Source organism: Microcaecilia unicolor, chromosome 11, assembly GCF_901765095.1.
Source record: "Microcaecilia unicolor chromosome 11, aMicUni1.1, whole genome shotgun sequence".
NCBI lineage: Eukaryota > Metazoa > Chordata > Amphibia > Gymnophiona > Siphonopidae > Microcaecilia > Microcaecilia unicolor.
In genome coordinates, this window is record NC_044041.1 from 79121395 (window position 1) to 79265573 (window position 144179).

General features: G+C 43.7%; 1 protein-coding gene across 1 annotated transcript; it reads right to left on the reverse strand.

The window, feature by feature from the left end:
- Positions 1–2428: 2428 nt before the first annotated feature.
- Positions 2429–101977, reverse strand: ONECUT3 (one cut homeobox 3). Its single transcript, XM_030219442.1, has 2 exons — positions 100942–101977; positions 2429–2721 (listed from the first exon to the last, which is right to left on the reverse strand). The coding sequence occupies exons 1-2, from the start codon at positions 101975–101977 to the stop codon at positions 2429–2431; spliced, it is 1329 nt and encodes a 442-aa protein (XP_030075302.1).
- Between the last annotated feature and the right edge of the window lie 42202 nt (positions 101978–144179).

Consider the following 144179-nt stretch of genomic DNA (forward strand, 5'->3'; position numbering starts at 1 on the left):
TATATTTTTAATTTTTTTTTAATACACACCTCTGAGATGGTACTTCTATTACCCGCATCATTTTAAGTAGTGTACAATGTGGTTTCTGCCCCCTCCTGGCCTTAATGATAGAAGGAGGAGGGGTCTTGACCCTTCCCTCCACCAGGAGGCGCTCCTGAAGAGGGACCAGGAGCACGTGAAACTTTGAAGGAGCTTTTGAAAGATTCTTCCGGTCTCAATGTTTCTGGCCCTTGTGGTTCAGGTTTTTACTTATGGCACAGAAGCTACTTTCAGAAAGAGAGAGCACGCAAATGAAGTGTCACGTTTATCCAGAACCCAATTTCCCATGAGTAGCATTAAGGCAGTTGTTATTGGCACACAAAAAATATGACCATCTTCTCTTCTGAAATTGCGTCGCGCTACTTTGGGTTATTTTTTGGTTTGGTTTGGTCTGTTGTCTTGGTTCTTTGGTAGCAGAGATGAAAAGAGGCAACAAAGCGGAATATATTAAATATCACTCTTGGAAAGAAAAAAAGTCTTCTCAAACTCATCACCATTCCAGGACTTTTCTGCTAAAACTTGGCTTTCCCATAGGCCTGTACAGTGCAGCCACCGCTAGTGCACTGCTGTTCCCTGCCAGGTTGCCAGCCTGGAACTTTGTACAACTTGGCTGAAAGGTGGAACCTCTCCCCCCCCCACTGGCCCCACCCTGGTACCTTTTTATTTATTTATTTAGTTATTTTTCTAGAAAATTACCATTGTCATAGTGCGTTTGCTGAAGTGAGCAAAGGTTGGATAGCAGTGTGTTTTGCCCTTTTCTCCCTTCTTTTCAGAATCCATTTTAATTTTTTTTTCCTCTTATACCCGATTTGAATGTGCTTATTAGACCCGCTTTAAACTGAGAGGTGGCATGGTGCAACTTTTGTCTCTCCCACCAAAACTTTGGTCCACTTTGCCCTGCCTTGGAGGTGCAAGGTTTTGCTAGGCATTGCCTATATCCCCCACATTGGCTTTCAATTTCTGTAAGAACCTAGAATAGATTAGTATGTTTTTATTTTCACTGAGCCTGTTCCTTATCAATTGGAAGTTTTGGGTAGTAAATATTTAACTGCTGGACTGGATTTAATGGCAGTAGTGAGGTTTTCTTAGACGCAGACCTCTATTTCTGGAAAGTAAAGGTTTGGGTTATAAGGTATCTTAGCCTGGATTCTTACTTTTTAAATATTACAAGGGCTATATGATAGCTTAGCTTTTTTAATTTCTAAAATGTGCCAGATATATCATATTCCATGAACACCCAGTAGATAATGACTTGTTGACAGATCTGTAAACTTCCCTACTTTATATGTATATATATATATATATATATATATATATATATATATATATATATATATATATATATGGTTACATATAGATATATATGTCAACACACACACACTTTTCTATAAAGATCATTAGTTGTGACTTAATTTGACTGGTAAGTAGCCTTTGGCTCTCCTAGTTTGCAAAATCTGAAGATGTACAGACATCTTTCTGAGGAGTAAAATCCCATCAGAGGTAAATATCCTCTGAGCTGGTGTTGGAATTCTTTAACATTTTTGCTCCATGAGAAGAAATGCCATAACAGGCTTTTCTCCCACTGATGCAGCTCAAGGTATTTGTGGAACAGAAACCATAATGCACAAGGTTTATTTTGAAACACAACATTTTCATTTGTTATAAATAAACCTCATGCTGAAGGGTTTGCTATAAAGGATACTTTCCTGTTTGGGTTGTGTGTGTTTTATATATATCTATATCTACATATACATTTATATACATCCAGATATAATTTTGATTTCACAACTGTAATCTATCTCTGTTTAAAATTTTCTTAGAAAATTACAGGCTCTGAAAATGACTACCTGTTTGGTGTCAGAAAACGAGCCAGTATTGTGGGTGGCATGTGAATACTTTTTTCTGCAGGTTAAAACCAACATGTTTGTCTTGAATCTGGTCTGGGTTTTTGTTTTGTTTTTTTTAACATAACTTTCAACTACGTTTTCCCCGTGCTTCTAATAATGCTACTACTTTCTTAATGTATCTTTTTAAAGGAAAAGATGCCTTTTGCGATAGGCTGAAGACCCATTCCTATTTAAGTTCCTTCAGTTACCAGAAAAAGATAAACTCAGTCTCACAGACAGGATCCTTCCAGTTTAAATTTCTTGGGTTCTGGGCCAATGCATAGAAAAACACCAAAAATAAATCTGGTGACACAACATACTTGTACAGTGCAGGTTTTTTCCCCTTTATGGTTGTTTTGCGTGCCTTTAGAAGCCTACACTAGACTGCCCTGGTGTTAGGTTATTAGGTTACTTTAGACATGTATTTTTTGGGGGGTGAGGGGTAGTGGTGGGATGTTGTTGCTGTTGTCATTCTCAATTGTTGGAGAGGGAAAAACCAAACCTCATGCCTTGGAAAAAGTGCTTGTGGATGAAGAGGGTATGCCGGGGTTGGCGCCCGGGTCTTCTTGCCAGCGGTTCATGCACCGCCGGCGGGCGTTCATGAAGAAGTTGCTGACAGTGTTGAGTTCTAGGCCCAGCTGCTGGGAGATGGTGATCTGCATCTCCTTGGAAGGGCGCTTGTTCTCCTTGAAGATGGCGATCAAGGTGCGACGTTGAAGGTCGGTGAAGACCAAACGCTGCTTTTTGGGCTGCAGGTTGCGGTCTTTCTGCTGTTCTTGCTCTTTGCGCTTGCAGGCTAAGACAATCAAAAGAAAAGGATACAAGCATTATTGCAGGCATGGTTATGATCATCCATGGCAATCAATCTACCAGAATAGAACTGACATTGCCCAATTATTAGAACCATGGCTGATCCAAGTCCGATTGGGCTGATCTTAATTAAAGCTTGATCAGCACTCATACTCAAAATGTTCCCAGTCCTACTAGAAAGTTGTGGTTACTGCATACAGATAAGGTCATAAAGCTGCATATTAAGAATTGGATGGGATGAACCTCCAGGGTACACCGTTGGATGATACCAACTTTGGGAACCAGGCCTAAGTGGCACTGCCATCCTATGCAGGTCCATCTGAACATCCTGTAAATGTTCTTGGTTTTCATGATCAGTCTGGTCCTGACAGCTATGCTTTAGAAGTATTGAAATGTTGGGATCTGTTGGGGACTGATGTACCACACTGTGGCTTGTTTGTTTGTAGCTGGAGACTCCTGCAGGACAAGCATAAGATCTCCATGTTTGGGCATCCTCTCTCCCACCCCCTAAAAAATTAAAAGGAACAGCACAAGCCACTCTCTTGCCACGTATTTGCAATCAGTGAGAGTCGACTGCAGCCCTCACAAAAATAGACGATCAGATTCAAGTGTCTTTGGCTGTTCAGGTTCATTTGTTTTGGCTTCTGCTCATAGCTACAAGACTGTAGAACCTGTCCTAACTAGTTTCAAGAGATACATAGATCAGGACAGGCCCAACAATTAGACAAGACTAGGTGGTTGCCTAGGGTAGCAGCTTCTGGGGCATGAAAAAAATGTTGCAGTCAAAACAAAATAGTAGATCTTTTTAGCTGCACAAAGTCAATCAATGAATACTTTTACCTGCAGGAAGAATGGGCAATTTTCAAATAGACTGGTTTCCTGCATAAATTACCTTTGGAAATTACCCTCAATATTATTTGTATGTATGTGATAAGCATGATGTTGTGTGGGAGGGGGGAAGATAAGGGGGCTTGAAAGTTAATTGGGAAGGGGGTGGGTAAGGCTGAAAGTTCACCTAAGCACCCAATACCCTTGTACCGGCCCTGACATAGACAGCAATGAATGGACAAACCTAAGGAATCAACAGTAGATATTCTAAACCTTCTTACACTACAGATGTAAAGCTAACTAGAAACAATGGGATGGACTCCTGGCTAAAGAAAATTCAATGGTGCTCTTTATATAAGAAAGCACCACTGAATATACATCTTATGCAGTCGTTGTGTTGGTGCTTCAATACATAAGCTAGGCCAGCTTTTTGCAGGCTTAAATTATGCTTATAAGTTATCTAGAGAGTGGCTGAACTTCACCACTCTCTGGACAATATTTGGTCTGGTCCCCAGCCCACCTCCAGCCCTTTCTCCTCCTATACACATAGCTTGTATGTGTCAGAACTGGCCCAAGGTATCAGATGCACTAGACAACCTTCAGTAGAAAGTCCCCACTGGGTGGCTCAAGGCCTTTGATTCCCCCCCCCCCCTTAGAATTCAGCATCTCCCATTCCCCCTCCCCAGTTGTCCAGCATCTCATCTCATTTCCCCTTCTATACCCTCACTCTGCATCCAGCATCTCACCCCCTTCTTTTCTCTCTCTCCGTCTGGGCTGCTGCTGAAGACAAGTCCTCCTGAGCCAATCCAGAGAAGCTAGAGCACTGTGAAGTCCTTAGTGTCCTGTCCCCCTCCATCAAGAGCTTTGTCTCAGAAGGGGTAAAATTCCAAATTTCCTATTGTCCCATTAATGGGCAAGTGATAATTTTCCCATTAGCACATGGCCACTAGTGCAGGAGACCTACCTATTTTGTAAGTGTTAGGGACTCATACACTAAACCTGCGCTAATTGGTTTGCATAGATTTGCCTACTTTCTGCCCTAGACATGCCCCCTCTGTGTTTAAAAATGTTATTTTACACATTCAAAAATTATAGCAGGACACTGTGATGCACAAAAGGGTCCCTCAATTTATCTGCACCAACTGTAATTCTTCTCAATCATAACCTTTCTATTTTATCTCAAAGTCTATTTGTTTGTCGACTAGACTGCAAATAAGCTCTAGCAGTAGGAACCAGTGGCCTGTCTATTCAAGGTGCATGTGTTGTATATGCACCCCCTGTCTGACAACTCTCTCTTCCTTTCCCAACAAAGCTCTGCAATTACCCCCCCCCCCCCCCCCCCCGTGTGTGCCTTCAAATCACCTCTGCTCTAGTCTTCGCCTGGGCAGCAGCAGTGGCACTCATAGGCTGCCTGCACCTGCACTGGGACTTTCTCTTCTCTGAACCACCCCGCCCTTCACAAAACAGGAAGTCGCATCAGAAGGGGCGGGATGTTCAGAGTGAGTGGAAGTCCAGGTGCAGGCACAGGCAGTCTATAATTAAGTGACACTGTCGCTGCCCGGGCAAGACTGGAGTGGAACTGATTTTGAAGGTATGGATGGGGGAGGGGCATTGGAGCCACGGGGCAGCACAGGGGGCTGTGGGGGGGGCGGGGCAGGGGGCAGAAGACGCTCCCCTTGTGAAAAAAATCCTGGATACATTGCTGGTAGGAACTGTCCATTCTGGGGATAATTTGTGACTTATAAACCTGCATACAGAGTGGGCACATGGAAATATTCTTCCTCCTTATAAGCAATAGGAATGTAGACATTCTGAGGGCATAATTTGGGCAGAATGAGGGTGCAGTTGAGATGTAGATGCAGGTGTGATTTATGCACGAGCATTTGCACAGTTGGGGCTGGTTCTGGGAGCATAAAGACACGACATGCCTATGCCCCCTATTTCTATACAAGTCGGCAAAAATTGCATACGCAAAGTTTGGCACACACCCAATTTGCACACACAATGTAACTGAATAACGAGCCAATTAGTACCAATAATTGGCTTTTAAACAAGCAGTTATTGGCACTAATTAGATTTAATTAGAACTTACACAAGTAACATATAGTAACATAGTAAATGATGGCAGGTAAAGAAGGATCCAGCCAGTCTGCCCAAGAAGATACGTGGCATGTGATACTTTATATGTATACTCGAGTTTGATTTGTCCTTGCCATTCTTAGGGCACAGACTGTAGAAGTCTGCCCAGCACTCTTCTTGTACTAAAAGTTATGAAGCTCCTTAAAATTTACACTCCAGCCCATCCATATCTATTCAGTTATGATCAGCACTGGTTTTGCTTTCCAATTGCTGGCATTGCCACCTAATCTCCGCTGGGATTCCGTGATCCATTCCTTCTAAAACAAGATTCCTTTGTGTTTATCCCATGCATGTTTGAATTCCATTACGTTTGCATCTCCACCACCTCCCATGGTAGGGCATTCCAAGTATCTACCGCCCTTTCCGAGAAAAAATACTTCCTAACGTTACTCCTGAGTCTGCCCCCCCCCCCTCAGATTTATCCTTGCCTTTTTTTTATGATCCATGCCTAAATTTTATGAGCGAGTGAAAAAAAGGGGTGCAGAAATAGAATGGTCATGGATGGAACAGGGGCATAGATGTCTAATTTAGGTGCATACATTTGCACCATGTTTCAGTTGGTGCAAATGGCCGTGTCTAAAGTTAGGCTTGAGTCCTGGGCATAAGTGCTATTCTATAAACCACACCTAACTTTAAGCGTGGTTTATAGAACAGCACTTTTTTCGGCATCATATATCGAATCTAGCCCAAGGTGTCCTTAAAAAATGGGCTTAACACAGTTGCTTTTGGGACTTCCCATATATACATCCTGTTATAAACCCCCCTCCTCCTCCCCATGTACATAGGTGTTCCCATGGGTACAAAATGCGTAGAGCAAAGGGGGATTGGCATTTGTTCCAGTTCTAGCTTATTACATTTGCTAAACCGCCATGGCTAACTAGCAGGCAGCTTACATAAATCAAAACCAGTTTAAAATAGAAAGGAACTACAAATTTTGATAGGAAAGAGAATCTATCATACCAAAGACTTGTGACTGTATTTTATAAAACAAGGACTCGATATTTATTAGATTTGTATCCCACATTTTCCCACCTATTTGCAGGCTCAATGTGGCTTACATAGTGCCATAAGGCGTTAGCCAAGTTCAGCAGAGAAAACGAATACAAGTGATGTTGTGGTCGAATAGGGTACATTAGAGTCAGGCACAAAGGGGTTCGAAGAGAGGGAAGATTATATCATGTCCAGTACGATCATTGGTTTTACTGTGTTGCAGAATGTAGGCATTTATGTTGGGTCTGTAGGGTATGCCTTTTTGAATAGGTTGGTTTTTAGTGATTTCCTGAAGTTTAGATGGTCATAGATTGTTTTCACAGCTTTTGGCAGTGAGTTCCATAGTTGTGTGCTTATATAGGAGAAACTGGATGCATAGGTTGTTTTGTATTTGAGTCCTTTGCAGTTAGGGTAGTGCAGGTTTAGGTATATTCGTGATGATTTGGTTCTGTTTCTGGTTAGTAAGTTTATGAGGTCTGTCATGTATCCTGGGACATTGCCGTGGATAATTTTGTGGACCAGGGTGCAGATTTTGAAGGTAATATGTTCTTTAATTGGGAGCCAATGTAGTTTTTCTCAGAGGGGTTTAGCCCTTTCGAATCGTGTTTTGCCGAATATCAGTCTGGCTGCTGTGTTTTGGGCGGTCTGGAGTTTCTTTATGAGTTGTTCTTTACATCCCGCATAGATTCCGCTGCAGTAGTCTGCATGGCTTAATACCATGGATTGTATAGGATTACGAAATATTTCCCTCGGGAAGAAAGGTTCCCTTTATGCCTGGATATTCTGGGCCATGTCTGGGTACTGGCATTGAAAATCTGGGTATGTATAGCCAGCTAGCACTTATCCAGGTAAGGGCCTATATTCAACTCTTAATCGGATAAGTTAAACCAGACAAAGGTAGGAGACAGGAGGACATATTTTTTCACTCAACAAATAGTTAAGCTCTGGAACTCATTGTCGGAGCATGTGGAGAGACTTACTGACCTAAACATGTGTACCCTGGAGGAAAGGAGAAACAGGGGTGATATGATACAGACGTTCAAATATTTGAAAGGTATTAATCCGCAAACAAACCTTTTCCAGAGACGGGAAGGGAGTAGAACCAGAGGGCATGAATTGAGGTTGAAAGGGGACTGACTCAGGAATAATGTCAGGAAGTCTTTTTTCACTGAGAGGGTGGTAGATACCTGGAATGCCCTCCCGTGGGAGGTGGCAGAGATGAAAACAGTAATGGAATTCAAAAATGCATGGGACAAACACAAAGGAATCCTATTTAGAAGGATCGGATCCAAAGAAGATTAGCGGAGATTAAGTAGAAAGTCGGTGCTGGGCAGACTTCTATGGTCTGTGCCTTGATCGAGGTAGAACAGATTTGGATGGACTGGATTGGAGCTATTCAGGGGCTTTGACAACTTCAGAAATTTTAGAACAAGGCCGGTGCCAGGCAGACTTCTACGGTCTATGCCCTAAAAAGGGCAGGGATAAATCAAGATCAGATATACATATGATGTATCACTTCATACCATATGCAATAAGTTTATCTTATTGGGCAGAATGGATGGACCATACAGGGCTTTATCTGCCATCATCTAATATGTATGTTACTATGTATGTGGTAACAGCAGTTAGCGTATCTGGGTTTTAAAAAGGTCTGGACAAGTTCCTGGAGGAAAAGTCCATAGTCTGTTATTGCGATGGACATGGGGGAAGCCACTGCTTGCATGGAATGTTGCTACTCTTTGAGATTCTGAATGGAATCTTGCTACTCTTTGGGGTTCTACATGAAATGTTGCTACTATTTCAGTGTATGTCAGGTACTTGTGACCTGGATTGGCCACTGCTGGAAACAGGATACTGGGCTAGATGGAATATTGGTCTGATCCAGTATAGCTGTTCTTATGTTCTAAGGTAGGACTGCTTTTTATGCGGTCCATTTTTTCTGGTTAACTGATCCAGTTAAGGGCTGAATATTGGCTCTTAATAAGATATGTGCCAACTCTGCCCCTGGATCACCCACCAAATAGGCATTTTCCTTTATTGCAGTTGGAGGGGATATTCAGTGGCACAGCTACCGGGTAAGTGCTGCTGAGTATCCCCAGAAAAGCAGCCAAGCATCATTTAACCAGGTAAGAGCTTGCTTAAATGTTTTTGAATTTCAGCCTCTAAGGGCTAGATTCTATATACAGTGCCAAAAAAATCAGTGCCGAAAAAAACACTATTCTATAAGCTGCACTTAAAGTTAGGCGAGGTTTAAAGAATAGTAACTACGCCCAGGAATTGCGCCTAACTTTTGACGCCGCCATGTGCACCAACTGAAACGTGGTGCAAATGTGCACGCCTACATTAGACGCATATCCTCGTTATTCTAGAACAACGAGCGTTAATTTTAGGAACACCCGCATTGTGCCCTTGCCTCTCCCATTTCCATGTCCCCTTTTTCCAATTGAGCCTAAATGTGAATTAAATCTAAATAATTGTTTGTTAAAAGCTCAGTCTGCTGCCCCTCACTATCTTTCTACCCTCATCTCCCCTTACGTTCCCGCCCGTAACCTCCGTTCACAGGATAAATCCCTCCTCTCAGTACCCTTCTCCACCACCGCCAACTCCAGGCTCCGCTCATTCTGCCTCGCCTCACCCTATGCTTGGAACAACCTTCCTGAGCCCTTACGCCAAGCCCCCTCCCTGCCCGTCTTCAAGTCTTTGCTTAAAGCCCACCTCTTCAATGCTGCGTTCGGCACCTAACCCTTACCGTTCAGTGAATCCAGACTGCCCCAATTTGACTGCCCCTATCGGGCCGACCGTTCACTTGTCTATTAGATTGTAAGCTCTTTGAGCAGGGACTGTCTCTCTTTGTTAAATTGTACAGCGCTGCGTAACCCTAGTAGCGCTCTAGAAATGTTAAGTAGTAGTAGTAGTAGTAGTAGTAGTAAAAAGCCAGTTATTGGCACTAATTGGCTCATTATTCAATTAAATTGCTTGTGCAAATTGGGCACAGGCCCAAATTTACTCATGCAATTTTTGGCAACTGTTATAGAAATAGGGGGTAAATGCATATCTGCCAATTTTCACCAGCACGTACACACACAAAGCTCCTCTTGCCTCGGAGCAGATTTAAGTCTGTGCTGTAGCTTTCAAATGCACTATTTTATAAAAACACACAGGCCAAAAGATAGCCCATATGCCTGAGTGCACTGCCCTGATATACAATGAGCCTCTGTGTGTCTTACAGTGCAGCACACATCATGACAATAAGCATCATCAAAGGGACATTATCTTCTACTGGAAAGAATCTCTGTAAGATCCAGTAGTAGTTTGAAGGGGTTTTTTTTGTTGCAGAGCTTTTTTTGGTCTGTTACTTACTGAGGCAGCACAATCAGCCTTTTCCCAGATCAATCTAATTACAGTTCTGTGACAAAGAAAATCAATAGCGGCTCCTGTCAGATCTATTTACAGCAGCATCTGCGATCAGGAACCCAAGCCGCTGGCTCACTGCCTACTTCTACAGCACCCGCACTCGCTTTCCCTCATGGTCCACCAAGGGGTCGCCATCCACTGGCTCCACTTCCTTAAGTCCTGATTTCAATCCCCCCCCTTCCCCCGGGAACTAAAGAGGCTGCACCAAGGTGAACCCAGGGCAGCATCAGCCAGTGCTGAAAAGGTGGTGCCACTCAGTAACCCGAAATCTGAAACCAGGCCTCGATTTAGTCAGAGGCAACATAGGCTCCTGTTTAGCCCAGGAATTTGGTGTCTTCCAAATTTGGTGCTCTAGGCAGTTGCCTGATTCCATATGCTTAAGGATCACTCCCTATCATTTCTGGGCAGAAAACCTGGCTATGGTGCCAAGATCTGAAATCCAGCCCTGTCTGAGACGGATATCAGGATGCTCAATTGTGCTTTGATATTTCCGTTTAATACAGATCAAATAGATTTAAGCATTAACTTCAATAAGAACATACAAGCCTACTGTGAAAATAAAATGAACACACTTTCCATTTCATAACTGCAGCCAATCTCATTACCTAAAGCTCCTTGTTAACCTCTCTGTGGGATAATTTTAAAGAAAGACTCTTTTATCTTAATTCTGAAAAAGAGGAGCAGTGTTGCTGTATTAGGGGCACGACTGCTTTTAGGAGTGTGCGTAGAAAAGAATGTTTTGCATTGGTACTTTCAATTATTTCATGTTCCTACCTGCATCATTCATTTAATTTTTAGCATGGGCTGTTTGAGGACTGATGCAGTAAGCCATGCATCAAAGACTCCTGAGGCAGGCCTGTGGCCGAAACACGGTACTGTGTCGAGTCTGTGAATAAAGTGGTACTTTGTACATCAGTATCCCGTCTCCCTGGAGTCATTGGTCCACTTCCCACTTCCCTCTAACTGTTGGTTTCTTGTGGGAGTTAGCGTTCATCCACCTCGGTGGATCACCTTCTCCATGCACCAAAGCTCAACACATGGTTTCCTAAAGCATGCATTAAAAATCAGTGCACCCAGTGCTGTAACCAGATTGCTGTAAATGACTTCCACACAAAACAATGTGTACAGACATGGGAGAGCACGCTGGACACCATGGAATATGTTAGCAGCTGAATCAGTGAAACTGTATTGGCACCTGCAGGTACCTACATTATACCCATATGCATGTCTGAATGCTATTTTGCACATAGTTTTTCATGCATGGTATCAATGAAGTATCTTCATTTAAATTCAGCTCCTCATCCCCTGCCAGTTTTTTTTTGCATTGACCCACTCCCTTTAACAAAACATGGAAAAAACTGTGGGTCCTTGTGCTTTCCCAAAAGAGGAAATTTAGGCATAAAGTCCTCACTACACAGTAGCCACAGAAGAACGAGCTAACTTTTGAATCTTCCCCAGACCAAGGGTTAGAAAAATAAAATGCACTCGGCCATCAGGTCTTCCACACACTTCTTTATATCCAAGTTTAATAGCTAAGGGGCCCTTTCATTTAGCTGAGTAGGCACCCATGTGCACCCAACGTGCATCAATTTTGAGTTACCGCCCACCTTCCATGTGGTCCTTGTGGTCATTTCGTTTTTGATGCACATCCGCTACGCGCACCGGAAACTAACTTTTATTTTCTGGTGCGCAGCGAAACCTAGGTGGCAATCATCATTCTACGGGTAGACAATGACCACACGATTACCACATGAGACCTTACCGCTAAGTCAATGGCTGGCGGTAAGGTCTCAGACCCAAAATGGGCGTGTGCCAATTTTAATTTTGCTGCACTTCCATTTTCGGCAAAAATTTTAAAAAGGCTTTTACAGGCGCGCTGAAAAATGGATCTGCTCACGCCCAAAACACGCACCTACACTAGCGGAGCCCATTTTTCGGCACACCTTAGTAACAGGGCCCCTTAATATCCTCTTTACGAGAGAATATAAATGAGCACTTCACTAATGCCTACATGAATTCATGTCCACTGCTTCCTTGTGCATTAAATTTTCTGCATAGAGCAGCCACAATGGCAGAGAAAAATGTGCACAGAACCCACGCTAAGCTTTCCTTTTTTTTTTTTTAGCTTGGCCTCTGTCTTTACAACATGCTTATAATGTTTTCTAATATATGCACTTTACTTGGATTTGCTACAGTATGTGAAGGAGGGCTTTGGTGTGTACTGAAGCTACTTAAATATATCTTATGGCTTCTTGAGTGATCTGGGGTGGGAAAGGACATACAGTCATAGCACAAACATCTTTATTTTTAAAGGCATTCCATATTTATTGAGCACACTGACACACACAGGGAAGTAATATGTAATACAATTTTGCTTCAAAGAACTTTGCCAGTGAGCAAATTTTGTTTTGCAAGTAAAAGAAGAAGTAAAAACAACAGAAGCTTTTGAAGGAAATCAGCATATCTCCCACCCTGACACTCCCGGAGTTACAGAGGTGGTCTTCTGAGTCCACCTTGCAGCTGAATGTGTATACCCACCACTCCTCTCCCAGCAACACATCTGGAAAAGAGAAACTACTAGAAACAGAGTCTACCTCTCTGCTAAAAGCAAGGCCGTAGTCATGACAACAGATTTTGGGTGGGACTAGGCAAGGAATGGGTGGGCACCAAGTGTTCTCCTCCCCCCCCCCCAAAAAAAAATATCTCAGCTGGCGGGAAAACACTTGTTTCCACCTTGGCAGTCTGCAGCAGGCATGCACTGAAAACTGAGCATGCACAGATGCCGGTATCATGGAGAGTAGCATTTTCATTACCATAAGGGGGAAGACTTCAGCTGGCGGAGCTTGGGATCCCCACCAGCTACCACTAAACGGGTGGGTCTGAGTCCTAAGTGGGTGGGCCCTGGCCCACCTGTAGCTACGCCACTGGCTAAATGCCCTTAGCTACCGTCCTTCTCCCAGAGACACATCTGGAAAAGAGGAACTTCTAGATACTGAGTCTGTCCCTCTGCCGAATGCCCATACCCACATCTGAAAAAGAGGAACTTCTAGAAACTGAGGGCCTGATCCACAAAGCTTACCGTTCTTGGAACGTTTGCTTTAGATCAGATGCAGCCTCTCTAAAGCAAATGTTATTTAGTGTGTAATGCACAAAGGGGTTCTGTGTCCCTTTTACCGCTCCCTGTAGCAGCTTTAGACAACCCTATGCAAATGCACTGCAATGAGCTCATAAATATTAAATGAGCATTCTGAGCAATGCACAGACTTGGAGGGCTACCTATAACATGCTAAATTTTACAGCAGGTCTGGACCTGTCCTTATGAGGAGCAGGCTGTTTGTCCTGTATAGGGCAAGCAGACTACTCCCAATAGTAGACATTCACAGACCCCCGACCCCCCTGACATGACCCCCAAGACTTTTGATAACGTCCCTGGTGGTCCAGTGGACCCTGACCCCTCCTGCACCCCTGGCCCCCAAGCAAAAAATCCCTGGTGGTCCAGTGGACCCCCTCCTGACACCCCCCCTTGGTGCACCCCATGACCCCCCCCCCCCCAGAACAAAGAATCCCTGGTGGTTTAGTAACCCCCTCCCCTCCCCCCACTTCCAGAGTTGGAGGCAGGAGGGCAGGAGCAATGCCTCCTCCTCCCTCCTGCCTCTGGACCTGCTTTCTCAAAATAGCAGCACTCAGCCCTTGCCCAGTGCATTCTGGGATGCACTGAGAGGGGTTAAGCACAACTCAAAAAACTCTGTGGTGATCTAGTGTCAAATGCATTTGACAGCTCAAGTCACAAACAGTGACCGATGCCATCCCCTCTGTGCAACGGTCGCTGTTTATGACTCGGTAAGCTCTCCCGTGGCAGTTGTATTTAACAGCTGACTTTGTGCATTGGGCCTAGAGTCTGTCTCTTTGCTGAATGCCCAGGTCCACCATCCCTCTCCCAGTAACACATCTGGAAAACAGAAACTACTAAAAACTGATCTGCCCTGCTGAATACCCAGACCCACCACCCCTATCCCAGCAACACATCTGGAAATGAGGAACTACTAAAAACTGAGTTTGTCTGCCTGCTGGATGGCCACGCCCACCATCCCTCTCACAGTGAAACATCTGGAAAAGAGGAACAACTAAAAACACATCTGGAAAAGAGGAATCTGTCTCTCTGCTGAATGCCCACACCCACCCCAGCAACACATCTGGAAAAGATGAACTGCTGGAACTTCCAGCTCTCAGTGTGCTTGAAAGTCAGACAGAAAATAGAAAGAAAAGATAATATGTAAAGGAGGGGGAGAAGGGAGCGTTGTTAATGTTTTTGTACATTACAGCTATCAACTACATTATTTTTTTTTAATTGCAACTATTGTGTTAAATTACATAATGAATGTATTGGCTAATTCTGGGTAATCCTAGCAACACCTCCCAGAAATGTCTCTATAGGGGTATAATGGACGGATATTAGTGTAATCACTCACATACTGAAAAGACATCTCAGTGTGAGCCCCCCCCCCCCCTTCCACACCCCCTTAGGCCATTCAACCAAGAATTTATAGGCTTTCTTGCTCATCTCTCTGTCTGTATTATATCTCCAATCCCCTCTCCAGGTCCCTCATTTTCTAAACTTTGGTGCTCTTGTCTCCGTTTGTCCGTAATACACCCTGCAATTTCCAGCACATTTCACTTAAGTGCTGGCAATTTGTTGAAATCACAAAAGAACGCGGGCACCGACCTGCTGTCAGTAAGTGGCTGCTTTAAACAGCGCCAGGACGATGACTTCCAAACTGCATTGTGCACTGACTGCCCATAATTGAGCCTTGATTTTTTTTTCCCCATTTTATAATGTAAGTTGATATGGGGTTTGTTTCCTTTCAGTCCTCTCTTTTTCCAATACCCCTCCCCAACCCCCTCAGAACTTGTCTTCCCATCCCTGCTGTTTGACCCTCCTGCTCTGGAGTGGTCAGATCAAAAGCTCTCCTCCTAGGTTTCCACTTTCTCAACTCAGCTGTGAAAGACCCCATGATTTCCTTTTTCTGTAATGAGTGCATGTTTAAGGGTGGAGAAGAGGTTGGCAGAGAAGACAAGAGTTGAGCATAGCTTTTGTGGAGGCTGGAAGTCCCTGCTGTAAGTGAAAATTGATTTCAAAATGACAATATAATTTGGGGATGAATGTGGTGGTCAGATATCAGATCCTCATCCCACCGTTCCCAGTGTGTAAACAGGGAGGGGTACAAATATTAATCACATCAGGTTTTCTGGTCCATATGAGATGCTGGAAACATGGATTTTTTTCTGGCTATATTAATATAAACCACTTGTATATAATATGTTAACCGCTTTGGTTGTACCTCAGAAAGGTGGTATATTAAATGCATTACCCTTACCCCTAATATAAAGCTACAGAGAATATGCCACTAGCCCTGGGAATTGATAAAAAAAACAGGGTGATTTCCCAAAAGCAGGGTCAGCTCAAGGGACTGTTGCGCCCTGAGACAACTTTTTCATTCGCACCCACCTGAAGTCTTGTATCTCTCCCTCCCCTTCCTGTGATCCATTATCTCCCCCTATCTCTCAAGTCCCCTCCTCGTGGACCAGGTGAGGCACTGGCTCATCCCAGTCCTGAATCTATGCCTCTTGAAGTCTGAAGGTAGACAGAACTGGGATTTTGTCGCCCTTTATCATTGGCGCCCTGGGCCAGTGCCTCACCTGACCCATAAGATAAGCTGGCCCTGCCCAAGAGGAAGCCTTCCATGGGTAAGAATCACCAGATGATATGTGGATCAATTTTCTACCTTTGAACTGCCAAGTTATTGCTTCCCCGAGGAAGACATTTTGGCCAGTCCTGGGTTGTTTAAATTAACATCCTGAGCAGCTTGGCATTAATAGTCTCTCTTTCTACCCATCAAAATCTGTGTTGAAGCCTCATTTTGTTCATTGATGGCACTGTCAAACAAGATGAAATCTCCCTTCTGGTGCTTGCTAACGGTATTATTTCATGATGACAATATGGTTACCAAATATGTACTTTTTGATAATAATAATCATGGTCAGTATTTCTTTTAAAAGCTGCCTATGGTGTTTAAAAATATTCCTAGGTATTCAGTGCCAGCTGCTAGCTAGACAGCAGCGCTGAGTACCTGGTTTTGCTGCTCAAGCTCTCCGGAGAGCAGCGATATTGAACAAATTTTTAAACATAAGTTATCTGGACAGCAGAGCTAATATTGGTGCTATCCAGATTAGAGAGTGACACGGGGACAAAGTTTGGCCCCGTCCCCGCTGTCTCCTTCCCCACCCCGTCCCTCTACCCTTCCAACCCCAACAATAGGTGACGTCTACTACACCAAGGAATCCTAATTCACACTGTTAAAATGTCCAGGGGTATAAAATACAACCCGTTCTATATGCCCTAGAGGGTAAAAATATGCCCTATGAAGCACTGTTATGGTTTTTTAATCTGTGGATAAATAAGAAATCATCAACAATCTCAGGATTCAATCTAGTTCTCCTGTCTTCCACAGTCCTTCCTGCAATCGAAGTTGTCTTCTTAGAAGATGTGCTGGTAGCAGGATGTACAAGATCCCCTATGCAAATTTTGCTAGTTGTGGCCAGTACGTTTGCTTGTTTTTCCAAAAAATCAAAATATCTTTGTAGGCATCACTCAAACATAAATAACAGTCCAGTTCATTAACAGGCTTCAAAGTAGAAAATGACATGGGGGACAAAGTTTGTCCCCATCCCTGTGGGCTCTATCCCTATTCCTGCCCCGTCCCCACCCCATCCCTGTGGGATCTGTCCCTGCTTCGTCCCCGCGAGTTCTGTCCCCGTCCCCATCCTCGCAGTTATTGAGGTTCCCCGTCCCTGTGTCATTCTCTAATCCAGATCATTTCTCACTCTGCCCTCAAACATCTTGATAGCACTGGGGGGGTCTGTGGTGATTTTCAGTAGTAATATCTGATAAAACCCTGAAAATTGATGGTCAGCTCCAATGCATATCCAGGGAGCTAGTACCTGAAGAAAAGCTCTTACATACTGGGCCGAATAATTTGGATCATAATAAAAATCAATTCCTCCAAAAAATATATGGGGGGAGGGGTCAATATTCAAAACAATTTAACCAGCCAGAAATGGCTCCTGGCCCGTTGATTTCAGCAGCACTTAACAGGATAGCACTGAACTCAAAACTGGCTATTTTGGAGGTGTTCCTGGGGCAGTTCCCAAGCGCAGGGCCAGTTTGGGATCAGCACTCAAGAAAAAGATTTGGGTGTCATAGATAATATGCTGAAATCTTCTGCTCAGTGTGTGGTGGTAGCCAAAAAGCAAACAGGATGCTAGGAATTATTAGGAAAGGGATGGTGAATAAGACCGAAAATATTCTAATGCCTTTGTATCGCTCCATGGTGCGTCCACACCTTCAGTATTGCGTTCAGTTCTGGTCGCCATATCTCAAAAAAGTTATAGAGAAATTAGAAAAGGTTCAAAGAAGAGCAACCAAAATAATATGAGGAAAGACTAAAGAGGTTAGGGCTCTTCAACTTGGAAAAGAGACAAATGAGGGGAGATATGACTGAGGTCTACAAAATCCTGAGTGGTGTAGAACGAGTAGAAGTAAATTGATTTTATACTCATTCCAAAAGTACAAAGACTAGGGGACACTTGAGGAAGTTACATGGAAATACTTTTAAAACAAATAGGAGGAAATATTTTTTTCACTCAACAAATAATTAAGCATAGCCGGTTAAGTACTCATGTTCAGGACTTAACTGGCCAGTTAACCGCAGAAATAGGGCTGATAAAAATCAGCCTTATATTTATGTAGTAACCCATTACTGGCTAAGTGCCAAATATTACTCTTAACCGGCTAGGCGTTAGCCGGCTCCAGAAACCCGGAAATTCAATGCTGGTGCCAGGACAGGGCCCAGCATTGAATTTCCAGGTTTCACTCTGTTGGCAGTCAGCAAAATGCTGATTGCTACCAGCTGAATATCGGGCCTTATGTAAACATAAAACGTAGAGTTGATGTAAACAGTGTTTATCTAAATTAAAAGACTGTCATACACGGGGCTGCTGGTTGGACTTAATTACCCTGAAATACAGCTTCATCAATCTAGGAAGTCACTTGAGTGGCTACATGTGGAAAAGTAGCATTTGCGGGCACAAACACACGTGAAAATGGCTATTCCAGAAAGCCGCTGTTTGCATGTGTAGATGCTCCCGGATACAGCATGTTCAAGGGATGTGGTTTGGGCAGGCTGAAACACTACACATATCATTCACATTTTAAAATTAAAGTAGACATATGTTTGTTTTTTTAATTCCTGCAGTGTCTTTTGCACCTGCTCCAGAGATTGTACAGCAGGTGTTGGCTACCTGCTCATGCGGACCTGGGCTTTCCAATAGTAGTGAGGCAATTGTGTTGACTTCTTTGGTGTCTAACACCATCCCAAAAATCTGTTGACGAGTTCTTTAACTTGGCTCCTTGTACATGCAGCTTTTTGTAAACTGACACATACATGTGTAGGTGTCATTCTTGGAAGACCCATGTGCAAAGTTCTGAGCATGTTTTTTTTCGGAACTGGCTGCTCCTGCTATGTGTGCCAGCAAATACATGTGTATTTTCCAGCATCCTTATATGTATTTTATAAAAGGCTCTGTACTCATCGGAGCCTCTTGTAAAATCCTCAGGGAAATGTCAACATCCTGACCTGGATGTTTTAATTTCTACCTCAACATTCTATGTAAAAATAGGACTTATAATCATAGATATCTATTGACAGAGGGGTCATTACTCAGGGAAGGGAGATCTGTTTGGGAGTTTATCCAGTGGTGGCCTTACCATTAGGCGGCACTCTGGTGAGGCAGCATCGCCCCCTGTCCCTCCCTCCCCAACCCCCTTCCCCAAAATTACCTTTTTCTTTTCTTGTTTTTCAAAAGAAGGTGGTGGCAGCGACTCCCATAGGCTGCCCTGACACCGGTCCTAGCCACTTCTCGCTACTGCGGGCGCCCTCCTCTGAGGAAACAGGAAATTATGTCAGAGAGGCAGGCCGCCCGCAGTAGAGAGAAGGGACCAGGACTGGGGGGGGGGGGGGGGGGGGGTCTTGAGCCCAAGGTGGTGATGGAAGGGCACAAAATGTTGCCCCATCTACATCCACATACCTGAGCTGGTGGGGGTCCCCAAGCTCCACCAATAGAAGCCCTCCTTCTCATGAAGCCAGGCAGAAGTGGCCCTCTTCCTGGGCTGCCACACCAGCTGCATCCCCCTCCCCTGCCGTGCAGATGCTTGCTTTTTTGTGAAACTGAGCATGTGCAAGGGTCAGGAGGACCTCTCCTAGTGCATGTGCAAAAACAGAGCATGCGCAGGGGGGTGGGCCTCCCTCGTGCATGCTCAGTTTCACAAAAAACAAGCATGTGCAGGGGAGGGGGGGTTGGCCTCCTGGCTTCACAAGGAGGAGGGTTTCCGCTGGTGAGGCTTGGTGATCTCCCACCAGCCAAAGCAGCAGACTATGCCTCAAATCTGGGGGGCCTGCACCAAAATTGTGGGGCCTAAGCCCCCAAGGCCCCCTGTGGCTATGCCATTGGCTTGGATAGTTAACTAATGGCTCCTTCCCCCCTCCCCAAGAGCAAGACCCCTCTCCACTGGGAAAATCTTGAGCAAGTCAATTTGGACCACAGACACAGAATTGGAAAAAATCCATTAGTACATCATGCCCTCGATATCCCAATGCCACCAGAAGCCAGTTAAAAATAAGATGTTTGTTTTAACTTGACTTTCCTGGTCAATAAACATCTACTGAAATGGTTTGTGTATGACAAAGTTCCTTCTGCAAAAAGGAAGCAGTAGCTGGAAAAATAATCACCATAAATCAGTCTTATAAAAATAACAAACAGTACAATGCATCGCCAAGTAAGACAAGGATGGTGGCAGAATGCACAGCGTGGCACAAGTTTGTACTAACCCCCGGATTCTAGATATGGTGCCCAGGTCTGTGTGTCCAAATTTCTGCATGTTCCCGAGATGTGTGCAAATTAATTGCATAACAAGCGCTGAAACATCAATAACTGAGTGCTACTACTAATCATTTCTATAGCACTACTAGATGTTCGCAGCACTATATACAGGTACTTTCTCTGCCCCCTAGAGGGCTCACAATCTAAGTTTTTGTACCTGGGGCAATGGAGGGTTAAGTGACTTGCCCAAGGTCACAAGGAGCTGCAGTGGGAATTGAACCCATGTTCCCAAGATCAAAGCCCTCTGCACTAACCATTAGGCCACTCCTCTCAACCAGTTATTGAGGTTAATCGGCTCCTGTTAGAATTTGCATGTGCATCGGGCTGCACGCTATTCTATAAGGCAGGGCACCTAACTCCCACAGCACAGGTCTAAAAAAGCACATAACCATGGCAAGTCAAGGGCATTCCAAAAGGTTACACACATACTTATAGAACATGGGGTCAGCGCACCCAGCTTGGATGTTGGCATTTACACCAGGTTTCAGCAGATGTAAGTTTGGCGTATGGAATCTGTGCTGAAATTTTATAAAGGGAACACACTTTTTACAGAATCGCATTTAACATCAATCTTTTCTGGCACCCATTGTTGTGTGCAACGTATAAAATTTCCCCTTAATATGCTCTAGAAGCTTTGTAAGATGCTTACAAAGGAAGATTTAAGTAAATTCAGTCCTTCCTTATTGCGAACATCATAATAACGAGATAACAGAATGTAAGACTTTTACTTTTCAATTCAGAACAGGGGTGAGATGGCTCTGTTGCCCACACCAGATGGTAGCAAAAAAGATCATTAGATTTCAAGTCACTTCAGCCTCAGTTTTTCATTCCATTGATATTAGATTATCTGTATTTGATTTTGAGAAACTAAGTTCCCCCATGTTGATTTATGGTTTACCAGTGGTGGACTGTGGCCAGTTGTGAGAGCCTCAGTTGACTTATTTGACTGGTGCCACTGTCTAAGGTTCCACTCACTATCACCAGTGGTTTCTAGGAATTATTAGGAAAGGGATGGTGAATAAGACCAAAAATATTATAATGCCTTTGTATCGCTCCATGGTGCGTCCACACCTTGAATATTACGTTCAATTCTGGTCGCTGTATCTCAAAAAAGAAGAGTGACTAAAATGATAAAGGGGATGGAACTCCTATCGTATAAGGAAAGGCTAAACAGGTCTGGGCTCTTCAGCTTGGAAAACAGATGGATGAAGGGAGATATGATTGAGGCCTACAAAATTCTGAGTGGTGTAGAACGAATAGAAGTAAATCGATTTTTTACTCCTTCCAAAAGTACAAAGACTAGGGGACACTCGAGGAAGTTACATGGAAAATACTTTTAAAACAAATAGGAGGAAATATTTTTTCACTCAACAAATAGTTAAGCTCTGGAACTCTTTGCCGGAGGAAGTGGTAATAGCAGTTTGTGTATCTGGGTTTTAAAAAGGTTTGGACAAATTCCTGGAGGAAAAGTCCATAGTCTGCTATTGAGATAGACATGGGAAGCAACTGCTTGCCCTGGGATTTGTAGTATGGAGTGTTGCCACGATTTGGGTTTCTGCCAGGTACTTGTGACCTGGCTTGGCCACTGTTTGGAAAACAGAATGCTTGACTAGATGGACCATTGGTCTGACCCAGTATGTCTACTCTTATGTTCTCAAAGTGCTGTCAAACCATCTGGAGATTTTAAACTGAGCTGAGAAGACAGAGCACATTCAGTCAGCTGCTGTTCACCTGCATTCTCAGAAGTTGTGCATTAGCACTCACTGCTCAAGCCTCTGGGGAGCATGAAGTGAATCACTCCATCCACATGTCAAACATCAAAATGAAAAGATGGAGAGAGGTCACGTACTGGGAACTTCCTGTAAGAAAGGAAGCTGTGATGTGATGCCACTGGCATGGCCGGCAGCAAGGTTTCCAATCATCCAAACCAGCCAATGCTCATCATTCAATTCCCATTTTAAATTTAGTTCAAATTTGCCATGGCCTACTCTTGAAAAATAAATAACAAGTCAGTAAATAAACTTTTCTGAATTTTAAACTTTCCAGACTTTTAAGTGCCAATGAGCACAGACAATGAAGTATTCCCTGAAAATGAGAGCAGCTACGATGCAATAGCACAAAAGACGACTTTCTCAGCATCATGTTAGAAACAAACTCATTCTACCAGGGCTTTCAGAGCCTGCTCTAGTTCCGTAATGTAGACATGAGGGAAGAGGGAAGGGTTTGCATGCATGTGTGAGGGTGGTGAAAGGGCCAAGAGTGATGGATTTCATTACTAAGTAAGTCCTAACTACCTGTAAAGATGTCAGTCCCATTTACGGATTTACTTTCTGAGATCAGTGTCCATGAACCTCAGCTGGTGTGTGTTATAACCCTCATTTGCAACCAGGAACAGGCCTCTTGTTGCTGGTGCTCAAAATAAAACTCAGATAAACCTGAAAAGTTAGGAAGAGGAATTTCTAGACAGAGATACAAATACACCTTCACACAAATTCAATGTGTATATGCTGTTCTACCCCTTTGAATACATCAAAATCTTCGCTCAGGCATATATACACTGTATATGCTTGGTACGTGTGCTCCATCACCTCACTCTGGAACCAGCATTTCACCTAACTCATGGAGAGCTTGCTGAGTTGTTAGACATGACAGGACTTTCATACTGTCTTTTGCATTCACACAGAACATCCCATCCCAATATCCCTATTCTTTACAGAAAGGGTGGTGGATATGTGGAATATTCTTCCAGTAGAAGTGGTGGAGATGTGTATGTATCTGAATTAAGAAAGCATGGGAAAAGCACTGAGGATCTCTGAGGAAGAGGAAGGGGTTGTATAGCTTAGTAATTGGTATGGATCAGAGGCTGGTCTTTATCTGCTGTCATTTTCTCTGGTTGTATGATATCCCAAATTTAAGGTATTACAGAAAAATATTACTCTATATTGCGCTCTGAAATCATAGCACTAGCACAAGAGTATTTCCAGAGTTATAGCACTGTGTCACAAGAGTGGTATAGTACAACCCCCATTACTCCAGTATAAATAGGGATTGAAGTCATGGTTCAACTGTATCCATTCCTATGGAATTACTACTGTGGTCCAAGGCAATAGCTAAAAAGCTGCCACAGTTCCCATGTGCCAACTTGTGGTAAGAATACCATTTCTACTGGTTCCAGATTAGAAAGGCCCCACCACTCTCCCCCTCCCCACCTGACCCTAAATTTTCTTAAAGTTGTCTTACTTGAACCCACCCGTCCCCATGGGTCTTGGGCTGACCCATGCATCGCTGCTGCTGGGTAGCCTCGGCCTTAAGATGCGACATGGTTATGTTATTTTTATTACCTTTTCTTCCAGGTTTTCGGAAGTTGAGACCAACTGGAGAGAAAGAGAGAGAGAGAGAAAGAAAGAAGCTTCGATTAACTACCCAGGAGGATCTTGGGAACCCAGGCCACCCATCCAACAATAACAGAAAAAGAAATGCTCAGTGCAGCCTGACTTTCCCTGACCCAGCCAGCCAACCTATGCATAAGTAAGGTAGGCCAACAATTTCATAGAGGTGGCCTTATGGGCATTAGAATCTCTTTCTTCTAGTGAAAACTGGACTCTTTTAATTTGGTCTTATTTTCCCCTGCAATTCAATTCACTTTCTCCTTGCTCCTTTCACATCCTGCTCTCATCAGAGAGCCACAGGGTCTCCTACATTGCTCTATCTGCAGTCTCAAGTTTGGCCTTTTCTAACTGACAGAAAAGGAAGCATCTTTATAAAGACCTTATTCCTTGATTGAACATTACAGGTATTGCCGCCCCACCCTCCCACTGACAGCAACTCTCAGCCCCCCCCCCCCCCCCCTCTACCTTTTTGTCTTCTAATCTTCTCTGGTCTGTTGGATCAGGAGCCTACAGTAGGTAATCAACCATAGGTATCTACTTGGCAGCAGAGAATATCAGACTAAACCCCACATACCAGTTTATTGAATATAAATACAATACACAAAACAGCGAAGATGACTCTAAAAAATGAGGAAAAGAAAAATGGTGAAAAATGAAGACGATACTCTGATGGTGAAGATTAAAAATATTTATTAATCATAAAAGATATATAAAATAGGGGAGAGCAGGACTCGACACAGCTGTGTTTCGGCCGGCAAGGCCTGTGTCAGGAGTCTTCTCACCACATCGATTATTTTTCCCTATTTTCACAGATGCGAGACGCTTATTGTAGCCTCTCTGGTTTATAATGCTTTAAGCATTTTTTAACACGACTAGTTGTCTGGAGAGATTTAATACATCCGATGTAAAAATAGGGAAAGATAATCGATGTGGTGAGAAGACTCCTGACGCAGGCCTTGCCGGCCGAAACACAGCTGTGTCGAGTCCTGCTCTCCCCTATTTTATATATCTTTTATGATTAATAAATATTTTTAATCTCACCATCGGAGTATCGTCTTCATTTTTCCTCATTTTTTAGAGTCATCTTCGCTGTTTTGTGTATTGTTGTTTTTTTGTGAAGATAGTTTTCTTCTGTTTTTATTGAATATAAATACAACATGCACTGACCTTACTTTTCTGGGAGTATTGCAGTACTACTGGGAAACACAGAGCAGTGGAGCGATATCCTGATTTTGTACAGGATCATGGTACTCCTCTGTTCTTCCGTGGGATATAATCATCAGACCCTATGCACCCTTCTGTAAGGCATATCCTTTGTCATATGTTTCATCCCTCTCCACAGATCTCAAAAAGGAGGTGGGGGATGGGGAAGGCTGGCACTTTACCATGTCAACAATCATGGTACCTTTTCTAGCTGACTTTGAATCAAATGCTGATTCTCTGTTCCCAACTAAAACAAAGACTGTTATGAAAAGAGTCACCCAAGGCGGCTCTAAGTCTTAATAAATAAAAGCTGGGTTCCATTCCTAAACTCAACAGGAATGTGTTTGAGAATTTACACCAGAGTTTAATCTAAGATCCAGAAAGAAAGCCATAAGGCATGCATGAGAGTGAAAGCAAGTCAGACAGCTTCTTTCCTTTGGGGAATGGCGAGAGCTGGGAATTTCTGTACTTCCGTCTGCTCGCTGAGGTGCTGCTGTCTGAGCCAAGCACTCCATTCCCAGATTTACTTTTCTAGTGTCTGCTTCTTAATGCAACAAGAGAAAATTTGGCCTAATAAAGTGCTGATTAAATATATAAACACAGTTACTAGGTGCCATAGAGTCCAGTCAACTGCATGTGCAGGTTAGAGTCTAGCTACAGTGTTCAAAGTTGTGCCTTCATTTTAAAAGTTTATAAATGTTAATCCAGACAAAGCTTAAATCTTTGTTATAGTGTAATATATGGTATCATATATTAAATGGGGTTTTTTTCCTGGGGCTCTGGGGGGGCTGTTCCAGGGTTTTGGTGGATGGTGCTGGCTGGAAAAGGTTTAAAGTTAATTTGGGAATTTTTTAATGGAGTTAGCTGAAGAAAGTGTGAGATGTTTCTTAAATGTGGTTTTATTTTTCAAGAAATAAACCATGATTAAGTGGGGATTGTACTTTAAAATGTTCCTTTCTGTTTTGGGTACAAGTCAGGTTAAAATTGACTTTGAAATTCTCTGTGTAGGAAGTTTTGCAGTAACTTTTATGAGGGGAAGGGACAGCTAGATTCTAAACCAAACAGTGTTGCCAGGTGGAAAATTTTTTTCCCACCCAATCCGGCATAAAAACCGCCCAAAACCCGCCCAAACGCAAACCCCGCCCCTGACACCCCCACCCCCGCGTCATCACCCCCGCCCCCGCCGTCATCAACCCCGCCCCCGCCGTCACCGGCCCCGCCTCCCCTGTCACCGGCCCCGCCTCCCACGTCACTAACCCCGCCCAAACACGTCACTAACCCCGCCCCCGCGGCCGAAAAAGCCGCCCAAAAAACCGCCCTGAAGCCCAAAAAGCAGCCCAAAAAACCGCAACCCGCCGCGGGCAAAAATTTCCCACGGCGGGTTGCGGAAAACCGCCCAATTGGGCGGGAAAACCGCCCATCTGGCAACCCTGAAACCAAACATCTAAGAAAAAACCAGTCTTTAGCTGACAAGCTGATTGGTTGAGTGATGTCAGGTGTTCCTCTAGTGGGGGTGAGTTGCCAGGGAGACGGCTGAGTGAACTGAAGACCAGAGCAGGGAATGACTGGGAGAGAAACGTATGCTGAGTGTGTGAAATGTAAGAGGAATCTATATATATAAAAGGCAACCCCAATGTTCTGAAGCCTCCACGGAAGTTGAGGCGCCCGAGATATCCGGTGTGCCCTGGAGTGTCTGCACCGCCCTCGCGTCAAAACGTCATGACGTCGAGGGCGGAGCTATAACACTCGAGGCCCGAAACCGAAACGCCACAGGCACGGCCACGGAGGCGCAGCAAACAAAAAAAAAAACAAAACCCTACCCACACACAGCGACGCCAAAACCGAACAAGGCAAGTAGCTCGGAGGGAGGGGGCCCCTTGCTAGCGCCCGTTTCAATGCCCTCAGAAACGGGCATTTATTCCTAGTAAAAGTATATTTTATGAGTTTAAAGTGAAATAAGTGACATTGAAAAAGGGTACTTTGATATTGAAAGTGAGCTGAGTGAATGTTCCAGTATAGCCCTGAATTTCCAGAGAAGTGATTTACCATTTTAGGGTGAGAGAGGCTTTGATTTGTGTTGGGAATTGTACTATATGAGAAAGCCTAAAAGTGTGTAAGGATTTTAAGTATGACACAGGCCAGGGAAGGACTGAGAAGTGAAGTTGATATTTGGAAAAAGAAGCCATTAAGCTGTGTCTGTGGGGAGGGGGTGTTGTTTGTGAGAGTTCTGAGTTCAGTACAGGGTTTGGAATCAGACTGCAGATTATAGGTTTTGTAGTGAGAAAACCTTTAACTTATTTTATTTCAATTAGAGAGTGTGGCCACAGTATTGAGAACTGATTAATTGTCACCAGAGTGGAGTCAGTTCCTGGACAAGCAAGGAGTTTTAAGGGCTTTGCTTCCATTTATTTTCTTTATAAGTGAGGTTTTAGGAAGAAGAATTCTGTAGATCATCCGCTGAAGGATTTCCAGTAGAGCTCCAATGCAAGAAAGACATCATCTAAGTAAATTCAACTACAGCTAAGTGACATTGCCAAGGGTGTTCAACGGAATATATTATTTTTTTTCACAACATTTTAAGGGAAAACAAAGGAACAGACCATCAGATATTAAAAATCCATGAGATCCCTGCAAAAACACCAATAGTGCACACAAAGAGACCAAATTTTACATCAGGAAAGAGAATAACCACAAATATCTGATTTTGATAAAAGACAATTTAAATACTTATCTGAAAAGGTTCTTTTCTGCCTTTTTAGGTGAAACAGACAAAGTTAAGGGTATACATGTAGTTCTACATTTGAATGTTGAATATGTTATTGCAATTCTATTAAGCCTCACACTAATTGTGAATTTGAGTTTATTTGAATGAAAAATTGCTTGCATTTGTATTCAATAAAGAAAAAGATAATTTGTAAATCTGAAGGTGCGGTTCTTCCAGTTCAGGAACAAATCCTAAATTTAGCTTCTTTTCCTCCTTTATTCTTTGAGAGTAAAGGACGAGGTTAGTTCATTTGTTCCACTCCCTCGGCTATGAGTGTGTGTTCCCTGGATATTCGCCACAACTACAACCATCAGGTATCTGGGAGTACATCACTACAGTCCAGCTGAGAGGGGTGGAGACAGAATAGACTTGCAGTAGTGGTTGTTATCAAGTATGTGAGCACTCAACTCTGCCAGATCTCTCCCCTTGGCATTTCCCCCCATTTTGATGTAACTGGTTAGTTATGGTTATGCAGTTATTGTCCTGGTGAACATTCTAGAAAGCAAGTCTCTTTCCTTTTACAGTAAAGTTAATGTTCATTTTCTGGGGCTTATTGGTCCTAGCAATAGAACATGTTCTCCCACCCATTCCAATTATAAAGTTGCCCCTTGTGCCCAGAAAGATTAGAACTGCATGACTGACAGCCCCCCCCCCCCTTTAAGAGAGTAACATTGGTTCAATAGAGCATTTCCATTTCCCAAACTACCCAAATCACTTATCAAAAGTCCACTTCAGTGCCTTTAACTGTACTGTAGATCAGTGGCGTAGCCACACCTCGACGGGAGGGGGGTCCAGAGCCCAGAGTGGGGGCGGCCCCCTCCCCCAGTCGCTGCTCATCCCCTACCACTTCCGACCCCCCTGCCGCAAGGTACCTTTGCTGGCGGGGGTCCCCAATCCCTACCAGCTGGTCTTCTTCAGCGCTGGTCTCCAGTGCGTTGCGTTCGCTGCTGATCTGTGCTTTCTTGAGTCCTGACGTCCTGCACGTTCCTTTAAGTGAAACTGATCATGCTCAGTTTCACTTAAAGGAATGTGCAGGACGTCAGGACTCAAGAAAGCACAGATCAGCGAATGCGGCGCACCAGAGACCGGTGCTGAAGAAGGCTTCGGCTGGTGGGGGTTGGGGACCCCCGCCAGTAAAACCAGGGGCCCGGACTAAATCTTTGGGGGCCCAGGCCCCTGTGGCCCCACATAGCTACCACCATGCTCTAGATACCGAATTAGGCCTTCTCCTAAAGTTTAGACTCAGTTCCCTGTTAGTCGTTTCAAGATGGGTTTGGACACAGGTAAGATGTGTGCCGTTATGTGGGAATGGTTTTGAGTCTCTTATAGATTAGACTAGAGAGTTTAAGAAGCTTCAGCCTTTACTGGAGGCAAAAACAAGATACTTATGTGGATGTGACTCCAGCTGACACTGGAGTGACTGAAGGGCATAACCTGGGACTAGGGCCGGACTTATGGGGTGGCAAACAGGAAAGTTGCTCTGGGTCTCCATGCCCCAGAGCACCCCAAGCCTCCCTCAAGGTGAAGGAGGCATAGTCTGCAGGCAAACTTTAGGGGCCCCCTCTCCAGTTAACATCAGGACATTGAGGAGAGCTCTGAATCACTCAGTCATGGTAAAGGTAACATAGTAAATGACGGCAAATAAAAACCTGAACGGTCCATCCAGTCTGCCCAACAAGACATGGTATGTGATACTTTAAATGTATACCCAAGTTTGATTTGTCCTTGCCATTCTCAGGACACAGACCGTAAAAGTCTGCCCAGCACTATTCCTGTACTAAACATTTTGAAGCTAATGTCGAAGACCCTTAAAATTTACACTCCAGCCCATCCATATCTATTTAGCCACAATCAGGGCACAGACCGTAGGAGTCCGCCCAGCACTGGTTTTACTCTCCAATTACCGACGTTGATAATTGGAGGTAAAGGGGGTATGGACTTGATATATCGATTTTCTGTGATATATATATACTGTACCTGGGGCAACTGAGGGTTAAGTGACTTGCCTAGGGTCACAAGGGGAGCTGAAGTGGGAATCAAACCCAGATCCCCAAGTTTTCAGCCCACTGTATTAACCATTAGGGGATTAGTAGGCTAGGGTAAGATTGAGACATGAACACCTAAATGTTTTGACAGTTGACTGTTTTGCATTTTCCCCTGAATGCACTCTGTGTCCCAGGGCTGCCGAGAGGGGGGGGGGGCAGAGGGGACAAAATTCCCCAGGCCTGGGCCTCCAGGGGGGGCCTGGCACCACAGTCCCCTCCACCCGCTCCCCTCCGTCCACCACCAAGCCGGGTCCCCCTGAATTCAAATCATAGCGCCTCACCTCGAACTCGCTCTGTGTGAAAGAAGCGCAGCAGCGGCAGTCTGCAGATCGCCTCCCTTCGGGCCTTCCCTCCCTGTGTCCTGCCCTCGCGCAAGTCACGTCAGATGAGGGCGGGACACAGGGAGGGAAGACCCAAAGGGAGGCGATCTGCAGACTGCCGCTGCTGCGCTTCTTTCACATGGAGCGAGGTCGAGGTGAGGCGCTATGATTTCAATTCAGGGGGCCCGGCCCAGTCTCTCGGCGGCCGTGTCCCATCCTGAGCAGTAGAAACAGCAGACCCAATCCCCCTAAGCCAGTGCTGCAGCCATAAGAATGCATAGCTCAGAAACTGAGGAATGAATTACCCTTGAGCTACTACTGAAAAGGCTTGAGCTAAATCTAAATCTTCTTCCCTCCCTTCCTTCCTTCAATATGAAGCAAAACATCATCCTTTCATTGTCTCCTACAAAAGAAAGTGTCCTCTTCATACTATGCCATAACTGTAAGTGCCCAGAAGAGGGAGCCCCAAGCATATGTTGTATTAGTCCTGAAATGAGCCCGAAACCTCCTGCCCTTATGCCTCTTCATTGCCTTCTCCTTATCCAGCTGCTAGGAATACAAACAGTTTCTCTTTTATAAAAATAAACCCTTTTTACTTAAAATGTTTAACCTCAAATGTCATTCACCTCTTTCTCCTTTAAATCTCCCTGTTATTTCCCACTTGTAAAATAAGGCTGGCCATGCCCATATCTTATCATCACTCAGTGCTAGGTGTGTGTTTCTGATTTCCTCTGAGTAAGGAAGGAATTACAGAGAGCCATAGTTCAGGACTGAAAAAGTTGGTCAGTTTCTGCCCAATTTAATTCCAGCTACAAATCCTTTATCCATTCTTCACATTTAGGGCTCCTCTGGCCCTGTCCCAGGCTTCCTCTTACAGTTTCTGCTTCCACTACCTCCCCTGGAAGACCCTTCTATGTATCCATCACTTTCCATAAGATAATAAATAGAAACAAAACAAAAGAAAGGAAAATGGGGTGAAACCCTTTTTATTGGACTAACTTAAAATATTTTATGATAAACCTTTGATGGTAAAGTCACTGTCTTCAGGTTAGTTATGAGCAAAAGATGACAATATCAAAATCAGGGACATAGCTACCATTGAATGAGCCCAGAGCTACCCAATGGTAGAGGTTGCCTAAAATTGCAAGCCATTCCCTTTCCCTCCCATGCCTGGGTGTGGCATCTCCCCCCCCCCCCCCCCATGCATTTATCTATCTCCCCCATCCCCCATTGCCGGTCCTCCAAATGCCATGAAGGGTCACGGCAGAGGAAAGGTCCTGCTGGACAGAGAGCAGCTTTCAGCTCGCTCCCTCTGCTGCATCCAACTTACAGGAAGTTGCATCAGAGAGGTGGGATACGGCAGAGGAAAGGCCACCCTGGACAGAGAGCAGCTTCCGGCATTTGTAGAACTGGTGGGACGGGCAGATAGACAGATGGTGGACTGCACGGGTGCACTGGGGGGGGGGGGGAGAGTGGAGTGGTGGGGGGAGGGAGAGCAGAGAGATTAGAGAGAACAAAAGAGACCTGGAGCAAAGGAGAAGGGGAAGAAAGGAAGAAAGATGATGGACCTAGGGGGTGGGTGAGTTGAGGGAAAAGAGAGAGAGAGAGAGAGAGAGACATCTTGGAGCAAAGGAGAGATGGAAGAAAGGGAGCAGATGCTGGACCGGTGGAAGAAGAGGAAGAAAGAGAGAGAGGGAGAGAGAGACTGGACTAGAGGAGAGATGCTGGCCCAATGGAGGCAGGGAGAGAGAGAGATGCCAGACTACAGAAGGTGGATGGGTGGTCAAGGGGCAGAGGAGGAACAGAAGAGAAAGGAGAGAAGTCAGACATGAGGAGGGACAGGGACACAAAACAGATGCTGACTCTTGAGGGAGTATAGGGACAGGGACACAGAGAGGAGCACTAGACAAGATGGATAAAGACACATAAGAAAGATGGATGGTGGGCATTGAGAAGAAATGTCAAAAGGGCAGGAGACCCTGGAGAGAGTTAAGAAAATAAACAGAAAAGCAGAAGAGAGACACTAGGACCAAAACAATGTTCAGACAACAATGGTAGGGAAAAAAAAGTGGTGGTGGTGGTGGGGGGGGGGGGGGGGGGGTTCTGAATTTATTAATTGCAATATGTCAGCTTTGGGAAATGGACATCCTCCCTCCCTTCCTCCTCCCAGTCTCCACTACCTTGGGAATGAAGATGTTATAGGAAGGCCCATCTCAATTTTTCCACCCTGGGCCCATTCAATCCTCCTAGCTATGCCAGAGTGAAACATGAAAAGCATTCCAATGACAGTCTGAAGGGTTGGGTGGGGGTGGACAGTTATAGGGAGATGCATGGAGAGGTGGGTGGGGAATCAGAAGATGACAAAGCAGTATAATCTGGAGGAGACACTTTCTAAAGTTTCTCTTGAGTTCACCAGCTTTGAGCCTCACATTTGGGCCTCCTAGTCCTTTCTAGTGAAAAATGTTTGTCTCTTATAAGTACATAATTATTGCCACACTGGGACAGACCAAAGGTCCGTCAAGCCCAGAATCCTGTTTCCAACAGTGGCCAATCCAGGTCACAAATACTTGGCAAGATCCTGAAAAAGTTCAATACATTTTATGCGCTTATCCCAGAAATAAGCAGTGGATTTTCCCCCAAGTCAATTTAATAATGGTCTATGGATTTTTCCTTTAGGAAGCCGTCCAGACCTTTTTTAAACCCTGCTAAGCTAACTGCCTTTACCACATTCTCTGGCAATGAATTCCAGAGTTTAATTACAAGTTGAGTGAAGAAAAGATTTCTCTGATCCGTTTTAAATTTACTACATTGTAGCTTCATCGCATGCCCTCTAGTCCTATTATTTTTGGAAAAAGTAAACAAACGATTCACGTCTACCCGTTCCACTCCACTCATTATTTTATAGACCTCTATCATATCTCCCCTCAGCCGTCTTTTCTCCAAGCTGAAGAGCCCTAGCCGCTTTAGCCTTTCCTCATAGGGAAGTCGTCCCAGCCCCTTTATCATTTTCGTCGCCCTTCTCTGCACCTTTTCTAATTCCACTATATCATTTTTGAGATGCGGTGACCAGAATTGAACACAATATTCGAGGTGCAGTCGTACCATGGACCGATACAAAGGCATTATAATGTCCTCACTTTTGTTTTCCATTCCTTTCCTAATAATATTAACCTAACATTCTATTTGCTTTCTTAGATGCCACAGCACACTGAGCAGAGGGTTTCAATGTATCAGCAATGACAACGCCGAGATCCCTTTCTTGGTCGGTGACTCCTAATGTGGAACCTTGCATGACGTAGCTACAGTTCGGGTTCCTCTTTCCCACATACATCACTTTGCACTTGCTCACATTAAACATCATCTGCCATTTAGACGCCCAGTCGCCCAGTCTCCCAGTCTTGTAAGGTCCTCTTGTAATTTTTCACAATCCTCTTGCGATTTAACAACTTGAATAACTTTGTGTCATCAGCAAATGTAATTACCTCACTAGTTACTCCCATCTCTACAACATTTATAAATATGTTAAAAAGCAGCGGTCCCAGCACAGACCCCTGGGGAACCCCACTATCTACCCTTCTCCATTGAGAATACTGACCATTTAGCCCTACTCAACCAGTTTTTAATCTACAATAGGACACTACCTCCTATCCCATGACTCTCCAATTTCTTCTGGAGTCTTTCATGAGGTACTTTGTCAAACGCCTTTTGAAAATTCAGATACACAAAATCAACCGGCTCACCTTTATCCACGTTTGTTCACTCCTTCAAAGAAATGTAATAGATTGGTGAGACAAGATTTCCCTTCACTAAATCCATGTTGGCTTTGTCTCATTAATCCGTGCTTTTGAATATGCTCTGTAATTTTGTTCTTTATAATAGTCTCTACCATTTTGCCCAGCCATGACTCTGAGATAATTAAGTGTCTTTTTGCCATATCCCCTCTCCCTTTTCTCCTCTAGGTGTGAAAAACTACACTGGCTCCCAATCAAGGAACGCATCGCCTTCAAAATCTGCACCCTGGTTCACAAAATCATCTACGGAGAAGCCCCGAGTTACATGACAGACTTGATCGACTTACCAATTAGAAATACATCCGAATCAACACGATCTTATCTAAATCTGCACTACCCAAGCTGCAGATGCCTCAAATACAAAACAACTTACGCATCTAGTTTTTCCTACATAAGCACACAACTGTGGAACGCATTACCGAAAGCCTTGAAAACGACGTACGACCACCTAAACTTCCGGAAATCACTAAAAACCAACCTGTTTAAAAAGGCATGCCCTACCGATCCAACTTAAATGCTTAATCCCTGCAACACAACCAAACTAAAGCACGTAATGGACATAACACAACTCTGCTGCCCGTCTCGTCTTCCGCCAGGGTCGCTTTACTCATACTACTACTCTCCTCAAGACCCTTCACTGGCTCCCTATCCGTTTTCGCATCCTGTTCAAACTTCTTCTACTAATCTATAAATGTACTCACTCTGCTGCTCCCCAGTATCTCTCCACACTCGTCCTTCCCTACACCCCTTCCCGTGCACTCCGCTCCATGGATAAATCCTTCTTATCTGTTCCCTTCTCCACTACTGCCAACTCCAGACTTCGCGCCTTCTGTCTCACTGCACCCTACGCCTGGAATAAACTTCCTGAGCCCCTACGTCTTGCCCCATCCTTGGCCACCTTTAAATCTAGACTGAAAGCCCACCTCTTTAACATTGCTTTTGACTCGTAACCACTCGCCTCCACCTACCCTCCTCTCTTCCTTCCCGTTCACATTAATTGATTTGATTTGCTTACTTTATTTATTTTTTGTCTATTAGATTGTAAGCTCTTTGAGCAGGGACTGTCTTTCTTCTATGTTTGTACAGCGCTGCGTACGCCTTGTAGCGCTATAGAAATGCTAAATAGTAGTAGTAGTAGTAGTCTTCTTTTCTCCGCTTCCCTAGTGTGGCTGTGTCACATGAACTTGATCTTACTACAACATCACCCTGTATTTGTTCACACCGGAGCCTGCAAAGGCCTCTCCGGTACTATGTAAGCCACATTGAGCCTACAAATAGGTGGGAAAATGTGGGATACAAATGTAATCAATAAAATAAAATATATGTAGCGCCTTAAGATCTTTCCAAGGGAATTTAATAGGGAGTGCTCACCGTTCTCTGGAGCACCTCCACTTCATTTCTTGCGATATGGTGTCCAGCACTGCAGGGGCGTAGCCTCATCATACCTCAGTACTTTCGACAACAGCAATGTACATCCACTGCCTGGCCAGCCCTGCACATGGGAGCCAACTTTTCAAAATTATTGGGGGTGCTAAGCCCAGTGCAAATAATTCCTCCCTGTACATATACAAGGAATTTTCTCAATATTGGGGGTGCTCAAGCACCCACAATACCCACAGAGCCAGCTCCTATGGCCCCGCAGGCTTCCCGCTGCCATGTCCTGCCAGCTAGGAAGTGAGGGCAGGGCAAAAGAAAGCATCTAAATGTGACAACATACATAGCGGCTGCTGCTGAGGAAGGTGCTGAGGTACAACAGAGAAGGCAGGTGCTGTGGAGCTGCAAGCGGGAAGCAAATGCAAGATCCGGGGGGGGGGGGGGGGGGGGGGGGTGGAGGAGAGGGAGAGAGGGGAGTGAGGCAGCCACTGCTGAACTATTTTGGAGGCCAGACAAGGTGGGCCTGAGCCAAGAGTGGGTGGGCTTGTGCTATTTATTTACGCCACTGCAGCACTGGACACAATTCCCCAAGTGATATCTCATCAAGGACCCACAGAGCGCCTAATCCATCCTTGTTTCTCTATTTGGTAAAATCAGAATCCTGAATTGCTAGAAGGGGCCCCAAACCTGCTCAAACCTAAAGGAGGCACAGTCTTCTGACGGACTATGAGGTCCCTTGCAAATATCTGCCCTGGGCCACAGTATATCTGACACTGGCCCTGGATATTTGAATGTTTCTATCATATCCCCCCCTTTCCTGCACTGGGTGCATCTCTGTGCATGGAGCTTGTGTTGCAGGACTTGTACTGGTATGGTAGGGAGCCTATTTCTCTGAATTACTCAAACCATCTCTAGATGGAGGTCAGACCTTGAGAGCTTGCTCAAGGTCTGCATGCACCATTACCCACAGTGCCCCTAGGCAGGATCAGAGAGCAGGGTAGGTAGGTGGACCTCCTTTAGACATTGCAGAGCAGGCAGAGATCCTGTGTTCTGGGCACCTTAACTGCTACGTTACCCGTTCTCAGATCCAGTCCTAATTATTCACCAGATCACAAACAACCAGCCTATAACAGCAACAGCAGCCTGTTTGAAACAAGGCTTTTCACAACTCCTTACAGTTTTTGTAGAAAAATACTCTTTTTCTGTAGATTTCATTGAAATAAACACGAGACAGAACTTTGACAGAAGGCAGCTGTCAGAGCAGCTGAGACTAACCTCAATTCACATTAATGACCCTGCTACAGAAAAATGTATATTTTGGGGACCATCAGAAGGTGACTGAATTTAAATATGCAACAGACTTTTACATATTATTTATTTATTTTTATTTATTTTTGTTACATTTGTACCCCGCACTTTCCCACTCATGGCAGGCTCAATGCAGCTTACATGGGGCAATGGAGGGTTAAGTGACTTGCCCAGAGTCACAAGGAGCTGCCTGTGCCTAAAGTGGGAATTGAACTCAGTTCCTCATATATATAGAACTGAAATCAAATAAGAAAAACACAGGACATTGGACCCATGACAATTTTGGTGATGAAAACATCTTTGGATAGAAAAGGTCTGTTGGATATTTACATGCAGTCACTTTTGATGGTCTCAAAAATGTGTATATTTTTCTGAGCAGTCATTAAACGGATGCAAAGTTACCAGCTAGAGATTTGAGGACAGTCCTGGATTTCTGACCAACCTATTTTGGTGCATTATGCGAGTTGTTTCATTGATTTCAATGAGCAGGATCAGGCACTACAAATCCCACACTGCTTTGGGACGTAAGGTCAAAACCAGAACAGGCCAAAATGTCTTCAGCTTGAAACTGTACAACTTGGCATCTCTGTCATTATGTGAATTGTGATATTTCATAACACCTTACAATTATTTATTTTGATTTACTTTGTTCACAAACAGGTAAGAACAAAATATTTTGCGAAGTGTACTGCAGAGATGCCAATTTACCCAGCTCCAGGCTGGAGATTTTGGACATTCCTGGAGTTCTGACTACTCCATCTTGGTGTATTATGGAACCTACAGTACTGATTTCAATGGGCAGGATCAGGAACTACAAATCCCACACTGCTTCCCAGGGATGCCACACTACCTAGCTCCAGGCTGGAGATTTAGGACCAGTCCTGGATTTCTGACCACGTCATCCTGGTGCATTGTGGGATTTTCAGCACTGATTTCAATGGATACAGATTGAACTACAAATCCTACCCTACTTTGCAATGTTAAGCTCAAAACCAGGATTGGCCAAAAAGTCTCCAGTCTGGAACTAGGTAATCTGGCATCTCTGGCAGAGATACCTAGTCACCCAGTTTCAGGCTGGAGACTTACATCCCAAAGCAGTGTGGGATTCTAGAGCCTGATCCTGCCCATTGAAACTAGAGCGGCTGCAAGGCCCATAGTGCAACGGGATAGGTGGTCAGAAATGCAGGACTCGCTCACAACTCTAGCCTGGAACTGGGTAACTTGGCATCTCTGGAGGTCTCACAGCGTCCTGAATTGGTGTATGAACCACAGATGAGCAATCAGTTACCCACTGAGTGTCGGAGCCCAGATGCACCTTTCATGACCGAGCAGCCTGAAATATGATCCAGTGGCAAAATATTTAAGGCATATTTGCACAATTCAGTATTGCCACTCAGGTATATACTATAACCCAAAGGGGAAAAAAATCCATTGTGAGGATGATGGTGTCTTGCTAGAGCGGATGTTCTGAATGGTTTGCCCCCTTCCTATTTAAGGGATCCACCCATGGTGCAGCGAGGGCTAGTGCTTTTCTGTTTAAGGTATGATACTTTTGGGATCAGTTCCTTAACAGGAGATATGAGACTAATCACCCTCTTTTTCTCCATCACTAACATAATTATAACATAACAGGAAACACATAATATGTTTATATATAAGTAATTAAGACTAGAGCAGTGGTTCCCAAACCTGGTCCTGGAGGCACCTCAGCCAGTTAGGTTTTCAGGATATCCACGATAAATATTCATGAGAGAGATTTGCATGCAGTTGAGGCAGTGCATGCAAATCTCTCTTATTAATATTCATTGTGGATATCCAGAAAAACTGACTAGCTGGGGTGCCTCCAGGACCAGGTTTCGGAACCACTGGACTAGAGAGACTTGTTTGGTATAAAACAGGATGCAGGTTTTTTATTTTAATTGCTGATACCTGTATAACCCGAGCTAGTAAACAACTGAAAAATGTATTTATTTACAACCAATGATCTGACTACCCGCCATTGTCAGCAAGGATTCATAGTGCCATACCCAAATAAATATAAACACGCACCTGCCATAGAAGCAAGGCTAAGAATTCTAGCCGTTGGCCTCCACACCTGTATTTAAACTGGGGTAATATTCACCTCCTGGTGAACACTGAGGCCCTGTCCAGAAGGAACTTCATCTGCATAGACTCTAGCTTGGGCACCCCCCCCCCCCCTCAAAACTGCAACAAAGCTATTGCCCCACCTTACCCAGACAGACATATTAATAACGATAGGGGGTGGGAGGGGTGTGTAAGCAAGCAGCCTCCTAGGAGCAGGAAGGATCCTGGTCCTCGGGGGAGGGGGCTGGCCTTTATTAGCCCCACAGCTCCCTCCCAAGAAAATTGCCCCCATTGGAGGGCAATTGCCTCCAGGCCAATTTTTAAATAATATCTGTCAAATCAGGGATACCATCTGCTCTCACTCTGGGCTCAACCAAAGTGAAGGCCAACCCTACTACTACTACTATTTAGCATTTATATAGCGCTACAAAGCGTATGCAGCGCTGCACAAACATAGAAGAAAGACAGTCCCTGCTCAAAGAGCTTACAATCTAATAGACAAAAAATAATAAAAAAGCAAGCAAATCAATTAATGTGTAGAGGAAAAAGGAGAGGAGGGTAGGTAGAAGCGAGAGGTTACAAGTGGTTACAAGTCAAAAGCAATGTTAAAGAGGTGGGCTTTCAATCTAGATTTAAAGATGGTCAAGGATGGGGCAAGACGTAGGGGCTCAGGAAGTTTATTCCAGGCGTAGGGTGCAGCGAGACAGAAGGAGTCTGGAGTTGGCAGTAGTGGAGAAGGGAACAGATAAGAAGGATTTATCCATGGATCAGAGTGCACGGGAAGGGGAGTAGGGAAGGACGAGTGTGGAGAGATACTGGGGAGCAGCAGAGTGAATACCTTCCCTTCCCACTCACAGCAAGGCCCAATCTGAACCCACCATATCTACCCTGATAAAGGCTACCCCGTTAACAGGCAGGCACTTTTGGAAACACCTGAGCACAAACCAGTGGCATTCCTGTTATAACCTGGTGAAATAGAAACCACTGCCTGCTCCAGAGACATGGAAATAGCTCCCCTCCTCCCAGTGCAAATGGACAGTGTATTGGTTGCAAGTACACTGTCATCTCAATAAATCTATGTAGGATATCAAACTGCAACTACCCAGAAAAAAAGCTATTCATTAAATAGGAAATCAATGGTATTTTATTATTATTTACAAACACAGGAGACCAGGGGCCAGCAAATCAGAGAGTCGGAGCAATTAGGTTGCAAAACTGCCCTGGATGGTAAGTGGCCAGTTGAAATGCATCCTCTCCTGACTCATTGCTTAGTGTTAAAATTTTAGATTTCATACGAAAAAGTGACATCATAAAAAATGCACATTGCTGACAGGTTGCTTTTTGCAAGCTTCTTTGAAGAGAATTTTGGAAACACGGAGCATCTCCCCCCCCCCTCCCCCCCAGGTCTCTCATCCCATGACTGAGAATCCAGCTCCTGCCTGGTGTGTGAGATGGCATGGGATAAAAGCTGAGCTTAACCAGTCCACAGCAGAAGCAATGCACAGAACAGATTACTAAAGGAATATTTTTCCCTACCACTGTCATTAGAAGTGTGCATTAGATAGTTTGCCTTAAATTCCCTCTTTTCTATTTTTATCAGAGTTCTTTTCTCATATGTAAAAAAAATTTAAATTGTAAACCGCCTAGTTCTGGGCTTTGGTTTAGGTAGTACAGTAAATGTAATAGAAAATAAAGAATTTATTTAAGCACACTGGCAAATTAAAGTGTGTTGTGCTTAGTGTATGCTAAATCCAGCGCATGTTTTCTAGCAAAAAAGGTGCCGGTACTCAAATGCCAGGCTACCCTTCAGGGGTGGGGTGATCACTGAGGGACCCACCCCACAATAGCCAGGCCCCCTGCAACCAGTCACAGAATCTATGACAAGGCAGAATTGGTGTGTAGAGCCTGAACTCTTTCATTGAAACTTGGGGTCCATGGGTCAATTTTAGCAGAAAATGGAAAGGTGCCGGTACTCAGTACCCCCAAGTACCCCCTCAAAAAAAGCCCTGGCTAAATCAATTTAGCTCATTTCTTAACTGGGAAAAAAATTGTGATATAAATGAAAACCAACCACATTTTTCTCCCCAGGTCACATTTATTTATTTAGATTTTGATCACACCTTTTTCAGTAGTAGCTCAAGGTAAGTTACATTCAGGTACACTAGATATTTCTCTGTCCCAGGAGGGCTCACAATCTAAGTTTGTAGCTGAGGCAATGGAGGGTTAAATGACTTGCCCAAAATCACAAGGAGCAACAGTGGGATTTGAACTGACCACCTCTGGATTGCAAGACTGGTGCTCTAACCACTAGGCCACTCCTAACAAGCAACTCCTCCACATCCCTAACAATCAAGTTTCAGAGATAGGTAGCAGGACTTTCAAGGCTTTCCTCCCACCAAAATGTCAAAGATTCCATTTTCTATTAACATTCTCATTGTATAACAGAGCAAAACCAAGTTTTGATAAGATCATTCACAAACAGTTTTGAAAAGGTTTCCAGAGTCCTCCCCTGGGTATCTTTCTCCACTACAGCCATGTCCAGTACGGAAATTCTTATGTTCTTACGTCTAATGGTGCACAGATTCTGAGGAGCAGTTCAGCAGAGAACGCACCTTGCAATTCTGTTCATGTCTCAAAATATTTCATTTCCATAGCAATAGCTGACTTTCGCCACTGGGGAAGGGGGTTTTCACGATCACATACAGTTAGGCAGTGAGATGGATGCAGATCTATTAATTATGTTTTAAAGAGCATCCTGCATGAACCTAAGGGTTAGCCAGGGAAAGAGATAAAGTGATGCCACTGTGTTGGACTCATTTAATACTCTAGCACAAAAGTCAGAGCATTTCTGCTGAAGAAGAGCATGTTATGTTACCAGTTCTGGAGGCCATATCTTGCTAAGGATGTAAAAAGAATTGAAGCGGTGCAAAGAAAAGCTACGAGAATGGTATGGGATTTGCGTTACAAGACGTATGAGAAGAGACTTGCGGGCCTGAACATGTATACACTGGAGGAAAGGAGAAACAGGAGTGATATGATACAGACGTTCAAATATCTGAAAGGTATTAATGCGCAAACGAACCTTTTCCGGAGATGGGAAGGCGGTAGAACTAGAGGGCATGATATGAGATTGAAGGGGGGCAGACTCAAGAAAAATGTCAGGAAGTATTTTTTCATGGAGAGAGTGGTGGATGCTTGGAATGCTCTCCCACGGGAGGTGGTGGAAAGGAAAACGGTAATGGAATTCAAACATGCATGGGAAAAACATAAAGGAATCCTGTTCCGAGGGAATGGATACTCAGAAGCTTAGCCGAGATTGGGTGGCAGAGCCGGTGGTGGGAGGCGGGGCTGGTTGGGAGGCTGGGATAGTGCTGGGCAGACTTATACGGTCTGTGCCCTGAAAATGACAGATACAAATCAAGGTAAGGTATACACAAATAGTAGCACATATGAGTTTATCTTGTTGGGCAGACTGGATGGACCATGCGTCTTTTTCTGCCGTCATCTACTATGTTACTATGTAATAGTAAATGGGGTTCTATGATTATCCCCCACTCTATCTGTATATAAAAGTATGGCTGTTTCTCAGCAATGTGCCTATTTTATGGGCTGATGTTCAGAACAACCATGTTAAGCCCAAAACACAGAAACCATACCGCTGGAACAGTGCGGAAACCTAGCTTGCCAATGCTCAAAGGAAATGGAATTCAAATTATAAGCATGCTGTACAAGCGAAAGCAGACGTGCTTGGCGGACATGCAAAAGAGTTTCATGGTAAGATCAGCTCCTGTGCGCCAGGGGCGTAGCCAGACCTCATGGTGGGAGGAGGCTAGAGCCCAAGGTGGGGGGGGGGCACATTCTAGTCTGTCACCTTGCCCCCCCACACTACCTCACACCTCCGCCGCCCTGCCGCTCCCCACCCACTGCTGCAGCAAAGTACCTTGGCTGGCAGGGGTTCCCAACCACCGCCAGCTGAAGCTTTCTCCAGTGCTGGTCCCTGGCGCCGCCGCATTGCCTGCCCTGCTCTCTCTTCCTCCTCACATCCTGATGCTCCTTTAAGTGAAACTGAGCATGTTCAATTTCACTAAAAGGAGCATGCAGGATGGGGGAGGGGGAAGAGAGAGCAGGGCAGGCAATGCGGCGGCACCGGAGACCGGCGCTGGACACGGTTTCAGCTGGCGGGGTTTGGGTAGGGTTACCATATGTCCGGATTTACCCAGACATGTCCGGGCAACTGGGTGGGTTTTGCCCATTTGTCCGGATTTCTGGACAAACAGGCAGGCTGGTGGGCGGGCCCTCCTAGGATGGCCCACCCACCAGCCTGCCCGTTAGTCAAGAAATCCGGACAAATGGGCAGATTGCTAGCTTCCCCTCCTACTGCCCTGGTGGTCTAGTGACCTCTTCCGCCTTCGGGGCAAGAAAGAGCCTCCTCTTTCCTGCCCGGAGCGCTGCCCTGCATGCATCGTTCCTGTTGCTGATCTTGGCGCCGATTCAAAATGGCCGCTGAGAGTTGAAGTGACCTCACGAGACTTCAACTCTCGGCAGCCATTTTGAATCAGCACTGAGATCAGCAACAGGAAGGATGCATGCAGGGCAGCGCTCCGGGCAGGAAAGAGGGGGCTCTTTCCTGCCCCGAAGGCGGAAGAGGTCACTAGAGCACCAGGGCAGTAGTAAGGTAAGGGGAGGGGGGTGACGGGGAGGGGGAGTGACAGGGGGGGAGGGGAAAATGTGACAGGGGGCAGAGCGAGGGTGTGATAGGGGGCAGGGTGGGGTGTGAAAGGGGGCGGGGTAGGGTGTATGGTGGGGGCAGGGCATGTGTCCTCCTTTTTTGGGGACAAAATATGGTAACCCTAGGGTTGGGGATTCCTGCTAGCAAAACCAGGGTCCCGGAGGACATTTGGGGGAGCCAGGCCCCCGTGGTTCCACGTAGCTAAGCTACCGCTGTGCACATGCGCCTGGCAAACCCAGAAGCGAAGCACACATTGGCATTGGTTTTCTGCACCTTTAAATAAAAGCAGGTGCCATTATGTGCTTTCACTTTTGGATTTGCTCTGACTTGCACAAATTGGTCTCTCACTACTAGCGCTTAGGGGCTTGCACGGGCTTCCTTCTGCTTCAAAATTAAAAGAAAAAACAGCAAATTTTAAACAGAAAATCATGAGACGTCCTCTCTTCAAAACACCCTAACGCCTGCTCCGTGCAGGCATTAGGTTTTCAGCGGTAAGGGTGGCTTTGTTTTGTGCGCTGTTCTTGGAGCATTGGGAGGAAATATGAAATGACTTCGTTAACATCTGTTTGACTACATTTGCATGCTATTTGAGCTTTTCTTTGATGCGCATATTGTCTCCCATTCTAGAGCCTCTGAGCATTCTGCGCTTACTAATGGGGGCGTTAGTTGAGCATCGGCATGATGCAGAAGGGGGGAGGATGCAGAGGATTCAAAATACTTGGCAGTGCTAAACTGAACTCATATCTCCCTCTCCCCTGGCTTAATACCAGGGTGCACAACACTGTTCCCTCTATGCCGAGTGGGAGTCCTCCAACCAGGGGCATAGCTAGGTGGGGGCAAGGGGGCATGGACCCCCACAGATTTAGTCCTGGCCCCCTCTACTTTCGACCCCCCTCAACCCTCTCCCGCCACTTTCGACCCGCTGCCGTGAGGTACCTTTGCTGGCGGGGGTCCCCAACCCCCGCCAACCTTAGTCTTCTTCAGCGCCGGTCTCCAGCACATTCGCTGATCTGTGCTGTGAGTCCTGACGTCCTGCATGTAAAGGAACGTGCAGGACGTGCTGGATGTCAGGACTCACAGCACAGATGCGGGCTAAAATGTGCCCCTCCAACTTGGGCTCTGGATCCCCCTCCTGCTGAGGTCTGGCTATGCCCCTGCCTCCAACTGCATTGCTGCCAGTGGGGGGCGGTGCTTCAATATTGTATTTTCAATTGCTAGGGACAAGCAGGCTGCCTGGAGTCCTGCAGACCTGGCCTGTCCCTTATTATTGAAAATGTGATAGCAACACAGCATCCCCCACTGGCAGGACCAGGTTCTGACATCATCAGTGAGGACCTTTATAAAGAACTCTGGGACTTTCATGTTTGACTTTCCAAGAGGTCTCTTAGCCCTGTCTTTGTGTTTCTTGTTTGGATCCAGTTCCTGTATGCCTTGATTCCTACCTAGCTTTGTTCCTGTGAGTCTTGTCCCTGAATCTTTGTTCCTGTGTGTCTTGTTTCTGAACCTTGTTCCTGAAAGCCTGGCTCCTGCTATAGCCAAACCCTGCTCCTGGTTTGATCATGCTCCTGCATAGGCGCCCCGTATAAGAGGCTTGGGGAGGCTAAGCCTCCCCAGCCCAATGGTCGACTTCCGAATGTTGCGCCTGCCCTACCCGCTCCCCTCCCGCGTGCGGTTTAATTGTTTTAGTTCCGTGGCAGCGACGTCATTGACGTCGCTTCCACGGAGAATACGGAGGTCAGCTCCGCCCTCTTGGCAGCGACACGACATCATTGACGTCGCCACGGAGGTAAGCTCCGCCCCCTTTAGCCTCCCCAAAACAGTTGGCTACCGACCGTCTATGTGCTCCTGGCTCATGTTACAGTCTAACCCTGCTCCTGGCTCTTGCTAGTGTTAAACCTTGCTTTTGCCTTCTGCTACAGTCTAGCTCTGTTCCTGGCTCCTGCTTTAGCCAAACCCTGCTCTTGGCTCCTGCTAAAGCCAAACCCTGTCCCTGGTTTCTGATACAGCCAAGTTCTGTTCCTAGTTCCTGATACAACCAAGCTCTGTTTCTGCTACAGCTGAGCTCCGTCCCTAGTTCCTGTTACAGCCAAGCTCTGTTCCTAGTTACTGCTAGAGCCAAACTCTGTTCCTGGTTCCTGCTACAGCCAAGCTCCATTCCTGCCTAGTCTTTAATCTCGCTTTTGATTGTTCGTGCCTTGTCTTGTTCTGCTCTCTCGTGTCTGGATCCAGTTCTTGCCATGCCTAGCCTTGCCTTGTCTGAACCCAATTCTAGCCTTGTTTCTGTGCCTTGCCTTGTTCCTGTCTGGATTAAGTTCTAGCCCTGTTGTCTTGCTTTTCTTGCCTCGTCTGGATCCAGCTTCTGTCCTGCCTATCTGCTTTGTCCAGCTGTGCCTAGACTTGCCTTTTCTTATCCAGTCCTGTCCGGATCCAGATCTTACTTCGTCCTTGTCTTGCCTTTTCTGGACCCAGTTTTAACCTAGTTCTGTGTCTTGCCTTGTTCTGCCTGGGTTCTGGATCCAGTTTTAATCTAGTTCCGAGACTTGCCTTGTTCTGCCTGGGTTCCAGTTCTAGCCCCTTTGCCTCATCTGGATCCAGTCCTTGTCTGGTTTGTTATATCTTGTTACTCCTGCCCTGTGCTAGCCCAGAGGACTTTTCTGCCGCAACCCCAGGTGTCATCGTTGATGATACGTTGAAGCCCTCTGCTCAGTGTGCTGTGGCAGCTAAGAAAGCAAATAGAATGTTAGGTTAATATTATTAGGAAAGGAATGGAAAACAAAAGTGAGGACATTATAATGCCTTTGTATCGGTCCATGGTGCGACCGCATCTCGAATATTGTGTTCAATTCTGGTCACCGCATCTCAAAAATGATATAGTGGAATTAGAAAAGGTGCAGAGAAGGGCGACGAAAATGATAAAGGGGCTGGGACGACTTCCCTATGAGGAAAGGCTAAAGTGTCTAGGGCTCTTCAGCTTGGAGAAATGATGGCTGAGGGGAGATATGATAGAGGTCCATAAAATAATGAGTGGAGTGGAATGGGTAGACGTGAATTGTTTGTTTACTCTTTTCAAAAATACTAGGATTAGAGGTCATGCGATGAAGCTACAAAGTAGTAAATTTAAAACAAATCAGAGAAAATATTTCTTCACTCAGTGTGCAATTAAACTCTGGCATTGCCAGAGAATATGGTAAAAGCAGTTAGCTTAGCGGGGTTTTAAAAAGGTTTGGATCGGCAAGTCCAGCACCACATCTGGAAGCTTGAGCAAAGTGTGCTTCCAAAGCTTCTTGGAAGTCATTTATCAGCAGGTCCAGCACCATATCCAAAAGATGGACCTGATCAGGTAAGAAGTTCCCACTGATCACAGTAGTGGCCCATTGATGCCAGATTTTACCCCTGTCATGATGAGAGCTCCACTGCCCAACTTGTCAGTTTGTCTTCTTTAGGCCCCTAGCCCAAAGCTTGGAGCCCATCCAGCATAGCCTCTGGATAATGTCAGACCAACAGATCCATGTTCCTTCGAGGAGGACCGAAAGTTTGAAGAGGTCTCTTTTAGCAGCCGAAATGAAGTCCTTGCATGATAGCAGTCTGATGTTTTTGCCCCCCAGGTTGACAATTAGTGTGTCCAGAGATGGAGACACCGCGAGTAGCTTGCATATATAAGGTAGGAGCTGATGCCAGTACATACCAGGGATTCCAGTCCAGCTGATGTTCAGGCGCAGGCCCAGATGTAAACCCAAGGAGGCGAGAGTGGGCCCTGTCTCCAGCTCACAGAACATAAAGTAGGGTTACCATATGGCTCCAGAAAAAGGAAGACACATTGATCCAGTCCAGGTTTTGCTTCCATTGAACGCAATGGAAGTAAAACCCAGACTGGCTCAGTCTGTTCTCCTTTTTCTGAAGCCATACGGTAACCCCACATAAGAGCACCAAATAATCCAAGTCATACACAATTCTTTTTCAATGCCTTCAAGAGAGAAGTAAGAAAGAGTCAACCTTTTACCACTGCGCAGGGAGCTGGATGTATATCTTGTAAACCATCGACTTCCAGCATCCCAGGCGCTGTATAACAGGTGAACATGTGCCGGAAGGCCATGCTGTGAGGCAGAGGTAGCCGCCCCTACCCATAAGGAATGTGTCCCAAAGCCCACAGGGCTGAGGCCCACATCGTAAAATGTTCACCAGAGCACAGCAGTAAACTGCAATTTGGTGACAGGCTCCTATCTGAGTGAATCAGGAGTATGGAGCCACCCAGCGGGCGTTTGCTGAGGTAGGTTCTTGTTGTCAAGTTAGATACTCGATGCAGAGTCATGAGGTGGCCTTTCGCCATCTGGACTGTCTTTAACCTGGAAATAGTGATGCAGACAATGCCAGGGTCCAGCAGAATTTCTGCAAGGCGAATTCCTCTGGTGGGGTTGATCTTGGATTGCACTACCAATTCACCAATGCACATCGCAGCAAAAAAGGCCAAGGTGAAAGATGCTCTAAAAAGTGCTGTTTCGAATGCAGTTATGCAGATACCGTCAAGGGACTCCCACAGCTTAGTCAGGAAAGCATGTGTTATAGGCCGCCTTTTATCTGGCATAGCTGGTTTCCTCCTCACCCAGCCCTTGAGCAGAGTTTGAATGAGAAAACTGTCCTGTGGGTTGCCCCAGTTGAGGAGCTTGGCAAGGAAAGGAAAGCTAGCCAACCTTGAATTGATGAGTGCTCGAGATAGTCCCTTGTCATACGCCTCTATGACGAAACTAGCCAGGAGGATGTCTGATTTGGGCCCACACTGCCATCCACATTGGTGAAGATGACAGCAGACATCTTCAAAAGCCTATCTGTAGGCTCACAACATTGATGGTGCGAGGGCTCCAGAGAGCATCATCGCTGCAGTGTTTCTCAAAAGTCCCACATCTCCTCCAGGATCGGTGTTGAAAATCTCTTGCATGAGGTGCGAGCTGCCGAAAGAGGGGGAAATGCAAATGAGAAAGGGCATCAGCTATAATATTGTCTACACCCGGCCATAGGAGCCAACTTTTCAAAATTATTGGGGGTGCTAAACCCAGTGGAAATAACCCCTCCCTGGACACATACAAGGACTTTTCTCAATATTGGGGGTGCTTAAGCACCCACAGCACCCACAGAGTTGGCTCCTATGCACCTGGCACTTGCTTGGCATGAGCCATCATGTTCAACTGCAAGCAGTGCAGCACAAAGATTCTGATGAGCCCGACCGTGGCTAGAGATCAAGCTGTCTGTTGATCACTTCGACAGATGACTCATTTTCAGACCAAAAGATGACCCTTCTGTTGTGTAGTCTGTTGCTCCGGACATGCAGTGCCACAACAATGGGGAAGAATTCAAGGAAGGCAATACTTTTGGCCAGGCCAGAGGCTAATAAGGAGACCAGCCATAGGGCTGCAAACCAATCTCCACTGCAATATGCCCCAAAACTCACTGCACTCGCTGTATCTGTGAATAGTTCCAGGTCCACACTGGATACAGGGGCACACTGGATCAGGGCCAGGCCATTAAAGTCATGCAAAACATGGAGCCAGATTCTCAAGTCTTCTTTGATGCAGCGAGATACACGGATGTGGTGATGCTTGAGCTTGACACCTGCCGTGGCTATAGCCAGTCTTTGGGTGGAGATCTGTCCCATGGGGATAACATGGCAAGCAAAGTTCAAGGAGCTGATAAGCGATTGCATCTGGTGTAGTGTAAGCTTTACTGTGGACAGTACCCCTTTTATTTTTGTTTGCAAGTCAATTAGCTTGTCTGGGGGTAGCTGAGTTGTCCTTGAGACTAGGTATGAAATGACCAAGCATGGTCCTACTATTTTGTTGGGCGCAACCGATACTCCGAATTCTTGAGTGACTGCGTTGAACATGTTTAGGAGTTTCAGGCACACATCCGACTCCTTAGATCCAATTAAGAGGAAATCATCCAAATAGTGCACCAGAGATTTACAGGAGGCCACCTCTGCCACCACCCAATGAAGGAAGGAATTGACTGTCTTGAAGATGTTTCAGGATGTGATATAGCCCATCGGCATGCATTTGTCGAAGAAATACTGCCCTGCGAACTTGAATCCTAGCAGAGGAAAGCAGTCCAGGTGTACTGGCAGGAGACAAAAGGCAGACTCAATATCTGCTTTTTTGCCATCCAAGCACCCTGCCCAGTGACTCGGATCAAGTCCAGAGCAGTGTCACAAGACATATTCTGGATTGAGGAGGCTGGGGATGAAATCATTAACAGAATGCCCTACCAGGAATGACAGGTTGTGAATCAGGTAATATTTTCCAAGTTCTTTCTTAGGCATGGCCATGAGTGGGGAAAGAAACATCTCAGGGAAAGGGAACCATTCAAAAGGCCCTGTGATGCGTCCAGGGGCAATTTCTTCTGCTAGTTTGTCACGGATGACTTGTCGTAAGCGAGGAAGGCTCCATGGTGCTATGCTGTCAGGTTTGGTAGCAGAGAGCCCTGGAAAGGGATGACAAATCCTGTAAAGAGTCCTTCTGTAATAAGTTGAGCATTGTACCTTTTAGGATATCGTGCCAGCCATGGTTCCATTGCCTCCACTAGTATTGATATGGGAGCTCATGTGTACCTATCAGGGCTTTGTGTTTCCAGGAGGTTTTGTGGGCATCTTCTTTGTACATAGCAGAACAGTATGGGATGATCCACATATGAGGCAGGCATGCTTAAACTTGCAATCAACGATGGTGCAGGTACCTCTTTTGCAGTGCCAGCAGATGTCCTGAGGCATACCAGCCAGCCTCTCCAGTGGTCTTCAAAAAAGAGTGTTGTGTGTGAGGTGGGAGTACAGCAGCCGATACATTCCAAAGCCAGAGCCCCTCGTAATCCATGTCCCACAATATAAGTGGATTGGACTACATCTTGTCACAGACGTTTTTATCATAATTTATCCATGCATATCGCATAGAGTCTAACTGGTCTAGCCTCTTCCTACATATGATACTGATCAACTGTGTATATGATAACTAATAGGCAAGATTACAGGGAATGGGCTTGTCTTGGCCTTGTAATAGATCATTACTCTTTGACTTGTTCTTGGAATTCTTGATGTGTATTTGTGACATGATATACATCCCATCACTAGAAAAAAAATTCCAACCCCAACTCCCACTCCCAATCCCAAATATGGTATTTTTAGGTCCCTACCATAAGACTACTTGTGTTTAGTCCCCGCTATTATGTTTAGTGGGAGTCCCAGAACCTTGCTTGGGGTGGTTGTAGTCAGGTAGAGGAGACTACGTGGGAGGTGGCAAGGGTGAGGCTAATCCTCTGGGAAATAACTGAATTATTCCTGGGAGGGGGAAGAGGTTTAAAGCTGAACAGTTAAGAGTTGGAAGAGACTGAACTCATTTGCATGAGATTTGCATGGACAAATTATATGAGGACTTTGAGGGTTGACAAAAACCTAGGATATCAGAGAAAGAGGCTGGGAGCCAGAGAAACTGTTGGGACTCTTGGGGGTCTCTCCCCAGCCAGTATCCGAGAAACGTTTGGACTGTATCTTCCTCACCTTGAAAGAAAAGGGGGCAGTGAGACATGACTCTCTGGCAGAGGCGAGCCAAGAGGGAAAAACCATTCTCTTTTGGGGTTGGATTTTTTTTTTGCAAGCAGCCTATGGGTTGGATGTAACTTGCAATCAGAGCTGTAGCTTGGATTCAGCTTACATTTTGGCAAGTGGAGCTCTAGATTGAATTTGGCTTGCATTTTTGGCAATGTAATCAGCGTGTAATTTTGCAAGTGGAACTCTGGAGGTGGTTTTTCTGCACAGATCCTGTGTGTCCCTTCCAGCAGCTTGAATATATCAAAGTACTCCCGCAGGGAGATCACATATGCAGCATTTTGTAGCAGCTTGAATATATCAAAGTATGCAGCATTCCCAACAAGGGGAGTACACAGGGGAAGATGTATTTGAAGATGAGCAAGGATGTGGAAGAGGAAGATGTATTTGAAGATGAGCTTGATCAATTTGTGTGCTTCTGCTTCTTACCTTTTCCTCTGCATGACACCACTTTGCAGTATCCAGCCCCTTGTGCTTGTATCTGTTAAACAGCCACCACCATGGCCACTGTTACCTTGGGTACTCCAGGGATCATGCATACCCTTGGTGGGGCCCCAGAGCCTACTGCTTCCTCACCAGGTGCCAAGATTAGAATTGTCTGCATTGTAGCTCCCACCTGAGCTGGCAGATGTGGCTGGGTGTGGTGCATTACTCTTCCCTGCATGACTGGTGAGGCCTGCTGTGTGACCAGCTGCATTGACTCTTCCTGTGCCTTGTCCTCTGTTGTGAGTGGCCACGCGACTGCCAATGACTGCATCTCCTGCCTCTTGAGTGAGAACGCATTCTGGTCCTTCTTCTATGATCATGAAGGCACTCCGACGGGAGTTCCTTCATTTTCTGTACCAGGAGGGCCTCCATCTCTGAGCTGAACTGGAACTCTGCTGGCATCTGGATGATGAGTTCCGCAATTGATCTGACGATCTGTTACAACAGTAGCTCCTGTGTTGGACACTGCTATCCCGTGAGCTCTGGTGGGATTGCTGAATCCCACATCACTTTGGTGAATTGGGAACAGGTGCTTGAACCTGGGACATTATACTGTGAGGAAGTGGGGCTTCAGGATCTAAGTCCAGGTGGAGTTCCGGTTCATTGGGTAGCTCTACTGTGCACAGTTCCTCCACCAGCAGACCCTCCAACACTTGCTCATTGGCCTCAGGGTATGGGGCCAGGTTTCCAACTGCTCGGGGGGAAGGTGAGCCCAGCCAGGCTGTCAGTGTAGGTGGAAAATCTGTACGAGGTAGTGGGAGGTTTGTGGAAGTCTGTGGTGTCTCTTGAATGCCCGCACTGTAGGCGGGGGGGGCCACTTTTGAGATCTCTGGTCAGCTCTCCAAGCTGCATTGATTCATAGCTCAGTGTGAGGTTCTCAGCTGCTTGAAGGGCAGCAAGATTAGCGTTAGCCTTGGGCTGCTTCTTGGAAGGACGAGGCATGGCTGCTTAGTTGTACTGCAAGATAGGTGATGTTGAGCCAGGAAATAGTTGAACACACTGCAGCCTGGAGGTGGGGGGTGAGGGGGCTGGCAAAGTAAAAGTGAAAATGTTAGCTCAAGCCAACAAAAACCACTTGGAGCCGGAAGAGATTCTCTTCCTTCTTTTTCTTCCTATGCTAGATGGTAGGACCTCTGCCCTTTCTTCCTCAGCTGCAGGATGAACCACTCTCCCCAACCCAGAGAGACCCGAAGTCCAAAATTACCCAGTGTGGCTTCCGAGGAAAGGAGGTCCACTGATGATCACAAAGCAGTTTGGGTCCCCAAAGCTTTTCGCCGGCCAAGAGGAAGTGTCGGGTGAACGGGAGATTTAAATCTACCCAGAGCCTGCCACAGGAGGGAGTTCCACCCAGGGGCATAGCTAGACTTCGGCAGGAGGGGAGTCCAGAGTCCGAGGTGAGGAGGCACATTTTAGCCCCCCCCCACCCGGCGCCGCCGATCCCCACCACCATTGCCGACCCCCCTGCCGCTGCTGCCACCACCAACTTTGACCCCCTTGCCGATGACCCTCTCGACCCCCCCCCCCCCCCCGCTGCCAACCCTCCCCCGCCGTAGCTGTCACCTACCTTTGCTGGCGGGGGACCCCAACCCCCCACCAGCCGAGGTCCTCCTCTTCCTTCGTTCTGTTTCTGAGTCTGACGTCCTGCACATTGTACGTGCAGGACGTCAGACAGAAACAGAACGAAGGAAGAAGAGGACCTCGGCCTGCGGGGGTTGGGGTCCCCCGCCAGCAAAGGTAGGTGATGGCAGGTTGACGGCAGGAGGGGGTTCGAGAGGGTTGTCAGCAGGGGGGTCCAGGGCCAAATCTATGGGGGCCCAGGCCCCCGTGGCTCCACGTAGCTACGCCCCTGGTCCCACCTGGGCAGCCAATTCCCTTTCAGGACATCACAGTGACATCCCTTGTGATGCCTCCCGTGTACCACCCTTTTCCAGCCCCTCCCAATCCTGGCCTTTCAAAGGCGGAGCACCTGGTCCAAACATGGAGTGTGACCGCTGCCATGTTATTCGTGGCCACGCTTGCATGCGCTCACGGCCTTCATTTCTATAACACCCCATGCCTAAATGCTGTAGCTTGCAACTCAATAGGCTTCAAAGCCAGAAGAGGGGCATGGGTGTTCCAAAATGTTGCACGCAGTGTTATAAAATACTCCCATTTATGCCATGAGTTGGGCGTTGGCATTTACACCAGGTTTCAGCTGGCTTAAGTTCCAGTGCTCGACTTTAGGAGCGGAAATTGATCCTTAGCACTATTCTATAAAGTGCGTTGATCTTGGAGCACCCTTAGCATCAAATTCTTTTCCGGTGCTGATTTTTGAGCACCATATATAGAACCACCCCCCCCCCCCCCCCCCCCCCCCCCCCCCCTTCTGCAAAGAGGATGCACTCTTTCCAACAATACACTTGTGCTTGATGGTTTACACATGTGCATACTCTTGCACATAATGCTCATTTTTTAATAATAGTGTACCCTCTGTATGAAGAATGCACACTCAATGACATTCATTCCAGAATGAAAAAAAAAAGAACAGAAAAAAGACAACAATTTTCTGGCTGCCCCATCCCTTCTCCCTCATGTCCAACCTGAGTTTTTGGCAAGTGTGTCAACAAATCTTGTCCTTGACCACAGGGTGGCAGTGTTGACCCATAAATAAAAGCATACACACACTCACATATTCATTCTCTCTCTCTCTCTCTCTCTCCCTCCCCCCCTTCCCCCCCCCCCCCCCCCCCCCCCCCAGATATTAAGAATTTTAGGAGAATGATAAGAATTCAAGAAAGAGATCTGAATATTTATATTCCTTTTTCTACTCCGTGTCAACATCGGTTACATACTAATGAGATTACAGTGATAGGGTATACAGTGAAAGCTACTGCGCGTGCACTGGCAGGTGAGATGTGATATTATAGATGCCAGATAAAAGCAATGGAAAGATAGTGAACATTTAAAATCTTAGAACATCAAGAATTTTCTACAATTACCTCTCAATTCCATAATCCTTACATCCCTACGCAACAGTGCGTGAAAACATGGCAAACTAATTTTGACTATCAGAAACCTGGTCTAATGGTTTGTGGTAGTGATTACGGCTAACAGAAAGGTAAAGTGAAACAGGAGATCAATGCAACCCTGCCCATTAGTGCAAGATGCCCAAAGTCTGTCTTTCTAATCCGTATGCAGCATTGGAGATGCTCCTTGCAGTCACAGAAGGCTTTTAAAAAAACTCCCCCCCCCCCCCCCCACCAGGCTGATAAAGACCATCACATAGAAAGGTTTAAGCAGCTTCTGCACCAAAGTTAAAACTCATGGAACTGCTTCAGAGGGCAAACAGAGGCAGCTGTGTCCCTGCAGCACTCCTGTAACAGAGGTGCAAGAATCATTGGGCCTGAAATACAAGAACAGGGTTTTTGCTATCTTCTGAACCAAAAACAAACGTACAGTGGGGGAAATAAGTATTTGATCCCTTGCTGATTTTGTAAGTTTGCCCACTGACAAAGACATGAGCAGCCCATAATTGAAGGGTAGGTTATTGGTAACAGTGAGAGATAGCACATCACAAATTAAATCCGGAAAATCACATTGTGGAAAGTATATGAATTTATTTGCATTCTGCAGAGGGAAATAAGTATTTGATCCCCCACCAACCAGTAAGAGATCTGGCCCCTACAGACCAGGTAGATGCTCCAAATCAACTCGTTACCTGCATGACAGACAGCTGTCGGCAATGGTCACCTGTATGAAAGACACCTGTCCACAGACTCAGTGAATCAGTCAGACTCTAACCTCTACAAAATGGCCAAGAGCAAGGAGCTGTCTAAGGATGTCAGGGACAAGATCATACACCTGCACAAGGCTGGAATGGGCTACAAAACCATCAGTAAGACGCTGGGCAAGAAGGAGACAACTGTTGGTGCCATAGTAAGAAAATGGAAGAAGTACAAAATGACTGTCAATCGACAAAGATCTGGGGCTCCACGCAAAATCTCACCTCGTGGGGTATCCTTGATCATGAGGAAGGTTAGAAATCAGCCTACAACTACAAGGGGGGAACTTGTCAATGATCTCAAGGCAGCTGGGACCACTGTCACCACGAAAACCATTGGTAACACATTACGACATAACGGATTGCAATCCTGTAGTGCCCGCAAGGTCCCCCTGCTCCGGAAGGCACATGTGACGGCCCGTCTGAAGTTTGCCAGTGAACACCTGGATGATGCCGAGAGTGATTGGGAGAAGGTGCTGTGGTCAGATGAGACAAAAATTGAGCTCTTTGGCATGAACTCAACTCGCCGTGTTTGGAGGAAGAGAAATGCTGCCTATGACCCAAAGAACACCGTCCCCACTGTCAAGCATGGAGGTGGAATGTTATGTTTTGGGGGTGTTTCTCTGCTAAGGGCACAGGACTACTTCACCGCATCAATGGGAGAATGGATGGGGCCATGTACCGTACAATTCTGAGTGACAACCTCCTTCCCTCCGCCAGGGCCTTAAAAATGGGTCGTGGCTGGGTCTTCCAGCACGACAATGACCCAAAACATACAGCCAAGGCAACAAAGGAGTGGCTCAGGAAGAAGCACATTAGGGTCATGGAGTGGCCTAGCCAGTCACCAGACCTTAATCCCATTGAAAACTTATGGAGGGAGCTGAAGCTGCGAGTTGCCAAGCGACAGCCCAGAACTCTTAATGATTTAGAGATGATCTGCAAAGAGGAGTGGACCAAAATTCCTCCTGACATGTGTGCAAACCTCATCATCAACTACAGAAGACGTCTGACCGCTGTGCTTGCCAACAAGGGTTTTGCCACCAAGTATTAGGTCTTGTTTGCCAGAGGGATTAAATACTTATTTCCCTCTGCAGAATGCAAATAAATTCATATACTTTCCACAATGTGATTTTCCGGATTTAATTTGTGATGTGCTATCTCTCACTGTTACCAATAACCTACCCTTCAATTATGGGCTGCTCATGTCTTTGTCAGTGGGCAAACTTACAAAATCAGCAAGGGATCAAATACTTATTTCCCCCACTGTACATATTATTCAGTTCCTCCATCCATGGCCAAGCGTCAGAGAGGCTTTTGTTCCATGAATCTGGTGAAATTTGTGGGGGGGGGGGGGGGGGGACTTTCACTCCAATAGGAGAAAAGGGGCCTTTGAGAAATGTTTGATGGGTCAAATTGCTCTGTAGGTCTCTGTGATACCCTGTGCGAGGGTTGAGGGTGGGCTGGTGGAAGAACTCAGCTGAGTCTTGAGACCTGTTACTTCACAGGACCAGAAGCATAAGCTAGAAAACCTTCTTCCATTCAATAAACACAGGCCCAAACATAGTCTGTAACTAATGGGGCTGCCACACCCCAATCACAGTCTGTAAGTTTTTGATTCTTCTCCAGGTCCCAGGTCTGGCTCCAGCCAGACCTCAAAATAGAACTTGCAAGTTTCAGTCAAACAGCAAAAGTGGCTTACCTCAGCCAGGTCATAATCACTGCACATCAGCAGGGGAACCCTTACACTACAGGGCAGCTTCTCTCCTCCTGAGGCCTCTATATCACAGCCTCCTTGATCTACTCAGACCAGGGTTACCAGATTTAAAAAAAAATTCCCACACAAAACCGTCAAAAAAACGCCCAAAAACCACACCCCCCGCCGTCATCAACCCCGCCCCCGCCGTCATTAGCCACATCCCCCACCATCATCACCCCACCCAATACATCAGCAAACCCTGCCCAAAACGTCCAAACCCCGCCTCTGACGCCATTAGCCCCCCCCCCCCACCGGCCGAAAAACGGCCCAAAAACTCACACAGAAAAAACGAAACGATACCAAAAAACCGCAACCCGCAGCGGGCAAAAATTTCCCGCAGCAGGTTGCGGAAAACCGCCCATCTGGCAACCGTGACAGACTCAGGGCCTTTAGCTTCGTTCTGATCTAAGTCCCACCCCTCTGACTCTGCAGCTGCCTCAGCCTTGGCAGACTAGTGCCCCCTGCTGCAAGGGGGCTGAACTGCATCATTGGTGAGGGAGTGCTCTTCATTATACTATCCACTCCCTCACAGTCTCCTTGATGGAATGTGCCTATTTACCAGGTTGTTTTATTCTGTGTTTCAGGCAATGCTGGGCACCCAGAGATGCCAAGTTACCCCGTTTCAGGCTGTAGATGTTTGGTCAGTCCTGGTTTTAAACTTACATCCCAAAGTGGTGTAGGGTTTGTACTGCCTGATCCTGCCTATTGAAATCAGTATCGTAAGTACCATAATTCACTTAGATAGGGTGATCAGAAATCCAGGACTATCCCAAAATCTTCAGCCTGGAACTGGGTAACTTGGCAGCCCCAGCTCTCTCTCTCTCTCAGGCCTGCAAGATGCAGTATCCAACCAGGCTAAATTTCCAGTGAATGGCTAGAGAATAGAACAGACCACTGCAAGTTCATAAACTTTATGGCAGACCTTCCTGGCTGCTAGGAACATCTCCCATCCAGAGCTGCTTTCAGCTTCCTTACAGCCGTGTCACAGCCCTACTGCACCACTGAAACTACATCAAGCCCTTGGAAAGAATCTTCTGTTTCCTTGTGTCTAAAGCAGGGGCGTAGCTACATGAGGCCACAGGGGCATGGGCCCCCGTAGATTTGCCCTGGCTCCCCTGCCTCCAACCCCTTCGATCAGCCCTCCCGCCCTCCCCCGCCATCGCCGCCGTCGGGTACCTTTGCCCCCACCAGCTGAAGTCCTCTTCTCCGGCGCAGTCGCATTGCTGATCTGCAAGGGCAGGCTTCTGTTTCTGTGAGTCTGACGTCCCAGGACGTCAGACTCACAGAAACAGAAGCCTGCCCTTGCAGATCAGCAACGCGACTGCGCCGGAGAAGAGGACTTTGGCTGACGGGGTTGGGGACCCCCGCCAGCAAAGGTACCTGACAGTGGCGGGGGGGAACAGGGGGTCGAAAGGGTTGGTGCTGGGGGGGGGGGTCAAAGGTGGTGGTGGTGGCGGGGAGGTCAAAATGGCGGGGGGTGGGTCAGCGGCGCCGAGGGGAGCTAAAATGTGCCCCTCACCTCGGGCTCTGGACCCCCCTCCAGCTGAAGTCTGGCTATGCCCCTGGTCTAAAGTCAGGCTAGTTACGGGACAAAACGCCTCCCCACTCCTTTCAGAATCAGATGCTCACAGACTCAGATTAACTCAAGAGAGCAGTGTGGCATTCCTCTATCTTGGCACCCCAGGTGGTGCTCTGCTTGCCCATCACTTGTGATTGCCTTGGTTAAATGTGATTCCTATTTCATTTCATTCATTAGCTCTTATATCCCACATTATCCAAACAAAGTTCAGTTGAATGAGGTTCACATTTGATATAACAATATAAGAAAAACTCTGGTTTTAGATAACAGTAAAAACAAATCCAAGCATCATCCAGTTACTGACACACTGAATAGTAAAAATATATATCACAAGAAAATATATTTATTGCATTGATACTTAGTCTATTCATAAATGCTAGTCGTAGTGGTTAAACGTCTACTAGTAGAACTTTTTTCTTTAAAGAGGTAGGACTTTAGCTGCATTGTCCCCTGCTGCCTTCAGTATTACATCATCTGCAAAGAATGAAGGTTTCAAAGAGTCCCCATGGGAAGAGTGAGCCCAGGTACAAAGATGGAAAACAGTACAAAATGAACATCAGGCAGAGTGGGAACAGAGAGATTTGATTTATGTTAATATGAAGATATGTATTCATTGTTTGAGGATAATGGAAATGTTGTGCCATCTGTTAAGATAAACAAAAATATATACATTTTTAAGCTTTTTCCCTCTCTTTATCAATGGCAAACAAGAGTCTACTTTCCCTCTAACTAGGTTAATAGGGCTTGTATTATATCTGCCATGAACTGGATCTCAGCTCGGCATCTCCTCTAGACCATGAGGTCTAATAGGCTTCAGACGGGTTTTTCTGCCCTGCTCCCCCCCTCCACCTTTTTACCAGATGATAACTGATCATGGAGGGAGGAAGAGAAATCCCCCCTCCCCAAGACTCTGCAGATTTCGAGAACTGCCTGAAAAACAACACAAAAATCCATAATCTCCTTGAAAATATCGCCCTCCTCTTCCCTTCTGCCTGCCTGTCTTCTCACCCACCCCCTTTCCATGCAAAATGAATCCCTACGTTAAGAATCTCCATAGAAACTGGTAAAGGAAAGTGAGAAGCCAAATACAGGAAGTACTAGATGATGCATCTTTTACTGTACACTCCCCGATATTCCACTAAAACTCACACACACACACACACATACACACTCGGAGTGCTGAATTCCCCCTCACAGTTAGATCTCTTTCTGTCATGTCTACATTTCACTGAGCACCACCAAAAAACATTGAGCAGAATATACTGTAATTTTTAAAAACGTTGTCTATAGAGGGGACAACAATTAAAATAGCCTTCCACCATCCACTCAAAGGTTAAAGCCAGTGGGCCAGAATGAACCTTTGAATTGCCTGAATAGGGTTTGTCTATGATATACAATTGTTATCTGCTTAGTTTCTACAAACTAATCCTTTTAGATAGATAGATAGATAGATAGATAGATAGATAGATAGATAGATAGATAGATAGATAGATAGATAGATATTGTGCATTCCATTCCTGCAGAGTGAAAATAGAATACAAAGGTCAGGATGTGTTCTTCATCAGTTTGGGCATTATGCATCATGACTGCCTTGCCAACTTATATCACATATAGAGAAGAGGATGTACATAACTTGTGCTGCAGTGCATGAAATGACTAGCAGGACAGTGCTTTTTTTCTGCCTGGTGGTTCATCGTGAGGCCTATTTTCAAAGCACATAGATTTACAAAGTTACATAGGTTACAATCAGGCTCATTTTTGAAAGAGAAGGACGCCCATCTTTCAACACAAATCAGAAGATGGGCGTCCTTCTCACAGGGTCGTCCAAATCGGTATAATTGAAAGCCGATTTTGGACGTCCCCAACTGCTTTCCGTTGCAGGGACGGCCAAAGTTTAAGGGGGCATATTGGAGGTGTAGCGAAGGCGGGACTTGGGCATGCCTAACACATGGACGTCCTCGACCCATAATGGAAAAAAAAGGGTGTCCCTGATGAGCACTTGGATGACTTTAATTGGTCCTGTTTTTCTTACGACCAAGGCACAAAGAGGTGGCCGAAATGACCAGATGACCAACGGAGAGAATTGGGGATGACTCCCCTTACTCCCCCAGTGGTCACTAACCCCCTCCCACCCTCAAAAAATATCTTTCAAAATATTTTTTGCCAGCCTCAGATGTCATACTCAGGTCCATCACAGCAGTATGCAGGTCCCTGGAGCCAGGGCCGGTTTTAGGCAGGGGCGACCAATGCGACCGCACAGGGCCTCGCGCTCAAAAGGGCCCTGTGGCGTGTCTCAACTCCGCCTCCTCCCGTCCTGCTCCGGAAGCTGTCCGAGTGAGCCAGACCTCTTCCGCAGCCACTGCTGGCTATCATCTCTGCACATTATCTGTGCTGCACATTGTTCTGCAGCTCCAGCGCCAGGCATACCAGCCACTGGTTGTCTCCTCGCCATGACGTCACCTGAGCCCGGCCGTGAATGGTCACAGTTGCTTGCTCCTCGTCCTCCTGATGCCTCAGCCTGGCCCGCCCACCTGGTCTGCGTGCTGTGAGTCTCTCCGAGTCCTCACCACTTGTTCTGTGTGAGGCGGCGCGCGGCCCACCCACCCCTGCGAAGTAACTTCCTTCCTCCTCAAGGGCGGGCCGTGGCAGAAAGAGAGTTCCAGCCTGAGTTGGAGACGGAGTTGGTTGGTGTTTATAATGTATGTATTTTAATTTCACTCTCAGTGAAGTCTGCTGTTTTTCTTATATTATTATGTTTATTACACTTGTTCACTTACCTTCCCTTCCCCCCCCCTTTTCCCTCATCCTCGTTTCCCTCATTTCCCTTTTTCTCTCTTCCCCGGGCCCTTTTCCCTTATGTTCCTCCTTCCCCCTCCACCCCTTTCCTCTCTCTAATCCCACCATAGTTTTATATGCATAATCTTATAAGGTAATGCGTGTATCTGACCCTTCTATCCGAAGATGTATCAATCTTCAAACAGGTATATATGGATATATTTATATCTTTTCAGATATAATGATACTCTACCAGTAGGCAGGGCGGCAAGAAGGAGAAGAGGGCAGGGGAGAGGAGGGGAGAATAATTAGACATGGAAGGGAGGGGAGGGGTGGGGAGAATCGATGGACATGGATGGGATGGGAGGGCAGGGCAGGGCAGAGGAGAATTGCTGGACATGGATGGGATGGGAGGGGAGAATTGCAGAACACGGATGGGAGGGCAGGGGAGAATCGCTGGACATGGATGGGAGGGAATGGGAGGGGTCAGAAGAGAATAGCTGGACATGGAAGGGAGGGCAGAATTGTGGGACATGTATGGGAGAGGAGGGCAGGGCAGAGGAGAATCGCTGGACATGGATGGGATGAGAGGGGAGAATTGCGGAACACGGATGGGAGGGCAGGGGAGAATCGCTGGACATGGATGAGAGGGAATGGGAGGGGTCAGGGGAGAATAGCTGGTCATGGAAGGGAGGGCAGAATTGTGGGACATATATGGGAGAGGAGGGCAGGGCAGAGGAGAATCGCTGGACATGGATGGGATGGGAGGGGAGAATTGCGGAACACGGATGGGAGGGCAGGGGAGAATCGCTGGACATGGATGGGAGGGAATGGGAGGGGTCAGGGGAGAATAGCTGGACATGGAAGGGAGGGCAGGGGAAAGAGGAGAAATCGCTTAAAAGAGACCCTTCCTAGGGCCTGTTTCATTTTTCATGAAACGGGCTTTGTTGCTTGTATCATATATTTTTAAACAATTTTAATACCTTGGGGTGGGGCTAGGGTGGGGTGGAGCTAGGTGGGGTGGTCTAGGGTGGGGGCGGGGCTAGGATGGGGCCCCACCAAACTGGTCTGCACAGGGCCCCGCACTTGCTAAGACCGGCCCTGCCTGGAGCAGTTTTAGTGGACGCAGTGCACTTCAGCAGTGGCGTTCCTAGGGGGGCTGACACCCGGAGCAGATCACCGATGCGCCCCGCCCCCCGGGTGCAGTGCCCCCCCCCCGGTGCAGCGCGACCACCCTCCCCAGCAAAAAAACACCCCCACCCCGGTGAAAGAACCCCCCCCGGTTGCACGCCGCTGGGGGGGTGCCGCGCGCCGGTCAGCTTCATTCATTTCCATGCTCCCTCTGCCCTGGAAAAGGTTACTTCCTGTTCTGGGGCAGAGGGAGCATGGAAACGAACGAAGCTGACCGGCACGTGGCACCCCCCCCCCCAGCGGCGTGCACCCGGGGTGGACCACCCCCACCGCCCCCCCTTGGTACGCCACTGCACTTCAGGCAAGCAGACCCAGGCTCATCCCTCTCCCTACCTGTTATGTTTGTGGAGGAAACAACGAGCCCTCCAAAACCCACCAGAAACCCACTGTACCCACATCTAGGTGCCCCCCTTCACCTGTAAGGGCTATGCTAGTGGTGTACAGTTGTGGGTAGTGGGTTTTAGGGGGGTTTGTGGGCTCAGCACGCAAGGTAAGGGAGCTATGCTGCTGGGAACATTTTATGAAGTCCACTGCAGTGCCCCGTAGGGTGCCCGGTTGGTCTCCTGGCATGTGAGGGGGACCAGTGCACTACAAATGCTGGCTCCTCCCATGACCAAAGGGCTTGCATTTGGTCATTTCTGAGATACATAGTAACAAAGTAGATGACGGCAGAAAAAGACCTGCACGGTCCATCCAGTCTGCCCAACAAGATAATTTCATGTGTGCTACTTTTTGTGTATACCTTACCTTGATTTGTGTCTGCCATTGTTAGGGCACAGACCGTATAAGTCTGCCCAGCACTAGCCCTGCTTCCCAACTACCAGCCCCGCCTCCCACAACTGGCTCTGCCTCCCAATCTCGGCTAAGCTTCTGGGGATCACGGTCCATCCAGTCTGCCCAACAAGATAATTTCATGTGTGCTACTTTTTGTGTATACCTTACCTTGATTTGTATCTGCCATTGTCAGGACACAGACTGTAAGTCTGCCCAGCAAAAGCCCCAGTAAAGTTAAAGCTGAGAGAGAGGAATGTCAGCCTTCACAGGACAATCCAAGTAACTGTCAAGTACAAACTTCCCCCCTGTTTACTGATGGGCGTCCTTGGTTTCCATTATCGCTGAAAATCAGAAACAACCAAGTGTAGGGACGACCATCTCTAAGGACGACCTAAATTTCAAGATTTGGCCGTCTCCGACCATATTATTGAAACGAAAGATGGACATCCATCTTGTTTCAATAATACAGGTTTCCCCACCCCTCCATCGGGACGTTTTGCAAGGACGTCCTCAGCAAAACTTGGGCATCCCTTTCGATTATGCCCCTCCACATAACTTTGTAAGTCTAAGTGCTTTAATACTATGCCTCCACATAACCTTGTAGGTCTATGTATTTTGAAAATGAGCACCAATGTCTCAATTTTCTTCCAGGTCACGTGAAACCAGCGCAGGGATTCTGGTACCATGAACCTTCATTCTCAAGTACTCCACATCAGTGTTTCCAGTCTGGACATTGCAGTAATGGTCCTGAGGCAGGATACTGCATTCCAAGGGCTCCATCTGGAGCTGAGTTTCATGAACACTAGATATGGCTAACAGGTGTCACCCTTAACGATGACCATAACTGTCTCCCACACCAGGGGCTGCGAATGCTGCCTCTGTGGCACCCCCAGCCACAGATTTGGGAGACCTAATCCAAGAACTGAATTAGGAACTCTGCCTGTTCCCAAAGTAGTATTACTACTTAGCCACTGGGCAGGCCTCAGCCAGGACATTCATGTATTAAATCATGGTGAGTTCTGCATAAATGGTCTAGTACTAGAAGAACATTGTCTTGGGAATATATATATGATATAAATAATATGCAAATAGATTTGTTGTGTAGCAAAAACTGTTTTAAATTGTGTGCTCGATAATAAGAACCACATTATCACACCTCTCTAAGGTGTAGTTGGGTTTCATAGAAAAATCACTGCTTTGTGGGATTTTCTGCCCATGTGTCAAAATTGCTCCTGAGCTGACTTGCACATGATTTTTGAAAGGGCTTTGCAAATGCAACATTACATGTGAAAAAATGGCAGATTGCATACGTAGAAATTTGCAAATAAGGTTACATATGCCATTTACCATATTCCTCATGCCATTGTATGTAGGAAACCATTTGTGGTTTAATACATTGGCTGACTCATTTTTAAAGAGCATTTTTAATACTAGAGAGACTTTCAGAGCATTCCTCTTGTGTTCAATGTATGCCTGTGAGATCACCTGCAGTTTCAGGACTGAATTAAATATACAACATGTTCATTTATTTAAATCCATAATAGTGGGAGGATCCAAGCAGTAGAAATCTACTTATATGGGCAATATTTGGGTTGCCTTGGAAACAAGTGAGAATAGAAAGGAGTAAAGGACAGGGCAGTGACCTCCTTGTTCCTTTGATTTTAGACCCCTTGCTTCTGCGTTCAACATCCAAAGGGCATCATTACCTGCCATGTATTTATTTGCCAACATTTGGGGCCCTGTTTACTAAAGTGCGTTAGCGTTTTTAACGTGCCTACAATTAGTGCACACACTAACCTATAACATGGCTTGGAAAACAGGGCCCTTAGTGTAATGCTATTTCAGTCTCCAAAGGCAAAGCAAAGCAGCTTACAGCATGCAAAAAAGGTGCGCGAGAAGATGCAAGAGGGATGGAGGAAAAAGAAAGGGGGGAAGGAACTTGGTACGCTCCCTTCTTTTCAGACCAGCTGCTGGAGGCTGCCTACTGAGAAATGCAGGGAGGCCTAGAACCAGCAGCCCTCCGTGTTTCAGAGTTTCCTAAAGTAGCATCTCTCATAGCTTGGATTTCAATTTGCATGAAGGTGACCAGTAGAGGGCAAAGCTCCTTTGTTGACCATGTCTTGCCCTGCCAGCACAACACTGCCCAGCACCAGGAATAGTAGTCTCAAACAGTGGCATAGCTAAGTGGGGCCATGGGGGCCTGGACCCCCCCAAAATTTCCTCTAGACCCCTGGTTTTGCTGGCAGGGGTCCCCAACCTCCACCAGCTGAAGTCTTGTCCAGCGCATCTCCGTGTCCGCCGCTGCCGCCGCAAGCCTGCCCTGCTCTGTCTTCCCCTCACGTCCGGCATGCTCCTTTTAGTGAAACTGAGCATCATTTATCGTTTATTCATTTACTAGACCGTCACTTATTACAAAAGTAAGTCAGAATGGTTTACAATGTAATATAACATTGAGCATGCTCAATTTCACTAAAAGGAGCGTGCAGGATGTGAGGGGAACAGAGAGCAGGGCAGGCAACGCAGTGGCGCTGGAGACCGGCACTGGACAAGGCTTCAGTTGGCGGTGGTTGGGGACCCCCCACCAGCCAAGGTATTTGCTGCGGCAGTGGGTGGGGAGCGGCAGGGCAGCGAGGTGGCAGGGGGGCGGCACACCAAAATGTGCCTCCCCACCTCAGGCTCTGGCCCCTTCCCACCACAAGGTCTGGCTACGCCCCTTGTCTCAACCCAGTCCTTAGGATACCCACAATGAATACGCATGAGATAAAGTTGCATACAATAGAGGTAGTGCATGCAGATTTTATCTCATGAATATTCATTGTGGGTATCCTGAAAACCTGACTGGCTATGTGTATCCTGAGGACTGGGTTGAAGACCCCTGCTCTAGACCTTCAGCCCAGAATTCAGTACACAGGGCAACCATTACATTACATTCTGTTTCATGTCCCTCTATTACCATCAAGTTCTAAGCGAATTACAAATAACAAGAGAGCTAGGACATTCTCCTAGGATAGTATTAGCAAAAGGTGATAATCAAGAGGTAAATCTTCTAAACCGTGTTTAGCTTTTTTCTAAAGGAGAGATACCAATGAGAAAACGAAAGTTGTACTACAAGGTCATTCCACTACGTGTTGTTATTGCAAATTGAATTATATTAAAATTTAAAAAGTAAAATGTATATTATGGAACTGTTCTGAGTTCAGATATTTTACTTAAATTTTCAATAACAGAGTGGAAAAAAAACAATTAACCATTGTAATGAACAATAGGTAATATAATACAAGACAAAAAACATTTTCCAGACCTACATTAAGGGAAGAAGTACATTAAACATATACAACTAGAGGAGCTTGACCAGGAAAGAAGCATGGACCTAACAGAGAGCATTTTGCTACACAATTGCTGTATCTTTCACTAAATATGGAACTGTTCTGAATATGATGCAGTTGGACTGGACAGGACAGGACAATTGCCCAGAATGAGAAAAAGTCTCAGAAGACTCTCAAGGTCAAAGTTAAAAAGAAGGCAGCTGCCAGAGCTCTCTGTACGGTAAAGCTAGTTGACCCATGCCAGAGTGTATATTTTAGGAGGATGGGGTGGTCCAGTGGGACTGTGGCCATGCCCACCACCCCATTCTGAAGACCATCCCTGGTGGCCTAACAATGGTCTTGGACACCCCTCCCCACACACACACACCAGTGGCCTACCTCAAAGTTAGACGTGGAGGAACAGAGTCTTACTCCCTCTTCCTGCAGGCACAGCCTCAAAATGGCAGCACCCTACCCTATGCAGTGCATCCTGGGATGCACTGGGCAGGAATTAACTACTATATAAAGGAAAAACTCCCTTCTTATATGGTAGTTAAGCCCCACCCAGTGCATCTCAGGATGCACCGGAAAGGGAGGGGTGCTGCCATTTCAATTAGGCACCTGCAGGAAGAGGGAGCAAGACTCCATCCCTCCTCCTCTAACTTTGAGATAGACCATTGGGGGGGGGGGCAGGGATGGTCTTCAGGATGAAGGAGTGGGCATAGCCAGGGTTCCACTGGACCACTAGGGTTAAAGTCCTATGGGGGTGGGGGTTCCATTAGACCACCAGGTTTAAATGTTATTTTGGGGGGCAGATGGGGGCCTGGGATCCACTGGACCACCAGCCCCCACATTCTTGGAGGGGGTGAGGGATGCATGCTGAGCAGGGTCTACCTATTCCTCCCCAATGCCCTAGCAAACCCTAGGGTTTGCTGCAGGAGCAGTGCCCTTGTTTGGCACATTGCCCACTGAGCATTGGGGAGAAATATTAATGGCCCTGTTTAGCATGCATTTGCATGTTATTAGCATTCAGAGCTGGCAAGCTCATTATTTCATACGCTCGCCAGCTCTGAACATTTTGCAGTAGGAAATGCAGGTGCTAGTCAAGCGCTAATGGCTGGCGCCTGCATTTGCCTTTGAGCATCTTTTTGTTAGTGCAGCTGAAAGTGTGAGGTTTCCTCTCAAAGTACAGCCCTTCTTCCTCTTCCTCCTCTTCCTCTGTTCAGAACACCCTGATCTACTTTCTGCCAGGTTAACTTGAAGCTATGCTCTGCAGGAGCTCAGGGAAGGACACATTTCACTTATTTTTCCCATCTTATTCAAATGGACCATCCAAGCTAAAGACATCGCAAAGTTGTTTGCCCTGTCCTCTCTGATTTTGTCAATGGGGTCTCTTTCAAACTCAAGGCCCCTCATTTAATTTCTGGTACCTGAAGGATTCTGCTATTGCTGCTCCATCTATGGAAACATATTGTGGGATGTGTAAGAAGCGTATGCCCTGCACCGAATCAGAATTCTAATTCCCACTATCCCATTACAAATTTCCTTTTGCTAAAGCTGCAGTAAGCATTGGCACATGATTACCACAGCTTAAAAGGACTTCTAGCCAGATAATCAGAAGCCCTGCGCTGTTCCAAATTGTGCTCTAAAAGTAGCGCTGGAACAGCATGGGGTCTATACCACTCTTATGATCAAAGCTAATAGCATGCAAATATAGGCACACACTATTAGCGCTGATCGTAGGGGAAAAGTGTGGAAGGATTGTGCCTGAAGCCTCCCGCACTAGTTTGACAGGTCTGGGCTGTCAAAAGCTCGGACCTGTCAAACAAGGAGATGGAGGTCCGTGGGACCCCCAGACCTCCACCAGCTGCCACCCCAAGCCGCCTAGACAGCGACACAGGGGCTGGAGGTCCGGCAGACCTCCAGTCCTCTGACTCCCCTTGTGACATGAGGGCCCAGGGGTGCTGGAGATCCAGTAGATCTCCAACCCCCTCAACACCCAAAAAAGAATCTCTGGTAGCCCAAGTGAGCTGCCACCCCAACCCCCATCCTCCCTGGTGGTCTAGCGGAGCCCTCCCCTCCCCCTCCTCCATACCTCTGATGGAGGAGGAAGTAGCACATTTCCTCCTCATCCAGCACCATCTTCAAAATGGCAGCGCCATGCCCTTCCCAGTGTATCCTGGGATGCTCTGGTGGAGCTTCCCTACCATATAAGGGAGAAACTCCATTTACCACATTGAGGTGGCGATAAGGGCTCTTGTGCTAACCCTGTGGTAACGGGGTAGCGAATGGCGCTGCCTGATTACTGCCAGATTAGTGCCACGCTAGAAAATAGCTAGCTATTTTCCCTAGCATGGCAAGTGGCATGTGCCAGGGCTGGAATTACCACCAGCGCTCATGTTGGGCTGGCAGTAATACGAAACTAGCATATGGTAAGCCTGGATTGGGCTTACTACTGCTCTGTAAATTTCTGGCTGTGTGCTAATGTTATCATTAGTGTGTGAGGAGAAAAAAAGGAGGAAAAGTGCCTCACGCAAACGTGAGCAGCAAAACAAAAGAGTGAGGCGGACTCAGAAAGGATATCAAAATGTAGGCGTCTTTATTGTAAAAGGCATAAAACCGACCCGACGAGGCCGTGTTTCAGAACAAAAGGCCTGCCTCAGGGGTCAAACAAATCTGTTATATTGTGGTAAAAAAAGTTGACTTAAAGAAGATGTCAAGGTCTTGGCTGCTAAAACGCCATGTGGTCACAAGTAAAAATAAATGCTCTGCAATGCGAGCAACGCCTTGCCGATAAGCCACAATATAACAGAATTGTTTGACCCCTGAGGTAGGCCTTTTTTTGCCGAAACACAGCTGTGTCGGGTCGGTTTTATACCTTGTACAATAAAGACTCCTACATTTTGATATCCTTTTTGAGTCCGCCTCACTCTTTTGTTTTTGCTGCATTAGTGTGTGACCACTTAACAAAATTAACACAAGAGCACTTACCGCCTCCTACTTAGGAGGCACAAAGGGCTCCTATGTTAGTGCATCGCTGTGCTAGCTGAATAGAACTTCCATGTCCATTTTCCATCCCTGACACAACCCCCCCCCCCCCCAACTGAAAAAATAAAATAAAATAAATAGCGTATGCTTAGTTCACACAAATGGAAAAACGAATGCAGAACACGTTAGTGTATCATGCAATAGGCCATTTTTCCTGTGTTAACCATGAGTTAGCACTTTGCGCAGCTAAGTAAAAAAAGTCCCTTTGTTTTCCCCTTTTTTTGGCATTGCTGAAAGAATATATCTCATGATTTTATGCAGCTCGGTGCTGCTGATTTTGAAATGCTTGCAGATATATATATATATATATATATATATATAGAGAGAGAGAGAGAGAGAGAGAGAGAGAGACAGAGAGAGAGAGAGACAGAGAGAGATGTACACAGCGTGAGGCAAAAAAATTAACCCCATAGAGGTTTTTGCCATTTTCTCAGCAACCTATTTGAATTTCAACAAGAAATTTTACATACTTATCTAATCATCATATTATCAAAGATTTAATTATCTTAACCTATGTTGATGTTACCGACACCTTAGCATTACCTACCTAGCGATTTTTGCGCATCGAAATTGTTTGAGCTAAACCATTGTAAAATAACATCATTCAAACGACACAATTAACAACGTATCAGAATTTCATAGTCATTGTGAATGCTCAAAGTGTCCACCAGTGTCCACCCCCAGCTTTAAGCCAGGCCTTCAATTGCTTTGGGAAGTTCTTAACAGCCTTGTTGATCTTGATTGGTCATTATGACAGGCTGTCCCAGATCATCTGCAGCGCTTCCTTGAGTTGACTTTGGGTGGAGCTTGTGATAGGCCTCTAATATTGCTCCCCAGGCAAATGTCTATATCACTGTGACATCATTAATAATAAGCTGGTACCCCATTTTTTCAAATAATGGTAGTTTTACAGTGCAAAGGCAACACAGCCACCAAAGTGGAAAGAACAACAGAGTCCCACAAACAACCTCAGGAGCAGGAGAAGAGTGGGACCAGAATCAGGCTCTTCAATATTGGATGTCCTCGGTCTGTTCTTTGAAGAGCCTGATTCCGTTCCTAGTTTCACACTGCAAACATTTTTGAACACTTGAAAATTGCTGGGTGGTCTGTAACTTTGCTGTGTTTAAAGATAATCTCATTCCACTCTGCACATAAAAGTAGATGGTAACAGCACATAAAGCTGTGAAATTCCACGTTGAAATTCCAAGTGTTTCAATAAATAAACTTATTATTTTAAAGAGCGAAAGAAGGGAGTTTATTTTCCCAAAGACACAGCCTCCTCTGGGTCACTTAGAGCAGGGCTCCCCAGCCTTTTCCTGGAGGTACACCTAGCCAGTCATGTTTTCAGACATACCACTAGGACTATGCATGAAAAAATACGTATCTATTGCAGACGCCTTGTATGCAAATCTCTCTCATATACATTCCTGGGCTTGATGTGCCTCTAGGAGAGGGTTGAGAACCCCTAACTCAGAGCAATGTTCTAGAAAATATTCTTTGCAACGTCTATAGAAAAAAGAAGTAGTTTTGGCATGAAATATGATTTCTCTACTGAATGAAACCCTTATTTTAAGTGCACAAGACTGAGTAACAATCCTGCAGAAGAAATACACCAGGATCAGGAGGGAATAACACACTAGTGTAATTACTCACACCAATCAGAATAATGGTCATTGAGGTTCACTGATTGCACGTTAGAGGTGTGCAGAGAAACATTTTTTGTTTGTTTTCAGAATTTTAGGTTGATTTTCAGATATTTTCTCAGATCATTGTAAACGTTTTGCTGTTTAAAAACTTTACAAATAAAAAAAACATTTTATGTGCCAAAATTGACTTTATGTGCATCAATTTGTAGGTCAATACATGTATAAAATAATGTTACATGTGCATAAAAGTGTAAAATCTAACAAGCCAAATACATATCCCTAGTGCAAGTAAGGTTGGGTATAAAATACTGCAAATATATATGGCAATTAATGTTCTCCACCCCCGCTGATGCTATATCTTATAGCAGGGGTCCTCAAATCCAGTCTTTGAGATCCACAACCCAGCCTGGTTTTCAGGATTTCCAGAATGAATATATATGAAATCTAATGGCATGCAATGAAAGCAGTGAATGCAAATAGTTCTCATACATATTCATTGTGGAAATCCTGAAAACCAGGCTATGTTGTGGACCTCGAGGAATGGATTTGAAGATCCTTGTCTTATAGTTTGATCAAATAGGATTTTGTCTATTCTCTGCCTGGGGCTGACCGATAGCTCAATGGCTATGCTGTACACTGCCATACAAAATACCCAGGTTGGATTCCAGAGTCCCCAACAATGCACAACAGTGACACCTGCTGGAAAGACTTTAAAAAAACAGCCAGTCTGATCCCTGAGGAAGAGGCTTACCACTCACTAAACAGAAAGTACCACTGGGCTACCACAGCAGCCCAGCAGTAGTTACCATCCTCCAGCGCACAGCTGATGTTTACCCGGAGGTAATCGGGCTGTGTCATGTGCTGCCCGGTTACTGCCAGGTTAGTGTGGGAGCCCTTACTGCCACCTCAATGGGTGACAGTAAGTGCACCCCCTAAAATGGCTTCACTTGCCACACAAAATTACTTCCACGTGATGAAAATGCAACTAATTACACTCTAATATAAGTTAGTGCACCTGACAAAGGAAAAAAGGGCTCACAAAGCTCCTAGATCACAATCTAATAGAGCTAAAACGGATCTAAAATAATCCTCTGTTCATCATCAGCCCAAAAAAACTTTTGATCTTAATATCTAGTCGCTAGTTGCTGCTATAGCCTCTATTGCTACACAATTCTAATTTCAATGCTGCTGAATCAGATATTTCAACAACCATGACTACAAAAAAATTTGGTGATTCAAAACTGAAAGGAAACATCTTTCAGTCGCACTTGCTACCGGCACTTATAACTTCTTTTGCTGGAGCTAGTTCCTTCTCTCCCTTGCCACTAGCCAACGATGGCCAGCATTTTGTGCCACTGCTTCAGGGTCTAAGTGGCGGGGTTGGAACTCCCACATCCTATACTTAATTATGTTTAGTGTTCGCTTGCCACACAGCCATTTCATTTAAAAAACCCAGCCTTTTACCCACTGCGGGAAAAAGGGGCCTCAGCGTGCATCAAAAACATGCGCTGATGCCAGCGCGGGTCCCCTTTTGCCACAGCTTAGTAAAAGGACCTCCTTAGGGCAGTGTTTCCCAAGTCGGTCCTGGAGTACCCCCTTGCCAGTCAGATTTTCAGGATACCCACGGTGAATATGTATGAAATTTATGTGCATACACGGCCTCTCTTCATGCATATTCATTGTGAATATCCTGCAAACCGATATGGCAAGGGAATACTCTAGGATCAACTTGAGAAACTCTGCCCTAGGGCAGTGGTTCTCGACTCAGTCCTCAGGGCACACCTAGCCAGTCAGGTTCTCAGAATATCCACAATGAATATATCATGCAATAGATTTGCATGCATTACCTCTTTGGTATGTAAATCTATCTCATGCATATTCATTTTAGATATCCTGAAAACCCAACTGGCTGGGTATGCCCTGAGGAGCAGGTTGAGAACCAGTGTCCTAGAGAACTAAGGCCACAATGACTGAGCTACACAGAAGAACATTTAAAATGAGGGTAGAAGGAAACAGTAGTTGCAAAGAAAAAACATAAACAAGATTTTTATTCTACTTTTCCAAATAACATTCACGGTGGTTTACAGTGTTATTAGTAATTTCCTGCCCCAGGGGGCTTACGATCTAATTGGGTACTGAGGAAATTGGAAATAAAGGGGAGTTTATCTTCTTGGGCAGACTGGATGGACCATGCAGGTCTTTATCTGTCATCATCTACAATGTTACCACGTTGTTCAAGGTTATAAGAATCAACAGTGGGGGAAATTAGATTTGATCCCTACGTCCTCAGCCCTCAGCTCATTGCTCTAACCCAGTGCTTTTGAAACTGTGGGTCACAACCCCAATAGCGAAATGACTAAGGCTGCCACAAAGCTACATCATTGTCCCATGAAGCGTTGCTATAATTTATCCTGTGCAGGCTTGGTGAGAGGCTATGAAGGAGTCACAGCAGATTCTATAAGAGGCCACCTGTTTTAAGCATCTTGAATGCAAACATTTAGATCCTATTCTATTAAGAAGAGTAGGCACCTATTTTCTTTAGAGAATACCAGCATAATCAGGTAAATATGTGTATATGTTTTTGCATGTGAGCCCTATCCATGCTTCTCCAAGCTCTGGGGCACTTTTACTATGCTGCTGTAAAAAGTGGCCATAGCAAACCCTTATCCCACCAGATTCTATATAGCACGCCTAGAGATCTGCGCTGAAATCCAAGCGCGCATTCTGTAACAATGCACATAACTTAATTGGCAAGCCAATCAGCATTAATAACAGCGGTTAGCTTGGCAGAGTTTTAAAAGGGGTTAGACAGTTTCCTAAAGGACAAGTCCATAAACCACTACTAAATGGAAAAAATCCACAATTCCAGGAATAACACGTATAGAATGTTTGAACGTTTGGGAAGCTCGCCAGGTGCCCTTGGCCTGGATTGGCCGCTGTCGTGGACAGGATGCTGGGCTCGATGGACCCTTGGTCTTTTCCCAGTGTGGCATTACTTATGTACTTATGTACACTTAACAAGCAATAATGAGCACTAATTGGCAATAATTAGAATTTACATGCACAACTCGCTAAGCGTATTCTTCAACGTAGTGCGCCTAACTTCTAACACGCGCAGCCAAAAAAGGACATGGTTATAGGCGGAGAAATGGGTGTTTCATAGGCGTTCTGAAATTTATGTGCATAGTTATGAAATATGGCCCAGTGCGCCTAAATCTACGTGCCAGGATTTATGTCATGTTTTCTTTGGTGTGAATGGATACACATAGTTTTAGGTGAAGGGTATCATCCTATTCTATATACTGCGCCTAAATCTACGCACCACTTATAGAATACGCTTAGGCAAAAATGTTTTCCATGTGGATTTTTTAGGCGCCATATATATAATCTCCCCCCTCCCCACACCCATGTGGGCTTTTCCTGTGCACCAAGGTCATTTTTATCACAGTCATAAAAATGGCCGTTTTGTTTTTTTTTATGAATAGCCATGTGCTAATATTGCTATTAGAGCACAGCCATTAAAAAATGTACTGCATGAGCTCGTACCACCACCCATTTTGTAGGTGGAAAGGGCTCGCACGCACTGTGCGCTAACCACTTAATGCGCAGTAATGTAGCTGCACAAACTGATTAGCGCAGGAATGCCCACCCTCTTCCCCCTCAAAAAATAAAAATAATTTTTTGGCGTATGGTTAGCATGTGCATATTTACCCCCTGGATTCTATATAGCATGACTTAAGTGCACAAATCTGGTCAGATTAAGGATTTGTGCACACAACTTAATTACCCAACAAGCAAATCAGCACTGATCATTTCCACTTCACTAGCAATTATTGACAGTAATTGGCATAAATTAGAATTTACAAGCACGACTGTCTAAGCGCATTCTGTAACGTGATACGCAAAAATTCTAAGTTGCATAGTTGCAAAGGGGGTGTGGCCAACGGGCATGGAGTGGGTGGGTTGTGGGTGTTTCTAAAATCTATGTGCATTGTTATAGAATACACTCAATCCACGTGTAATTTAGGCGTCGGTATTTACACCAAGCTTTACTTGGTGTAACTGCCTGCAACTAGATTTAGTCACATGAATGGGCACTCAGCGTATTCTATAAACCTCATGGAAATTTAGGTTTAGTCTATAAAGTATGCCTACATTTAGGAATACTTTCTAGAATATGCCTAGGCGTATTTCATTTTGGTGCTGATTTTTGGGGGCGTGATATATAGAATCTAGACCTTAGCGATTACTGTAGGATGCCTGAGCACACCCCAAGGTACGCCATTTTACTACTACTACTACTACTTATCACTTCTATAGCGCTACAAGGCATACGCAGCACTGTACACCATACATGAAAAGACAGTCCCTGCTCAAAGAGCTCACAATCTAAATAGGACAGACAAACAGACAGAACAACTAAGAGGTAAGGGAATTAAAGAGGTGGAGATAAAAGGGTACAGGGCAAGTGAGTAGTGGTTAGGAGTCAAAAGCAGCGTTAAAGAGGTGGGCTTTTAGCCTGGATTTGAAAACGGCCAACAATGGGGCTAGACGTACAGGCTCGGGAAGTCTATTCCAGTCTATTTTAAACTGTGTTAGGCACACGTTAGTATTTAGTGCAGCTTAACGAAAGGACTCTCTGTCCATGTGAATAGCTGTCTGCAAAGTACACACTGTCAAAGATTGGCATGTAGTTACAGAATAATGTGCAGCTGGATTCTTGACATTTATGCACATATGTGTTAATGTACATGCATGAAACATGCAGTTTGCTAACAAGACTGTGGGGCACTATCAAAAATCTACAATTTAAACAAACAAGGCCTCAAATCTCAGGGGTCCTTTTACAAAGCAGAAGGGAAGGAAAGTACCACCGGGCTACCGCAGCAACCCAGCAGTAGTTCCCACCCCCAGCATGCACTATATCCAGCGCTACAAAAAAAAATTTTTTGTAGCGCCAGTGTGTACCCGGTGGTAATTGGGCAGTGCACCACCAGGTTAGCATGGGAGCCCTTACTGCAACCTCAATGAGTGGCAGTAAGTGTTTCCTCTCCCCCTCCCCCCAGATAGCCGCACTAGCAAGTATTTCACTTGCTGCAGGACCATTTCTTGAAAAAAACAAAGAGCTGCCTTTTACCTGCTGCGGTAAAAGGGGCCCCCGGCACACATCAAAAACACATGCTGACACCAGTTCAGGCCCCCTTTTGCTGCAGCTTCATGAAAGGACCTGTCAAAGAACAATGGTCTGACCAAACATGTATTTATTTATTTATTTATTTATTTGTTGCATTTGTATCCCACATTTTCCCACCTTTTTGCAGGCTCAATGTGGCTTACATTATGCCGCCATGACAGTCGTCATTAGCGAAATAAGAAGAACAGAGTATTATTTCGATTAAGGTAAATAGAATTCATGAGAATTAGAAATAAAGAAATAATTAATACATTACATTACATTATTTATTTATTTATTTATTAGGATTTATTTACCACCTTTTTGAAGGAATTCACTCAAGGCGGTGTGCAGTAAGAATAGATCAAACATGAGCAATAGGCAATTACAGCAGTAAAAAATATTTGAACAACAATACAAAGTATGGCATGGTATACTACTTGCAATGACAACACAATACGTAATAGAACATTATAAGTGATAGCGAAGGGTAAAGCAAAGATGTCATGTCAGTCTATCCCCAAAAGTGTTCCCAGATATGAATGTGGATATTTTGGGGTTTTGATGACTTAAACAGACTGTGTTGGTTTTGGCTATTTTTCTCCAGTTTTTTAGTTAGCCACTTTTTTCTCCGTTTCTAGGGAGGGGGAGGGGGGGAGGGGGAGGGGGGGAGGGGGAGGGGGTTTGTTGTTGCTTTCTTTTTTCTGGAGATATAATTTAAGGTCCCTTTTACTAAGGCTCGTAGGCGCCTACATGCATCCAACATGCATCAATTTGGAACTACCGCCCGGCTACCGCGTCCCCCAGGCGGTAATTCCATTTTTTAATGTATGTCTGATACGTGCAACAGAAAATATTTTTTATTGTCTACGGCGTGGCGCTAACTGGGCAGTAATCAGCAGTGTACGTGCGCTGACGAGTTAACATGTGAGAGCTTACCGCTAAGTCGATGGGTGGCGGTAAGGTCTCAGGCCCAAAATGGACGTGTGCTGATTTTTAATTTTGCCACACATCCATTTTTGGCAAAAAAAATGCCTTTTTTGCAGGTGTGCTGACAAATGGACCTGCACATGTCCAATTCATGCGCCTACACAGGCAGCACACCTTAGTGAAAGGACCCCTTAGTGGGGCTAATGACAATATAAAATTGCTCTGAGTTTTGAGGCCTCATTTGTTTAAATTGTGAGATTTTTGATAGTTCCCCACAGTCTGGGTTAGCCGTCTTGTTAATAAACTGCATATTTCATACTCTTTTTGGGATATTTTAAAAGCTTGCTATCCCTTATGTATTTTTTTTAATGTACATGCATACATATATTTAATTGTATAGAGCAAATCTAGGTGACTCCTTATAAATTATCCCCTATAGATCTTCCGACCAGAAACAGAACCAGAGCGTCACGTTCCTATCTGAACCTCCACTATCCAAGCTGCATTGGACTCAGATAGAAATCAACCTATGCATCCAATTTCTCCTACTTAGGTACACAAATGCGGAATGCACTACCAAAGAGTGTGAAAACGATCCATGACCATCTAAACTTCAGGCGATCATTAAAAACCTATCTGTTTTGCAAGGCCTACTCTACTGATCCAACTTAAATGCCTTAACTCCGTAATGCATCAAAAACTCACATCATAATGGACATCATATATTCCTTAGTTCCTTGACCCTTGTTGTACTTGTATACCCTAACCTTACCTGACCCTTATTTTAAACTGTATTTGTTTAATATCTACTGGACTTGGCGATCGCCTTGATGGTATTATGTAAGCCACATTGAGCCTGCTAATGGGTGGGAAAATGTGGGATACAAATGTTACAAATAAATAAATAATGTAGATTTGAAGAAGTGACACAGAAAGCAAGGTAGGGAAGGGGTTGTGGGCTCACTTCGTGGGACTTGGTGCACAGGAAACCAGTGCAAAACGTGTTGATGCAGTTTGCGGTAATTTTGCATTTCCCGTGCACCAAGCACATGTTAAAATATTTTTTTCAATTCTTTTTTTTGGAAGGGGTGTTTCATGGGCAGGAAATGGGCATGTCTACGGTAACCAGCTAGCGTGTTTCATTTAGTGCGCGCTAACTGGTTAACACAGAGTTAAAAAGGGAGCACAGAGCACCTCCTAAATAAGAGGCAATCAGGGCTCCTATATTCATTTTTTTTTGGCAGGTATCACACGCTAATGGAAAAATGAGTGTGGGACCAGCAAAAAGAAAAAAGCCTTTATTTTACTGCTGCATTAAGGGGTCCTTTTACCAAGCGATGGCAAAAGGTGACCCGTGGTGGTGTCAGTGTGTGAGATTGCCTTGCACTGAGGCTACGTTTTACCACAGTGGGTAAAAGGGCATTTTCAGAATACAGGCAGTAAATGATTATGTGCTACTTTAAAAAGTGTCACGCAGCCATTTCCTGCCAGAGCCCTTACGACCTCCTATTTAGGAGGTGGAGAGGGCTCTGGCGGTAACCCAGCAATAATCAGGCGGCGGCAGTGCTGGGATACGTATTCTCTGCCCACCAGCTCTATTTTCTAGTGCTGGAAATGGCACGTGGCACAAACAGAACTACTGCTGGGCTCCTGGGTCAGCCCGGTGGTAAGACCGATTTGCCATGTGCTTTTCTGGTGGTAGCCCTACTGCTGGTTGATAAAAGGGCCCCTAAAAATGGGCTTAGCATACGGGATAGTCCAATGTTAAAATGCACTATGCCCATTTTTTTAATGCATTACAGTAAAAGGGCCCCAAAGTTTTGGAAGCATGACACCAGGGGGTCCTTTTACTGAGGTGCACCAATGGATTTAGCATGTGCCAAAGACACCCATTATATTTCTATGGCCGTTTTATCATTTAGTGGAGTGGAGGAGTGGCCTAGTGGTTAGAGCACCAGGCTTGCAATCCAGAAGTGGCCGGTTCAAATCCCGCTGCTACTCCTTGTGATCTTGGGCAAGTCACTTAACCCTCCATTGCCTCAGGTACAAACTTAGATTGTGAGCCCTCCTGGGACACAGAAATATCCAGAGTACCTGAATGTAACTCACCTTGAGCTACTACTGAAAAGGTGTGAGCAAAATCTAAATAAATAAAATAAAATTAGTGCACACTAATCATTAGCAGGCACTAGCATGCACTAAATCTGTTAGTGCACCTATGCCACTTTTCCTGTACAGCAGCATCAGTAGACTTTAGATTGAGTTGTAATTAATCATGGCCAGAGAGAGGTACAAAGGATGACACTGCTGTTGACTGGATGGGTCCAGGATTTCTGTCCCAGATTACAGTTTATAAAAACATAACTGCTGCCATATTGGGATAGACCAAAGGTCCATCAAGCCCCCTGTTTCCAACAGTGGCCAGGCAAGGTCACAAACACCTGGCAAGATCCCAGAACAGTAAAATGGATTTTATGTAGCTTATTATCCTAGAAATAAGCAGTGGATTTTCCCCGTGTCCATCTTAATAATCACTTATGGACTTTTAGGAAATTATCCAAACCTTTTTTAAACCCTGCTAAACTAACTGCTTTTACCACATTATCTGGCAATGAATTCCAGCATTTAATTACACATTGAGAGCTTCTTTTACAAAGCCGCGCTAGCGATTCCTGCATGGTAATTGAGAGGAAACCCATAAGAATTGAATGGACTTTCTCTCACTAGCCACACAGGAATTGCAAGCACAGCTTTGTAAAAGAAGTCCTGAGTGAAGAAATATTTTCTCCAATTTGTTTTAAATTTACTACTTAGTAGCTTCATTGCGTGCCCTCTAGTCCTTGTATTTTTGGAAAGTGTAAACAAGTGATTCACGTCTACCCAGTTTGATGGACTGATGGATAGATTGTATAATGTATATTGTATATTTTGCCACTTTCTCTATTATTTTATGGAGTTTCTTTTCATTCTTTCAAATGTATTTGTTGTAAACCACCTTGACATGCTTTGCATATTAGGTGGTATATTAAGTCTGAATAAATGATAAACAATAAACTAAGGTCAAAGAACTATTTCTTCCTCTCCAAAAAAATAGAAATTTCATGAAGATCTTTTGTCAGTTACTCATTCTTTAGCTTAATTTATTTGAACTTCTGATATATTACTTTCCAATGTCCATCAGGGCAAACATAGTAACATAGTAACATAGTAAATGACTGCAGATAAAGACCTGTACGGTCCATCCAGTCTGCCCAACAAGATAAACTCATTTTACATGGTATGTGATACTTTATATGTATACTTGAGTTTGATTTCTCCTTGCCTTTCTCAGGGCACAGACCGTAAAAGTCTACCCAGCACTGTTCTTGTACTAAGTTCTGAAGCTAACGTCAAAGCCCCTTAAACACTCCAGCCCATCTATATCTATTCAGTTACGAACAGGGCGTAGACTGTAGAAGTCTGCCCAGCACCGGTTTTGCTTCCCAGTTACCAGTGTTGCCACCCAATCTTCGCTAAGATTCCGTAGATCCATTCCTTCTAAACAGGATTCCTTTGTGTTTATCCCACGCATGTTTGAATTCCATTACCATTTTCATCTCCACCACCTTCCGCGGGAGGGCATTCCACGTGTCTACCACCCTTTCCGTGAAAAAATACTTCCTAACAATACTCCTGAGTCTGCCCCCCTTCAACCTCAATTCATGTCCTCTACTTCTAACCACCTTCCCGTCTCCGGAAAAGGTTTGTTTGCAGATTAATACCTTTCAAATATTTGAATGTCTGTATCATGTCACTCCTGTTTCTCCTTTCCTCCAAGGTATACATGTTCAGGTCGGCAAGTCTCTCCGTGTACAGTTTGCAATGCAAATCCCATACCATTTTTGAGCTTTTCTTTGCACCGCTTCCAGTCTTAAACCAAAGCAGTTTACAATTAAAAATGGTTTGGAAAAGGAAAAGAAATTCAGTATATCAAAAAGGATAGAGAATAGAGCAATGCTGTTTGTATAATCCCAATCCCCTTCCCCCACCAAGTCAACCCTACCCCTTTCACTTTCCCAAAGGCTAGGATGAATAAATACATTTTTTTTGAGGCTGCCTTAAAGGGGCATGGTTTAGTTCTCCCTTTAAGTGAAGGGAAGGGGAGCAAGTCCTAATCTACTGGGCCAAAAAAATGAACAGGCAGAACATCTAGTTGTGTCTGAACAATGATTAGTGGGAGTTGGAAGTGCCAATTGATTAGCATACTGGAAGCATGTTGATCAGGAGGACTGGTGTGGAATGAGCATATCAGAGAGGTACACCAGAGCTCCAGTGTGAAATGTTTTATGTGTTAGCATAAGAGTTTTAAACATATTCTAGAGCAGGGGGTCCTGAAAACCAGTCTTGAAGGTCCTCAACCCCAGCTGGTTTTCAGGATTTCCACAATGAATATGTACGAGATCTAATAACATGCAATGGAAGCAGTGAATGCAAATAGATCTCATACATATTCATTGTGGAAATCCTGGAAACTAGGCTGAGTTGGTGACCTCGAGGACTGGATTTGTGGACTCCTGTTCTAGAAGCTATTGATAACCGGTGAAGATTTTTAAAGGCAGGGGTTGCGAGATGTTCCGGTAGCAGTGAGAAGTCTCTACAAGTTGCAACCTATAGATAGATATCTGATTCACTCCATTAAAGGGAATTGCAGTAATCAATTTGATTTGGAATTGGAGTCAAGACTAAGTTTTCAAACCTATGTGGTAAAACAATGTTTAACTTTACATATTTGGCTAATGCTGCAGATTTAAAAACTGCTAAAACATTGAGGCTCAAGTGTTAAATGGAAATCAATCTTGCACCCCAATATTGTTATACTCTGATGCAATATAATTGGTTGATCTTAATACTAGAAAGAGGGGGACTCATTGAAATCCATATGGCCTTAGATTTACAAGGATTTAGGGTGGTAGTTACTAATATGTGCTAAGGGAATAATATATGACTTTTGCACCTTAAAGCAAGATAAACAGCAAAATTGTACATTACTTTACCATAAGTCATTGTGGGATGTATAATAATGAGATGCAAAGCATCATTATTATGTAATGTGTCTAAACAACATCATGTCTGGATGCTGTATTCTGTGTTATTCATGAAAAGTAAGCCTAGCTCAAAGCTGGCTTTATTTATCCTGCCTGGTACTTACATCTGGCATGAAGCTCTCAGGCACCACCTTTAAGGGGCTGGAGCTGCACAAACAGAACAGTGCTTCCCCCCACCCCCTCTTCACAAAACCCCCAGCTCCCTGGACTCCTCTCCCTGAAGGCCTCACTCTGGACCTACCTCTGTCAGTCCCTGGTGGTCTAGGGGGTTTGGGGCAGCAGTGATCTCCAGTCACTCCTGCCCCTGCTGATGCTGAGTTTAAAATGGCACCAATGACCCCTAGCAGTAGCCTCAAACTACTACCCTTAGGGGTCAAGAAGCCAAATAAGAGCCTTTTGCTCTTATCTAGTAGTTTGACCCTTAGCAGTTGTAACATATGACTAACGCTAGAGGTCACCAGTACCATTTGCCCTTATATGGCAGCTTGACCCTCCTAGTAGTAGTACTGTGAGACTACCACTAGAGGTCATCAGTACCATTTTGAACCCAATACCAGTAAGGGCAGGAGAAAGTTGGAATTGCTCTACCCCAGACCACTATGAATTAACAGAAGTAGTAGGCTGGGGGGAACTCCAGGGAGGCCTATGGGTGGGGTTGGCCCCTTTAAGAAAAGCTCCCTAGGAATGTCAAGCTGCACATTAGCAGCCCAATGTTACTGGGCAGATGAATAATGTAGCATGCAAGGTTGATTTCAAGTTTATTTATTCATTTAGAGCCCATTTTACAAAGGTATGCTAGCATTTTTAGCATTCGCTAAAACTTAAAGAGTGTGCTAACCATGTAGATGCCCATAGGAATATTATGGGTATCTAAAAGGTTAGCACGCACTAATTTTTAGTGCACGCTAAAAACGCTAGCGCACCTTTGTAAAAGACCCCCTTACTGTGGAAGTCACTAACTTGTGGTACTGATTCCCAGGTTAAACTAAGCTATGGTAAATGCCATAGTTTACTGCAGCTTAGTAACTTCCCCCTTTAGTCTCATGCCATAGTTGAAAAGCCAAAGGGCCACTGCCTCATGACCTGAACTCAGGAGGGCGTGATCTGCTCCACGTAAAATATGTAAAATGCAATCTATAAGTCAACTGCAAGAAGCATCCACTAAGTCCTAGATTCTGCGTCATGGTTGCAAGTAGTGTTAGAAATAAATAGACAAAGGTTGAAGCAAAGATAGTACCTTGAGGAACTCCAAGGGAGGGAGAGCGAATGTACATCTTAGCATAGGAGCCAACTTTTGAAAATGATTGGGGGTGCTAAACCCAGTGGACATAGTCAAGGGGTTTGCTCAATATTGGGGGTGCTCAAGCACCCACAGCAACCACAGAGCTGGCTCCTTTGCCAGCTCTGTGGCTGCTACTTAATTTCACCATGAAACTTTGATTCTGGATGTAGGAAGAGATCTACTCTAAGCGTGAACCCTTAATACCTAGTTCAGACATATAGATCAGCAGGATGGATAAACTAATTCTAAGGCTAAGATCAGGTGCAAGTTGCCTAGTTCAACTGTGTTTAGTACCTGAATTCACTCTTCAGGCAGAGGAGGTGTTTCTGTGCAGTGTCCTGGCTGGAATCTCAATTGTCATGGTTGGAAGTGCGTCTTCCAAGGAAAATGAGTGTTGCAAATGTACAATTTTCTACAACACTTTGTAAGCAAAGGGAAGATTAGATACGAGGCAGAAATCTGCTGGTGAGAATGAATTTAGGGGCCCTTTTACTAAGGTGCCTACGTGCCCCCAACATGTGTCAATTTGACTTTGCCCCCCAGCTATTGCGTGGCCCGTGTGGTAATTTAATTTTTGACACACATCTGCTACGCACGGTGAAAATCAGGCAGTAACTCTACCTTGACATGCATAGGTGATTACTGCATGGTTAACATGAGAGACCTTACTGCTAAGTCAATGGCTGGCGGTAAGGTCTCAGACCCAAAATGGACACACGCCAATTTTTATTTTGCCGCATGTCCATTTTTGGCAAAATGTTTAAAAAGGCCTTTTTCGACAGGTGCACTGAAAAATGGATCTGCATGCATCCACAACATGCACCTCCATTACTGCAGTCCATTTTTCAGCCCACCTTAGTGAAAGGACCCCTTAGAGAAGTGTGTTTTAAAATGGGATGCATGATAGAGTGTTTCCAATGAGGAAGGCCTGCTCAACTACTTCCAATTAATGCCAGAAGTTAACAGCTAAAGTATTAGCAGTCTTCATTGTGGAAAGGGCTTTGGACAGTGAGAATTCTATGGCTATGTACATCTATGCATATTTCATTCCATTATATTGCATGTTACTGTTTCTTTCTTGATTGTGCTTTGATCAAGGAAAGGGTATTAAAGATGACCAGGATGAGAAAGGGATGGGCACTCAGAATTGTCTGAAGCATGGGAAGGGAGGGATGCAGAAATAGTAAAAGACAGTGATTTCCTGAGGTCTAAAACCTTGTCTTGAAAGAATGATGCAAGCCAGCAGCATCCAAGGTTTCAAGGGATGAGGATTCCTTATTAAATGAGAATCAGGGCAGTCCAACTATTAGGCAAGACTAGGCGGATGCCTGGGGCAGCAACAATCAGCTGCAGTGAACGCAAAATAATAGGTTCTGAGAGCCACACAAATTCAAAAAACCCTCAGCACATGTATTTTATCTTGCATTTTATAGGATTTCTCTGTGATGAGCATGATTGTTAAATTTAATTATCAAAATCATGGGGTGGAGTGAAGGAGGTTTCAGGCTTGGGGTCTGAAAGATAATTGAGTAAGGTTGCTAACTGGATCCAAATTCACCCAACAGGGGTGATCCAGTCCTAGGTTTACCCTGTTGCATGATGGGATTTGTATTCTTGCTTTTCTTATGGAATGCAATGTGGAAATCAGAACTACAAATTCCTGCATGCAACAGGGTAAACCCAGGACTCGATCAACTCTGTCAGGCAAATCAACCCTATAACTGAGGGAGGATGTAAGACTGGAGACTTGCCTAGGCTATGGTAAGAAAAAAATATTTAGAAGTTTTATACATTGTGACATACAGGAATTGATCAGTTTAAGGCAGTGCTTCTCAACTCAGTCATCTGGGCACACTCAGCCAGTCAGGTTTTCAGGATATCCACAATGCAGAAGCCAGTGCATGCAAATCCATCTCATACATACTTCTTGTGGATATCCTGAAAACCTGGCTGGCTGGATGTGCCCTGAAGACTGGATTGAGAAGCACTGGTTTAAAAAGTAGAACAGTGAATCCCAAACCTAGTCCTGGAGGCTCCCCAGCCTTTCAAATTCTAGAATATCCACAATGAATATTCATGAGAGATATTTGCATGCACTGCCTCCACTGTATGCAAATTTATCACATGAATATTAATTGTGGATATCCTGAAAACCTGACTGACTGGGGGGGAACCACTGATAGTAGCAGGTCTTTTCTTGCAAGTGTGATCTCTTCAGAAAACTGTTTCTCCATACAATATATAGCTCTTTTGGAACCTAAGATCTGTGTCACAGATTTTCTGTTTGGGGTACCTGGCGCTCTTTACTGCAGTCCCTGGAACCTTTCATTCATCTGGGCTCCTGCATCAGTAAGGGGCTTTGCATTAAGGTTTTTAAGGCATTTTGCATGAGAAAGAAAATGCTCTGAGCACAGGGCCCTAGGTCCTCCCTTTAAAGCTCCCTCAGCAGTCAGCAGGCTCCAGCAATGTGATTTTAATAGATGTATTTTCAAATTAGTTCTGCTGCTTTCAGGGACTTATCAGCTAAATGAGCCTTTTTAAATTGATTCAAAGGTCATTGGTAGAGTTCCCTGGTCCTGTTATCTTCTCTTTAGCATTTCAGTGGCAGCTAGCAAAAGAAAAAAAATGCATACCTGTTTCTACTAGAAGTTAAACAGTAACAGTTTTAAATATATTTGATACTCAGAAAACTGTGCTCAAATGTGTGTAAGGGTAAGTATATAGCATATTTTACTATTCAGCCAAATGCAAATAATGAAAAATATTATTTGGCCAAATACAGAATACAAATAATGAGCACTGAGCTTTAACATGACAAATAAAAGAAGCAACATGAAATCAGAGATCAAGTGTTTATTTCAGTTGGATTTAGCACAGTAGAGCCCTGGATTGTTCCTATTCAAATTTAAATCCCTATTCAGCAGAATGCAAAATGTATTTAGGGCTGAATCAAATGGAATCTGAATACTCCTACAACCCTATATATACAATTTTTTAAGCCATAAATAAACAGGAATCTGCTTATTGTGGTCTTAGGGGAAAGGTATATTTCTGTGCTGCCAGTAAGGCAGTTCCTGTGGAAATGTCTCCTCGGATCACATGGGCACCGAGCTGGTGCTACTTGGTGCCAAACACTGGCCCCTGCTCTGCTCCCAGCTTCATTTATCACGGATTCATTGATTTGCAGGCTTTTTTTTTTCCTGCTGTATTCCCTTTATGCTCCACAGTAGTCTCCGTAAGATATTTCCCTTTTGACAGGAAAATTAAATCAAATATTTCACAAATGCAGGGTTCTTGTCACGAAACACTTGAATTTTATATGAAAATGTGTATATGGGAGTGATTATGAGAGTTTATATATATATTTCTTTTTCTGTATCGCATTATTTGATTGTTGCAAACTCCTTCCCTGGATGTAGGTTATTGTTCTTTTAGTTTGGAAGTTCTGTATCTATAACCCGGTCAGCAAACTATTTTGTGCCATGCTGCAGACGCCAGACTTCCGTGAATGATTTCTCGGGTTAAATATTAAATCTTATTTCTATCCCGGACGGAGGAAATTATCTTGAAGGCTACAGTGTAAGCGGAGGCCCCGCCCGAGTTTATTGGCTTCGGTCATGTAACCAGCTTTAGCTTTGGGTGGAAGGGGGAACATTTTCCTCCAACCGACCTATAACTCAAGACCTCTGAACTAAACTGAACATCCGAAGAAATTACATAAAACACTACAGACTTATCATCAGGGCCTGATTGTTGTAGGAAATCCCCCAAATTAGAGGCCTGTGTTAGGGCCAAATCTCACACACACAAAGAAAGACATTTATGTTATGCTATATGATTATAGATATGTTTTCATTATTTTCAAATGCTATATATAATGTATAAAAAATGTTCTAAAAATCCTAGACAGCCCATCGAAATAGTCTGTGAAAGCATGTACAATCAGAGTGAATTGAGCTGATAATTATTGTTACTCATACTGTTGTGTGCCACCTATCTATTGAATTATTGTATTTTGTCACGGTTCTAATCTGCAGTGTAATTTGCGCGGTGCAAAAGACCTTTCTTTCTTTCGTTCTTTTCTCGATGACACTTTGGGAACGTTTGTGGCGCCGAAGTAAAACTTCGCATTTTAGGCTGACATGAAAATTCCTGGCCCTGAATTTGTTTTCGCACCGTTTGCTGTAGTTGTTGCTGCCCAAGGAAATAATCTGTATTTTTCCTTTTAAAGTACGAAGAGGTTTCCTTAGTAGTTTTGAAAATATTTCCGAACAGAGCTCGCAATATTACCTATTATTTTAAATTCTGTGATGTCCACACAAATGCACGTATTACTTTCATTTCTATCCAAACTGTTGCTTATTCTTATGTTTCCAAAGGGAAACACGCTATTAAAATGCGCGTGTCCCATATTTTACATATATATAAAATATAGCATATCACGTGATATAACATGCATCCTATTATATAATGAAAGTCCGGAGTGTCCTTCAGGCTTCTCTGAACATTCGCATAGCATTAAGAAAAACAAATTGTAGTAACATGTTGAAAAATGTTTACAAGAAATTCCCTTCATTGTTCTAGCTTTCTCCTAGTAACACAGTATATGTCTCTAACAGTTTGGATTTGTCTGCTTTCACAATATAGTAATCCGAACCCATTTGTGGGTGGAGGGCGGAATCGCAAGGTGCAACATTTAATAAAATATAGCATATCACGTGATATAACATGCATCCTATTATATATATAACATGCATCCTATTATATATATAATAGGATGCATGTTATATCACGTGATATGCTATATTTTATTAAATGTTGCACCTTGCGATTCCGCCCTCCACCCACAAATGGGTTCGGATTACTATATTGTGAAAGCAGACAAATCCAAACTGTTAGAGACATATACTGTGTTACTAGGAGAAAGCTAGAACAATGAAGGGAATTTCTTGTAAACATTTTTCAACATGTTACTACAATTTGTTTTTCTTAATGCTATGCGAATGTTCAGAGAAGCCTGAAGGACACTCCGGACTTTCATTATTCGGGGTTTAACACTCTTCTCTGGTGTGGGATGGACCTCGTTCCCCCATCCAGTTTTCCAAAGAAAGCCATTTATGTTGTGCTATGTGATTATAGATTTTTTTTTCATTATTTTCAAATGCTAATTTTCTTTTTGGGACCTACTTGTGCCTTGTTTTAGCAAAACTTTGACTAAAGATCTTCATGGTTAAAGAAATACAAAGGAGAGGTGATGAGGGGCAGACATTAGATTGGAGAAAAACTGTCGCGGTCCCCAAAACTTGATACACTGCAGTCGTCTGAAATTTTGCTTTTAAACAAATTCTCTCTCTCTCCTTTAGGAATTATTGATTGGAATCTAATACTAATTAAAAATGAAATTCAAATTATGTGTAGGTCTGCCATTATTAACTATATTTCCTTCCCTTCCCCGTCTCCTCCACCCCGCCCTATACATATATTCGTTTTTCTCTTCCCGTTGCCATCTTCACGCTTTTCCCAGGTTGGAAGGTGTTAGAAGCGGGCAGCTGATCAATTGGATTTAAGATGTATGTATTCTTAAAATAAGTCTTACTGCATTAATCTAACTGCTCTGGGTTAATGCTAGATAATGTATTCCAAAAGTTACTAAATATATCTTCTTCTTTTTTTAATCCTAGAGAGGCCCAATAATGGGACCGAAGAGCAGCTATAAATCTAGGTAATAGAAACTTAATAAACCACAGAAATCTGGAAAGTGTCTTTCATATTTTCCCCATTTGTTTCCATGTCTGGAGCATTTGCAGTGGGACTTCCCCGCAGGGTTTTCCAGCCACTTATTTAAAGTTGGAGTTTCACGTTTAAAAAATGCTCCTTTTTCATACCTAGCATCCTCCGTGTTGCTGTGGTTATGTTGTTTTAGGTTGTGTCATGGTTCAAGGTTCATTCTTCCTTTCCCTTTTTTTCCTGTAATAGGTAATAAGCCCCATTTCACCTGGCGGGTGGGATTGAAGTTCTAAATTGGGATAATCACAATCCCCCCCCCCCCCCCAGTGTTTTACAAAAAGCCCGCTGAACGCCATGACGCAAAATCATACAGGAAAGAAAAGCGACGGCACCGTGTGGCATCTTGAATGTATAGATGACAAGAATCCCACGTTTAGGTGTCAGGTCCTGGTTCTGTATGTGCAATAGGCGGCATCTACTTGCAGACCCTCGGTTCATAACATAATGTGTATAATCGCCTGCCATTAAAGAGGAATTTTAAAAATCATTTTAAATGCCGGAAACAATTTTGGGGCGTAGCACAATTCCCCCTTGATCAATCCTGACTAGCCCTGCTGGCGTGGACAGTTCGTCCGAGGTAGCCTGACATTTTCGCGGGTCTTGGAGAAAATGGAAGGAGTGATGTCTGATTTTATTATTTTCATAGTACATGGGAGCTACAGCTACAAATTTTGATCAGCACAGATCAGCACCCAAATACTATTCCAGGAAAGGTATGATTCCCAGCTAACTTAGACAAGTATCAGCAGTCTGGACTTTCCATTTATATGGGTATGGATGCTTCTCCAAAATGACCTCCAATAAGTCACAACATAATTATGTGTGTGTGTATTCGCACACAAATATATACATTCAAGATAAATAGAACGTTGTAAGTCTAAGTGCTTTGAAAATGAGCCCCATAGTGTTTCACTTTGACATGCATGACACATATGGCAGGGAAAAGTAGAGTTTTGTAGGCATTAAAAATAAATGCCAAATTGGAATCTTCCCTTAAGATAATTTATTTGTTTAAAAAAATACTCCTCCTCCTCTGGGACCACGAGCTCCCCCTGACTATGGCACCTGTAAATGTTTACACAAGTCTTCGAGGGCGACCGGCTGGTCCGGAGCTGGCCTTGCCCTTTAACAGGGAAGTGAGCTTCATCCCAACGTCGGGCTGGATGATCATGGCGGCTTCGGTAGGAGTCTTGTTCACCCAGTGGGAAACTAACGGGGCAAGTTGTTGGTTGGCTTGGCCAGGGTGGTGGGGCTCTAGAAGTCTCAGTCAGCCCTGGCCGGGCACTCGGGATTGGTTAAGAATTTTGAATTGGAATGCCTTTGGGAAGCAGCATCCAATAGGAGGCTTCCCTTTCTCTGTTGGGGCGGAAGGCTGGGAATTCTTAAGGGAGGGTCTTGCTTACCTGACCCACTCACCCTTAATTCCAAGACATGTTGTTGCAGCTTGGGGGGGGGGGGGGTACCAGCCAGAGCTAGGAGCAACCTCAAAGGAGGTCCTGTGAACAAAGCCTTAACGTTCACCCTGTCAACATTAGGCCCATGCTCATAAACTCAGGCCTAGACGTTGCTCTAACTGTATGGGCAGGTAAGAGGTTTTCTCAGGTTTGGTTTAAAGTTCACTTTGAACTCCTATCTGTCTTTACACGGTTTGAGTTTTATTCTTATTCACTGCTTGGGTAACGTTGTATTCCACCAATAAAGCAAAGCTGCAGCCTTTATTATCTTCAAAATTGAAGTCTATTTGTTTATTTCTTAAATATGCATATTGTGATGGGGTTTGTTCACTTAAGTGCCAGGAAGGGGTGAACAGTCTCACATCCCCTGTTAATCCAAGTAAACTAATGGTCCCCCTGTGTAGAAAGCGGACAGAAGATTTATTAGCAGGGCGCTAATTCAGGCTGCTTAACCCAGGCAACCGGGCTATCGACTTTTCCCCAGCAATAAGACAGCGAATCTCGGGTTCTCTTTTTATTCATAAAACGGAGCATTAATTCTTACTTTGACCCCCACTAGCTTGCAATTTATAATATTTGATGTTATGTTCGGGTCCCTTCAAGACTGTGTTTTACTTGTCTGTTGCCGTTTTTGTTTTCTGTTGTATTTCCTTCAGGATACTTTTTTAATATTATTCTAATTTTCTGAAACACTTTCACCTTTACCCAAAGAGGAGTCCTCGCTCTCTGTAGTTTGTCCTAAATTATGCTAATTTTTTAGTGCGTTAATTCGCCTAGTTTTAATGACCATCTTAGTGTCTACCAAATCTGAAACCGGCTGATCCCTATTAATTTTAGAAATAAAACTGGTCTACCATACATATTTTCATCCCCTCTCTTTAACGCCGTCAGTATTTAATAATATTAAAATGAATTCTAATTAAAAAAAAATTACATTTGGAAACTATTTCCTTTCCCTCCTAATACAGAGCGATAAGTCCGGTGGATAGCTCTGTAAATACCGTGCAGGCCGTGTAATAAATTTTCAGGAGAGCTGCTCTGCCATTGCTTTTGTTCGCAGTTCTGGAGCTGGCTGTGGTGGTCGTGGGAGTGGGGGCGGGGGCGCTTCAAACCAACAAGCGAGTCTACAGCCTGGCTCCAGAAATCGATAGAGATTCAGTTCAAACCAGCTATGGATCGGCTCTGAGAATTCACAGCTCTAAAATGCGACCGCATTCATCAGCGCACGGCAGGTGCCCTAATCAGGGATCCAGAGCCCTGGACAAATGCACTCTGCCCGGGCATGTGGCAACCCTCACACCACCTCTCTTCCCTTAAATGACAGCACCTGTAGGGTTTGTGCGTCTATAGTCTATCAATATATGCATTATCACCTCTCTAGACATACGCTAAAATATAGGGGGAGGGGAGACAAAGACTGATACAGAAGTCTTAATTCCGAGATTATATAAGCACAGAAAAGGATCCGCGGGAGGGAAAAATCCAGCATGCTGCAAGGAAAAAGAAAGAGAAAACCTAATATAATAATAATAAATAAAAGGAAGGGAAACCGTAAGACAGAAAAGAAAAGGTGAGAGCTGACAGAAAGAAAGGGAACTAGTATGACGTGATGAGTTGTTTGTACAATCAGAATCACACAGATGCCAAATCCAAGATTTATCCTTAACTCTTCCCCCTGGGACCTCCTGGACTATATGCCAGAGCGTTAATTGCGCAGCTCAGTAATAAAATATGATGTCTGGAAAGCAAACTGCAGTACAGGAATGTTTAACAGTAATCTCTCCACGAAGATCACAGGTTACCTCTTAACCACCGAGCTCCAGAGGGGCTGAAAGATCCAGGGCCTCAATTACAGCAAGTTCTGTGTCAGGCTTAAAGGATAAGGAGAGCGCAAAACGATTAAACAACTCTGTTAAGCGCCGGGTTTTCAGGACCTCCTAAAACAACAACAAAAAAAAGACCTCCAATTTGCGATCCAGGAAACCTGATTTTTACCAGAGCACTCTGATTTTTAAGAATAAAATTAAATAAGAACCGGTAGACGGGCTGTAGAAACCTTTATGGGGGAAAAAAACAAACAATAACAAAAACCCAAAACAAACAAAACAAGACTAAAACCTCCACACGTCTTTGTTCTTCACTTTTACCGCTCCTGAAAAAAAGCTGGAGCAAGAGGATTCGAAAGACTTTTTACAGCATTCCTTCAATTTGGGAAAAAAATTGTTTTGTATTTGTTTACTTATTTTTGAAGTTTGACGTGACTCTACAACTCCGCGCGCACTAGGCTGGCCTCCTCTATTTTAAAAATTGGATGTGGGTAGGGGACGTGTGCGATGGAGACGACTACTTTTTCATCCGTCTCTGATCTGCAGGGCATGGCACCCAGCTCTTATTGATTAGTTCTCATATAATTAATTAGCTCAGGTGCAAACTACACTGGGCTTGGTCGCTTTGTGCTGGGGTTTCTATGGCCTACGGAAGGAAACGATGTATACCCATCTCCTTTCTATATTCATCCACTAGTGCATAAATTGGTGCCTATTTTCAGACAATCTACACCATAATGGTGAGGAAAAAATCTCAGCAAAGTGGACATGATGAAGGTTGTCTACTAGAATTTTCAAATTAATAGGTAGGATCAAGCAGCAGGTTGCGCTGGGCAGTGCCCTGAAAACTCTCCATCCGTATTAGAAGCCTCCTAGACATGTCAAGCTTATTAAAAGACCTGATCTGTCCACCAGATTGCAGAACAGATTAAATCATTTTGTTGATAAGTTTCCTGCCCTGGCACCCCGACCCTAGATCTAAACTGGATTCTCAGACCGGGTGTGAGCCCAAAACAAGAATAATCAAAGGATGTTGTGGTATCTGAGTTTCAGAGAGCACGAGAGAGGGCCTTCTTTGTTTTATATAATCTTTCCTAATTGAATTATTCTTCTGTAGAAAAAAAGAGGACAAGCTTATAAACAAGAGAATTAAAATTGTATATGTTAATATCCAGTGTATAGTTTCTCTTTCTTTTATATATATATATATATATATATATATATATGTGTGTGTGTGTATGTGTGTTTCTCTATAAATTTGCATTGCATGGGTAAATAGTTTTCTCTTTCTTCTGTGTTGTGGGCATCATTCTCAGGCTGTTGAAAACTGGGTAGGGCAGCTAGCCACTTACACATACCAACTAGCCCAGGGGCCAATTGTGGTATCACTATTTAGAGCCTTCCTGAAGGTAGATGATGGAACAAAAATGCAGGTGCACTGCTTACTATGCTTGGTCTGTCTTACAGGTGGCCTGCTCCTGTTACTGATCTCATAGGTGGGAAAGATTGTGGTAGTGCAGTATCGTCGGAAAAGGCCAACAGAGACTCAGGAGGCCACATGTTCAGGTAACAGCTGTGCTGGCTTTGGTTGCTCTTTGGATTGCTGTGGGACCTTGTGGTTAGCTATGGGAGGGGAGGATGATAACTGAAAAGGGGGATCTTGCATATTTAGCTACCCAAGAGGGTGGAGTACAGTAGAAGAAGAGGGATTAAAATCATAGGTGTAGTTTTCTTGCTTACTTTGGCGGGTGGGGGAGATGGTATCAGTTCAGGATCAGTAATATTGCAGTATTTGGGGAGGAGGTACCACTCCCTCATGCTCACCCCAAACTATACCTATGGGTAAAATCTGTCTTGTCTTTGCTTTAATGTGGGAATAAGGGGATGGACCACTGCCCAACAATAGTGTGGCCTAAGCTCAAGAAAATCTACCTAGCTCTTTCTCAGCAAAGTCAGGTGCCTCCTCCTGCCTCATTAGCTATGGATATATACAGAGACTTATGGTGGACAGCTGTTACTCCTTGGAGCTTACAGTCCAGAGAAGACACACATTAAGAAGAAGTGGAAGTGGATAAAGGGTGGCCAGCTCATTCGGAGCCTTCCCATAATGGGGGTGTGAGCAGCACCCCGACACCAGCCTTGGCAGCGACGGTGGGTTTTCAGTGATGCCTTGGAGTGCCCACTCTGGGTCAAAGGATGCGTGGGGAATGCTGGACAGTTGGTGGTCGCCAATGGTCAATTCTGAATGGGAGTGGAAGGCGATCCTTAACCCTGCAGTGGGGACAAGTCAGAAGGGGAGTTTTTAAAGGGGGGGATCTGCTTCCCCTTCCACCCTCCCCGTTATAGTGGCAAGGTTTGAACTGTCACAGCTTGGGAGGATACCCGAGCTAATGGCAGCTTCAAAGAAGGTCCTTCAAAGTAGACCTTAACATTCACCTGGTGGTCAATGTTAGGTCTATGCTTACTCTGCAGGACTTGAGGTCTAGGCCTGTACTTGCTCCAGCTGGCATGGCGGAGTTAAAAGTTAATTTGCCTATGTTGGCCTCCTATCTAGGCATGTCGGGAGGTCCCTTGAGGTTGTTGTACTTGTGCAGAGCTCAGGTAAGGCAAGTTTCCACCAACAGGCTAAGCTGCGGCCAAAATATTTCCAATAAAACCTATCTATCAAATATCTTGTGTCTTTCTTATGGTGGTTCCAAGGAGGGCGGTTGATTTCGCATCCCCTGTTATGAGAAGCAACTACAGAAAGACTTACCATGCACAAAAAAACAGAAAAACTGGGGTGCAGACATAGACAAAGGCAGAATGTTGGAGATATGGGGAAAGAAGGATAGGAGAGAGACAGAAAAAAGAAAATTGGGGGGAGATCCTTTTTTGCTCAGTTTTACCCTGGGCCTCTCTTATTAATAAAGAACTTCTCATTGTCCTGCTCATGGAGATCCATTTCTGCTTTTTTTTGTGTGCTTGATTGGTTGGTATACTTTGGAGCCTGTCTTTGATTCTCTTACCCTGGGCCTGTGCCAGCCATGCAGTCTGAGATCCCTGCAAGGTGTTGCTTTTGAAACATTGATGTGATTTAAACTGACCATGCTTAGCTAGGCCGAAGAGGGCCAGGCACTTTGCTGACCATGAATGTGTTAGAGCCCTGGCTGAATAATTAATGGTTCATCTGCAGGTTGGCCAGTGCTGCAGTTAAAAGGCGAACTGGAGTGGAAAGAGGACAGTGGCAACAATGGTCATTTTACAGGGGCCCCTGCTTGTCTATTGATCTTGTATTACGGACTCTAATACCTCAGGATGGAGCACTGAAGTCTCAGTAAATGGACTGCCATGGGGAGCAGAAAGGCCCAAGCTGATGCCATGGCAGGGAATGAGTTTGTCACCTGTATTCCAAATATTTTTTTTTACTCTTAACAGCCCACCCAATCTTTTTTTTTAAGCATTAAAATGGAAGGAATGAGGTTTCTATTTTTTTTTAAGTCATCACAAAGATTGGTCTCTGTCAAAATCTAGCAGGCAAACAACAGACACAGATATTGCTATCTGCAGAATATGATAAGCAACACTTCTGAACTCAGAATCATATAAGCTATATAATCATTTTGATGATGTAGCTAAATATAATATAGATAGAAAATGGTAAATTTTTTGATGCTAAAAAATCATGGGGGAAAATGTCATTTGATAAAGACATTACAGACTGGATTTGGGCTGGTGTATTGTAAATGCAATGGCTAATACTTTAGCCTCCGTCACTTATTAGTTGCAGCTAATGTATTTTAATGTGGTAGTTGAATCACAAATATAAATACAATCCTTTTTTTTATCTGTTTTTTCTTCAGTAGTCTGAGTTGGTTTTCTGTTATAAAATGCCTGAAATCCTATAGATCTGACTCAACAGACTGTTAGATGGCAAGAAAAAAACTACTCTGAATTATCTGTATATAACTTGCAATGTTTGTGTGCTGGTACCGGTTGCATTCCAAAAAGTATATCTACATTGCTCTTTCCATCTTTCGGGATATTTAAGGACTGATTTTGTTTCCTTATCTCACCAAAATGTGAGCCTTAATATCTTTAACTGAAGCTGACATGACAAAGATTTTCTTGTGGGATGCAAATATGGCATCTTTCTGCACATTTCAAGTGAGCGAACAGGTGTTCACTTACAAAATGGGATTCTGATAACCGACCAGCCTGTCTGATATAAAATCACACAGCCATGTAACTACACGTATACCTTTATTCACTAGAAGAACTGTGCATGCTGACTCAGTGTGTGTTCCCTCTAAGGTGTATGGCAGTTCGACGACCATGTTCCAACCATGGGCTATGTTGCAACCCTCCTGTGGCCTGAACGGCGCAAGATAGGGGAAGACAATGGGAGTTCTGCAAGACCTGACTGCCCTGCATGTCCAGACTTCCAGAAGATTCATCATGCTCCAGGGTTAGAATGCAAACAGTGGACTCCAATTTTGTGTGCCTACTGTGAAAAGTATATGTGATACTACACAATGCTGGTACTTGGGCAGAAGGAGGCCAGGGGAGTAAATGTAGTTAAATATATGTTTTTCCCCCTTTTGTTTTTGACAGGTTCCCCTCCCTCCCCCCCCCCCATTTCACTCACTGTATTTGATCAAAACTTTCTGGTGTTTTTCTCCCTGATAGCCGAAAAGAACCCATATCACTGCTATCGTTTCTATAGTGTAACCAGATGTACACAGCACTGTACACAAACACATAGGAAAAAGTCCCTGCTTGACAGAGCTCACAACTTACTCAAGACAAACAAGGTGGACAAATAAGAGATTAGGGGGTTCATCTATTATAGGAATGACTAAAAACAACACAGGTACTGACAAGATGAAAAAGGGGTTGAGAGTTAAAAGCAGAATCAAACAGGTGGGTGATCACTAGATACATATATGATGGCCTAAACTTTTGAAGCACTGAAAACAATACTGGGTGATTTCAGGATTTTATAAGATCTTACAAACTGAGAGCCCCAACTTTAGAAGGCTCCTCATAAAGCCCTTGAGCATCTGAGCCTAGAAATGTTTCCTCTATGCTTTTTTTAGGAAGAATTTTTTTTAATTCTCCTCTATCCTTCTTTCCTACCTCCATTCTTTTTATTTCTTTGTGTCCCTTTAAATTACAAACAACATACAAATATTTATTTAGGTAGAATCTTTAAGCTTCCTCTTTCCAAAGCTTAATTTCAAGCCTATAATCTCGATTACAGCTCATTTATGAGAGTGAGTCCTCTTTAACTGAAGATTTAATCCAGCCTCTGCTACCTACAAACTAGAAAGATGGGGATTTTCTGAAAATCGTCAGCTTCATTGATTTTTGCCTGGTTCCTGCTTAGTTTGCTTTGCTGATGTTGCAGGTAGTGAAGAATAACTTTTGCACCATTATATAGCAGCAAAATCATATTTTCTTTTTGCCAAATCACAAAAAAAAAAGGAGTTTTGGTCTGGGCTTGCAATTTAAACAATACTTGAAGAAAGGGAAACAGAAATCGATTCCCGTGACTGTGATGAATTAGGAATAGTAATTCGAATTTATTGATTGCAGTGGTCGAGTCCTATTCCCCTCCCCCAAACCAATTCCACTTTCCATATAATTACTCTTTTAAATGTAATCAGTGTATTGTATTCCAAGCATATGCATAGAATATACATACTTGTTTTTATATAAAATCACAGTGAGTGGTCAGTTAATAGCTACCAAATCTGTCTATTGTCAGGTTCCGTTGATCTGTTTATCTAATTGCTATTTGTGTGTGATATGTGTGGTGTGTGTGTATACGTGTATTCTCTGTTAGCTTGCTTATCTATCTATAGACATCTCTTTTGTTGTTCAATATAGTTCAAAACTTATTTTTTTTTTAATATTCCATAGCTACTTCATTTGTTTAATTGCTGTCGCTCCCGCATATTTACACTGTCATTCTTCTCTAGTAAATAAAAATCCAGTTTAAATTTGAAATAGTTTTTTCTTCACTTTCCACTTTATAACTGGTTTTCTAAAATGTCTTTTGTTCAATGCAGGTACAACTTTAGGTTGGTAAGTCCTTTGAAACTCAGCGCCTTTACATTTTCAATCTAAATTTGTAAAATAGATATTTACATTTTGCCTCCGATATGTATTTGTACAATTTCTTCTTGGAAGACAAGATACACAGGGAAAGGAAAAGCATTTGCATTTAGCTCGCTTCTTTTCAGCAGTAGTTCATGGCCAGTTAGGTAAACCAAAGATTAATTTCATTATAATAACCCATGAATACATGCATAGCCTTGCAAATTAACATATAATTTAGCCTGCCCAAATTATGTTTGGAAGGTGTCGATGTAATATTGCAACATCTAGCCACAACAGACGTTATTAAAATCAAACTCTCGCTCTCTCAAGTAGACTTCCCTTTGTGTTTTTGGTGAGTGAAGAATAAAATAGCCGCTGCTCAATTAGATTGAGCTACAGGGGTACTTAAAAAGCCAATTGTGGCAGTCTTTAAATCTTTATTTACCAGAACCTTGTAAAGCCAAGAACAATTTGCATTCTATTAACTGCTTTTCAATAGGGCATCGACTGGAACCGAACGATGCCACGATCAGGCCCTAATTAAAGAGGAGCTGAATTACACTAAATGCGTATGAATACGAGCATAAGCCAGTAAGTAAGGACAGCAAGACTAGTACAGTGCGAGAGGGGTAGAGCGGAGTGACTGGCCCACAGACATGTCCATGTCCCCCTCCTGCTTTCTTCTCCTGTCCATGAGCCACACACACTGCAATACCCCGCGGATCATGTGGAATTCGGGGAGAGACGGCCTTTGAATCCTCAGAACTGATTTTTCTAAAAGGTGCCTCACTTTAAAGGCAAGTTCTTTTCTTTTACTTCCCCTGCCCCCAGATCTGTTTAAATTCAGTGTCATCTAGAGAAGAAGCGATCGGAACTGACGCTGGATACCGCAGGGGAAAAGAAGGGGTTTTAAGGGGATTTTAATCAGCTTTGGATTCTAGACGAAGAAGGTTTGAAGAAAACGTTGCTTGCTTGATGAATGCCAGAGTCGTTTCAAAGTGAGAAAATTAAAAAAAATATATTTAATTTATAGTTTAATTTATAGTTAATTTATATATATATATATATATATATATATATATATATATATATATATATATATATATATATATATATATATAAACTATGGGAATCGTTGGTGCATATATTGAATTTGTGCAAAAGAAACCGTACAAACACACAAGTTGATAGTATTCACCCTACTACTTATAAGGCTGCAGTGATGCACAGACACAGATGCATTCATGTGTCGTATATAGGAACATATTCATCAGCTCCGGACATTTGTGTGTGCACCTATCTATGCCTTTGTGTGTCATAATATTGTGTATTTATATACACACACACACAGTAATATGACCTCATTTTTAGGGGCTTATGCTGAGTTCTCTCTTTATTGATGCAGGCCCGAACCTCCTTGTAGGTGCTTTTCAAGTCTCAGATTGGATCACATGGATTATGGAGTAAAGGGGTGGGGGTGGGGGTCTTGTGTGCCATTGCCAAAGGTGGGCTATATCCAGGATCCCAGGCCTTTGGGGACGAGCTGCTTGGGAAGAACAAACCTTGCACACTTTCTTTCCCTGCTGTAGCCCCCCCCCCCCCGTCTTGCATTAAGAAATCAGGCCGTTTAAATGAGTAGTCCGTCAGATGTCTCCCCCCCCCCCCCCCCCATCGCCAGCCTTCAGAGAGGCTATAGATAATTGATTGAATGTGCCATTTGTGAAATGAAGGAGCTATAATATCGATCGACGGACGGGAGAAGCAGCTGAGTTTGAACCCATTCAGGCAACAGCGGGGTAGTAGCAGACAGCCAGGCCTTGTGCCTCCAATGTCCCTTTAAAAAAAAAGCCACTTCTGTCCCCAAGTAGTAGAGGTCTTGTAATCCCCCTTTCCTGATGGGTCTGGAGTCAGAAAGCAAGAAGGAGGCCTAAATATGAACCAGTTCTCGGCCGGTGATTCTGTATTCAGACTGTCAGCAGGGAGCAGTCTCTGTGGGAGGGGGGAGGGGAAGCAGCGGTCTTTTTACTCAGAGCTGCCTGTCTACCCTGCATCTTAAGACGTGAAATATACAGCTAGGTAATCAATGCTTGCAAATATTTTGTAGGCTGGTGTGATTTGTGGTGATGGATTTTCCCCTTTACCTGTAGCAAGAAGCCTAAAGCGTGCAATGCATGTGTTATGGGTTTTTTTGAGAAATACCGTGTGATTCCAACTCTAAAAACATACAAATCGGACCCTGGAAAGAAAGCAGCCGTACGGAACAATTCAACCTCGTACATATTATACGTCTGATCTCATAAACCTCCTACCTGCAAGTCTCAGAGCGGACATTCTCTGAAACTCAGGCTCCTGTAACCATTTCCACATCCTTCTGAAGGTCTCTCGACCTGATTTGAGCTTACTCCACGGTTTGGGGTTTCTCAGGAGGTCAGAGAGGGTCCCTTGAGACCTGCACAAGATCCTCTGGGCAAAGATGGCCTGGGGGATGCTGTATCTTTTCAGCTCCGCCGTGATTCTCTGAGCCACCTCCTTGGTGTTTATTTCCTCTACTTGCCCAGAATTGTTGGCTTGAGCCCCTGAAGCCGATGCTTGCCTGTCTCTGTCGGCGAGGATGGAGCCGTTGGACTGAGAGTGGTGGTGACCGTGTGGATGCATGCCATTCAAAGGAGGCATCATGCCAGCCCCTGGCGCTCCTAGCCCTCTAGCCAAGTGATCCTCGCTCCTGGAAAGCATAGCAGCATGGGAATCGAAGCTGTTTGGAGACAGCATCTTGTCACTGGTCAAGTGTCCACCTGGGCCATAAGGGGTCAGTGACTGCTGAGAGTTATGTAAAGTGCCCAGACCGTTGGAAAGAGGGGACAGTGGTTGCCCCATGCTTGGCATTTCCTTAGGATAATGACTGTACAGGTTGCCCATGGATGCCAAGCTTCTCTCGTCCCTCATTAGAGTAAAGCTGCCGCTAACATTTCCGGTCAGCCTCTGGTGAGGGTGGTGATGGTGGTGGTGGTGGTGGTGGTGGGGGTGATGGAACTTGTCGGACACCGTGGAGATGGGCGGCAGGTGCTGAAGGGGAGTCAGAGTGGTGTAAGTGCTGCTCAGGCTCATTCCCGATGGAGATTCGCAGGACATACTCATAGCTGGATGTAAAGGGGCGGCCAAGGGATGCTCGGGTCGATAGTCCCCTCCGTCCAGGATTGAAGCCATACTGGAAACCATGGCAGGCCGGCCGTGGGATACCAGGTTCCTGTGAGCAGCCTGCCTGCTATGCGAGCTGCTTATCAGCTCCCCAGCCTGGGAATGGGACACACTGTGGAGATTGCCCAGATTTTCCATTGTAAGTTCCATGTTGCTTAGGTCTGACTCTCCCTCCCTCTCTCTCTGTTTTGCTTTCCAGGTTAATTCAGATTCAAAGCTTTGCCATCGATTACTCTTCCTTTCAGTCAATCCAACATGATTTGATGAAGTTTGTCTTTGGTCTTTCTCTTGGCTAAAGCGTCTCGCTTGCTAGCTGGCTCCTTTCTCGCCTAGGCGATGTGCTAGCCCCGGATCTGGGCTCTGTGTCTAGTGCTGAAAGGCTGCAGCTTGCACTGAGTCGCAGACCTCCAGCCAGCCTCAATCTCACAGCCAGCAGAGCCTGACGTCAGCATCTCCCGGCTCATCCGGCCACTTGCAGCACCTTCCCCCTTACTCTCCCCCTTATACACCCCCCCCCCTTCACACCACCACCAGCACTAATCTAGTGAAAATCTAACTCAATGGCGGCGTGCACTTGGAAAACAAATGAACTTCTGTCTAATATACACACCTACACCCACACGCGAATAACACACATTCAGCCCCTTCCTCCAGAAACTCTGCATCGGACCGCAGGAGGAAAATTCTTTGTGGGTTAGGGGTTGGTCTCTATTTTCTTTTGTTTGTTTGTTTTTTTAACAAACGAGCAGACTAAAAAAAAAAAAAAAAAGACTAGAAAATCGTTAATAGCTGACTGTGGCTTTGAAACTGGACTTTTTAGATAAGAATTTTCGTCAAGCAAAACTATTTTAAAGGAGTCGATAAAATAGATTATAATGAATTGATTGTGTCCATATCTTACTCTCCAACACACAGCATCTAGGGTGTGTGTATGTTATCAGGGTGCATTTCGCTCTCTGTTACATATATGTGTCCTTCCCTGTTCAAATAGCACATACAACATGCAATCCTTGTTCAGTTCAATAGCAGAGTTTTTAAGGCTTCAGTCCATTCCCAAAGTCTCAGTGCCACAGAGCTTTTCAAATGCATAGTAGACGATCACCTTTCAGAGAGAAGATATCTCGGATTATCCAGGGGGTTACAGCGTTCAAATTGTCAAATGGGTTTTCCTATCCAAAGCCCCATCGCATTGGGGCATCTGTGAAGAGTCCTGTTTACTGACGAGGTCATTTATTCATCAAAGGTCGGATCCCAAGACATCAGGCTGGACTTTCCTTAACCCCTCCCCCATCTAAATGACCTTAGGACGTCCAAAGGGCTCTGCTGTGCATGGACACAGGGTGGACAGCCTGCTTATCGGAGGCTAGTGTGGGGCCCAGCAACAAACAGCTCATCTCATTGCTTTGAGGAAGAAGAAAAGCGGGTTCAGTACTTGCGAGTTAATGGGGGCCGATGATGCTTGAAGTGTCAATAAAAGCATTGCTGATGCTGGACGCCATCGTACGAAATTAACATTTTGATAGAACTGAAAACAGAGAATGTAATATTCCGTATGCGCTGAAAGGGTGTGTGTCTGTGTGTACGTATACTTTAAAAGGATAGATAGAATACGAGGTGTGACTCGCATCATGTCGCAATTACAATCTAGCAGGCCACCACCACAACCTATAAATATGAGGTCGTAGGAACGTATAACTTCAAAGAATTGTATATATTTATTTATTTGATTTAAGTCATCCAGGGTCCATGAAATACAACGCAGTTTAACAGATGTGATCGAATATTATACAGAATACACCACTTCATGGATTACATGCATGCTTTTATTAATCCTAGGATGAACATGGCTCAGCGCCATAAGTCAGTGACTTTCTATTGGTAGCTAATTAAATAGAGACCTATAATTCCTTGGGGAGGGGGAAGGGAAGAGGAGCATTTTCCCTTTACATTAGGTTGTGCAGGGCTTGATTACACACAAAGGATGCCCTGCCCTGGAAAATGCACTCTTTCACTACATCAAATGTCAAAGACAAATGACGTCTGCAGCTTATATATATATATATATATATATGAAAAAGCCAAAAGGCAAGAGTGGAAGTCACCAACAACCAAAAAAAGTCCCAGAGACTAGCAGGGGAAATAGCCAAAAGTATTTATTCTTCAAATGTAACAGGAAAGGTTACCTGACACTGCCCTGTTTCGGCCACAGGCCTTCATCAGGGGCCCTCATAAAGAGAAACAAGAGGACCACTCTTGGCTTTTTATTGCTGCTTCCTTGTGGAAGAACTGTTTCTTTTTTTTTTCTCCTACAGTTATGTATATGAGAGATCAAAAGAACAAATGTAGACATGTTTTATATACATATAACTCTATGACCTTATGACAAGGATCTGGTGGCATAGTCTAATGGTTAGACTAGCGGTCTGAAAACTAACAAAGCTTGGCTCAAATCCCACTGCAGCAACTTGTGACCTTGGACGAGTCACTTTAACCCTTCAATGCTTCAGGTATTGTAAGCCTTCCAGGGACAGGGAAATACATAATGTAGCTCAATAAAACTTGTTTTGAGCTAAGGCATGATCCAAATAAATTAAATTAAAATATATAGATAATGCAGAAAAGATGGTTAGGAACACCTTAATGATATAAAACTGGCACAACCCTGATGACAGAGTTCTCTCACCCAAGGATTTCCCTGCCTCATTGGATGGGAAAACAATTACTAATTTCTTAAGTTCCAACATAAGAACACAATAAATGGGATAAGACCAGAGGTTTTTCTCTCACAGAGGAGATCAGGGATTAGTCAGAGAAAGATTAGAACAGGTCAGGCCTAGAGCTGCACATCCCTCCTATCCTCTACTTAGTCTGTAAATTGCTTAGACCTGCGAGTTAGTCCAGGTGGTACAGTAAATCATAAGAACATATGAGTAGCCATACTGGGTCAGACCAATGGTCCATCTAGCCCAGTAGCCTGTTTTCCAAACAGTGGTCAAGGCAGGTCACAAGTACCTGGCAGAAACCCAAATCGTGGCAACACTTCATACTACAAATCCCAGGGCAAGCAGTTGCTTCCCATGTCTATCTCAATAGCAGACTATGGACTTTTCCTCCAGGAATTTGTACAAACCTTTTTTAAACCCAGATAAACCAATAGTTTCCAGCGGCTATGGTTTACAGGTACATAGGGTGAACAGTGGGCCCGGAGCCTGCCCCTTAATGGGGGACAGCTAACTCCTACTTTGACTGGCATGGCAGGCTTGGCTTGGGCATTGCTGCAGATGGCAAAGAAAAGGTGAGCCCTCACTCACTGGAGTGGAGGAGTAGCCTAGTTGTTAGTGCAGTGGACTTTGATCGTGGGGAACTGAGTTCAATTCCCACTGCAGCTCCTTGTGACTCTGGGCAGTTCACTTAACCCTCCAATGCCCCTGGTACAAAATAAGTACCTGAATATATGTAAACCGCTTTGAATGTAGTTGCAAAAACATCAGAAAGGAGGTATATCAAGTGCCATTTCCCTTTCCCCTTTCCCTCATGCAGGTTTGCCCTAATAGGGTTATTATTTTTTAAATTACTGGCCAGCAGGAATCACCCTCCAATGGGGGTGATTCTCAAGGGAGAAGGGTAGGGTATAGTGGAACCAATTTAAGACTGGTCCCCCTTCTGAGGACCAGGATCCTTCCTGCTCCTCAGAGGTGACTTGCTTGCCTGCCCTCCTCACCCCGCTTGTTCTCACTGTTGACTATATGGTCATGGGGTAGTTGCTTTGTAGCAGCTTAGTGGGGGGGGGGGGGGGACACCCAAGCTAGACCCTGTGTAGAAAGAGGTCCTTCTGGACAGGGCCTCAATGTTCACCAGGAGGTGAACATTGGACCACAGCTCAATACAGGTGTCGAGGTCCATGGCATGAATGTTTAATCTTGCTGCTGGTGGGTAATATATTGTTCATGACATGTCTGCCTGCCAAGTTAAATAGCCACTGAATGACCCATTTTCCATATCTTTGTTTAATTCCTCTTTGAACCCAGTTGCACACTATCTCCAGAGGTCCAGTGCCAAGGAATTCTTCGGGGTGCTTATGGATAGTTTACTCCCCCTTGGTGTTCCATTTTGTTTTCAGAGAATAGTTCAATGAGGGAGGGGGGATGCTTTCTGTACACACCACTGAAGAGAACCTCAGTTAAGAGAATATCTCCCATTCCTTCCGCACATTAAACTGAACCAATATTGTCTGTCAGTCTTAGTCTGCCTTCCATGAGTTCTCTGTGGGTTTAGAGTAGCAGGTTGAAAACCAGGAATCTCTGTGGTCTTAGGGCAGTCACATCACCTTCCTTTACCTCAGGTAGAAAACTGGATTCCAAGCCCCCTTAGGACAAGGAAATACCTGTACCTGAGTGTAAAACTCCTTAAGCTACCAATGAAAAGGGCTAAGTCAAGTAATAATAATCTGCACAATGCAACATTTTATTAGGCTCTTTTAAAGCTAAAATAGGGTAGCTACCTGACCACAGTGGCATAGCTAAAGGTGGGCCTGGGTGGACCGGGGCCCACCCACTTAGGAATCAGGCCCACCCAACAGTACCACACCTTTAGCGGTAGTTGGTGGGGATCCCAAGCTCCGCCAGCTCAAGTCTTCCCCCTGATGGTAATGAAAACGCTACTCTCCATGATACCGGCATCTGCGCATGCTCAGTTTTCATTGCATGCCTGCTGCAGACTGCCAAGGTGGAAAGAAGTGTTTTCCCCGCCAGCTGAGATATTTTTTTTTGGGGGGGGGGGGAAGAACACTTGGTGCCCACCCATTCCTTGCCTAGGCCCACCCGAAATCTGTTGTCTGACTACGCCCTTGCCTGACCATGACTCAGACACCGATGCTCAAAAGTAAACATGGGCGCTGGAGGCCATTAGCGCCTTACTAACTCCTGCATTTGCCTGCGCAGAATGTTCAGAGGGGTCTAGCGAAGCAAGCAACACGCACGCCAGGCACTAGCACAGATAACATGCAAATGTAGTCAAGCTCATGTTAATGAGATCATTTTGCATTCCTCCCCAATGCTCAGAAAAGAGCACCCTAAACAAAACTGCCTTACCACTGTCAAAATTACACCAGGTCGGAGCAGGTGTTAGGGTGTTGAAAGAGAGGATTTCATATGATCCTAATGCTTCAGGATTCTTTCTGCAACCTCTGATTGCTCTTGGAAGCAGAAGGAAGCCCGCGCAAGCCCTTAAGCGCTGGTTGTGAGAAACAGCAGACCCCACACATTGGCATCTCTTTCCTGCCTATAAATATTTGGCAAATCGTGATTCGACAGTGCCAAGCCCCTCCGTGAAAAACTGCATTGGCTGCCAATCAAAGAACGTATTACTTTCAAAATCTGCACCCTGGTCCACAAAATTATTTATGGCCAAGTCCCAGGACTTATAGACCTACCACTCAGAAACATAACCAGATCATCTCGAACATACCTAAACCTCCACTATACAAACTGCAAAACAATTAAATACAAAACAACCTATGCGTCCAGCTTTTCCTATACAAGCACACAATTATGGAATGCACTGCCAAAAGTTGTGAAGACAACCTACGACTACCTAACCTTCAGGAAATCATTAAAGACCTACCTGTTCAAAAAGGCATACCCTGCCAACCCAACATAAATGCCTGCACTCTGCAACACAACATAACCAAAGCTTGTACTGGACACTAAATAATCTGTCCTCTCCTTGATTCCCAATGTAACTGAAACATATGTTCCTTACTCAACCATAATACCACCTGTATTTGTTTCTTTATCGGACTGGCGAATGCCTCTACAGTACTATGTAAGACACATTGAGCCTGCAAATAGGTGGGAAAATGTGGGATACAAATGTAACAAATAAATAAATACATTTAAAGCATCCATGCTAAAAAAAATAGTAATAATGCCCAGTGAAAGCACACATTGGTGTCTGTTTCCTATATCTAAATATAAGTGTCCAAGCTAAAAAAAAATTTAAATGTTTATATTTAGGTCACAGAAAAGAGACGCCAATGGATGCTTCATGTTCAGGTTTTACCAGGTGCATGTGCAGAGCAACTGAGCTTTACCGCAGAACTCTTGTGTGCATGCGCCAAGCACAATCCTCCCGCCAAACTCCCTAATGCTCAACATTATGAGTGCTCCTATATTTACACAGTGCAATTTTTCTAGCAAAAAAGGTGCCAGTACTCAAATGCCAGGCCACCCTTCAGGGGTGGGGGTGATCACTGAGGGACTCACCCCACAATAGCCAGGCGCCCTGCAACTAGTCACAGAATCTATGACACGTAAGAATTGGTGTGTTGAGCCTGAGCTCTTTCATTAAAACTTGTGGTCCATGGGTCAATTTTAGCAGACACTGGAAAAGGTGCCGGTACTCAGTACCCCAGAGTACCCCCTCAAAAAAAGCCCTGTATTTACATCTTATTAGCGTTGAGCATTAGGGTGTTGTTTTTCTGCGCTGTTCCAGCAGTATTTTTACGGTGCTATTCAGAACAGCACTGGAGTTTGAGCATCAGTGCTCAGTGAATATAGGGCCTAATTGATTTAGTTTGCTGTCAGTTTGGCTGTGGTGCAAAAGTCATGTTTTTTCCCCGCAAATATTTCTCCCCATTGAAATTAGTGGGCTTTTGGTTGTTAAAGATAAATCTGGTACAAGTTTTTCAGAGGACCCTCTGTGTTCTTTAGTGCAAATGCAAGCATTTTTGCAAGAGGGACACTAGGAGGGAAGCAGTATCAGCACAAACTGTCTAGGGACTGATTTTGTAAAAGGATTGTGTCGATTTTGCTCTTGTGCAAAACTGATAAATTCATGAACAACATATACCCCACTGTTTACATCGGGGAGGGGGAGCTCATATGGCTTTGAATAAATCAACACAAACTATATATTTCTGTTTACTGTTTACCAAACAATGTTAAGGAAAAGGAATAGCAAAGAAGCACCACATGTAAACAAATTATATATATATATATATATATGTGTGTGTGTGTGTGTGTGTGTGTGTGTATATATACACACACACACACACACACACATATATATATATATATATCAAGTTTCCTTTTGAAAACTTATTTTTGGTAGGCAAAAGAACCAGCAAAATATAGCTGCCTCGGAGACTTTCGACCAATACATAAATTGATATTGAAACTCTTCCAATATTTGGACTCTTTTCTAAGTCCTTGGGTCAATATACACTGGACTCAAAAGCTATGTAAAAAAAATCTATAGATTATCATTTTTAAAGCATTACTGACTGTTCTAGGACTTTGGATTTAATAAGATTCATCGATACAGAAGGCATACACTCCGTTTGAAATAATCTTAAAGACCTCTAAATCTATTCAAATAGTCTGCACGATATCAAATCATTTTCATGCATTTGGGGAAACCAGACCAATTCATTAGACTCATATTGACGCAGCTAAGATACTTGCACCAACTACTTATAGCAAATGTAATTTGTAAGGTAGAAAAGTCAACTTGTATGTTTTGCGGCATAGCTTCTCCTCTCCGATTTGGCTTAGCTGAGGAATTACCACTAATAAAATATAGGTTCTTAGTGGGTTAAACCTGTAGTTCTCAACACTTGGGTCAATATCCGAAAGGGCTAGGAACAGGTACCGTCTTCTTGGGACAGTGTGGTTGAAAATTTTTGAAAGTTAAAAAAATCAGTTGATTATATATTGGTGTATTATGAAACAAACCGTTCATATCAAGTGGTTGCGAATGTGTGTCGGACTGGGGATGTCAAAACTATCGTAGAGGTCTAGTGTTATGATTGGTTTTCCAACTTTATCGGTCGGGGTAAAAGGTATCTGCAGGATGTCCCAGCTGAAAGAAAAGTTTTGGGATCGCTTTGTTCAGACCTGTGATGCACTGCAAAACTGCATGACTGGGAGGAAGTCTGAGACTGGAGGGTGCAGGGCCCGTTCGCCCTTTCCAGCTCTGTGTTTATCCTTGCATACATTTGTAAAACCCAGACGACTGGCACAGAAAGGTGGCATACTTTATTTCTGAAAGTTTGTCTCGTCCATAGGAGCTGACTCTGTGGGTGCTTGAGCACCCCCAATATTGAGAAAATTGCTTGTATGTGTCCAGGGAGGGGTCATTTCCATTGGGCTTAGCACCCCCAATAATTTTGAAAAGTTGGCTCCTATGGTCTCGTCTCATTTTCAGTTTTCTCTTTTCAGAAATGCAGTCCTCCTGAAATAAGCAGGCTGCAACCTTAAAGAATCTGAGCGGATACACTTTATTGGGTTAGGAAAATTAAATTCTCCATGCAAGATCTATAGACATATCATAGTAGCATCATTTTCTGTTCCCAAAATTTCACGTGAACTTTAGAAGATATATCAGAAGATTATAACTCAGAAGACCGCTGTGCCAAAGGCTCTTACAACACGTTTTGGCCAGTTTTGTACCTATTGAAAGAAACAACGTTTAAGAGAGTCAAACTCCAGAGTCCTTTTCTTTCGACTGATCTCTCTTTCTTTCTCTCTTTTTTTTTTTTTTGTTACGTACAAAAGTTAATTTCTTGTCTGGAAAGGTAATTGGTTTCAGCATGGGTTTGATGAGGGCTTTAATACATCTTTTTGCAAAAACGTAAAATCAATCCTAGGAGCTCAACAATTTCCTTTCCTCAAGTCACTGGCAGATCACTTTAACTTCCTACTTTTGAAAAATGGTACTGGGGGCGGGGGAGGGGTAGGCGAAGGCTTTGAATATCGGCCAAGCCTTAAGGTAAAATGTTTTTTTCCCCCATTAATGCGCTGTTAAAGGCAGACCCAGCCACCCTTTTCAAGGTTTACCTTGTTATTTGATTGGTATTATATTAATAGCCTTGATATTATTATTGTTGTTTTATCAGAAAACTTTAGATTAGTATTGATAAACATGTTAAAATAGCCGTTCTTCATATTCGTGTCAGGGGTTGTAGCTCTGGAAGCTAAGGGTGTTGCAGAGTGAAATGCATCAATTATTTCCTATCATTAAAGCACATATAGATTATCATGGGGGAAGGGACGAGGATGTTGATGTCAGTTTAGGGTTTGTGGAAATGCACTTCAAAACAAGTATGCCTGTTGATTACAAGATTAAAAATTTCAGAAGAGAAAAACAGCCAGCAAGTCTGCTTGGGTTGTATTGTTCAGTACAAATTAAAGTAGGCCCCTGGACTGGTATTTCTTGGATTCGGCAAAGCACCCTCTTGTTTTGGAGTAACAAGGGCCTGGGGTACTAAACATGTTTCCCACAAAACACAAATGGGGAAAAAAAAACCCTTTTAGTACGTGTGGCCGAAAGAGACACCAAAATCGCAGCCTGATCACTTTTATTCTAGAAAGACAAAGGTACTTTGTATTTTCAAATTACCGACTGGAATTGACATACAGGAGCTAGAATAGCAGGATAGTGCATGGCTGTTTGATTTCAGAGGCAAGAGGAAAAGGCTAGGTGATGTAAAAAAACAAAACAATGTTTTTATGGATTGGGAATATGTTTTGCAGCAGTCATGTGTGTGTGCTTTCTCGCTTTACGTATATAGGGTATTAGAGAGGCAACAACAGTTTGCAATGCTGTAAATCAGAGTTCGTGTATGTTTGCAAAGCTACAGATGTACTCTGCTCAACAATTCTACAGTAGAACAAGTTCCTCAAAATAAGGTGAAAAACCACATTCATTGAGGGCGGGAAGCAAGACTAGCAATATTTTGTAATGCAACTGGATATCCGAAACCATCAGTGCTACAGATTCCCTTTCTGCAGCTCATCTGTGTGTCCAGAGCATCTGAATAGGCAGAATATCTTTTCCTCCCAAATCAGCTGTATTATAGACTTCTGGAGCCAGCCTTTTTATTTAACGCCGATCCATAATTTGTACAGCTCTGCAAAACCCCTGTTCTTAATTTTGCTCCAGGATTATTATTAATTGAACCCCCCAACCAGGGCTCTGAAAGAGGCTTTTCGTAATTAGTAAAATATAATGGAGAAATGCTAGCATGTGTTTCCAGTCTGCGACACCCCATTGCTCCCTGCAAATCGATAACATATCATTAAGCAAAAGGCAGGCAAATGTGCTGAGACATATAGGGGGAAACATTAGGAAGAAGCAGAATCTCAGCAAGAAAAAGGAAGCTTTTCCCGACAGAAGCGTACATGAACAAGGGCGAAAACAAGAAAGGGAGGGAGGGCGGTAAGTGACAGGTACCGGTAACTTAAAAGTTGAGGCTTTATTTATTGCCTTCATAAGAGCAATGAAAACCTAAAAGGGCAGTTCATCTAATCTGTTCAGTGCAAAGCAGGAGAAGATATGAATATTGAAAAGCCTGCTTTGCCGAAGGTACCAAAAGAGATTTACAGCTAGCAGAGAGTGTTTGACGATAAACGTGAATGGTGCCTAAACCCAAGTTTAAACTCTTTCACTTCCTTGGGAAAACCTCTTCATTGTCTGTTCAGTGTGTGACTCCAAAACAGGCCATAAGGAGTTGTTGTCACTCCTATCGTGACCAGCAACTATTCGCTCCATAATCAAGGTCGTTCTTTACTCCACTGTGTCGCCCGCTGTCCTCCTGCCTGCGGACAATACGAGAATTTGCTAAGGTCAAAAGATAATGCGGCACAGCAGACAGGAAGGTTAAGAAATAGGGTAAGAAAGACGGACTTGGGTTGTTTGCACAAGTCTCCATAATTTCAGGAATCTTTGCTAGGGAGATCCTGACCAGTGAGGATCCCAGCCCGCCATCTCACCCGTATGGGGTGCCAGTTTCAAAGGGACGCTCATTTCCAGTATTTGCAACAACTGGCAAAGATGTGTGTGTTGTGTGTCTGTACTGATACACACACACACACACCCTTTGGGTGGCAACGGTCCCCCCTAGTCTCGAGGAAACCATGATGCACTGACTGCTAATCCTCTTTAAGGGCCTTCACTGCTTTCCCCGGGAGCCACTTAGAACACTAAAGCCAGCCATCAAGGCAGGGGTGGGTGTGTGTGTGTGGGGGGGGGGGGGGCTCACAACAGGGGCCTACGATTGAATGAAGTGGCCCCTCTTTATAGCCATTAATAGAGACTAAGGACAACAGGAATCACCTGCAGCGAAGAGGACTTTCAAATTGTTCCTGCTCAAAATCGCCTTGGAAAAAGGAGGAGAGGATATAACTGTATTTTAAAACTACAGGCACGGTCAGGAAAACAACTCAAACCAGCGTCTGACAGTTCATCTTTGCTTCAAACGCTGCTGGAAAGTATATATTGCACAGAATCATTAATTCTCCCCACATGTCTGTTGTCCTTTAGGCTTAGTTTTAAGCGGTATTTTTAAAAGAGGCCGGAATCATATTTAAAAGTATGATACACGTGTTTTCCACAACTCAGGTTTGAATCTGAAAATTTGTTTTCTCTACGAGGCCCCACATCAAGCCCCAGGCTTGGGTATAATACTGATGGAACAAGATGGACTAAGCATTTTTGTCTCTCGTGGATAAAAATGGGGAAAACTCCTTTTGTACATCTGGCCCGAAGTGTAGCATCTGTCCCCCCTACCCCCCCCCCACACACACACACACAAGTGACCCGAAAGCGGAGACTGATAAAATACTTTTTGAGTAGATTAAGTCTTAAACACAGTATACAATCCCAAACTTTTCAGTTGAAAGAAACTATATACACGTATATTTTCCTTTGTAGTGGGTTTGATCCCCCCCACCCCCCACACAAATGCTAGTATTCCCAGTTGTGCCACACAGAGGTGAAGAGATGGTACCGATCATCGGAACCGCACACTCAGATATTTTAAAATTGGGTTTAATAGCTCGTAAATAATTATTAGTTTGAATGTAGTTGGTGAAGGCGGTTTTTAAGTCCGGTTTTTTCCCCTTTCTTTTCTCCGTTCGACAGCTGTTTCTTATTGATTTCTCTGCCTCTCCTCTTTTTTTTTTTTCCTCCGGAGCTCACTCTCTCTATTTAATCCTCATGTCTCTGTATTCCAAAGTCATCCAATCATTTCTACAAACAAACAGAAAAATAAAGGCGGGGAACTTTGGGGATGAGCCTGCCAGGCCAGAAATCTGGCAGTGAGATGCGGTAAGTCAGACTTTAGGGGAAGGGGGAAAGGATTCGTATGTGGGGGAAAACTACAAAGCTCCAGAGGGGTAGGGAGGGACACTGTGGCTCATTCCTACCCTCTTCCAGGACGATAATATATCCCGTACGTTTACATACTATTTAAAACTGTGAAAAAAGGAAAGTACACTGCATTACTTCAATCCTATTTTTTGTGGGGAATGGGAGGGGGAGCAGAATTAGCGCTTTGTTGCAGTGCTCTGTTTTACTGATTGCTGTATTCTTTTATTCTAATCTTTCTGGTGTAGCCACTGCCATTCATAGCAACATAGTAAATGACGGCAGATAAAGACCTGTACGGTCCATCCAGTCTGCCCAACAAGATAAACTTATTTTACATGGTAATAAACGCATTCACCAACTTCCAGCGTCTCTACTAAGTTACATAACTTTCTTTTTATCCTGTCAAATTATTTTTGTTTTCTAAAAGAGCTGTTTGAAAGGAAAGGTGTACTTGCAAGTCCTTGTGCTGTGGTACAGTTGACACTGAAAGTATCTGTTGCTATACTGAAAGCATAAGCTGCGGGGCATACACGTTGGTCATTTAAAGAGGCACTTAGCGCAAAAATATACAAGCCGTCAGGAGAGGAGATTAATTATAGTCCAGGAAGTAGGACTGGGTTTTAAACAAGGCCTATTTTTTTTTACGCAGTGTATCATCTTTAGAAAGAATTACACTCACCCTATGTTTTTTTTTCTTTCTTTTTACATATCATGAAGCTTTATGTATCGGTCTTTCTCCTTTCTGCTCGTGGAAAACAAACATATTTGCTTAGGATCGGGAAACTTAAGTGAATGTTTACTGGTGAGGTTGCTGGGCACAGACTGATAGCCCCGTACGCCTACCGGAGCCTGTGGCCTGTTGTTCACGTTGAGCAAACCCCACCGGTCATGACAAGAAAGCTAGGAAGGGCTCAAAACAAAATACTCTGTCAAATCTCCATAGTCACAGCGTTTCCCAGATGGAAAAGAATTAAGGGTATTAAGATCAATGTAACTTGCCTAGCTACAAAATGTTGCCTTTCCTAAGACTTTTTACTTTAAAGCAGTTCCAGCTTCCCCCCAGAAGGGAATTATGAGGTGAAAAGCATCAAGTTCCTTTGCAAACCTGTATTTCTGTTCAAATATTCTATAACCAGGTTTTTCCGTATAGATTTCTCGATTTTAAACCAATCAACTCTAAAACAAATACCGCTGCAATTCCTGCTCAATCGATTTTCCATGCAATGGGCCCCAGATGATGCTTTAAAATGTGAGAAGCCGAAATGCATTGGCTTAAATAAGACTTTTTTTTTCCAATCAATAACCACAAAAAAGTAACTTTGATAATAGGTTTTCAAGGAATTTCAAAAGCTTTTTAGTTTGACGTGCAAAAAGTTTTGGTTTCCCATAATCCAACCCCTTTACTAAACCGATAGCGTCTTTGAAATAATGACTTGAATGTCTGCCAACTCGCAGCAAATCAAAATGCCTACTTGCAGCTATTTCCAAAGTATACGGTGCTTTAGGTTGTATATAGTTCCTAGATTGCTGTAAGTAAGTTCTTCCCAAGTCTGCTTTCAGCATTTTCCTTCCTAAATTTAACAAGCAAATAATGAAAACACACACTTTGTTTTCCTATAATCTTCTATGCTGTGTAATTTTGAAGTTAGAAATACTCTGAATTTCAATATGTTCACCTCAGTGTCATTCCCTATATCTATCTATCTATCTATCAATCTATCTATCTATCTATCTATCTATCTATAAATGTGTGACCATGCGGACAAAGTGTGTGTGTGTGTGTGTATATATATATATATATACACTTTGTCCGCATGGTCACACATTTTTTGGCTGTAAAGATTTTTTTTCCCTTATAACGGCTGTGACTGTATTTCCGAGTTTCCACAATGTGTTATATATTTTTTTAAATGATTTCAGAAGTAATGGAGAGTCCCTTCAGGGCGTACTAGCGTTACTCCGATGTTCTAGGTGGCAAATTTCCGTGGGCACTCTCCTCCTAAGATTTCTAAAGCCCCACTAAAGCCCAGCTGTAATTCTACTTTGATATGAGGGAGAAAGAAAACAAATTGAAAGAACATTTTAAAATATAATCTTCGCTTGGATTTTCTTTAACATGCACCCAAAACCACATGTTAAACAAATCATGGCAGATAATCACAAAAACAAATACATTCATAGAATCTTTAATTCTGGAAAGTACACCTACGAAATAAACCTTCTTTACTCACCTGTGATACTACCAACCTACCTGCAGGAAAACTTAGGAGTTTGTTTTATTTATTTTATTTAAACGTCTTTTTGTTATTCCAGAGGAAGTGGACAGCCACGGGGAAAAAAAATCAATTGTAGACTTTACAACCGGTTTCATTTTGTAATTTATTAAAAAAGTTAACAAAAGCACACCCTGAACTTTAAACCCGAGTCAGATCAGATCCTCTATACAGCAGAAGTGACTTCCGGTTTTTCAGGCCATGCACCTTGGTGTTATGACGAATTTCCAAGTAATTCAAGATTTAATTAACAACACAAATAATTAAGTGTCATAAATAGATCGTTAGTGTTCTACAAAAAATTGTTTTGTTTTGGCTCCCACGAAAATGTTGAAATTCCAAAGTTTAAAATAAACAATTTTGTCTACTAATAGAAATTCCTCTGCTTTCCTTATAAATTCTTTATTTTTAGAATAGTAATAATTTTATTAAAATATTCTCACCTCTCTTTAGGTTTTGGATGCTGGTTTTCAATTGTTTAAGAATAGTAAACTATCCCCATCCTTACCCCCCAAAAGCTTTTGGAAAATGTACTTGTTTATATGGTGAATTATATATAATCACATCACAAAATGTTATTTACAGTTTAACCTGGTCCTGAACTCTATATTTTAAAATCTCAAGACCAAGATTTAAAATTCCCTACTGGGTCTGTAATATTTCTTTTTTATTTTTATATTGTAGATATAAGTACCAGGTTAAAGACAAATTTATATCTTGCAGTGTTTTTATCTAGGTAATACACATTTGGGAATATGCGGAGGAAGCATTGATTGATGCTTGCCTAAATCCTCTCTATACACATTAGCTGATATATAAGCTGACTGTCAAACCAATCTGCTTTCAAGCTTAGTTTTTATTTTTTCTCTCTCTCTCTCTCTCTCTCTCTCTTTTTTAAATTGCTTTAACTCAGGGAAACCAAAAGGACATATTTCGCCCAGCAAAAGCTTCTCAGGTGTGTGCAGCTGTAAGCGGTTTCATGAAACAGAGGAAATGAAAAGGGGGTTGGGGTCCGGGAGCAAAACTTTATTGACAGAGGAATGACGTATTTACTCTGCCATAAAACTATTAGACTCGGGAGACTGACAAGAGTTTAAAGGGTTAGGCACCTATATGAACGGTCCCCAAAGAAAAATACATTGGCCCAGTCAAGCTTTTCTGACAAAATCATTGCACCTTGACAGAGAAGCTCTGTTTATTTATTGAGTGACCACTAGCTTTCTATGGGCTGCACGATTATACTTACTGAAATGTAGCTTTATCTGACTGCATCTCTGCCCCAGATCAGGGTGATTGTTAAATTAAGATGAGAGATTCTGCCTCCGCCTTGAAGCATCATTTAGGGATTGTATTGGGTACTTCTTTCACTGTTCTAGGAGCGTGTATGGTGGATGGTTCAGTAGGTCTAAAAACCAAGCCGTTTAAAATAATTTAGAAACTAGAAGATGGGCTAAGTTTGTGTTTGCCCAGAAAGCTACATTCACTTGAAAGTTCTGTTCATATAGAAACTTTGTTCATATATTGGATGTTTTATTTAGCGGCCCCGCCCCCGCCGTCATTTGCTACAGTTCCTATGAAAATAAAACTGATTTCAATTGACATTTTTGCTTACATATATAGCATTGCCCTGCTGGGATCTATCTATCTATCTATCTATCTATCTATCTATCTATCTATCTCATCCTATGCAACTAGAATGGCATTTTTTTTTGTTCTGTCAGATTTATTCTCTTTTGGTAAATTCTTTGTTCACCCTAAAAAGTTATTATTCTTTTTTACATCGTTTTGTTTCCCTTGTCTTTCAAAAGCAAACTACTTCAGGATTCAGGCGAGGTTAGTGCTATTACCCCAAGGTTCTGTGGTTGTTTTAGGAGGGGTACAGTAAACTGCAAGTAGGGTTTTCTCAGTCATTACAACATTTATACCTTCCTATCATAACAGGCAGAACTGAAAGGGTAGAAACCGCTGTTTTGATCAAGAGAGGATGTTGCTTACTTAACCTGTTGTGTGCAAAGAGTAAATCAAGCAAGGCCGCTCAGGTTAAGCCTACTCTCCTTATTAACTCCAGTAATGGTTGTCTGTCATACATTTCAGGATAAGAGGTTTGCATTTAACAAGGAAATTCTTCCCAAGCTGCTTGTGTGTGTGAATTAATGTTTTTTCCCGCTTTTCATCCACTATGGAACACAGTTTATTTGGAGGGAGGAAGGAGACAAATAATAGGATAACTCCATGCCCTTGATATGTTCAGCCCCATGGAATTATCAGTTTAGCCAACCTATTCAATTAAGATCTATTCTTGGATTTAATGATATGTATAGAAGAATTGACAAGACATTGAGAAAAGGGCAAGGACCATTTGTATTTTCTGGCCGCCCTTTCTAAATTTGATTACAACAGATCTTCCTGCAAGCATTCCAGGGAATTATGAAACAAGAAAAAAATGTGAAAAAAATTCTTCCTTAGATAACTCTTAAAGAAAGATTAATAACAGTGGAGGATTCACTTCTTTCTTTGCTGACTGGGTGCTTCGGACGTTCTTTAGAGAAAGCCCTAAGAATCAGCCTCTCTTTTAGAATACACATTTTTTTCAAGCCTTCTTTTTTGTTCTGTAGTTTACGTTCTTTCCCTTTCACCTTCCCTATTCTTATGGATTCCTCTAGCGACGTCATAGTGCAATCTTTGGCAATAAGCAGTTAGCTTCCTTGCACAGGGTTCTGATGTCACAGACTGGCCGTGACGTCACTACAAGACAGACGAGTGCTTGCAATAAGGGAAGGGGTGGGTTTTTCAAACTACAGAAACGACGAAGCGAACAGAAAAAAAGGGGGGGGGACTGCTTCACTCTTAACCTCTATTGCTGAAAAGAGATTTAGCATTTTTAGTTGGTTTGGGGGATTTCTATTATAGGATTCCCGGGATTAGACACTAAAGAGAAAATAGGCTGTCAGGCAGTTGACAATACGATTAGGCTACAGCTGAATGTGTTTGTGTGCTGACATGCTTTTGGGACAATAGTAACAATTTTCCAAGACATTTTTTAAAGGTACAAGAGCTGGAAGCACCTAAAGAAAGCTAGTATATCCTTGTACCTTGTCATAAAACACCTGAAGAAAGCTAGTATATCCTTGTACCTTGTCATAAAACAGTAATAACTGAATGATAGTAGCACACTTAACAGTTTAATATGAAGCCACAGCTGGAATTGATGGCCTGGAAGTATATTTCTGGAATTTAGGCTGCGTGAGAGATTCAGGTGCCACATCTCCTAATCTCAATTTCTAAAATGTGGTGCCCGTTTTATCACCAGTACTGTGCGCCAATAAAGCTTCAGAATGACAGGCCATGCATAATCTGGAAATTAGAGTATGCACCTGGAAACTTGAAGGGTATGTCTTTAGTACAAATGAAAAATAGTAATTTTCTCAATAAAAAAAAAGAACAGAAGCATATTGGATGTGGTGCTGTGCTTTCTTCGGTTCGAAAAAAAACGCTGGTTCAAAACTGCCGAAAACTTTGGAAATACTCTTGGCTGCTTAGGGAGTTTTAATACAGACAATTGACTTGTCTGATATTGATTCGATTTTAAAGTTTTGTGATGTCCCAGTCATCATACCAAAGCTGATAAGCTTGGTCCCATTGAGCTGTGCAAACAGGAAGGCATAAGGGCATCAGTGTACTGTCGGCACATCTGGCCTCTTTGCACCTCTGTAGATAGAGCCTGAGTGATCAGGTAAAGGTTACCTTAGTATCCAAGGTGAAAATCAATGCCTGGAGCAGCAGGGAAATCAAAGAGACAACATGCATCTATCACTTAGGGCTTCGACTGGACTAGACACATCTTGTCAGCAAATGCTTGTTTAAACAGAATATCTCAACAGTTTATGGCAGCCTTGATCCACAGAGATGACATTGTGCCTTGCCAGGGCTACCATACTGCTGCAGAGAAACAGGTTGTGTTTTCCACCTCCCCCAGGACAGCTCAGTCTGATTTTTCAGGAATAGATCCAAATTTAGGACAAGATTAATTCTACTAAGAACACCTTCTTAAAGCGATAGGGTGTTTCTATCTACGGTAGTATAAAATTACAGTAACCAGGGCCATGGAAGATCATGAGATGTTGTGCATAAGCTTTGGAGATGACCTAAGTCTCTTCTGCAGATACTTAAGTGTAGGGATGGACAAAAGCACACAACTGAAGTGAACATCTTTTTAGAATTATAGCTTGGAAAAAACCCCACCTAGCATAATAATAGTCTGCTCAAATTGAAGAACGTTTTATCTTGACTTAGAAGTATCAAGTCCTATATTCTAAAAGACAGGGCATCATTTGGCCCTCAGAGTCATCAAACCTACATTTCCATTGCTTCTGTATAAGCGTGAGCAAGTCTCCTTATATCATCTTACAGTACCTCAGTTTACCCACCTGGAATTAGATAAACTCATTTTTGACCTTAAGGATTGTGAAGTATTCTGTTCCCCTTTGTCATATAATACATTCAAAAATATCCTCCAAAAATCCTCAAAGCCTTAGAAAACACATGATAATGAATGAGTTAGGATTAGGGCAAACTTGATGTTTGAAGAAAAAAATTTTTAAAATAACTTTAAAATGCATGTACAATTGAGGCTTTGAGAGCGATTTCTTCCACGTTTAGGCTCTGGAGTTGAGAGCCACGGAAACATATTTAGGACATCTGTAGAGCAATCAGTGGTACCAACCTGCAGAATCGCATTCAAAACAAACCCAGCAGGGTGTTTTTTTTTTGTAATTGAAAATGGATTTGCTAATGCACAGAAGATCTAGAAATGACAATCAACCTGCGGGTCTATTAAAATGTAACATTTTAGAGAGAAAGAAAAAAACCCAAGAACATATGCATTAAGCCCTCTATCAATATTTCGCTTAAAAATGTGTAAAGCACTTTTCCTTTCTGAAAAATTAATAAGATTGCTTTGGCCGTTGCAGTCTTTCTTTCTTTCTTTTTTTTTAAACTTTCCTCCTCAGTGGATATTTAGTGGGAAACTGCAAAGAATGAAAGATAACTCCCATTAATAACCGATAGCCAAGGTTTGTAAAATCCTCTTTCACTTGCTTCAGAGGATCTATCTTCGGGATGATGGCTTTAGGTAAGCTTCTTAAAAGAATCACCAGCGTTGGCCTCTGAAAGCGATGGATAGATCTAGATATTTCTTTTACATAATTTGTGTATATAAACATGATTGTTTGGTTTCAAATTATATCACATCCCAATAACCATCGGTTATGTATCATAGACCCAAGGTAGATTTATAGGGAACATGTGTGATTGGCAAAGTTTGAGAGAAAGAAAATATTTTTAAAAATTTAGCTCGGGGAGGGGGGGGGGGGAATCATTGTGATATAAAAAGAATTGTGTCTTGTGGGGAATTCTAAAGCAGATGTCTGTGATAGGTTAATATTGCATGTATAGTCATTTTTATTTATAATCCATAGTTGCTCACTAGGGGCTGCAGATTGGAATGACGGAATCAACGTTACCAAAATATAATACATTCCCGTTTATTTAGATGTTTGTGGTGCAAGCACTATGATTAGAAACTCAAGCTATAAAGCAAGCCTGAAAATAAATGTAAAACTAAAACTACATGATGTTGTAAACTGCTATTTGCCAGGAAAAAAATACTACAGTGCTCCAGGAGACTACGAGAATTACAGCTTGATCAGTAATTTGTCAACGCTTGACCATAGGAAGTGAATTTCTATCATTTTTCTTTTGTTTGATATAATTGAGAATATTTAAAAAAAATTGATAAACTAGTTAATTTTTTTCTTTTCAACAATAGTGTGTTCTGTACGACCATTATTCAATATAGTAGTGAGGATTTATTTCACTTTAATAGTCTTTGCTTCCTTGGGAGTGGAACTTTAGGAACGGTCTAAGCATATCAAACAATTCATTTTTATAAAACTCAATTATTGGTACTATGATAGAAACCACCCTAGTAACTCTGGAATATTTCCACTTCCTTTGATGCATGAACTCTCCATGGTCCTGAAACTTATTAAACACAATTCTTTAGATTCATAGGCACTTTTCATTCAGATAGAATGATGCACTTTACAAGGTAATGCAACAAAAGGTAACCCGCTGAAAGACACAGAAAGATTTTTGACTAGCAGCAAACTTTTTAAAAAGAACCTCCAGAACTCACAAGAAAAGCTACTGCTAGGTTCCCCGGGAAAACTGTGCCATCAGACACCTGGCTATAAAATAAGTATTCAGTAATGAAACTCGCCGGAAAGTTAGGTGCACAATTCCAAGAACGCGCAAAACCAGCACCATATTCAAATGTAAGATGCGCCTACAGGTTACTACTGTGCAGCTAAGTGCAGCTAAATACTTGCAGGAAACTTCAGCCGTTGCATAGGGGGTGCAAAGTTCTGAACATGAATAGTACGTTAGTTATATGCATAAGATTTCACATTACCAAAATGCCTTCCCGAATATTCTCTTCATGTGGGCAAATTTATGCATTACTGCACATGTTTTTAGGATATTGAAACTCCACCTGCTCAAATAGCTTTTATGTATATAGCTCCTTCTCTGTGTATGCCCGTCTGTCTAGTTATAAAAATCACAATCTCATGACACATATGTTTTATAAGATAACTTCTTCCATATAATTTTTATTGGAAACAAAAAATAATCTACTGCAAATCAGTGATATATAAATTGTGTGAAGAAAAAGAAACTACATATCCAGGTATAAAAGTGCGAAGGTAAATTAAAATATACAACTCTGCAATATTCTTTCTTGTCAAGAGAAACTGTTACTTTCTGATGTTTTGCACTGATTTTTTTAAGGGAAGCAGTGTTAGTTATAAAGGAAAACTATTTTTCATATTTCTGCCAGTGGAGAATTCTACTAAGAGATCACAAGAGCAGAGAATGATGAGCTGCACCGTTTTCTTCCATCTCTTTTCCATATTTGAAGGGGGGGGGGGGACAGTCTTTCTTATAGACATCTTAGGCATTAATTAGTTTACATCTAAAGGCAAAAGGGCTGGTTTGGGTAAACAAATGAGCCAGGCAGTTTTGAGGTATGCAGTCTTCCTCAACTGGCAAGTTTGATTCGGGAAAATGTGGATCAACACAGAAGAGGTTCTGCCGAGGGAGGGGAGAAGAGAGGAAGCCTTTAACACTTCTAAGAGTTTCTCTTGCCTTGACAGGGTCAGCGGACAGCTTGTCAAATATTGAAAGAACATGTCAAGTGTTGCTGGCTCTAAGTGAAAAGAAAATCAGTTAATGGTCTTTCCTAAGACTTATACTTAGTCTTGTGCTCAAAAACCATGGCACTCTTATGCACCTGGTTCATTTTCACTCCATTCTTGCTCATTCTTTGCCATATAAACACTTCACGGCAACCTCATACTTTCTTTCTGTCTCTTATTTTTCAGATGTCCCCAGAACTACTGGATGGAGCGCTAATCTCATGTCAACCCATAGCGTCTCTCTCTCTCTCTCTCTCTCTCCTTGTATATTTAACAATGCTGATACTAGTTTGTTTTGCAACAAGCCAACAGCATTTAAGAAAATGGAGGCGGGCAGAGTTCTGGACTTCTTTTGATTTGATGACACTTAAAATCAATGCCCCTGTGACCTCCAGAGCGTCAAGCAGGGACTATTTATTGGGGTGATGTGTTGAACCAGAAATTGACCTTTGTCCTCTCTGACCCCCAATGCAGAAGGTTAGCGAGCCAATAAAATAAAAGTATTTTGAACATATGGAGGGAAAGTGTGTGTGTGTGTTGAGGGGGGGGGGGGGGTTATGATGTGGGAAACGAGACAGTCTTTGCAACATGTAGGCACTTTGGAGGAACATTTCATTCTAATTTCATTGCAGGAAATTTGCAACAGAGCCAGTCTGCTTTACTTTAAAAGTCAGTTGTAGCAGGCCATGCTTGGGAAAAGCCTACATGCCGCCTTTTCTTCTTTACCTCACATAGACTGCACCTGATTGGACCATACTGGCTATGATGTCACAAATTATGCCTTTCACATACCATTTGAACCAATCACTTGTGTGAACTAATCATTGACTCTCCAGGGTAAACAGTCATCCTTGTTTTAGGCAGGAAGTGATGAGATCAAGGATTATGGAAAAGGGAAACAACAGGAGCAGGAAGAGGGCATCTACCAGTACCACCAAGCAGACAAAAGAAAAGCCAACACAGCAAGGAAGAGGAACAAGAGAATGAGTGATCAGTGTATGTAATATCAAAACTTCATAGAACCTGTAACAAAGTTTCCCTTTCACCTGCTTCTGTTCTGCTCCTAAAGTACCATCCCAAATTCTTTTTAATAGTACAGGTCAGTAGTTTATTTAGGTAAAATATGTGTATGTAGTTTATTTTTTGTTAGAGGTGGGGGTAGGATTTAGAAGAGCATATTTGGAGTGGAGGTGTAACCTAATAGTTACAGTAGTGGCTTAAGAACCAGGGGAACTGAGTTTGATTCCCACTACAGCTCCTTGTGACTCTGGGGAAAGTCACTTAACTCTTCAATGCTCTAGGTACAAAATAAGTACCTGTATATAATATGCAAATTGCTTTGATTGTAACCACATAAAGGCAGTATATCAAATCCCATCCCCTTTCCAGTATTCTAAATACCACTGTACTCTAGCACTACTACAGATAATCAGCACAGAGGGTAAACAAATACTGGCATTGAATGATCTGTTGGAAAATCCTATTTCCTTTATTTTAAAAACAAATATAGTTGATTTTCATTAATCTAAGAAAAGATTATCTGACAAGAAAACAAAAATTCACACATTCTGCAGGAGAATGATGGAGGCAATCAGACACTTTGGGGAAGATTCTGGTCACCGCATCTCAAGAAAGATATAGTAGAATTGGAAAAGGTGCAGCGAAGGGCAACTAAAATGATAGTGGGGATGGGACGGCTTCCCTATGAAGCAAGAGTAAGGAGGCTAGGGCTTTTCAGCTTGGAGAAGAGACAGCTGAGGGGAGACATGATAGAGGTATATAAAATAATGAGTGGAGTGGAACAGGTGGATGTGAAGCGTCTGTTCACGCTTTCCAAAAATACTAGGACTAGGGGGCATGCGATGAAACTACAGTGTAGTAAATTTAAAACAAATCGGAGAAAATATTTCTTCACCCAACGCATAATTAAACTCTGGAATTCATTGCTGGAGAACGTGGTGAAGGCGGTTAGCTTGGCAGAGTTTAAAAAGGGGTTAGATGGTTACCTAAAGGACAAGTCCATAAACCACTACTAAATGGACTTGGGAAAAATCCACAATTCCAGGAATAACATGTATAGAATGTTTGTACATTTGGGAAGCTTGCCAGGTGCCCTTGGCCTGGATTGGCCACTGTCGTGGACAGGATGCTGGGGTCGATGGACCCTTGGTCTTTTCCAAGTGTGGCATTACTTATCTACTTATGTACTTATGTACTATATATGGCGCCTAAAAAAATAGGTGCTGAAATTAGTGCTGACTGTTACAGAATCTGTGTTGATTTTGGTGCCGATCTCTAGGCGTGGTATATAGAATCTGGGTTTGGAGCAACAGCAGTGGTTCCCAAACCTGGTCCTGTAGGCTCCACAGCCAGTCAGGTTTTCAGGATATCCACAATGAATATTCTCAAGATGGACTGGCATGCAGTGGAGGCAGTGTATGCAAATCTCTTTCATGAATATTCATTGTGGGTATCCTGAAACCCTGACTGGCTGGGGTGCCTCCAGGACCAGGTTTGGGTACCACTAAGCTACAGTATAGGAGGAGGACCTTACCCCTCTAGTGGAAGGTTCCTAAAATGGTACAACCAGGGGCGTAGCTACATGGTGCCATGAGGTCCTGGACCCCCTGCCGATGACCCTCTCGACCCCCTCCCACCGCCAACCCTCCCCTGCTGTTGCAGTGGGCTACCTTTGCTGGCGGGGACCCCAAACCCCGCCAGCTGAGGTCCTCTTGCTTCCCGCGCAAGGCTTCGTTCTGTTTCTGACGTCCTGTACGTTGTATGTGCAGGACGTCAGACTCACTGAAACAGAATGAAGCCTTGATCTGCAAGCCTTGCACGGGAAGCAAGAGGACCTCGGCTGGCGGGGATTGGGGTCCCTCGCCAGCAAAGGTAGGCGATGACAGTGGCGGTGGGGGGAGGGTTGGCGGCGGGAGGGGGGTCGAGAAGGTCATCTGCAGAGGGGGCAAAGTTGGCGGCGGGGCGGGGGGTTGGCGGCACCGGGAGGGGGGCTAAAATGTGCCCCCTCACCTGGGCTCTGGACCCCCCTCTTGCCAAAGTCTGGCTACGCCCCTGGGTACAACCCTTTCATTCCCCCATCCTCTCCCCTTCCCGCCTTCCTTTACAGAACCCTTCTCTGACTAATATGTTGTTAAAGCTATTGTACCTCTTTTCACTCTGTAGAGGGTGTATATTGCTCAGTTGTACCTTGCAGTCAGAAATGCAGTTTATTAAGCAGTAAATACATTCTAATAAGTAAGTAAATAAATAAAACAAAATTAAACATATGTAACTGTGATGCACTCTTCTGCTGCTTATGCTATTAAAATAATCTCTGTTTGCAACAGATCTTGCTGGATGTGTTTCATTGGTGATTTACTGTTTTATCGCTTATCCTTTTATTTATAGTAGCTGCAGAATTTGTTGTGCTTATTGTTGATATTATTTTGTCTATATCATTTTATGTTTAATCTAGTGTTAACTAGTAGTAAGTCCCAGTTTGTCTGTTTTTGCTGTTTCATTTTTGTTTTATTTTAAATTCTTTTATTGTAGGATGGTATATCAAACATAATGAACAACATCTCTCTCCCTCATCTCCATGTGCATGCACATAGAAATATCTGAATGACAGAGGTGATGAAAGAAAGCCTTGTGGGCCTGTAGACTGGTGATTCTTTGTTGCTTTACTTGTGACTTGTGGGAGGCTGGAGGCAGATGAAGTTGTACTACAACAAGGGAGTCTAGCCAAGAAACAGAGCAGATACAGCTATTGGACTTGGGGGTATCTGCTTCCCTTATACATAGATCAAAACAACATTATTCACCCTTTCCACTATAAATATTGTTCCAACTTCCCTAGCAGTCCCATAGCATATTTATCTCGAAAATGAACCAAATCTAGCAAGATCCTAGGAGGAAGAAGAGGGAGCCCCTGATGGTTGGAAAGGATGCTCCATGTTCTTCTGTAGAAACACACATGAAGGGCATTGCTAACAGAACTAGCGTGTTCTGAACTATGTATGGGGACAGAGAGAAGACCCTTGACCATAGATCATTAATAGGGTAGAGTAGCCACATAGTGATTAGAACAATGGGCTGAGAAGCAAAATAGTAACATAGTAAATGATGGCTGAGAAAGACCAATATGGCCAATCGAGTTTTCCCAGGAAGGTTGTCAGTGTTGTACCTGCCATACAGAGCAGGTTACTTTCTCCATTCTTGTGTTCTATGCTTAGTTAATATCTTCTTGCCATTTTAGGGATCTAGGACTAGATTTTATATACTGCTTCTAAAAGATCAGCATCGAAATGAAGTACACCTAGGCGTATTCTCTAAAGTATGCCTAAATTTAGGCATACGTTATAGAATAAGCCTAAATTTCCACATAGTTTATAGAATACACTGAGTGCCCTTCTGCAGAAATAAATGTAGTCGCTGGCAATTATGCCAAGTAAAACTTGGTGTAAATGCCGACACCTAAATTAGGCGCAGACCGGATGTATTCTATAACACGCACAGATTTTAGAAACACCCATGACCCGATCATTCCACGCCCATGGCCACACCCCCTTTTCAACTATGTGATTTAGAATTTAGGCACATCACATTATAGAATACGCTTAGACAGTTCTGCGCATACATTCTAATTAACGGCAACTAGTGTCAATAATTGCTTAAGCAGCAATTATCAGTGCTGATTAGCTTGTTAAGTGATTAAGTTACACACACAAATCCAGAATATGACTGGCTATGTGGGCACAACTTAGCTCACGCTACATAGAAACTGGGGGGGGGGGCTACTGCATATCAGTGGCGTAGCTACGTGGGGCCAGGGGGGCCTGGGCCCCCTTGGATTTGGCCCTGGACCCCCTGCCGATGACCCGTCTGACCCCTCCTCCCGCTGCCAACCCCCCGTCGCCATCGCCTGCCTTTGCTGGCGGGGGACCCCAAACCCCGCCAGTCGAGGTCCTCTTCTTCTCGCAAAAGGCTTCCTTCTGTTTCTGACATCCTGCTGGTGTAGGTACACGTACTTGGGCAGGGGTGGCAGCAGAGAGCATGGGGGAATGGTGTGCCCACCCATTTTGGGTCAGGCCCACCCAAAATACCATCTCTGGCTATGTCACTGAGCAGTACATTTGAGAGACTAAGATCATACCCAACATATCCTGTCTCAGGAGTAAGTTTCATTCTTGTATGCACTAAGCAAGTCAATTTGGAGAACTATTTCTGAAAGAACCTATGTAGAGGAGTTTTGTTTTCTTTTTTTAGTGAGTGTGGATGCTAAGGTTTACATAACGCAGAAGCTGGGAACCTGAGAGGGGTGCAAAAGCTGAAACCTAGGGCTTTTCTCAGATTGTGCAAGGATTATAGGCCACATCTTTACAAGAAATTTGCAGAGCCTAATACACTGCAATTCCTGCCAAAAAAAAACCCCTCTTCTTCCCCCATCTCCCAATCACATGGAACATTGGCACAAAGTGATAAGAAATGGATCAATAGAAAAAGAAAGGTTAAACGTGAGATTAGATTGATCTTTTTTTTTCTTTTGCTGGGAGACTAGAGTCATTGCTGGAGGACAGGCTGCTGGCCAAACTGACCAACTGACCACTGAGGGAGGCAGAAGCTTGTAACCAGGCATTGACCAATGGCTGCCCAATAGAGCCCTGGTTGCCTAGCAATAGGGCTGGTGAGAAGAGAGTCAGAGATGGATTTCAGATAACAGGAGCAAGAGCAGATCAATTCTCCAATGGGGGCTACAGTGGCCAAGTGGAATCTCTCCGCCTTCCAGCAGCTATTGATCCAGCAGGGCTATAGGCGTTGAACGAGCTGTAATAAACCGAGAGCAAACAGGAGCAAGGATTTAAGTGATGGTCCGGCTGTCAAACAGCAACACTTCTTTTGCTACACTGTTTTCTTCCTGAATATTTTTTTATATGTTTAAAAGGAAATAAAGTTTAATGCTAGACCCCCTCCCTGGCCACTCCCCTTGATAGCCATGTGCAAATGGATATCACAAAGGTAATGCTTAAAGGATGCCATCATGGCATTGTGGTGCTCATCATTGTAGAGAACGGGTGTGTCCTATTTTTGATGTTACGCCCTGGAACGCTATCTAGTCCCAGGGGGAAGTATACGGATTGACAGTCTGCTGTAATGGTGAGGGTAGAAAGCTGCTGACTCTGGTCAGAATCCCCTATCTATTGCTCATTTTGTGACCTTGGGTAAGTCACTTAACCTCCCTGGACCCAAAGCTGTACTTAGCCAAGTCTATTTTACTCTGCAGGAAGCAGTTCCTTGCTTGCAACCCAGCTGAAAGATCATTGTCAAATTTTGGGTGAACCAATGGTAAAATGGTTGGGCATGATGCAGTTCCTCCCCATCCTCACCAAATCTGCTCCTCCCCTACTTCTCCCCAGCTCAACTAAAAATTTAAATATCTTAGCTGTGAAGATCTTCAAGTCCCACCAGCTATGGTCATCTGAAAGCCTTGCACTTTAAGCATGCATGAAAACTGAGCGTGAGTGGGGTGCTGGTGTTGGCAGCTCAGGAACACTGCTCCTGACTGCTGAGGTTGGATGGACGGAGTTCTGGAAGCCTTTGGATGTCTTCAGCTGCTGGAGCTTGGGGATCCCTGATAGCTGACTACACTAAGGGTGCACTACTGTTGGGTGGGCCTGAGCTGAAAGTGGACAAGCCCGCCCATGTCTATGCCCCTGTATTGGGAATTTCCTTACTGAGTGATAAAGGACTTGGGGTATAGATTTGAGGGGTCCTGTAAATGTGGGGGAGGGAGGTCATTGGTGGGATTTATTTTAAATGTGTTGTTTGTTGTAATTACTTTTTTATTGCTAGAATCCCTAAATCAGAGAAGGCCCTTCTAGTCAGAGGAGGCTGAGTGTTTTCTGCTTATTAAGGCTTTATTTGATATTGCTAATATATGAAACTAGGCTGATCATTATCTGATAACCTTAATGTGGCCAAACTGGTAGAAAAGGTGATGGAAAAGCCAAAAAGATCCTTGAGTGCGAAGGAAAGAAATAGCCAGCAAGAAAAGGAGGTGGTATCTCAATTAGAAGGCTGTGTTCAATTCTGCAGAACACATCTTCAAGAACATATAATCAGGTTGGAGCTGGTCCTGAAGGCGGATCTTTATCATAAAGCATATGGTGGCAAATATCAATGTGTACTTTGAAAGAAAGACGGGGGAGAGGAAATATGAGAGAGACATTTAAAATACCTCCCATCTCTATAACATAAATGCAAGAGGTGAGCCTCTTTAAATTGAATGAAAACTCTCGAATGGGGGCGGGGGGAGGGGGGACAGGAGGAAGGTGAAAGGTGATAGATTCAGGAAAAATATGAGGAAATATTTATTTACAGAAAGGGTGGTGGATACATGGAACAGCCTCAAAGAAAAGATGATGGCAATCTGAATTGTATCTGAATTCATAAAAGCATAGGACAAGCACAGAAGACCTCTAAAGGAGAAGAATGGATGCCAGAACTTAGAAGCTGATATGGACTGGCAGACTGGATAGGCACATGATCTTTTTCTGCCCCCATTTTCTATGTTTCTGTGTTCTATAATTTCTATTCAATGTGCATTTATGAATTGTATTTTGAGTATATTGTATTCCATTAATTGTAACTGCATTATTTTTTAACATGTTGAAAACTGCTTTCATAGACCCACAGCAGGGCCGCCAAGAGGGGGGGGGGGGGGGGGCAGAGAGGGCAAAGTTCCCCGAGCCCGGACCTCCATGGGGGGCCCAGTGCCAGGGTCTCTCTCTCTCTCCTGCTCCTGACGGGACCGGGGTGATTACATCCTGACAGGAGCAGAAGAGAGAAAACTCCGGTGCCGGGTCCCCCTTGGAGGTTGGGGAGGACCCAGAGGAGCAGACACTGCAGGTCTTCCACCAGCGCTGCTCTTCACTCTCTGCCCATTGCTTGCCAAGCGGCTGCTTTTCCTCTCAGGCCACATATGCTCTATTTAGGCTGCGCATGCTCGATTTTGAAACAGAGCATGCGCTGAGAGAAAAAGCAGCCACAGGTGCAGGCAATTGGCAGATTGAAGAGCAGCACTGGAGGAAGACCTCTTCTGCTGGTGGGGCCTCGGGATCCCCGGCAGCCAAGGTATTGCAGTTGTGGCAGCGATCCGGGGGGGGGGGGCTGCAGCAGTGAATATCATTGGGGGGGGTGGCAGTGGTGATGATCGTGTGGGGGGGGGGTGGCCCGGGTCCGGTGGCGGCAACCCAGACCCAGTTCATTTTCTTGGTGGCCCAGACCCACAGGTCCAAAAAGACTGGATACAAGAACAAAACTGAGATTCCAAACCAAACCATGACCCAACCTCGTCTAAAACTGTTATAGCCCACTTTAATACTAAAAGTCATTTAACCCTCCATTGCCTCAGGTACAAACCTAGATTGTGAGCAGACAGAAAAATTCCTATTGTACCTGAATGTTCACCACTTTAATAGCTTTTGGGCTCGCAGGTGGTATATAAGAAATAAAATAAAGTGAATAGGGGGGGGGGGGTAATAGAATTTTTGTTAAAATAAACAATAACGATTAAGGAGCAGATGTGCTAAACATTCTTCCCCACAAAGAATGAATAAAAACCCTTAGTATATCAGGCTGTACACCCTAATATGATATGCACCATTATTATGGCAGTAAGAACCTACATGAAATAAAATGGATGGTATTTCTTTAGTAGAGGAACAAATCTTGGTATTCCAGCCCCAGTGGACTAAATTCATACTGTTCTATTGATTTGATTTTTTTTCCTTTCGGCCGATTCCCATTGCCTCCTGCATAATGAAGATTAAACTCTGGCCTGCTGCTTTGACTTTGAAATGCAAAACCCCCTCAGATTCAGAAGGAGTATATTTTTTAATGGTTTCAGGGGCACATTCCACTAAAAAAAAGATTATTGCATGCCCAGCATGATGACTCTGTGGCAAATACTGTACTCTGCCATATGAAGGAGCTAGGCTCAATTTTATTTCTATTACCAGGGCAGGATCCAGAAACAGTGTTGACAGCCTTTAGGTGTGAGGGACTATCAACCATCACTAGGTGATGACACCTAGTGGTCAGACCAAGGGTTCTCATTAGCCAGGTTGAGGAGGAAGTCTTGGTTTATGGTTCCTGGCTGAGGACTTGTGCTATGGTGGTTGGGCTGAGTTAGGACAGGGCTGTAATGGGGCAAAATTCCAGCCTAGTTGTCAATGAAGGCTCACAATTTCAGACCCCTGCCCCAGGTCCAATTGAGCTGGAAGCCCAAAGAGTAGAAGGAAACTTCAGGTCTGCAAAAAAGTGATCAGTGTTATTCCTTTTCTTTACCTGGCAATTAAGTAGAATTCATACACTACCTCAACACTATACAAGTCAGTTCTTTAATTCCTAATCAATTTATTATTGGTGCTAAGAGTTATATCTACTAAAGGTTTTCTCCTATTTTGTGTTTATGGGGAAAATCTTTAGTACCTCTGACACTAAGTCAGGAGAACCCTGGCTTAGGTGTTTCCATCACTCCAAAATGTGAACCATCATTACTCATAGATAAAGTAATTGAGTCTTTTAAAAGCAGAATAAGAGTCTAATCATCTGACGGCAATGCTTCAGAGGAGATGTAATACCTTGATCACATTATAAGTGGAGTGCATTGAATCATAAATGGAAAGGAGATAAGAATCATTAATGAAAAATGAGAAATAATGCATGAAATGTCCATGCCTACCTGGAGTTTTGGGGTTTACTTTGCATTTACATTCTTGTATCTTCTCATTCAATATTACTTGACTGCAAGCACCAGTGTGCACTGAATTGGGGTTTGAGAACCAGAAGTGGCTTCAAGTATATTGTAATAACCAGCAAGATGACTTCCAAAGTAGGGAGTGCACTATGGTACCCCAAATGCAGGCTGATATGCAGGGAAGATTATAATACCTGCCCTACCACCAGAGAAAGTTGCTAAAGCAGCAAGTCAGGGCTCCCAGGAAGCCCATCTGTCAGTTTTCTAGCAGTTCTGATAAAGCCCAGTTTCCCTGCTCTAGAACCAAAGCAAGGCTGGCAGGGGGAAAGGTGTCCCTATGCATCCTGGGAAAAAGCCTTCAACCAGAGAGAGGAAGAGCAGTCTGAGGCCATTTCCCTGAACAGCCTATGGAAGTAGCAATGACTGAAGAGCCTGATCAGCTATTATCTGATTCTGAGTACATGGACTGCATTGAGGCAGGAGGTCTAGTGGAAACACCGGGTATGGAGATTTGAATGGAATAGACTGAAACCCAATTGTGGATAAAGACTTATTTGCTACTGTGTTGCTGACAGCTAGAGGGTGGGGGATAGTGCTTAATAATGAAATAAACTATCCCAAGGGGAGGTGCTGTCAAGATGGTCTCAAAACTACTCCAATTGAGAACTGAAGACCCCCAACCCATGATAAGGATTGAGAGGAGCATAAAGTGTTCCATCAAGGTAAAATAGTAGCAGAGACTTTATTTCTGGATATGTTGAGGAGAAGAGCAGAGCTCTGAGAAGCCTGGACTGAGCTGGGCATCAGATGATTGAACTGCTTTTTTCTATTGCCTCGTTTTCAGATTCTGTGTATTTTATTCAAACTTTTGGTTTATAAGTATTTTCAAGAGTGATCCAGACTGGAATGGACATTACAGACTAATGCAAGTTTCATTCATGAATACACAGTATGTGTGTGACATTCTAATTAATGTACTTATTTGTTCACTCTGAGCAAAAAGGGTAGCAAGAATCAAGAACTTGCAGGGTCAGAGATGTTTTTCAGTCTAGGCCCAACTGGGCCATTCAGGGATTGGCAGGGGTCAGCAAACTACAGCCCTTGTGGACACCAATACACTCACATTTCTAGCATATCTCTAAATGTATGAGATACATTGGCATACAACTGAAACAGGGTGTATGCAAATTTGTTATATATATGTCATTTTTTTCAGCTCACCATACTTATCTATGGCTGAATCTGACCTTTTCAGGCAGTCTTTTTATTCATGGAAGCAGCAAAGGCACACACGTTGATGGGATTCTTAAACCTCACCAGCCAAAGGAAACAGGGGTGGGATCCCAGCTCAGTAAACTGCAAGGGGGACCCCTCTTCCTGCCAGCCTTCTCAGCCATTTGAAATGTATTATTACTTCTCTTGACAAGTCTGAGGACCCCTGACTTAAGCTCACAAAAATAAGCTATGCTGAGGTCCATCAAGCCCAGCAGCCTGTTACCAACAACAGCCAACACTTACCCAACAAATCTCAAAAAGCAGGAATGAACAGTGATGCCCCATAGTCTACCTGGGTAATAAGTTTATATGGATTTTTTACCTCCACGAACTTCACCAAACATCATTTGAATCATGCTATGTTACTCATACTGACCACATCCTCTGCAAACAGATCCACACCTTGTCCCCCATACTCTATAAACAGCAACTAGTTCCATGCGTAAAACAGCGCACATAGCCAATTTGCATTCTTAACAAGGGAATCAGCACCAACAATTTCTAACATCCAATTATTAGTGTTAATTGGCCTTAATTAGGATTTACATGCAGATCATATTCTATAACATAAGTACATAAGCATCGCCATGCTGGGACAGACCAAGGGTCCATCGAGCCCAGCACCCTGTCACCGATAGCGGCCAAAAGAACAAGTAATTTGTCCCGCCCCTCCTAGAAATAGTGTATTATTCCCTTGTCCATTCAATAACGTTCTATGGCCTTTTCCTCCAGGAAGCCGTCCAATCTTTTTTTTTTAAGTCCTCTAAGTTAACCGCCTTAACCACTTTTTCCGGCAGCGAATTCCAGAGTTTAACTACGCGTTGAGTGAAGAAAAATTTCCTCCGATTCGTTTTAAATTTACCACACTGCAGCTTCATCGCATGCCCCCTTGTCCTAGTATTTTTGGAAAGCATAAACAGACGCTCCACATCGACCCGTTCCATTCCACTCATTATCTTGCAGACCTCTATCATATCTCCCCTCAGCCGCCTCTTCTCTAAGCTGAAGAGCCCCAGCCTCTTCAGCCTTTCCTCATAGGGAAGTCGTTCCATCCCCTGTATCATATCTTTGTCACCCTTCTCTGCACCTTTTCCAGTTCCTCTATATCTTTTTTGAGGTGCGGCGACCAGAATTGAACACAATACTCGAGGTGCGGTCGCACCATGGAGTGATACAATGGCAGAATAATATCCTTATTTTTGTTTTCAATCCCCTTCCTAATGATACCCAACATTCTATTTGCTTTCCTAACCGCAGCAGCACATTAAGCAGAAGTTTTCAACGTATCATCAATGATGACACCTAGATCCCTTTCTTGGTCCGTAAATCCTAATGCATGAACATTTGGAGGCGTGGCTTGGGGTGTTCCAAAATTTTACTTACGTAAATATAGAATTCATCTGAACCATGCCTAATTTGGATGCTGGAATTTACACCAGCTTTTAGCAGGTGTAAATTAATTGCCAGCACTTAAAGTTAGGAGCAGTTTATGCCCTAAGTGCTACTCTATAAACGATGTGTACCCTTTATAGAACAGTGCTCAGTGAATAAATTTTTCAGTGATGATTCTTATGTGCCACTTATAGCATTTACCCCTATCAGGGGCATTTTCGACAGAGAAAGACGCCCATCTTCCGACACAAATTGGGAGATGGGCGTCCTTCTCTCAGGGTCGCCCAAATTGGCATAATCGAAAGCCAATTTTAGGCGCCCTCAACTGCTTTCCATTGCGGGTACGACCAAAGTTCACGGGGGCGTATCGGCACCATACCGAAGGCGGGACTGGGGCGTCATTAAGAGATGGGCGTCCTCGGCTGATAATGGAAAAAAGAAGGGTGTCCCTGACGAGCATTTGGCTGACTTTACTTGGTCCCTTTTTTTTCACAACCAAGCCTTGAAAAGGTGCCCGAACTGACCAGATGACTACCGGCAGGAATCGAGGATGACCTCTCCTTAATCCCCCAGTGGTCACCAACCACGTCCCACCCTAAAACAAAATGTTAAAAACATTTTTGCCAGCCTCAAATGTCATACCCAGCTCCATCACAGCAGTATGCAGGTCCCTGGAGCAGTTTTTAGTGGGTGCAGTGCACTTCAGACAGGCAGACCCAGGCCCATCCCCCCCCACCTGTTACACTTGTGCTGGTAAATGAGAGCCCTTGAAAACCCACCAGAAACCCACTGTACCCACATGTAGGTGCCCCCTTCACCCCTTAGGGCTATGGTAGTGGTGTACAGTTGTGGGGAGTGGGGTTGGGGGGTTGGGGGGCTCAGCACACAAGGTAAGGGAGCTATGTACCTGGCAGCAATTTGTGAAGTCCACTGCAGTGCCCCCTAGGGTGCCCGATTGGTGTCCTGGCATGTGAGGGGGACCAGTGCACTACGAATGCTGGCTCCTCCCATTACCAAATGCCTTAGATTTGGTCATTTTTGAGATGGGCGTCCTCGGTTTCCATTATGGCCGAAAACTGGGGATGACCATCTCAAAGGTCGACCTAAATGTTGAGATATGAGCATCCCCGACTGTATTATCGAAACAAAAGATGGACGCCCATCTTGTTTCGATAATACGGGTTTCCCCGTCCCTTCACCGGGACGTCCTTAGAGATGGGCGCCCTTAGAGATGGGCATCCCCGTTCGAAAATGCCCTTCCACATGTGCTGCATGAAGTAAAAAACAGTCTTTCTATGGTTTATTTTCAATCTTCTGGTTGTTAGTTTCTTGTTAATGTGTTGTTTAACCCTAGAACGCATGACGTTAAAAATATACATATTAACGTCATGGGGGCCTTTTAGGCCCCCATGCACATAATGTAGAAAAACACACTTAAATAACTTTCACAAGTTTATTTCAAAATTGCTCAATAAAATATGAATAGTGGACAACATTTTAATTATAATTTTTCACAGAAAACACCAAAAAATCTTTTTTTTCCCAAATTTCACGCAAAGACATGAAAACACACAAAAATGCATAGAAATCTATAGCAAACTAGCTGCAGCTACATTTTTATTCTAACTTTCTTTTCTATTATATTAGTCTTCCAAACAATTCTGAAATGTTATTTTTTCAGAAGAGTGTTCTTTGCAAACAGTTTCCTTACAAGTGGAACAATATCGCTCAGTTTTCCTCTCTATGTTTCTTGGACACATGAAACAACGCTTTCGTTTTCTTTCTCCTGGCTCTGGAGTAATCTGAAACTGTACGCCACACCGTTTCATTGCTTCTTTAGTTTTCTTTGGCAAGCATTTCAAGTCGCTTCGCTCTATCATGTGAAGTATTACAAGTTCATGACAAAGGTCCTTCAAGAATAAGCGTCTCCTGTCCTTCCTCTGTGCATGAAATTCAGGATGAGTTTCTGTATAAATAATGAATGAATTTAGGGCTGCTACATCAAGCATATTTGAAAATAGTACTACAGGCCATCGTTTTGTTTGCCTCTTACACGAATATTCTCCCACCATCTCATCCATTTTATCTACACCTCCTTTTGTTGCATTGTAATGCAGGATGATTTCTGGTTTCAATTTTTGGTTATTGCTGTCAACACTGCAATCGTGATGCATGGTACTGAGTAAAATTACAGATTTCTCCTTCTTTGCCTTGTAAGATACCAAAGTCGCTTTGTTATTGAATCCAAAGACACTCTCATAAAGTGCTCGCTGACGATTGTGTTTGAGTGCTGCTGGAATTTCTCGTCTGTTTTGCTTTATAGTACCAACAAGTGTAATAGCTTTTGCAAGCAGAAAATTGCCTAGTTCAACATTGGTGAAATAATTGTCCATGGTGATGTTTCTACCTGAATTGAATATTGGAACAGCAAGAGTTTTGACTATTTCAGACCCCAGATCCTTCTGTACTGGTGCACCAACCTCTTTGCCACAGTAGATTACGCCATTTATGCCATAATAATTTGCAGAATCACACATCCAGAAGATTTTTATACCGTACTTGGCTGGCTTGCTGGGCATGTATTGTATGAATTTGCAGCGTCCTCTGAACGGTACAAGTTGCTCATCTACAGTAACATTAGTACTAGGATTGTAAAGTTTTGTGCAATTTTTGATAAATATGTTCCAGATATAACTGATAGGGGCTAATTTGTCTGTTTCAAACCTCGCTGCACGAGTTCGCTTATCATCAAAGCGAATGATCCTTCTAATTTCCTCATATCTGCCCACTGACATTGTCGCCTTATAGTGTGGATCAGAAAGTGGGTCCAGAAATAATTCTCGTATTTGGACATCATACGATTTTTGACTCCCTGCCAGCAGGAAAAGTCCAATATATGCATAAAGTTCCTCTTTTGAGATATTTTTCCAGGACTTATTTTTTGCTGAAGCGATATGTCTTCCTTCTAGGTTTGAACATAATAGGACCTCTTCTGCAATATTGTCAGAAAAATAAGTACAGAATACATCTTTAGGGGTAAAGTAACTGGGACTTCCCACAGCTCCTTGAGCCTGTCTCACAATATTGTGTATTGGAGTACGTCCGACTAATGTAGGATTACTGTCCCAAAAAACATTCGTTTTGGATGTTCTACTTATCACTTCTTGAGGATCCACTAGATTCACTTCTTCATCATCAGAAGAATCACTGGATGAGGATGTTTGATTAGCTGGTGGCAGATATTCTTCATCAGACAAAGATAGTTCACTTTCATCATCGCTTTGAAACATAATCGCTTCAATCTCTTGGTCAGTCAGACACTTGGAGGAAGACTGTGCCATTGCTGACTAGATGTTAGAAAATGAAACAGATTTCCTCTCAACAGCTTATCTTATCACAGGTCCTTCAGCAATTAGCTCACAGTGTATACTGTCCTCAGTGTTCAGAGGACCTGAGGTGATGTCATGGCCTTATCACTCCCTCCAAAAATCACATGACATCCTCACATGTTATTATCCACACCCTGGCCCCTCCACCAGCATTACTGAGTACAAATAAAGTAACTTGAGACACAAACACTTCTGAGAACATGATAAAAACAGCGGGGGCCTAAAAGGCCCCCAATTCGTACAAATGTAGTTTTCACCAAACAAGCATTGTTACACCATAATGCCTATGAAAAAAAATTATATGAACAACTGGATATTATCAACAATGACATACTTGAGTAATACCTTGAGTTTCAAAATTCTAACTAAAGTAATTTTGCAGATAATAGCAAAAATGTAAGCATGGGGGCCTAAAAGGCCCCCAATATGCGTTCTAGGGTTAAAATGCTCCATCCTATTCATAATTTTAGAAACATAGTAGCATAGTAAGTGACAGGAGATAAAGACCTGAATGGTGCATCCAGTCTGCCCAGCAGTCACACTCATTATCAATTCATGTTTAAATCAACAATGAATGTGATATTATATACTTTATCACAAGTCTTTCTTTGGTGTTTTTGGATCATAGGCCAGTGAAGTCCACCTGGCTCTATCCTTATGTTCCACCTACTGAAGTTGCCGTCAAAGTCTATTCCAGCCTTTCCGAATATGTCTTTTCATTTGCGGGACCCAGACTGTAAAACTTCTATCATATCCCCTTTCAGTCTTTTTTCAAAGCTGTAGATCTTTTAGGAGTACTGTTTCATTTTTTAACTTTTTGTTTTTGAAACAAAAATCCAGGTACAAGAAATCAACCATACTGCACAGTCTGTAAGCTTCAGTACAACAATCAGCGTATGTCTAGGCATTCCTACCAGTAGCCCCCAACAGACAACAGCTCTAAGCACACCTCTTCAACTCTACCATAGAAACACCAGTAAGATCCTCAGACTTTTATAAGCATTCATATTAATTTCTAACTTGTAGGTTAGCTTTTCCACCACTGCAGTGTCCTCACAGCTTTCAGAACAAAGTGATGGTGTGCATTTAGCAGCATGCACCAGATATGTAACCAACCTTTTTGAACCAGAGGAAGCTGGCAATCATCAGAAAGATCCAGGTGAATAGATAATATTTGCCTTTCTTCTATCTCTACCATCCTCTAGAACAGTGGTTCCCAAACCTGGTCCTGGAGGCACCCCAGCCAGTCAGGTTTTCAGGATATCCACAATGAATATTCATGAGAGAGATTTGCATGTACTGTTTCCACTGCATGCAAATCTCTCTCATGAATATTCATTGTACATATTCTGAAAACCTGACTGGCTGGGGTGCCTCCAGGACCAGGTTTGGGAACCACTGGTCTAGAAGACAGATTCAAAGTAGCAGGACCACCTCATGTGAAAGTAGGTGCTTCTTCTACCACACTGTCTCCAACAAAATTGACTCAGAGTAGGGCTAACTTTAGTAAAGAATGTTGGACATCTGTATATATGATGCACTAGCTGAATATACATCTCAGCTCTCCTACAATACCGAGAGATTGTGTGTGCTTGGGCCCAGATAGCATCTCATTTAGATCCCAGTGGAGCTGAAGATTAGAATTCCAATGTTCAATGATTTGCAGATGTAACACACCTGCCACCAAACACATGATAAGAGGCGATGATCTGCAAAAGTAAAAGAGCAGAACATGGAGCAGACTAACAGTCTGAAGAGATATGTAGTTTATTAAAACAAGCACCTGATGTGGCCACATTTTGCCCAAAGGCTGCATCAGGGGATAAAGCTAGAGGGAAATAGAAACTATTTTTCTCCTGATAGCCAATACTATCCAATACAGCCTAGAGCTCAGCTCTGCCTCAATGGCTCCCCTCCACAACCTCTTTCCTCTCCACTCCAATCCTGACTTCCTTGGTTACAACAACCAACTGTTGAAGGGCACAGGTGCAGCCCACTAAACGGCACTTCCATTTCACATTGCATTCGGTTGGTTGTCGTAGTAGCAGAGGAAGCTAAGAGGGGAGTGGAGAGGAAGGAGGACGCAGTGAGGTGCCGCTGAGGCAGCTGTATTGGATAATATTGGCTATCAGGGGAAAATTTGTTTCTATTTCCTTCTAGCTTTAACTCTTGATGCAGCCTTTGGGCGAAACGTGGCCATGTTGAATGCTTGTTTTAATAAACTGCTTATCTGTTTGAACTGTTGGTCTGCTTCGTGTTCTGCTGACACACTTACCCCCACACTCCAAAAACACCTGTAAAGCAAAGTCAAAAGTCTAGGAGTCTTCCCACACACATGCACATTAGACAATGGAAAACAGAGCCCTTTCTCAAAATACCTAATATTCCATGGTGCAAAACATGATAAGTGCTCGACTTTTTTTCTTTCAGAAATAAGTTCAATATAAAGTGATTATGAAATAAACAATAAATGAATGCTATTTTTGTAAAAATAATTGAAACAAACATATAAGAAACAAATATATGTTTTAAACTAAGGATTAAAACTTAATAAATAAAAACAAATTTGAAAAAATACACTATGAGGTTCTTAGACCGATGATGATCACCACAACCCCAGTGAAAGACGCTAGAATCTAAGTCAGCGTTCGGGTATATTGAGGTCTTTTCCTCGTTTTAGCAAGAGTAGTGATATATATCTTGCATTAACACTGGACTCTTCAATATTTTGACTAACATTAGCACATGGCCATTAATACAAAATCTAAGAAAATCAGTCATTTTATTGTTGTGGTAAAAATGGCCTTAGCATGCAGGTAATGCCTGCACAAGGGTTCGCTAAGGCTACTTTTTACTGCAGCTTAGTAAAAGGAACCCTTAGGTCCCTAAATCAAGGAAAATGAATTGAAGACCTAAATGTCTACTGTCTATTAATTGTATTTATGAAAAACATGTCAAATCTACTCTATCCATTTGAATGGAATATTGTACAGTTTAACATATATAATATTGGACAATTGCAAATCAAAATAAAGACATCTGATGGAACATAGTGCAATCTCTTCAATAAAATGTAAAGTCTACCATCTTAAGTCAAAACTTTAAGCTATAAATGTCTTAACAGAACTGCTTTCAGGTGTTTTCTAAAAGTACATTAGTCTAATCAGTGAATTTTTAGCTAAAAGCTTAGGTTCCTAAATTCAGTAGAAAATCTTAGAAATCTAACAGGTCAGAAAAGAGAATTGACCAAAAGCCTTAATCTACCACTAGTTTCTCTGTTTCCTCTTATCACATTTCGTACATTATTTTTGTGTATTGATTTATTATGACTATAAAGTTGACCCAGTTTCATTGCTGGTTTATAGCCATAGATCCCAGTTAATCCTCAGCTTTCCCCATACTTCTCTGCACCTCAGGATTTCACCAGATGTAACCTGAGCTTACCAGGACAGCTCGAAGCCAATGATAGGAATGGTGGGGTCACTACAGCTAGAAGGAGAAACTCAGGCTTTGTTAGAACCAAGAACCAGAAACATGTGGTTGGTCCTGGTTAATTTCAGAACTATGACGTGGGCATGATTTGTGAAACTTTTGCCAAATGTGTTTACTGATCTAATCCCATTGTCACTGACAATGGTAGATACCATTACGACCTATATGAGGAAAGGCTAAAGAGGTTAGGACTCTTCCGCTTGGAAAAGAGATGGGAGATATGACTGAGGTCTACAAAATCCTGAGTAGTGTGGAGCAGGTGGAGGTGAATCAATTTTTCACTCATTCAAAAAGTACAAAGACGAGGGGATATTCAATGAAGTTACACGGAAATACTTTTAAAACAAATAGGAGGACATATTTTTTCACTGAAAGAATAGTTAAGCTCTGGAACTCGTTGCTGGAGGATGTGGTAACAGTGGTTAGCATATCTAGATTTTAAAAAGGTTTGGACAAGTTCCTGGAGGAAAAGTCCATATACTGTTATTGAGATGGACATGGGGGAAGCCACTGCTTGCTCTGGGATTGGTAGCATGGAATGTTGCTACTCTTTGAGATTCTGAATGGAATCTTGCTAATCCTTGGGGTTCTACATGGACTGTTGCTTCTAATTGGGTTTCTGCCAGGTACTTGTGACCTGGATTGGTAACTGTTGGAAGCAGGATACTGGGCTAGATGGACCATTGGTCTGACCCAGTATGGCTATTCTTATGTTCTTATAACACAAGCAAATAACTGTATTACTACCCATTGATACAATCAGGACCATTGGGTTCCGCACTTTGCCTGCATTTCTTCAGGTATTATTTGCTACATGAATTTGATGCAACAGATGAACTGCAAACCACTGCAAGTAAAAAGGAGACTGGGAGTACCTCAGATTTTTGGTGGCATCACAGAATAATCCATTGCTCTCACATTTCTGTGATTTCACCAGAATTCTTGGATGTGCCTCAAAACTTTCATTGGAATAATTAATTGCACTGGATCTATGGGAAACATGGAGTCTCCTTTGACTGTGCCTAGGAACAATGAACCTTAACACTGACATAAAGTAACAAGACAGGAATCAATCAATCAATGCAAATCCATGGCTAAATAGTGCTAGACTCACCTCACACCAATTAAACTATCATTTTTTATAGATTCCTTTCTATGTGTTTCTCATTCGTGTCCCTTCCGTATGAGCTCAAAATATGAGCAAGGAGATAGTGGGGGTGGGAGAGTTCAGGATGTGCTTTCAAAAATTTCCAATGTCCAGTGTACTCAAAGGAAGAAGGTCAACAAGTGGCAGGTAGACAGAGAAAGAGAGAGAGAGGGGGACAATTTTCTTTTCTGTGGATGACTCACTATTTGGAGGTAAAC

Bases quoted from the DNA above. Each gene is read 5' to 3' on its own strand.
- ONECUT3 (XM_030219442.1), bottom strand. From the start codon at position 101,977: ATGGAACTTACAATGGAAAATCTGGGCAATCTCCACAGTGTGTCCCAT. The intron at 2,722-100,941 runs GTAGGAGGTTTA...TGATTGTCTTAG, and splicing joins GTCCGCTCTGAGACTTGCAG to CCTGCAAGCGCAAAGAGCAA.